General features: G+C 36.2%; 5 protein-coding genes and 1 pseudogene across 7 annotated transcripts in view; 3 read left to right on the forward strand and 3 right to left on the reverse strand.

The window, feature by feature from the left end:
• The first annotated feature begins 753 nt into the window (after nt 1-753).
• LOC126713469 (caffeic acid 3-O-methyltransferase-like) lies at nt 754-20,449 on the forward strand. 2 transcript variants are annotated; one of them, XM_050413221.1, is made up of 5 exons: nt 754-1,334; nt 2,036-2,346; nt 10,080-10,144; nt 10,251-10,496; nt 19,827-20,449. In XM_050413221.1, exons 1-5 carry the CDS (start codon nt 928-930, stop codon nt 19,842-19,844), a joined length of 1,047 nt encoding a protein of 348 aa, XP_050269178.1. In that variant the 5' UTR covers nt 754-927; the 3' UTR covers nt 19,845-20,449. The 2 variants fall into 2 exon arrangements, with proteins under 2 accessions (XP_050269178.1, XP_050269177.1); XM_050413220.1 differs by lacking the exon at nt 19,827-20,449 and having other exon boundaries at nt 755-1,334; nt 10,251-10,840.
• Nucleotides 20,450-44,723: 24,274 nt separating this feature from the next.
• Nucleotides 44,724-48,686, forward strand: LOC126713468 (caffeic acid 3-O-methyltransferase-like; annotated as a pseudogene).
• A 25,645-nt stretch (nt 48,687-74,331) lies between these two features.
• Nucleotides 74,332-82,901, reverse strand: LOC126713470 (histidinol-phosphate aminotransferase, chloroplastic). 2 transcript variants are annotated; one of them, XM_050413222.1, is made up of 10 exons: nt 82,735-82,901; nt 82,375-82,647; nt 81,266-81,349; nt 80,908-81,062; nt 80,674-80,771; nt 80,373-80,481; nt 79,519-79,676; nt 76,691-76,833; nt 76,395-76,535; nt 74,332-74,834 (listed from the first exon to the last, which is right to left on the reverse strand). In XM_050413222.1, the coding sequence occupies exons 2-10, from the start codon at nt 82,639-82,641 to the stop codon at nt 74,703-74,705; spliced, it is 1,287 nt and encodes a 428-aa protein (XP_050269179.1). In that variant the 5' UTR covers nt 82,642-82,647; nt 82,735-82,901; the 3' UTR covers nt 74,332-74,702. The 2 variants fall into 2 exon arrangements, with proteins under 2 accessions (XP_050269179.1, XP_050269180.1); XM_050413223.1 differs by lacking the exons at nt 82,375-82,647; nt 82,735-82,901 and having other exon boundaries at nt 80,908-81,073; nt 81,266-81,342.
• Nucleotides 82,902-103,415: 20,514 nt separating this feature from the next.
• LOC126698182 (uncharacterized) lies at nt 103,416-103,949 on the reverse strand. Its single transcript, XM_050395219.1, has one exon. The coding sequence runs from the start codon at nt 103,947-103,949 to the stop codon at nt 103,416-103,418; it is 534 nt and encodes a 177-aa protein (XP_050251176.1).
• A 14,616-nt stretch (nt 103,950-118,565) lies between these two features.
• Nucleotides 118,566-122,573, forward strand: LOC126713471 (leucine-rich repeat receptor-like tyrosine-protein kinase PXC3). Its single transcript, XM_050413224.1, has 2 exons — nt 118,566-121,389; nt 122,009-122,573. Exons 1-2 carry the CDS (start codon nt 118,785-118,787, stop codon nt 122,314-122,316), a joined length of 2,913 nt encoding a protein of 970 aa, XP_050269181.1. The 5' UTR covers nt 118,566-118,784; the 3' UTR covers nt 122,317-122,573.
• A 341-nt stretch (nt 122,574-122,914) lies between these two features.
• Nucleotides 122,915-130,250, reverse strand: part of LOC126713473 (dihydrolipoyllysine-residue acetyltransferase component 5 of pyruvate dehydrogenase complex, chloroplastic) — a 7,632-nt gene continuing 296 nt past the window's right edge. The window contains exons 1-6 of the mRNA XM_050413225.1: nt 129,469-130,250; nt 128,564-128,755; nt 128,381-128,468; nt 123,722-123,792; nt 123,529-123,612; nt 122,915-123,444 (exon numbers count right to left, since the gene is read on the reverse strand). The exon at nt 129,469-130,250 is cut by the window's right edge and continues 296 nt beyond it. Of these exons, the coding sequence (XP_050269182.1) occupies nt 123,340-123,444; nt 123,529-123,612; nt 123,722-123,792; nt 128,381-128,468; nt 128,564-128,755; nt 129,469-130,250 (1,322 nt within the window). The 3' untranslated portion in view covers nt 122,915-123,339. The remainder of the gene's footprint in view (nt 123,445-123,528; nt 123,613-123,721; nt 123,793-128,380; nt 128,469-128,563; nt 128,756-129,468) is intronic.

The following is a 130,250-nucleotide window of genomic DNA, read 5'->3' on the forward strand; positions in this document are numbered from 1 at the left end:
AATTTTGCGATTGTCATCTTGTTTAGTAAGATATAATTCAGTTAGCAATCTTCTGGTGAATAGTGAATTACATTCATATTTTCTTTTCCAAATGGTAGAAACGATCATATTTCTTCGAAAAATCAGTTGCAATGTTCATCCTCATCTAATATTGGGAATAGCCAATTTGGCGGAAGTTCAATGCACACAAAGTCTTTACATTCCACCCCATAGGAGGCTAGTTTGTGAGCAGCTCTATTAACATTTCTCACAAAACTAAACCCAAAATCCTTATTTCCTCTTTTACGTTAATTACCGTCCCTAATAGTTTTTGTATCCAGGTCAGTATTTGGTTGTCTCCTTCAATCACATCTATAGCACCCATTGTGCATTCTCGTCAATTATAAATTATTGAAATCCTAGCTCTTTCCCATGTACGCATTCATGACTAGTCATCATCATCTTTGTTGTATGTGTAGTAGCTAGTTACCACACGTTACTTATTTTCAAGAAAAACTAAAAGAAGCGAAATGTTATGTTTATAATATTTTCACAACAAATCTTAAATGACAAGTTGTTATTAGTTATTATGAGTATGTAAAAAAGTAATTGAAATTGTAGATTCAAATTAAAACTAATAACAACTTACCATCTATGATGTCCTGTGAAAATATTGTAGATATAACATTTCTTAAAAACAAAAAAAATCCCATTTCATTTGAGTTTGAGACTATTACAAAGGAACCGGCATATACCCATTGCATCTCTATTGTATTATATCCTATATTTTATCGTAATCATACCTAACTTATACTTAGGCTTCTTAGAAAGTGATAAATAATCACTCAGCAATCAGCCTAGAAGAACTCTTTAAATCTACACCACAAGACAAATGTCAGCAAGACCTATTTAAGAAGAGGGAAAAAAGAAAAGGAAAAGGAAGCAAACATGTCTGGAACCATAGAAAACCAAGTTGGTGAAGAGGATGAGGCATGCATCCAAGCCATGCTAATCTCCACCACGCCAATATTTTGTTGGGTCCTAAAAGCAGCCACTGATCTTGACTTGTTTGGGATCATTGCCAGAGCAGGCCCCACTGCTTGTATGACATCCATAGAAATTGCTTTGCAGCTTCCAACACAGGACTCAGAAGCGCCTTCTCGGTTGGATCGTATGCTGCGCCTTCTTGCTAGTCACTCCGTTTTGACATGCTCTATCCACACACTTGAAGATGGTAGGGTTGAGAGACTCTATGGACTCACACCAGCCTCTCAGTTCCTTTTTGAAAAAGAGGATAGAGGGTCTGTGGCTTGTCTTTCAGCTTTCTATTCACACCGAGCCGTTTACGAGGTTAGGTATGGGCTGTCTCATTGTGTTTTGTATAAATGCAAAAATGGAAACGGCTTGGATCAAATGATTAGTGCACTAGATTTGTCACATGTCCGTGTCCTAATAGATCCATTGCATAGAAGCATTGGAGCCATGTTTTTTCTTGGAAGAATAATCTTCACGAAAATATCTTTCTTTAGGGGAAAAAAGTGCAGCAACATTTTATTATAATTGGATAATTTTTTGTTGTTAGTCACCTTTTTTTTATTCAACCTTGTCCATCTCTATAGGAAACACCGGGTGTTAGTTGAGCTACTATACTTTTGGTTCCTCACTTTTATTTTTAATTTTTTAACCAAAAGAGAAGTGTATATGAGTCCATTTGTAAGTATAGGAAACTAATATTTTTCACATTTTTTTTTCATAAAAACTCTAACATGGCATATGTTAGTGGTTGACTCAAGTGAAAATAATATTACTCTAATTACAATAAATCATGTTAAAATTATGAAAAAAAGTAATAAGAAATCACTAGCCTTTAAGTCTTTAACTCTTTCCATATTAGGGTGCCTTAAATGAAAGGCAATATTATTCTTTAATCCTTGATAATTGAAATGTTTGGAGAAATCATAGATTGTCATACGTTATTACATATATATATGATGAGATATATTAATAGTGATTGTGTTTTGTGTCTCATGTTATATACTTTGTTTCTACATTCTAGCATGCATATGAAGGATGCAATCCTTGAAGGTGGGAATCTATTTAAGAAAGTCCATGGAATGCCCATGTTTCAGTATATGGACGGGGATCCAACTTTCAAGGAGATGTTCTTCAAGATAATGGATGATCATTCCACAATGATTATGAAGAAAATTCTTGAGGTATACCAAGGATTCAAGGGGCTAAAGTCATTGGTTGATGTTGGTGGTGGAATTGGGAAATGCATGAATATGATCATTTCCAAGAACCCTACCACTAAAGGCATTAACTTTGATTTGCCACATGTGATACAAAAGGCACCATCTTATCCCGGTAACATTCCTAATTTCTTTAGTAAGATTAATTTAGTTAATAATATTATTATAAAATGTGCTTGAAATTCATTGAAAATTAAAACAGTATACTTAATCATGCCTATTTACACAAGTATCCTAGTTTGGTAGGAAATTCTGTTAAGGATTAGCAACTAGTGTGGGTCAAATCCTAGACACACACACAAAAAGAAAAAGAAAAAGAAAAAGGTTTTCATTAAGTGATTATATAAAAACATAAACATCAAAAAGTATAGTAGAAGAAAAAGAAATTGATAAATTATGTATTTGAGCCTAAAATTTAGGTTCTATGTATTTCTGACATTTTAAATGTGTTAATTATCCTTTTGATAGGAAAAAATGCTAAGAGACCCCCTGAATTTTGGAGTAGTGGCCATTACACCCCTTAAACTTTTATTTTAGCCAATTTACTCCTTGAACTTCGCACATCCGCCAAAGAGATGCACATGTTATTCTGTCGTTAATATTCTAAAGAAATAGTCACATGACAAGCATGTGAACTTTAAAAAAAACCAAATTCAATCCCGTAAAACCTTGATTATAAATTGTTCTTACTACTACAAAAACAAACACAGATTATAAATTGTTCTTACCTCCAATTTCTCATTTGTAACTAATTTCCATTATCTTGAATGAAACAAGCAAGTTCACTGTGGGCGCAACGGGGAAGTATGCCTTGGCCAAGTGGACCATGGCGGAGAAAAATGGAGTCGCCACCTAGATTAGGTCTAAAAACAATAAATATAGCGCTCTTGTAGAAGGACTGGTCTTTTCTAGAGCATGTGTCTAGAGTTTAGATATTAGGATAGGAAGGTGTTAGGCACCCAACCCCACCCTACCCGTAGGTCGGCCTCTACTCATTGTGTTCCAAATCCTAATCCCATCAAAAGTTCCTCTAACATGTTATTCTAAACTCACACAAATTAACATGCAAAACATGGCAAATGTCCCACACTCATCCATAGCATAAAAATCAAACTATTCATGTAGCACATATATATCCAAGGGTAGCAAGTATATCACAAGGCAAAAAAATCAACAAGGCATTAATCATCAAGTATATTCAATCATTCAAACCTAGAATTATGATATTCATCAATCAAGGAGACCAATTATCATATTTAAAGATGCATGTTTATATTCATATGCATAATTGGACTTAACAAAACCTAAACATGTGATTATTATTAAGCAAAACAAATAAAAAGCAAAAACCATAAATAAACATTTCTGGGAATGAGTATGTGTGCGCATACATAGGGTATGATTATGCCACCAAATTGTATGCATATGCATACTTTGAGTATGCATATGCAAGCATAGAGCATGCACACGCATACATGCCCAAGAACACAGTTTTAAAGCAAGCAACAAAACGACAATCAAACAAAATCAAACATGTTTCTAATATATAACTAGCCAACCTAAACTAACAACAAAGATATAAAAGATAAAAACAAAAACAAAAACTATTCCTAAACATGCAATGGATTTAACAACAAACAAGAGTAACACTCAACACATCAAAACATGTTCATCAATACATCCAATAATTCAACTCTCCAATCAAAACATGGTGAGACGCAACAAAAAAAAATCAAATAAAGAAAAACATATTTCTAAGCGTATATTATATGTAAATAAATTTAAAAACAAAAACAACACAAGTTATAAAACCTAAATTAAGGAAGAGCCACAAAGAAAGACTCACCTTGTTTATAGAACACAATTTGGTCGGTATTTAACCGACCCCTCAATGCCTACACAACAAGATTAAGTAATAATCAAAGGAATCAAATTATTCAATAGTTTATAGGTAATCACAACTCAAAAATAAAAGGTTTTGAGAAATCCCCTTCAGAACAAGTTTCTACCTTAGTTTTGTGCTGAAAAAAGATTTTTGAATCTCTGTAAAAAAAGGTGCTAGTTGCTGCCCTAGGGTTTTCAAGAGAGAAAATAGGGTTTAGAAAGCAAAGAGGCACTCTTTCTAGCTAGGATTTTAGTTTGGAAGCATAGGGTTGTATTTGTATGTTTAAACTAGGGTTTTCAGGGCCTTTTAGACGTCTTTGGATGTTTCCAAGGGTTTAGGGGCTGACCCACATCAAATAATGATATTTTGGGCCCATGCACGCGTATGTACGTGCATGCATATGCATGCGTCCCCAAAAACCCTAATTTTGATTGCTGGGTTGGTCTGACTTCAAATGGCTATAACTCACTTAATATAAGTCCAAATTAGGCAAAATATGTATTCAAATTGAAGCCCAAGATGTCTATTTTTCCAAAGAAACAAACCTCACCCAAAAATGCTTTGTGGATTGAGAGGTATAATCAAAACAATGAGCGAAAGTCATTTTTCAGCATCATTTTCAAAGCGATTTGAGCACTTTTAAGTTGTGATTACTTCTAAACTATCAAAATAACTTAATTACCTTTTGTTGACATGTCAAGCTAATCATTGGGACCAGGGAATAAAGTTTATTAACCGGGTATAAAATGAGGTGTCTACACTCACATAAACCCCAACCTCAAAAATTAAACCAAACCATGAAACTACAACGGAAACTCAATCAAATACAACAATTTAATTCTAGCAACCTTTAATTGCAAAAGGGCATGGCCACCGAACATCCCTCTTTCAATCTCAAATACCTATGTTCAAACAAATCCTACTAGAAAAGCAAAATCATACACTACTATTGACTAGCCACATACCAACTAATAAAACCCATTAGCCATTTGCACTAGTTATTGCACACTATGAACTTTATAGAGGGCATGAAGAAAACAAAATATGGTAATTAGGTCATGAACTTGTGCGAACAAATCCTTCTCGGTGAACAAACTCAACTCATTGTTTTGATTATTAGCCTCGAACTTGATGGATGTCGCAACTGTGATAATGGTGGCACAAAGAACTTCAGCCCCAAATCGTCCCTCTGTCTTAGGTTTCTCTTCTTTCTATTGGGTTTCACGATTGAATTTGGTTTTTAGAGTTCATGTGCAAGTCATGTGACTATTCTATTAGTATATTAATGATAGAATAACATATGCCTTTATTTGCCACATGTGGAAAGTTCAGGGAGTAAATTGGCCAAAATAAAAGTTCAGGGGGTGCAATAGCCACTACCCCAAAGTTCAGGGGTTCTCTTGGCATTTTGTGTGAATTTGGTTCTTGCTATTAAGTGATGGATGAAAAATGCCTATATGATTAATGGTTAAAATATAAAAAATTAAAAATAAAAATTTATGACAAATTCCTATTTAGTTGTGGAGAACCATAGGAAAAGGAAATAGAAAAGGTTAGTGAAAGGTTAGGGGTAGGATAGAAATTTAGAGAGAAGTTAGGGAATATGGCGTAGAAAAGAAAACAGTGTCATTTGAGATACTTGAGTTCTTGTATGGGAATATGTTAGAGAATGGAAGCTCCGACCTCCAGCCATGGTCTATAGCTCACCGAGTTCTTTCTACTACTTGCTACTATCTTCTTTTGTCGCTTTCGTGAATAGTTGTTTTTCTTTTAAAGTCAAAAGGGTACTTTTGAAAGATCACTAAGACCAATACGAGGAAAGAAACTGAAAAGGAGGCATCCCCAGACAGACCCCTAAGATCCTTGGAAGAGCCAAAGGAAGACAATAGAAACAAAAAAGAATAAATGGAACACTCGAAAAATCTCAAAGATAATTAAAATGAAAATCAATAAAAAAAGAAATCCATTAATCAATTAAATGAAATCGCCTATAACAATTGAGAATAGCTTACTTTCTAAACCTATCACCACTTTCCTTACTAATGAACAAAGACAAAATGGGTAAAAAAAACCTTGGCTATAAGGATGTTCGTGTCAAATAATCATAAATTGCTTTTCCTCTTTTTTTTTTTTTTTTGAAATATTATTATTATTTTATTTTTATTCCACATGGCAGTACAAGTGTCATAAGATGTGTCATGGAAATATACATATTTTTTATTTTTGATGTTAGCCATGTCAGTACTTTTCATCTATCACTTAACAATAATGACCAAATTGATATAATATCAAAAAGTTAGACGCTAAATCCACATATTTGAAAGGCCATAGATCAAATTGACATCTAACCTAAAAATTAGGTTCTAAATATGTAATTTATCAGAAAGAAATTTATTATTTGGTTGTGAGTTTTGTGACAAAGTTATTACCCTACTATAGGGTTTGGTCTGGTGAGTGACCAACCTGCAACTAGTCCAAATAGTTTGGTTTCCACAATTTTGGAGCCTTTAGAGCACCCACAGCAGGTGTGGTAAATATGTCAAATGCCAAATATTTGGCACATTTACCACACCAAACACAAAAATGATGCTTTATGAGATGTGCTAAATCTCAAAAATTATACAACATGTCTATAGTACCGTTGCAGATTTGCAACGGTACGGACAAATGTTGTAAAAAATTTATTATTTTACATTCTCTTTTCTCTCTCCTCTCTCTTCATTTTTTCTTTCCTCTTCTCTCTCACTCTCCGGTTCCCTCTCTCTTCTCCCTGTACTGGTTCCCTCTTTCTTCGGAGGTGAAGCTTCCGAGATCGGCACGTTTCAAGAACAAAACTCCGGTGCCGATTCAGATTATCGCCGAGCATATCCTCCGCGAAGCACGAGAACGATAAGAGGCTGGATTCGGCCTCCGAAGCAGAAGATCACCGACGCGACTGAACTCTTCGAGTACCGGCTTCGCAAGCGGAAGGAGTTCGAAGACCTAATCCGCCGCGTGCGATGGAATAGCAGTGTTTGGATCCGCCGCGTGCCGTCAATCTTACCCTCTTCCCTCTCCTCTCTGTTCGCCTTTCACGCTGCCTCTCTCTGGTTGTGGGTTTTATTTTATTTTATTTTATTTTTTACTACAATTTGGGTTGATCTGATGGTGGTGGTGGGCTGTGGGCTATGGGCGGTGACAGTGGCAGTGATGGTGGACTGTGGGGGTGATGGCCGGTGGTGGCTGTCAGTGTTTTTTTTTTTTTTTTTTTTTTTTTTTTTGCTGCAATTTGGGTTGATTTGATGGTGGTGGTGGGTTGTGGGCTACGGGCGGTGACAGTGGCAATGGTGGTGTGGCAGTGGTGGTGGGCTGTGGGGGTGATTGCCGGTGGTGGCTGTCAGTGTCGTTGATGATAATGGGTTGTGGGTTTTTTTTTTTTACTGCAATTTGGGTTGATCTGATGGTGGTGGTGGGCTGTGGGCTATGGCCGGTGACAGTGGCAGTGGTGGTGTGGCAGTGGTGGTGGGCTGTCGGGTTGATTGCTGGTGGTGGCTGTCGGTGTCGTTGATGATAATGGGATAGGATAATATATTATTTTAATGTGTAGTAAATATTATTTTAATGTATAGAATTCAATGATAAAACATCTGATAAATGAGGTGTTGTAAAATGATGTGGTAAAATAATAAAGTAGGTCTTTAATGTGGCAAAATGGCATTTTTTTTACAACATCTGCTGTGGATGCTCTTGTTGACTTACACTGAGACCGAGTTGCTTGTTAAAATTTTGGACTATGACTCGAATAGTATCATTGGGTGGCGTGATCAATAAAGAACTTGGACAGAGTTTGGTTGCAGAGGATCTAAAATTTTGGACTAGACTCTCTCTCTCTCTCTCTCTCTCTCTCTCTCTCTCTCTCTCTCTCTCTCTCTCTCTCTCTCTCTCTCTCTCTCTCTCTCTCTCTCTCTCCTCCGCTCCTTAGCTAGAAGCATCTCTTGATAATAAGCTAATATAACCCACACTTTTTGTATTTTTCCTTAACTTAATGTCAAGAGCCACATTTAACGGAAATAAATTATTTTGTTTTTATATATTATAATTTAAGGTAAAATAATATTTTCATCTCTAAATTTTATAAATTTTTTTATTGTTAAATTTTAAAAAGTTATTTTTTCATCCTTAAACTTTGTAAATAGTTTTTCATTCCTAAACTTTATAAATAAGTTTTTTTTTTTAATAGTTTAAAGACAAAAATAAAGATGAAAAATGATCTTTTTTTTCAATATTTTAGGAATGTTAAAAAAAAAAAAAAGAGTTTAAGGACATAAAATAAACATTTTCAGTAGTTTATGGATGAAAAATGAATTTTTCAATAGTTTAGTGACAATATATATATATATATATATATATATTTTTTAAGTTTAGGGATGAAACAAACTTTTGATAAAGTTTAGGAACTAAAATATTATTTTACCCAATTACAATTGTTGTGAAAATTTCTAGTATTAATTTGATTTTAGGGATAATTACACTTTGTCCACCTGTGGTTTGTCTCTAATTCTATGTGCCTACCCGTGGTTTAAATTTTGACACTTTGCCCACCTGTGATTCTCACCGTTACCCAGCCGTAACCCACCTCTCCAATTTCCGTTACTCTAACACAGAAAAGGTAAAAAATAGAACTCCACACAGATCAAAACTCACTCTCTCCCAAAACTCACTCACTCCCATCCAACCCAATGAAGATCCTACACAATGCAATGCAATGCTAGTACGTGTCAAGTGCTTCTTCAAACAACTTAGTAAATTTGAAGCAACAAAACCAAATTAAATCCAAGAAAGAAAAAAAAAAAAAAACCCAATAACCAGCAAGTGAGAATCAGACCCAGAAATGAAAAAACATCCAAATTTCTAAATTTCAGATTGATTTTCTAATTTAAGCAAATACCCACAAAAAATAAAAAAAGAAACTTCAGGTTATTAATCCTCCTGCACAATTTACAAACCATTTGAAGTGGTTTTTAATTTAAGCCAAAAATAACCAATAAGTAAGAACCTGATCCAGAAATAAAATAAGATCCAAAATTCTGAATTTCAAATTGACTTCTAATTTAAGCCAAAAAAAAAATACCCACAAGAAATAAAGAAAAAATAAATTCAAATTATTAACCTTCATACAAAATTTAGACGCATTTGGTGTGATTTTTCTCATCAAAATTAGCGGGTTTGAAATTTAAATTTCAAAACAAAAACCTGGAGGTGCAAGTCAAGAGATTGGGCTTGATGCTGTGTATATGACTGCCCAAGAAATGAATAGGGAAAACACAAATTTGGATTCAGGGTTTAACATCACTTGGAATTTTCCAATGGGTTAAGGTGGTGCTCAATACTTGGTTCGATTGCATTTTTGTGATATTGTTAGTCGTGCACTTAACTTGCTGTACTTCAATGTATATCTCAATGGGTACCTTGCTTATGAGGATCTTGATTTGTCAATACTTACATCCTATGTGCTTGCATCTCTGATCTATGTGGATTTTGTTGTGGATCTTCGTTGGGTTGGATGGGAGTGAGTGAGTTTTGGGAGAGAGTGAGTTTTGATCCGTGTGGGGTTCTGTTTTTTACCTTTTTTGTGTTAGAGTAACGGAAATGGGAGAGGTGGGTTACGGTTGGGTAATGGTGAGAATTACAGGTGGACAAAGTGTCAAAATTTAAACCACGGGTTGGCACATAGAATTAGAGGCAAACCACATGTGGGCAAAGTGTAATTATCCCTTAATTTTAAGTGAATTTGTCTTCTCTTGATAAGTTTTAGGTTTTTGAGTGATTCTCTTGATAAGTAAATATAGATTTTAAATAGAAACAATAATATATATATATATATATATATATATATATATATATATAAAACTTAAATTTATCGTATCGAGGTAGCCATGTTTACGGATTCCTAAATGAATAGCATAACCTCATATTTTATGCAGGTATTGAGCATGTCGGAGGAGATATGTTTCACAATGTACCTAAAGGAGATGCAATTATGATTAAGGTATAATTTGAATACTAATGTTTAAATTAGATAACAAAGAATAAGTGGAACATTTTGGCAAAATTTTTCATAAGAAATCATTGATGTGTCTGCATTTCACTTGTAGTATATACTTCATGATTGGAGTGATGAGGATTGCATGAAACTTTTGAGAAATTGCTATGAAGCGCTACCAAATAATGGGAAGGTAGTTATTATCGAGCTACTCATGCAAGAAGCACCAGATTCAAGTACGAGTTCTCAATATGTCTCTCGCCTTGACAATGGCATGTTGTTATACCTTGAAGGGAAGGAGAGAACTGAGAAAGAATTTGAGGCTCTGTGCAAGGGATCTGGATTTTCAAAGTTTAAGGTTGTTTGCTGTGCCTATGCTGTTTGGGTAGTCATGGAATTCCATAAATAATTATACGCTCCTTAGCTTGTTGCGCTTATGCTTTGGTTGGTATTGTATCGTCTCTTTGTCCATGAAGAAACAAGTAAGAAATGCAGAGATGCGTGAGAGAGAAAAGAAGCAAGGAAAAGAAAAGGAAAACCAGAGAGAGAGAGAGAATTGAGAGTATCAGAAAAGAGAAAATTGAATTATGATTTTTCTTGAATGAATCAGAAATACAATACATCTCACTTATATATAAATGAATTTACACGCATAAAATAGGATCCAGAACTTTCTAACAATCCTAACTAACTTGTAACAGACTTTCCCGCCAACTCTGAAGCTTGAACTGATTGGGATTGAACAGACACGTGCCATACCAGAATCACACGAGTTATAACTAACTCTCACCCACACTGAAACGACACAGTTTAATTTAGTGGTTCACACGTGTGTATGAGTCCAATACGTGCTTAACCATCTTCTTCCTTTAGCTGTAACTGATGCTTTGTTTTTCTATTGTTATCATCCCCCCTCAAACGAATGGGGAAGGAACGAGGCATGAGTTTGTCCCGAAATAGGAGAAACAGAGGACCAGGCAAAGGCTTAGTGAATATATCTGCAAGATTATCTTTGCCAGAAACAAAGGAAATAGCTAAGTCCTTGCGAAGAACACGTTCTCTGATGAAATGATAATCCACTTCAACATGCTTAGTACGAGCATGAAAAACTGGATTCGAAGCAAGAGCAATGGCAGATACATTGTCACACCATAAAACTGGAACATGATGAAGGAAAAGGAGAAGATCACGAAACAACTGACGAAGCCAGGAAAGCTCAGCAGCAGTGGTGGCAAGTGCACGATACTCAGCTTCTGTGGAGGATCTAGACACAGTGCTCTGCTTCTTAGAAGACCAAGAAATAGGATTGGAGCCTAAAAACACCATAAATCCAGTTGTGGACTTCCTGTCAAAAGGGTCACCTGCCCAATCAGCATCTGTGAAGGCAGTTAAAGTAAGGGGACCTCGAGAGAAATAAATGCCATGAGAAAGAGTGCCCCTCACATATCTGAGAACTCGCTTAGCAGCCTCTAGATGAGCAGATGTAGGAAATTGCATAAATTGACATAACTGGTGAACATTAAATGCCAAATCTGGTCTAGTGAAAGTAAGGTACTACAGTGCTCCAACCATGCTTCTATAAGTAGATGGGTCAGACAGGAGCATACCAGAATCTGGAGTAAGTCTTGTGGCAGGACAACAGGGAGTTTTAGTAGGCTTGGAGTTATGCATATTGAAACGATGAAGAACCTCAGAAGCATACTTTGTCTGGGATAAGGTAAGACCATACTTGGTGGGTGTGATTTGAATACCCAGAAAGTAATTGAGAGGGCCAAGATCCTTGAGATCAAAGGTGGCACTGAGAGCTGAGATGAGACAGGTAATCTGGTTAGGAGCATTACCAGTGATGATAATATCATCAACATACAGCAGTAGGTAGAGAATAGTAGAGCCAGACCGATAAACAAACAGAGAAGAATCTGCCAAGGAAGCCACAAAACCAAGATGAAGCAATTGAGAAGTGAACCTCTCAAACCATGCCCGGGGTGCCTGCTTCAAACCATAAAGAGATTTGAGTAATTTGCAGACATAATGAGGTTTAGAGGGATGAACATAACCCTGTGGCTGCTGCATATAAACCTCCTCCTTGAGATAGCCATGAAGGAAGGCATTGGAGACATCCAATTGCCTAATAGACCAGTTAAGGCTGACAGCAATGCTCAAGACCAATCTGACAGTAGCAGGTTTAATAACAGGACTGAATGTTTCTGTGAAATCAATTCCAGGTTGTTGATGAAACCCCTTGGCTACCAGCTTGGCCTTGTATCTGGCTATTGAACCATCACTGTGAAGCTTCAATTTGTAAACCCATTTACACCCTACCAGATTGAAATGGTCAGAAGGAGGAACAAGAACCCAGGTTTGCTGTTTCTGCAATGCATCAAATTCAGCATCCATTGCCTTGCACCAATTTGGATAAGAAGAGGCTATTTTGTAGGTAGGTGGTTCAGTGAAATTATAGTCCAGAGTGGCCTTATAGCAGAGTTTAGGTTTGGATATGCCACTCTTGGACCTAGTTTGCATGGAGTGAGTGTTAACAGGAACAATAGGTAAGGGTAAAGGTTCACTAGAGGAAGAAACTTGTGGGACAGAAGCAAGTAATGATGGCAAAGTAGAACTAATAGGAGCTGTGGAAGGAGGATGGGAGCAAGTTGCAGTGCAACTAGGTGAAGCAGGAGCAGGAGAATGAACTGTGTGAGATGGTTGAGCAAAGGAAGTGGCAAGAGGTGTGACAGGAGTGACAGACTGTGGGGCTGGTCCTAAAATAGAAGGTTGATGAAGAGAGTGTAAGTAAAGAAGATTAGACAACCAAATTGAGTGAGATGTAGGAGTGACAGGTGATTGTGAGGAAGAAGAAGTCAGTGCAGGAAAAGGGAATTTGGATTCATTAAACAACACATGCCTAGAGGTATACATAGAATTTGTAATGGGATCAAAACATAGGTATCCTTTGGAAACAGAAGAGTAACCTAGAAATACACATTCCTTGGTTCTAGGTTCAAGCTTGTGTGAGGTGTAAGGTCTGAGAAGGGGATAACAAGCACATCCAAAGATCCTGAGTTGATTGAGATCAGGTTGGGAGTGATACAACAGATAATATGGTGAGTGGAACTGAAGTGTTGCAGTAGGAAGTAAGTTGATAAGAAAAACTGCAATTTGAACAGCATAAGACCAAAATTGGAAAGGTAGAGAAGCCTTAGATAGTAAAGTAATTGTTGTTTCTACAATGTGTCTATGTTTTCTTTCTACCAATCCATTCTGTTGTGGAGTGTAAGGACAAGAGAGTTGATGGAGAATACCATAGGCAGATAAGTAAGACTTAAACTCCTTAGAAATATACTCACCACCCCCATCTGATCTTAAGATTTTAAGTTTTGATGAGAACTGTGTTTCAGCCATGGATTTGAACTTAACAAACATAGAAAAGACTTCAGACTTGTGTTGAAGGAAATAAACCCAAGTAAACCGAGTATAGTGATCAACAAACAACACATAATACTTGAATTTATTGATAGAAGAAACTGGAGCAGGGCCCCATACATCAGAATGAACTAATTCAAGTGGGGAATGAGCAGTAAAATGGGAAGTAGGAAAGGGGAGTTTATGAATTTTCCCACTAAGACAGTGTGTACAAGATACACTGGTACAATTATTTGAAGAAACCTTAAGACTAGGGAGAAGTGTTTGCAGGACTTGAGCATGTGGATGACCAAGCCTGTTGTGCCATAGTTCCCAAATTGCAGAGGTGGAGGCAACATGATTGCAGACTCTAGAAGGTAAGGACAGATTAGGAGCTTTACTAGGGTAGATGGGGTATACACCCTGTTCACTCCTGCCCTGGTAAAGTACTCTCCCTGTGTTCAAGGCCTGAACAGACAAAAGGTTTTCATCAAAATAACACCAAGAATTATTATCATGGCAGAGTTTGTGAACAGAAGCAAGATTTGAAGCTATTGAAGGCACCCTAAGGACATTATTAAGATGTAAGGATGAGTGTTGAGTAGGGAATTGAACTTTACCTATGTGAGTGATAGGAAGGTTTTGACCATTACCAACAGTTAGGTGATCCTGTCCAGTGTAAGGTTTGGGAAAGGAGAGTGCATTGAGGCTGGATGTGACATGATCCGTTGCAGCACTGTCAGCTAACCAAGGCTGTTCCTGAGCAATTGTAGCATTGGAAGCTGTTGCCATAGCAGCTAACTTGGTTGGAGGGTGCTTTCCTTGGTAGGCATAGTCCATGCGATGGTAACAATCAATTGCTGTGTGACCATTCTTCCCACATATCTGACATGATGGCCTCTCATTTCTTGAACCTTGGAACTGTGATGATGGAGAGAACTGATTTGAATGGTTCTGATTTGAGGTGTATGATGAAAACTGATGTGGAAAGGCATTAGATGCTCTACCACCACTATTTCCTCTTCCTCTATTATTGTTATTCCTTCCTCTTCCTCTGTTGTTGTATTGATTGTAGCCACCACCACCTGATCTAGGTGTGGCATTCACAGCCATAGCAAAAGTCTCTTTAATATCATTAGACTCATTCAAAGATTCCTCTTCTGCACCAAGTAGAGTAGTGAGTTCATCAAAATTCACTTGTGTACTCCTTGTTCGTATAGCAGATTTGAAGGCATTGAATTCTTTGGGAAGGCCTTTGATGGCTATGTGAAGTAATTCTTCATCATCAAGAATTATTCCAACTGCCATCAGCTTATCCCTCACAACCTTGATCTTTTGAAGATACAGATCAACAGAATCACATCCCTTCCTAATGTTGTGAAGTTCTCCTTTTAGATTCATAATATGTGATCTTGAGACTGAAGAAAAACGGTTTTCAAGAACCTTCCAGACTTCCTTTGCTGAGTGACATCCCACAGTTAGAGCAAGAACTAAAGGAGTCAACGTTGAACTAATGAAAGTAAGAAGTGCTTTCTCCTTTGATTTCCAGATTAAGTACTCTGGATTGAAGATTGCAGTAACAGATCCTGAAGAATCTGTGAAAAATTTCTCAGGAATTGGTTGAGTATCATCGAGTAACTCAAATAAGGAGTAAGTTTCAAGCACCATTGAGATTTGATGTTTCCAAACTATATAGTTGGAACTGTCAAGCTTTACTGTCATCATGTTTGACATGTTTGACAGCAACAAAAGAGGTTGATTGATCAAATTGATCGAAGCAGTAGAAGCTGTAGAGGAAGACGCCATAGACGCCATTGTTGAAGATGAAGATGGCATTGCAGTAGAAGCCATCTGTTCAGTGATGGCCGTTTGTGGCTCTGATACCATGAAGAAACAAGTAAGAAATGCAGAGATGCGTGAGAGAGAAAAGAAGCAAGGAAAAGAAAAGGAAAACCAGAGAGAGAGAGAGAATTGAGAGTATCAGAAAAGAGAAAACTGAATTATGATTTTTCTTGAATGAATCAGAAATACAATACATCTCACTTATATATAAATGAATTTACACGCATAAAATAGGATCCAGAACTTTCTAACAATCCTAACTAACTTGTAACAGACTTTCCCGCCAACTCTGAAGCTTGAACTGATTGGGATTGAACAGACACGTGCCATACCAGAATCACACGAGTTATAACTAACTCTCACCCACACTGAAACGACACAGTTTAATTTAGTGGTTCACACGTGTGTATGAGTCCAATACGTGCTTAACCATCTTCTTCCTTTAGCTGTAACTGATGCTTTGTTTTTCTATTGTTATTAGTCCACTCCATCTCATGTAGATGTTTGTTGTGCCTGAAAGTTAATAAATAATTATTATATATTTCATAGTATAATTGCGCTTATGTTTCTATTGGTGGTGGAAGTTCAATTTTTTTCCCTTTATTTTCCTCGCTCCAAGTCTTTTTTTTTTTTTTTGATGAGAAATGAACTTCACTGAACTGAAAAGGAGTACAACAAAGCGTCATAGGAATTACAATGCTCTAGGAGCAGTCAAGTTGGATAAGTTGCTGAACCATCGGAGGGCTACATCTTTTCTAGACTTGATCCAATCCATTACATTTTGCATACTGAGCAAGGGTGTGAGCCACTTTGTTGTAATCCCTTTTCAAGTGACAAATTTTCCAGCTGCTAAAAGACTCAAGAAGGGAGCAAATGCCTTGATATAAATGGCCTAAGCTGCCATTGAATTCCTTTGCCTGAATGTCTTGGACCACTGTGAGAGCATCTGATTCAAGGATTACATGGGTGAGCTCCATTTCCTTAGCAAGAAGAATTCCATGTTCAAGAGCAAAGACTTCTGTTTCCAGACTTGAGAATTGCCTTGGTAGGGGCTTACAAAGTGCTGCTATGGGCTCTCCCTTGTTGTTCCTTATCACTACTACACCAGAGGATCGTCCATCTCCTGATGCAGCTCCATCCACGTTAACTTTGTACACACCCGTGGGAGGAGCTTCCCATCTGCTTGCTTCATCACTTTGGGAATGACTACATAGTGCAGTAGCTTCTATGTAGTATGATCTGATTGTGTTAGCAGAGAACCATACCTGGTCAGGGGAGTGGCATGCATCCTCAAAAACTTTTTGATTCCGATTATACCATATTGCCCAAGAAGTTACAAAGAACATTTCAAGATCATTTGCAGCTCCATTATCCAGAAATTGCATTGCTATATCAGTGAAATCAAAATGACTTGTTATCAGGTTTATAGGACACCCTTCCCACTTGTCCCAGACTTGTTTAGCTAGATTGCATTGAAGAAATACATGGGTGATGGTTTCTATTTCTTTCTCACAGATTGGGCACCTGGGATTAATGTTCACCCCTCTTTTGTTAAGATTCAATCTGGTTAGGAGTCCATTCATGCAAGCTCGCCACGCAAAGATTCTGATTTTTGCTGGAATCTTCAGATGCTACATTTTCCTCCTAAGGGGGGGGGGGGGGGGTTCTCGAGTCTCTAGATGAGCATTCTCCACAGTCCTCGGCTTCCACCAGTCTAAGAGCTATATAATAGAAGCTCTTAACAGTGAAATCCCCTTTCCTATTGCCAATCCATATGAGCTTATCTTCTGACAAGTTATGTTGGAAGTATAGTTTGGAAAATTGTCCAAATTGATTAACAAAGTTACAAAGCAATATCAATAAAACAAGATATGCTCAAATTAACTTATAAGCAAAATAGACAAGTACAAAAGCGTATAAATTAAGGATTAAGTAAAACTTATTGCCGAGGCACGGAACTAAATCAACAATCTTAAGAAGTGATTTATGTTCTTATTGATTTAAAAAATGTGTGATGTTCCTAATATTGTCTTAGAATCTAAGGCAGCACTTGTTTCGGAAATGAAGTTAGTTAATAACGTAATTGATTGGGTAGTGGACACTGGGGCTACTAGACACATTTGCTTTAGCAAGGAGTTATTTCTTAATTATGAGGAAGTAATAGATGAAGAGAATGTTTATTTGGGAGACTTTGGTACTGCAAGAGTTGCTGGAAGGGGAAAGGTACTTTTGAAATTTACTTCAGGTAAGTCTTTAGCCTTGCACTCTGTTCTTTATGTTCCTAACATGTGTAGAAATTTAGTGTCTGGGTTCTTGCTCAATAAGGCAGACCTAAAAATTGTTTTTGAATCTAATAAGATTGTTCTTAGTCAAAATGGTGATTTTGTGGGCAAGGGATTCTGTCATGAAGGCTTATTTTGTGCTTGAAACTGATTGTGAGAACATGAATATATCTAGTAACTCTTCAGCTTATATTGTTGAATCTTTGGATCTTTGGCATGGTAGGCTAGGGCATGTGAATTTTGCAGCCATCAAAAGAATGAAACAAATGAGCCTAATTCCAAACTTAACTAATTCAGAGCATTCAAAGTGTGAAATATGTGTAGAAGCAAAACATTTCAAAAAACCTTTCAAAATTGTTGAAAGGAGCTCTGAACTTTTAGAACTCATTCATAGTGACTTAGGAGACTTCAAAAATTATATGAGTAGAGGAGGTAAAAAATATTATATGACATTTATAGATGACTACTCTAGATATACAAGAGTATACCTTTTAAGTAGTAAAGATGAAGCTGAAAACATGTTCATAAAATTTAAGATAGAAGTGGAAAATCAGGAAAATAGAAAATTCAAAGGCTTAGGTCTGATAGAGGAGGAGAATATGGTTCAGCTTTGTTTAAAAAATTTTGTAAAGAAAATGGTATTATTCATGAAGTCACTGCACCTCGTACACCTGAACAAAATGGAATAACTGAGAGGAAAAATAGAACCCTAAAGGATATGATGAATGCCATGCTCATTAGCTCTGGTCTTCCTTCCAACATGTGGGGGGAGGCTATCCTTTCTGCATGTCATGTATTAAACATAGTCTCACATAAAAAGATTAGAAAAACTCCATATGAACTATGGGAAGGACGTGCACCAAACTTAGGGTACTTGAAGGTGTGGGGTTGTTTGGCAAAGGTTGGAATTCCTGAACCACATAAAAAAAAGATAGGTCCTAAAACCAAGGATAGTGTCTTCATAGGATATGCACAAAATAGTCCTGCCTATAGGTGCTTAGTTTTGGAGGCTAACACCATAGTGGAGACTAGGGATGTTGATTTCTTTGAGCATATTTTTCCTATGAAGAGAACGAGACTGACTAATGAGTCCTCATCAGTCATACCCTAAGTGAGATCAAGTTCAAACTTAGATGAAAACCACTCAACACAAGAGTTAAGACATAGTAAAAGACCTAAAAATGGAACCAACTTTGGGCCTGACTTTATCACTGCTTTTCTCATTGAAGATGACCTAAAAACTTATCAAGAGGCCATGAAATCAGTAGATGCAACCTTTTGGAAGGATGCAATCCATAGTGAGTTAGAATCAATTATGGCTAACCATACATGAGAATTAGTTGAACTCCCTAGAGGATGCAAGACCATTGGTTGCAAATAAGTGTTTAAAAAGAAATTAAAAGCAGATGGGTCCATAGACAAATTCAAAGCTAGACTAGTGGCAAAATGGTATACTCAAAAAGAAGGGATAGATTACTTTGACACTTATTCACCGGTGACAAGATTAACCACAATTAGGATTTTGATTGCTATGGCCACAATACATAAATTGATTGTTCACCAAATGGATGTCAAAACAGCATTTTTAAATGGCGATTTAGATGAAGAAATTTACATGGACCAACTAGAGGGTTTTGTGGTTCAAGGACAAGAAAGTAAAGTGTGTAAACTTAGAAAATCATTATATGGTTTGAAACAAGCTCCTAAACAATGGCATGAAAAATTTGATAACACTTTAATTTCTAATGGATTTGTTGTGAACGAATCTGATAGATGTGTGTATAATAAATTCTCTGGTGATAGTGGTGTTATCATATGCCTATATGTGGATGACATGTTAATTTTAGGAACTGACATGGATGTTGTAAAAAGTACTAAAGATCTCTTATCTTCAAACTTTGATATGAAGGACCTTGGAGAGGTTGATGTAATTTTGGGAATAAAAATCATAAGGAATAGTGAAGGGATAACACTTTCCCAATCACATTATGTTGAGAAAGTACTTAATGATAATAGCTTAATTTTACACATTTATATCATTATTAGAAAGCATTATCATACTTATTTTGAGTTAATTCATGCATTTTATAATTGGTTTTGGAATAATGCTAAATAATCAATTTTGTGCTTAATTGAATTTAAATGCGTGAATTTGTCTTTTGTAGGATAATGAAATTAAATAAGTGGATTTGTGCAAAGAAGAAAGATAATGGACTTTAATTTTACAAGGGCCATGATGAAGTCAAGGAAGGCCAACCCAATTAAATTCAAGTCCAATTGGGGCAAGGAATCAAAGGAAATTTACACCTAATCCAAGTCCAATTCGGATTAGGATTCCAGCTTGTACACCAGTTAGTATTTGGAGCGTAACTTTTGGTGCAGATGTCCAATAGAGACGATTCAAGTTGGGCTGGAAAGATAACTTAAAGGGCTACAACTTTGTAATTTACGAAAAGTCCTAATTATGAAGTTAAATGGGCCAAAAACGTCAGTTAAGTGAAGCCTAAAAACCTGGGATTTCCTCCAAACGGGAATTCAACTTGTAATAGGATTTCTTGATCTATTTAAAGGCTCTTTAAGGCAAAATTCAGGGGGAGTTGCTGTAGAACATAATTTAGGTTTTCTTAAAGTTTCTTTACAGTTTTTAGAGTTTTATTAGTGTTATGGCTTGCTAGAAGCCTTGTTAAGGCAAGGGGTGAAACCCAACCGTTTATTGGTATGTTTTTAACAATTATTTATTGGTTTTAAATGCTTAGTATTCCCTGCGAACTAATTCACTAGTTTTGTTTTGCATAAAATTAATCAATTGCATGAAACTACATTAGACAATTAATTCTTGAGTTTTTATTGTTAAATCATCCGACTAAGATCAACCTTCGTATGAATTTTAGTTGAGTTATAAAATAAATATTGTTAAGATTACCAATAGATGTGTTGTGTGTGGATCCCTAAACTTAGCACCTTAATATATTGTTATTTTCTCTCAATTTAAATTACCTTTACTAAACTATCAAAAATCTCTTCAATTAAACTTTATTATTGTAGTTTTATTGTCTTGTGGTTTGCTAATCAATTCCCTTTTCTTTGTGGATTCGACCTTGGACTTACCGAGTTATTACTTCGTGACAATCCTGCGCTTGGGAGCATTATTTAAGTCGCAGCACTTAAAAAATTCAATCATTTTGATTGTGAACTTGTGAGAACTCCATATGACCCAAGCATACATTTAAAGAAAAATAAAGGGTCTCCTGTTGCACAATCTGAGTATGCTAAAATTATTGGTAGTGTGATGTTTCTAATGAATTGTACACGCCCTGATATTGCATATGTTGTTAGTAGACTTAGTAGATATAGACATAATCTTGTCTATGAACATTGGAATGCACTAACTCATCTCTTGAGATATTTGAAAGGCACCATGAATTTGGGCCTTACATATACAGGTCGTCCAATAGTATTAGAAGGCTATTGTGATGCAAACTGGATATCAAATAATGATGAGGCGAACTCCACTAGTGGTTATGTTTTCACCCTAGGTGGAGGAGCTATATCTTGGAAGTCTTCTAAACAAACCTGTAATGCTAGATCAAATATGGAGTCCAAGTTTGTTGCTTTAGAAAAGGTAGGTACTGAAGCTGAGTGGCTTAGAAATTTACTTACTGATATACCAAAATGGGATAAGCCATTACCATCAATATCATTGCATTGTGATTCCTAAGTTGCAATTGCATGTGCAAGAGATAAAATTTATAATGGGAAGAAGAGGCATATACACCTAAGACACAATATAGTGCGGCAACTCATAAGCAATGGTGTAATTGCCATGGAGTTTGTACATTCAGAAAAGAATCTTGCAGATCCTCTGACCAAAGGGCTAACTAGACAATTGGTCTATGATACATCGAAGGGGATGGGACTTAAGCCCATTGAGTGAATCACCCATGATAACAACCCAATCTATGTCAACAAAGGTTCAATGGGCATCATGGAGAGATTCAAGATAGCACTATTAGTGAGAATGAGATCTCATTGTCCCTCCCTATGGTGTAGATAGTGCTTACTACCAAACTAGTGAGGTTGAGTTTAAGACTCTTAATGAATTCATAGTCTTTATAGGTGGTGTGTGGTAGTACACACTTGATGAATTCAACTATGTGGGTGTGGAGGTGGGGTCGCCTCCTATGGGAGTGAGGGCAAACTCTCTAGAGCACTCATGAAAATCCAGGTGGGGCGCATGGCCAAAATGTGCCAAATCGAGAACTCGTCCAAGAATTCACAAGCAAAGGTGTTCGTATTCTTGTGGTTCATGAAACTGGTTCAAGATCTAGTATCACCAACATTTTGTGAATTCTAGAATACAAATACCAAGTGTTGATTCAAGTCCACAAGACATCAACACTAATTTCATCTTGTGATTGCCCAATTTTTTTAAAATCAAAATTTAAAAACAGGTGGGGGATTGTTGGATATGTTTTAAAATTTAAGCCCATGATATTTTGTTGTAAAACCCAAGCCCATGCTCTAGAATTTTCCTTGGCTGGCGTGGGAATTTTTGGCAGCAAACAAAACCCTCAATCCTCATATTTCCTTATAAAATAGTCAGCCACACCTTCCCATGTTTTGTAGAAAATACATAGCGGCTTGTGACATCAATGGGAAAGAAAATTCCTTTGTTTTTGCCTTTCCCTTTTTTACTCTAATCATCTTTAGCTACTTCATTTTTTTAGAGCTCTAAGACTATCAAAAAAAAAAAAAAATCTGCATATATGATATTAGTTAAAAATAATAAAACATATATTACTTTTGATACTCTAGCTACTTTTTTTTCTACTGAAAATTTCTCTTGGGCATTTGTGACGAGTTCGAAACTTTGTTTGTGAGTGCACAATAATAGAGTTGCCGTTGTATCCTAGAGAACGACCGCCTGAGCCATTTGCACCGACGGATTCATTCTAGTGAGGGTGAAATTGCTTCTTAAGGATAGCGAATTTAGTTCTGTGCCTCAGCGATAAGTTTTATTTAATCCTTAATTTATACGCTTTTGTACTTGTCTATTTTGCTTATAAGTTAATTTGAGCATATCTTGTTTTATTGATATATTATTGATATTGCTTTGTAACTTTGTTAATCAATTTGGACAATTTTCCAAACTATACTTCCAACAAGTTATAACTCAAAGGAATATTTAGGATTGAGTCCGCCTCGAAAGGAAGAAAGACAGTTCTAATTACATCAGCTTTTCATCTTCTAGTATCAGAGTCTATCAATGCTGACGCCATAGGAAAATCATTAATGGGCCTAGGGGGAGTTATTACCTTGTAGCTTTTTGAAAACTTTTGAAATAGTGAAGAACACGTGAAAAGCTCATGTTTTAAAAAACTCTCTGACCGATTTTCGATCGGTCGAAAAATAGGTTCGATCGATCGAAAAACCCTTTCGATTGATCCAACATCAATCGAGCAGTAATCGAGCCAGGCAGATTCAAACCAAATTTTTAATCGCAATTTCGATCGATTGAGCAGTAGGTTTGATTAATCGAAAATCTGGAAAAATCAAATTTTTGAAAAATAGAGCATTTTAATATAGAAACTCCTCAAAGCACAATGTTTTATGAATAAAATGCATGAGTATGAGATGAAACATTTTTCAAAAACCCTTGAATTTAACCCAGATCTTCAAAAAAATAAAAAAATTCAATCAATTTGTCCTCAAATTTCAAACTTTAAACAAATTTTGCATTAAAATCAAGGATTTGTTTTTTAATCTTGGATGGCTACAACAAGATCACACACAATACTATGTACTAAGTTTAGCAAAGAATAACTTGTATAGTGTGTGCAACTAGAATAGCTTGAGATACATGTGAGGTGATAAGTAAATAGTGATCAATCACAATTTCTACAAAATTCATAACATAAGTTTGAAAGTGACTATCACCTAAAGAGTTACATTATATAACTCTCACATCTCCTAGAAAACAAGCTTGCAATCATGTAAGTTTCTTGATTTGCCTCATAATGTACACACCAATTTTATTTGATTTGAAACTTATTAAGATAGTCAAGATTATGTACACACCAATTTTATTTCAATTTGAATTTTATTTTAAGCCTAGGGTACACCTTATGTTCTTTTTGTGCATGTGCTACACTTTCTTGAGCACAAAATCATATGATATGCACTAAGGTGTTCATGATTGGCTAGTAAACAGTGGTGAGATGGTTATTTATGCCTTTCTCTTAGGATTTTTTAGTCCTAACAATAAAAAACATGTGACTTCAAGATCAAGATCATGTGATAAAAAACTATAAACAACTTCCACACAACATGCACTACAAAGCTCAAACTAGTTAAGTTCAATAAAATAAGCTCATCCAAATTAAACAAGGTACATAAACATGTTATGTAAAGATAATATGGCCAACCTTAATTTCAAATCCAAGAAAAATAATGCATAACACATTTTTTTTCCCTTTTCCTCTTTTTTTTTTTTTAAAAAAAAAAAAAAATAACAAAAACAACCTAATATGAAATGCATGAATGTTATGCAATGCAAAACCTAAAAAAAAGAAAGCAAAAATAACAAAAAGGAATGGTCACAAAGAATAGAGCAATGAAACACAAAGACCATGTCAAAAAAACTTAATTAGATTGAGCCTTTTGCATCCAAATCTTTTTAGATGCAAATTTTTCATTGGAGTTATTATTCATATTAGAATGATGAGCAATTCCAGGATTGAAATAAAGGTTTAGAGCCTTTACCAACTCACCAATAAGTACCATGAGATCTTGTGCTTGAGGCATAAGTACTTTTGGTTTATTTGCTCACTTAGCAGCTTGCAACTTGAAACAGTTTGGACGAATGTGCCCAGACTTTCCACAAAAATGACAAACTCAAGCAGGTCTATCATGCAACTTATCCTTAGGAAGGGTGAAATTCTTAGACTTAGACTCTTTAAGATCAACCCTAATCTTCCTAGGAGGTGTAACTTCTACAGGTTTGACAATCTCACTCACAGGAAACTCAAAAGAAGAAACAAAGTTTGTGGAATTAGTCTTAGAAACAGTGATGCTATCTTCAAAACCTAGACTAGTTTTGTTTAAGGGAGACTTCTGAATACTCAGCATGTGTTCAAGTTTAGAACTAGCAGACCTATTTGTTTGTTCTCTAGCAACAGATAATTCAAGTTCCAAAATTTTCACTTTATCAAGCAATAACATGTTCTCAGTCTTCACCTTATCAAACAATTCATTAGCATCAAACAATTTCAAGAGCAAATTTTTCTTATCAAGTTCAAGAGAAGCAATTTTCTGTAAGCCTAAATCAACATTCATAGCATCCTTTGCAGCAACCTTGCAAAGCTTATTATAGGCTTCTTGCAAATCAGCATTCTCAAAGAGTTCACCATCAGAAGGGTTCTCATCAACTACAACACTTTCATCAACTACAACAGTAGCTGTGAAAGCAATGAAGTTTCCATCCTCATCACTACCAAACTCATGATTAGAAACTTCATCATCACTAAGGGTTACAACCATAGCCTTACCCTTTAATCTCAAGAATGTAAGACATTCTGATTTCACATGACCATACCCTTGACAACCAAAATATTCTGATTTCACCTTAGTAGGTTCATTCCTCCTAAAATTTCTAGGTTCAACATTGTTTTTACCTCTTGCCCTTCTGTTGTTGTTCCTAAGAAAGTTTCTAAAGTTTTTGGCAAGATACGCAATCTCTGTAGCAGAAAGCCCATCATCAAATCCATTTCCATCAACATCATCCACAAACTTAAGAGCTATTGATTTGGATTTGTTGTCTTAGATAGGTCCAACTCATAGGACTAAAGAGATCCTACAAGTTCATTAACAGGGATAGAGTCCATGTCCTTACTTTCAGTGATGGCAGTCACTTTGGGTCTAAAGTCCTCAGTCAAAGATCTAAGTATCTTCCTAACAATCTTAGGTTGATCATAGATTTCACCCAAATTATAAGCAGAGTTAACAATATCATTCAGTTTAGCATAGAATTCATCAAAACATTCATCATCAGACATTCTAATACTTTTAAACCTAGTAGTAAACTGCTGCAGTTTGTTTATCTTAACTGCCTTTATGCCTTCATACACAGTCTAGAGAATATTCCAAGCAGTATGAGCAACCTCAACATTAGAGATTCTCTTGAATTCCTCCATAAAAATAGCATTAAAAATAGCATTCATGGCTTTGCAATTAAAAGCGGTTGCTTCTTTTTGAGAAGTTTGCCACTCATTAACTGGAGTAGTGGACTTCTCTTATTCGTATTCAATGGAATTCCAGACTCTTTCATCAATAGATTTCTAGAATGCTTTCATCCTTATTTTCTAGTAGGCATAGTTATTCCCATCAAAATGAGGTGGGATCACAAGAGAGTGACCGTGTTCCATGACAACAGGGGTCAAGGATCAACTCTTAGATCAAATGATCTAAATACTAGAGCTAACCCGCTCTGATACCACTTGTACGTTTTTAGACCCTTTAAACACAAACAGATTAACCTAGTTATTTAGTCAAGTGATTAACTTAGGTAAATTATTCAAATCTAAGTTAACACAAGTAAATCATATCAAGTAAACAATGCGGAAAATAAAGAACACAACGATATGATAACCCAGGAAAACCAAACCCATAAAAAACCTGGGGAGGATTTAACCTAGCTATTCTCAAGGTAAAACTGGATCCACTATGAAAGAATTGAAATTTTACAATAACGACTTAGACCACTAACATCCTATTGCTACCTCGAGTATAAAACTTATTACCACGACCACGTGACAGCTCCGAGTCCACAGACTACTTTTTTTCTTGATCCATAGTAACCACAAGTACTCTCACTTGTGTTTTTCTTTAAGCTTTTTATGCAACAACTGAAACGATCACCAAGCTCTCGGCATCAATCTTGATCTTGATAATTCTAAATATGTATGAAGGCAAACACCTCAAGGTCTCACAAGAAATTCACACATACAGCATAAACAACACAACATTAAAACGTGGTTAGAATTTTTCCTTTTATACTTAAGGCAAAACATAAAACCCTACATGTCATATAGGCTTGGGCTTGAGTTAGAAAAATCTGTAGAAAAACAATCTGCACAAGCTTTGGTCGATCGAGTCTAATTTTCAATCGATCGAGCCTTGCAGAAAGTGAACAGTAATTTTCTGCAATCACTCGATTCCAACTTTACACATAAACACACTTTGAGCAGCCTAAATCTAAACTCTAAGTTTTGATCATGGTTTGCGAACATATAAATAATGAAGTTCCAATACATTAGTTCCTAATTCCTTAGAACCTAACACCTTAGATAAATTTTGTCCTCCCCTTCCTGCATATTACACCATGTGAAGCGTGGGCCGGTGTAACCCAAGTCTTTGAAGCCATAAGTGTTGACTGCTGATCTGATACCTTCCATTTGTTTTTGGGTTCTTCGCACTCCTTCTATTTTTCATTCGCTGATAGTATCTCATTAAAATCCCTAAGGCATAACCATGGTAGATGAAACTTTCTATTTAGTGCTTTTAATTGGTCCCATAACTCCTTCCTTCTATGCATTTTAGACTGCCCATAAAAGCTAGTAATTCTCCACTTGAACTCAGATGGCTCATCAGTTATTATAGCATCAATAACATTTCCAGTATATCCCATGATCTCTAGTTTGAGCTCCTTTATCCATGGCATAGCTATTCCTCCACAATTCTCAGACTTAGGTACAATTAAACCAAAAACAAACCCAGCCCTCTCTTTTGCACGTTCCATGTCTTTTTTATGTAATTTCATCTCCATTAAGAAGACTACATCGGGATCCTAATGCTGCTTCATTTCACACAGTGCGTTAACTGTCCGGAAGTTCCCAAGCCCCTGGTAGCTCCAACTCAAGGCCCTCATTGCTCTTGACGGTGCTGCGTCGTAGCCATTGTCGATATAACATCCATCTGGTTATCACCAGAGTTATGCACTTCACATGCACATTTATGGGGCCTTTCATTCCCATTTTCAAATCCCTCAGGTCTTTCTCCTCTTTTCGTGCCCACTAAAGGGGGTTGGGCTAGTATATGCAGATTTCGAGCCTTGCCTTTTTCCTTGGCCTCTTGTTTCAACTTTCCTCTACCTTGGGTCTTTTTTTCTTTTCCTAAGCCCACTTAGGATATATCATTTACCTTACTTTCTTCAGCTTTTGACTTACTATGTTGTGGGATCTGACATTTCTGTGTCTGCACTTCTAAGGCTTTGACTTTCTTTTCGCGCCTCAGTAGCACCGCCTCCAATCTGAGTTGAGATTCAAATCCTTTCCGGCTCCATCTGAGACCTTTCCCGGGCATTCTCATCTTCAATGGACTCACGGCTTTTGCTTGTTGATGGCCTCATTTTGTCTGTACCTCCCTAGTTTGCACTCCCTGCTCTAAGCCATTCGCCATATTGAGGAATTGTATGTTGCCGATCCGGATTCACTTGGCAGTGCTTGTTGTCATGCCCCATGAGTCCACAGATGAAGCAGAAGGTAAGTAGTTGTTTGTACTTGAATGTGACCCAAGACCTTTCCCCTTCTGCATTAGCAATATGCCCCCCTCTTCTTAGGGGCTTGTCAATGGGTATATCTACTTTTATTCTCATAAACCTGGCCTGGTTGTCATGCCAAGACCGCTTTTCCACCTCAATCGTTTGACCAACTTTATTGCCAATCTCCCTCCCAACTTCTTCAGACATATTCTCAAATGGTAAGCCCTATATCTGAATCCAAAAAGGAGCATGAGTGAAGCTAATGTTGGTTGATGTTAGTCCCTTTCTCCATCGGCAGAGTAGAAGGAGATTGTTGTCAAAATTCCATGGCCCATTTTTTTCTACCCACTCCATTTGGTACCTTGAGCTGAACTTAAATTGGAGGATGTTATTTCCAACCTCTACAATTCTTAAATCTAAACCCATCTTCCATGCCATTCATAATGTACTCTTGAGAGCACGTGGATTTTGTTGCCGATCTGATAGCAGTCACCCAAATAGGCTCAATGAACATTCCTCAAACAGCTCTTGTCTACCTATGGTTGATATAGTGATATCTTCTTCCTCTTCTTTTGTGGTTAATATAGTGATTCCCTGTTCCATCCTGTGGCTTTGTATGGATACTTCTCAGTGGGAAGAGTAGTCCAAGAGAGGTCTCCTATGGCTGATCTATGGGAGAGAAAAGACTCACATCACACTGAGAGAGAGAACTCCTACGAGGGAGAGAAAAAGGCCTGTTTGTTCCTTCCTCGCTCCAAGTCAAGTACTTTTATTTTCTTGCATACACAATGTCAGAAACTTAGAACGGCAGAGACCCAAAACACCGGTTTTATGGTAGTTACTTATTGTCCTACTTTTCCTATGTGGAGATTAATGTTGAATTTCTTGACTTTAGTTTTTATATTGTTGGTTGTCTATGTGAACCCTGAAAAGATAACTAGAAATCATTGTATTTGTATCCCTAATATAATCCTTATTAACTTAGTATATAGGTTAGTTTATACGCGTTACATGAAAAATTTGCGTACGTGCATTGTCGATACCTTGCAGTTGTTGACCACCCCGGAACGGCGACGTGTGCTCTCCACACGTGTGGATAGGGCTTCAGAGAAAACAGGTCTCTCCCCCCCCCCCCCCCCCCCCCTCCCTTTTGAGAATGGTGCACACATTATTTTTCAAGACCAGTAATATACAAATATGAATTATTGTGATTAATGCGTAATAAAAGCAGTCTTAATGGACATAGGTAAAAGTGATGTTACACTAATAAGAACATACCATATCAAAAGTTATAAAAAATATTGTGTCCCTAGCAATACTATATTTTAAATAAAAGAAAATATTATTTGTTAATCCTTGATAAATTATATATTTGGGGAAATGAATAATATTTTTCAATACATTTATTCATATATGATCGATGGATCAAAATAATATTGCTCGTTTATTGTATCTCCTGTTATTTATTTTGTTTCTACGTTATAGCCTGCATATGAAGGATGCCATTCTTGAAGGTGGTAATCAATTTGAAAAAGTACATGGAATGTCCATATTCCAATATATGGACAAGGATCCAACTTTCAACATAGTTTTCAACAAGGGCATGACTGATCTCTCCACAATAGCCCTGAGGAAAATTCTTGAGGTATACCAAGGATTTGTGGAGCTATCATCATTGGTTGATGTTGGTGGCGGAACTGGGAGATGCCTAAGTATGGTCATTTCCAAGTTCCTTATCCTAGTAAAATTTCTTAACTTTTTTTAGTAGGATTTTTTTTTTTTTTTTTTCCTGATAAGAAAAATATATAATTGGAGGTCTATACCTCATATCTGTATCAAAATGTTTTTTTTTTTTTTAGAGTTTCAACTTATGACAATCGTTGTTGATAATAGCTCTTTATCATTAGACCAAGATACCAATTGATTTTTGGTATAAGCGGGATTTTTAATGTTTTAGTTTGATAATAAAGAGCAAAAATCATAAAAGTAGATGCTATAAGTTGAAATTTTAGTAGGATTAATCTACTTAATAATATTACCATAAGTTTTGTTTATATTTCATTAAAAACCTACTTATTAAACTTATGGTATTTGTTTGGTAGGAAGTGTTGTACGGCTCAGCGACTAGACTGTGTTAGATTCTATTATACTGCTGAAGTACAAAAAAAAAAAAAAAAAAACAAAATAGGCTACACGGTTGTGACAGAGTAATTTTTCTACTCTTGACTTATATATTCATATAGTGTCCTTAATTTTATTATTTTTGTTTTTATTATAATTATTAAATATGTATTATATTTTTCTTACTATGAAGTATATAATCATCATTTATTCAATAATTTATTGTTATTATTATTGGCATTTTATAATTTTGTTGTCATACGAGTATACTAATAATAATAATAGTAATGACATATAAACTTGCATATATTATTATTGTTGTTGTTGTTGCAATAAATGATACCATCAATGCACAAAATAATATCTCACCATTCATTATGATAATGCACGAACTATCTCCAATAAAAAAGAAAAAAAGAAAAAAAAGTGGATGCGAAAAAAAACCTCATAAAACAATAACAAATAAAAATAATAATTATTCGAGGATTAAGAAACTTTTTTTTTTTTTTGAGATACAGATTAAGAAACTTAAGTGAGAAGTTTTCATAGAGGGTTAAGAAGCTCACTATGCTTGTGGTGCCAAGTAAGGGATCATATAGTAATAACTAAGAGTGAAATGGGTTTTAAAAGAAAAAAACTCTTCAAATGTGTTGAAAATACATGCCCTTTGCAGCTACTAGGTGCTAAGTAGGAAGCATGCACTAGTCATCGGGAGAAGCTGCCATCATGTGCATTGCAGAGTGCACCACAACATCAAAAAAAGGTACAATTAGGTGCAGCACAAAGTGCATCTCAGTATCGAGAGAAGCTGCAATCTAGTGCAACTCAGAGTGCACTGCACTATCAAGGGAGGACTGATGCAGTTATAATAAGATGGAATTATGAAGATGTAGATGACTTGATAGAATCGTTGCCACATTATGATTAGATGATTAATTCTCGATCCATCGAGGTATTTTTGCTGTCGACAGATTCTCGACAGCACCTCGACAGATTCATTTCTGTCGAGGATTAGTGCTCGACAGGTCTCGATAACTCCTCGATCCATCAAGCTGTGATTTCTATTTAAGGTCAGAGCGCGAATCATATTTCATTTCTTCTTCTCTCTCTCGACAGAAAACCTTTTTCTCTCGCCCCAAACACTTTTCACTCTCTCAAAAACTTCTACCCTTGTGTTCTTTGGCCTAAATCAAGATCAAAACACTTGGTGAGTGTTCTAATATTCTCTCTTTTCATGCATTCATGCATTTTTAACCTAGGTTTTGGGGTTTTTCAAAATTTTTGGAGTTTTTGAGTTTTTCCCAAAATTTTGGGTTGGACTTTGTGAAATTGTCATTATATGCTCATGCATTGCATTTTAACAATGTTTCATGCATTTAGATGTGTGCTTGATTATTGGAATGTGTGCCAGTAGGTTTGGATTGGGTTTTACCCATGATGCAATTTATATTTTTGCATGTCACATGTTCGTGCATATTTCATGCGAACGTATCCTTTCATTTCTTTATTTCTGGTTGTGATGTGTTTCTCTCGGATAGACTACACATGGCACCTAAGTGCAAATCCACTCCAACTCGAAACCCTCTTGGTTTTAGGTCTTCTTCTTCTGATCCTCCTATTCCCCCTCTTCATGTTCGGTTCCATGATGGGGAAGGCCCAACAGGACATCCTTGAGAACTTTTAGAAAAGTGGCATTCATTTGGAGTGCCATGTTGTTCTGTCGGACTTTTTCGACACTCTTCACCCTGCGATCATTCGGACTCGGGGTTGGGAATCTCTTTGTGAGATACCCTTGAGGTGTCCCATCATGTTTATACAGGAGTTTTACTCCAATATACACGGTATCGATACCTCTGTACCTCAGTTTTCCATGACATTTTGAGGTATACGTATTGTAGTTACCCCAGATCTTATATCCAAGGTACTACATGTTCCAAGAGTAGTGCATCTTAACTACCTCGGTTGTTAGTGTCTTTGGATTGAGTCCAGAGACGAGCTTCTGTCTTACTTTTGTGAGACACCTTTCACATGGGGTGGGAAGCAAAACACCCCATGCTCGGGTTTTGCAAAAGGTCTGAGATTCTTGAACATGGTGATGACTTTTGTTCTTACTCCACTATCTCACTATAAATTCATCATAGAGCCTCATGCTCGATTTCTTTTGTCCCTCCTTAAGGATCTTTTCATAGACTTCCCCTCTCACTTCATCACTTCTATCCTTGATGTCTATCAGGATACGATGACTCGTGATAAACTCATCTTTCCTTCGGCTATCACACGAATCCTTTGCCATTTTTCCATCCCCATTCCTAATTCTCCCTACTTCACCACCATGGGTGCCATCGACGTCGATTCTGTTCGATGGAGCAAGGCCAGCTTTGACCGAAGAGGCCACGTGTGGAGACTGCTGGTCCTGCAGCTTCAACTGTTCCTTCCTCCTTCGCTCCTTCTTCCTTGGCCGGTGATGTGACCCTCGAGGCTATCATGGTGCAGCTTCAGCGCATGGATGCTCGCTTTGACACTCTCTTTAATGAGTTATGTTAGGTGAACACTCGTGTCGGTTGTATAGCACGACGACAGGCTCGCCTTGGTGGCTTCGCTGCTTCTCCGTCTCCTTCTCCAAAGGCTTCGGTAGATGAGGATGGTGATAGTGATGATGGTGATGATGTAGATACTAGCTCTTCCAGTGATGATGGTGATGATGTAGATACTAGCTCTTCCAATGATGATGAGATGACAACCTTTCAGTGACTTACCCCTTGTCATTCATGACAAAAAGGGGGAGTTGTTTTGGGATGAGAGTAGTCTTGTACTTAGGGGGAGAGTTAGTGTAGGACATTTTTTTGTTAGGGGGAGTGTCTATACTTTTTGAAGGATGTAGTGAGGTTCTTATGTATTTTCTTTTCTTTCTTTTTAGTTACATTATCCTCTTGTACACTGATCTTGTGACCATTCATTTATGACATACATTGTATTTATTTTCATATATATATGATGATGTATGTTGTTCTTCACCTATCTCTCCTAGTGTTGTTTCTCTTCTCTCTTTATACACATGTTTCTTTATGTATGCAATCTTTATTTTTGCTTCACACTAAGATGCCTTGATGAGTTTTGTTTAAAGTGTTTCAGAAAGACAGGTTATGAAAATCTATCATGTCATAAATTATCTTCTTGCAAAGTTTTTCAAGAGTTTGTGTTAGGGTTAGATTTGCTTTGTAATTCAACAAGTGATTATGAGTTTAGTGATTTAAGACTTCTCTCATGATTCATTTGTTTGTTGTGGTTTTTTCATGGATTGCTAAAAGGGGAGATTGTTAAGGCATATGTGGGAATTTTTAGAAACATATGTGATGTAAATTGGCTAATCTTTTGACAAAACGCACTTTACTTGTAATTGGGTAGATCTAGGATGGGTTTAGTACTTCAAGAAACAAGTGTTCAAGTTTAGTATTGAAGCCATGCAAGTCTGACCAAGAAACAAGTGAAGAAATGCTGTTTATTAAAGCTTAACAGATGTCTCGACAGAATTCTTTCTATCAAAGTTTAATGTTGAAGCTCGACAGAAGCTCGACAAAAGCTTATCTGTCGAGAATTATGAAATTAGAATTTCCAGATTTGATTTCACGCATATCCATGAGTATTTGTGTAGAGTTTCTTTTCTCATAACCCTAGACATATATAAGGATTATTTTAAGGGCTGTCACATGTGATGCAACTTGATGTAAAGTGATTATACATGCATATTGTGACTGGAGACAATTTGTCGTAGTTCATCGTATTCTTTATAGACCAAGGGTTTTGTAACCAAGGAGCTTCCTGATCTTTATTGTTGGATGAACTGAAAAACTTTGCAGCCAACATCTTCCTCAAGTTGGTGTGTTAGTCACGTACTAGGATCTGTGCATTATTGGTTAGTCATGTACTGGGAGCCATGCATTGAAAGGAGAGATTGCCACTACATTACAAGTCCAATTGGGTATTGGGGTAAGGGTTCAACTGTAGGTTGGTATTAGGTATTGAGATTCCTTTTACTTGTAACCGCTTGTTTTGATAATAGTGGATTCTCGGGAGCAGTGACCTTAAATTCACTCGGTAGGGTTTTGCCTTGGTGGTTTTTCCCATTCGTAAACATATCACCTATGTCAAATTTATTTTTCGCTGCATTTAACTTAGTTGGTGATTTGTTTGTGCTATCATGTTTATTGCATGTAATCAAATCTAATTAATTCACTTGGATAATTAATTGATTAATTTACCAAATGGGTCAATACATTTTTGGCCTATCACCTCTCTCTCCAAAAAATTTACAAATTGACCCAAGAAATCCAACAATTAGATAAAAAGACAGATCTATATATATAAAAAAAAATGCACATATTTGAATAATAAGAAAAATCTTTGGATAAATCCTAAATCCGATCTAAGCAAAAACAATAACAACAAATCAATTACAAATTCTAGCAAAAAAAATCACAAAAACCCCCATAACCTTTACCCAATTTCTCCCTCTCACTTGAGAGCTCTATGCCCCTCTCAAATGACTCCACCCTCATAGCCATAGAGACAACTCCTATGCTACATACTGATCGCTCCATCCACACATCAGTTAGACCTTGCAAATATTAGAATGTATCAATTGACTTACAAAAATATTGATTATAAAATTCTATTATTGATTTTTTTCAAAAGAAAAAAATACAAATAATAATTAATAAATTAACGCTAATAATGCAGTGTTGTCAATCTCTATTATTGATATTTCAATTTTTTAAAATCTTTGAACAAAGAACTTTGGTCCCCTTAAGTTTAAATCTTGGTTCCGTCCCTAGTGAAGAGGATGAGGCATGCCTATAGGCCATGCTATTATCCAGCACTAGACTGTTTTCTAGTGTCCTAAATAAAGCCATTGAGCTTGACCTGTTTGGGATCATTGTTAGAGTAGGCCCTGTTGCTTTTATGACACCATCTGAAATTGCTTCTCAGCTTCCAACATAGGACTCAAATGTGCCTTCTCTGTTGGATCATATGTTTCGCCTTCTTGCTTATCATTCCCTATTGACATGCCCCATTTGTAACCTTGAGAGACTCTATGGACTTGCATCGGCCTCTCACTTCTTTTTTGAAAAAAAAGATGAAGGGTCCTTGGCTCCTTTTTTGGCTTACAATTCTCATCGAGCCACATGGGAGGTTATGTATTCCTGAGTCTCCATGTTTTTGAATAATGAAAAATGTGCAAAAACATTTCATCATAATTGGATGGTTTTGGTTGTTATTTGTCATTCTCGTAGTTAAGAATTCCAAAATCAATATTAAGTCTATGGACACAATATTTTTTCCAACTACTGACATGATTTATTGTTGAAATTTCGGATTTGTGCTAAAAACACACAAGCTTGTTTAGACCTCAAATTTTAAATTACGGTTAGATTGCTTTTACTCTTGCTTAATCAAAGTGTGGAACAAGAGTAAATGTGCACAATGAATTGATACTACTTTAGTGCATAAACATGAACAACAAACAATAAATGTAAAGCACAAGAGTAAGGGAAGAGAGATGCAAACACAAGATAACACCAAGATGTGTTATCAAAGAGAAAACCAAAGAACTTGGCGAAAAACCTCTTCGCGACCCTTCCAGTTGAAATCGATCCACTAGAGAATAAAGTTGGAGTATACAAATAACAAAAGACCCTCCAAGCCTAGTCTACCTAATGTACTTGAGCCCTCCAAGCTCTTGCTACCAACGGATTTCTCGGAGTCATGTCTTCTCTAGCTTTTCGGATCCTGCAATTCACCTGATTACATCCGCCAAGCCTCACTGGCTTCTTTTGGCAAATCCCCAAAACTTCTTAAGCTCCAAAACACTCTCTACACTCTAAAATGTGTGGGTTGTGTTTAGGCATAAATCTCCTCTCAAGGTATGACAATGGGAAAGGGAAGGAGAAGAGGCTACAATGATTTCTCACTAAGGAAAATATGGGTGTGTTGTGTTGTAGAAAACCTATCTAGGGTCTTTCCCTTTAAATAGCCTCCTTTACTTTTGTGGGTAATGAGGGTATATATAGTATGGGTGAAGGGTAAGAAAGTCACACTTAAAATCGTCTAGGCAGAGAGTTTCGTGGGTACCTCGCGAGATGGCCTGTCTTGCGAAGCACTCGTGAAATGCAGCCTGGCACTTGACTCTTTAGCTTCCAACATGTGCTTCTCACGTGCCCTTTTTGCGAGAACCGTTACTCACGAACATCTTGCGAGCTAGTCGCAAAACTACACTGATCTTCATTTCATGCTTAATTCTTCACCAACTTAATACTAAACCCAATACAATAAAATCCCACAAAATACAAGGAACAAAATTAATGCAATTACAACACTTTTTGTCATAGAATAAAGCCAACATAAAACATAGTTGTAAATTACAACTTTACAATCGTAATTAATGTATAAAAAAAGATAGTGTTAGTACCCAAGTGAAAGTGTTTTTGCTGAAATAAAACAAATGTTATTAATAGTTGTGAAAAATTGTTCTCTCTAGTAGTTTTTATATATTATTATAGTGTCAAATGAAATAAATTATTATTTGGTAATCCTTGATAATTGATATATTTGGGGGTAATTATAGATTTCCATATTTAGGGTCAGCTCTATGCATTTTGGGGCCTAAAGTAAATATTATATTTAAATATTTTAAATAGTACTTCAATAATTTTTTTTTACTTAAAATTTATTCTTCTAGCTTTTTTAGATACAAAATTGTTAGGTTCTAGAAATTTAGAACAATTGGCAAACCGTGAGCACAAACTTGTCTAGATATAGATCTTAGAGTTTATAGGATTTATTAGACAATGCTCAAGGTATTACAAGTCAGAACACAAGAACAAACAAGTTGCAGAAAGAAGAATTTGAAACATGCTAGGTTCAACCGATTGAAAGACAGGCTCAACTAATCAAAACACAAATTCTATAGATTTAATTTCAGCCTAACAGTCCATAAGCCCATTAGGTGATTATGGGTTCAGGTCTATTTCACATAGTATTTAAAGGAAACCCTAAGACACATTTTATAGAGACTTTGGAGGTGCTCTTGTGAGTCTAAAAGGTATTGTTCCTTCGTCCTTCAAAGTCATTTATCGGAAATCATTCTCATGCCATTAGAACCGGTAGATCTGAAGTTGCTCCAATAAGATCATACATAGCTAATGATTTAAACCTTCAAGGGTGGTCTTGGAGTCACAAACTGGAGAGTTTGTATTGTTAAACTTTTTAGTAGGATCTCAAAGTCATAAGCATGGGAGTTTGTGTGTTGCAAATCCAAGAGAGAAGAGTCCGTGGAGTCAGAGCTGCATGTGGTCTTGTTAGTGAGTTCTACTGAATGTAGCATAAGGTTTAAGGTTAAATCTTTTGTAAACTTCAATTCTTTCTAGTGGATTTGTTTACCTTGAGGATAGCTAGGAGCCTAGGTCAAATCCTCCTTGGGTCTTATTTATGTTTCCGCACTACATGATATGATATTTTGTTGTTTAATCTAGATCTCATAATTAATCTAAGTAATTACTTGGCTAATTCACTAGGTTAAACAATATGTTTTCAAGGGGTCTAAACAAACAAACAAACAATTGGTATCAGAGTGGATTTACTCTGATTGGATTAACGTCCTGAGTGAGATCCTTGATCCCTGCAGTCATGGATAATTTTAAGTGTCTTACGGCTTTTAGGTGTGATGTTTTGAATAAAAAAGACACTAATGTTTTTGTTGATCTTATTGATGCCTGTGAAACTCTTCGTAAGGAATTGTTTAAATCTTTGAAAATTGCTTAGAAATTCAAGGAATAGCTAAAATTGGCTAATCTTGAAAAAGAGGAATTGATTGTGAGATTAGATGAATATAATTAATTTTTTTTTTTTTTTGAGAAATCAATTTTCCTGTTAAGATGAAAAGATGAAAAGTTTGGAACAAGAGGTAGCTAAATTGATAAAATTTTCTTGTACCAAACCTGTTGTTGATGACATATCTGTTTCTATTTCTCTTAAGCCTAAAGTTGACAATGTTTATATTCCTCCATTCAAAAGGAATCATAACGAAAATGCTTATGTTGCTAGGTTAGACAAATATAAAAGTTCTAATGTAGACATTGAAGTTTCTAAACTTGTGTTTAAATCTACTGCTAGAGTACAAAATAAATTTGTTTTTGTGCCTATCTGTCACCTTTGTGGTGTTGTTGGTCATATTAGATCAAATTGTTCTTTGTTGAGGCAAAAACCAAAATCTGAGATTAGATCTGCTGTTAGGAATATTGATGTTCCCAAATTTAATTATGTTTGTCACTTTGTGGTATTACTGCCACTAGTCACATTCATCCTAACTGTCATAAATTGAAATTTAAGCATTCTGTGTTTCAATTTAGGATATGTGTTGATATTTCTCTTGCCATAAGTCCTGATAAATTGTTTCATATGCTTTTGAAAAATTTAAGCTTGTTGGCTTGTGAAAGGAAATTACAGAATTTTAGTCTCTCTCAGAAGAAGTTTGTAATCCCTCAAATACACTCTGATTTTCATGGATTTTCACCCACAAAGCCAAAGAAGCGTACTGTATGGGTGGGAAAAGATTCACTAAGGTGAGTGTTGTTTACTTGTCCCTGATTTAATTCTTTCAATTATTTGTGGACATGTTTTCTTTTAGTTTTTGGTTGTTTTATTTTCTTAGGCTATTTTGATTATTTAAAAAAAAAAAAAAAAAACCCTAAAAACATTGAAAATTTTCAAAAAGACAAAAATATTTTATTTTGTGTCTAGTTTTATTTTTTCTTGAGGATTATATGAATTATGATATCTTTCTCTTGATTTTGAACATGCTTGATATTGTGGAGAAACATAGAAAGTTTGTGTTGCAGAACTAAGTGCATAAGCTATTTTTGTTTAATAGCAAGGCTCCACTTGCTCTTTTTGTTTAATCTTGTGGTTGATTACAGTCACCAAACACTAACGAGTTGCCTTTTGGTCTCCCCTCATCACCATGACCCCATTTTTGATTGGGAACTTAACTTTCACATGCAGAGTGGATGGCACGGCCCCCATGGCATGTATCCATGGCCACACCAAGATTGCCGTGTATAGGGAGAATGCATTCATCATTATGAAATTCACCATCATCTCTTTCCCTTTGGCTACTATCGGGAGCCTTATCTGCCCCTCCAGCACCACTATTTTTCTGTTGAACTCCACAAGCGGGGCATTGTACTTCCCAAGGTCCTCGGACTTCAAGCCTAGACCCTTATAGAGGCTAGGGTACATTATCTCAACCCCACTCCCTTGGTTGATCATAACTCTCTTCACTAGGAAGCCTCCAATCCTGAGGGTCATGACAAGAGTGTCATTGTATGGCTGGGAAGTCCCCTCAAAGTCACCGTCATTAAAAGTTATTTGCTCTCCAGCTGTCCTGGGCTTCTTCCTCGGCCAATCCAATGTCACTGGCTCTATCGAGGCGGTGATATTTAGAATTCCTCTTTGACGACTAGCACCTACACCAATCAATGTTGCATGGATAACCTCTATAATTCCAAATGATGGTAGCTACGCTCCAGCTTGGTTTACTAATGTTTGCCCTATGAATCTCCCCTTCTATTTGACCACTTACTTTCCTAAGTGTCCGACTTTAACCAGCTATTCCAAGTGATCTTTGAACGTCCTACACTACTATGTGGTATGCCCCTTATCACAATGGTACATGCAGTATAAACTATGATTTCTCTTTGTTGGGTCCCTACCCATTTTGCTAGGCCAACAAAAGTACGGCTTATGCTTTATCCTCTCTAGAATTAGGTGTACAGGTTCTTTAAACGCCACGTTGACTCCTTCGACTCGTGCCTTTGTTGATAACCCCTATGATGGGAGTCCTTCCTGTATTGTTGAGTGGCTAGAGCCTTCCCCTTGCTTTGCAACCGATCATCTTCCAGTCTCTTATGTTCTTTTATTCTCCTTATCAACTGGTGCATGCCTTCGGGGGGTTTCATGGTCAATGAATCCCTTAACTTGGATTCCTGAGGTAGCCCCATTCTGAACATGTTCGCTGCTACCTGCTCATTCCCTCCCTTGAACTTATTATACAATTCCCAGCATCGGCTAGCATATGATTAGAGTCTCCCTACTTCTCATTCTCATAGATAGTAGGGCATCAATAGGTTAGGGAGCTTGATTGCATGTAATAAAGCAGGCCCCGAACACCTGAATCAATTTGCCGAAGCTATGGATAGACCTTTTCTTCAGATGGTTAAACCATCTCATCGTCGTGGGCCTAAGGCTAGAGGGGAATACCTTACACATAAGTCCATTGTTCTGAAAGTAAAGAGCCATGAGCTGAGTATAATGACTCACGTGCTCCACAGGGTCAGTCTTACTGTTATAACAAGTAAACAACAGACAAGTAAAATGCCTAGGCATCTCATTACGCTTTATCTCTTTGGAGAATGGTAATCAATCTACCCTTCGTAGTGCTCGGCTCATAGCATCTAGGACGACGTTGGGACGCCCTTGCCTTTCTCTTCTCGGTGTCCTCGAGCGATCCTTTCTGGATTTGTTTGACCTATCCCCCGACAAATGAAAGTGGCTCTGGTGGGAAGACCCTCTTGTGTGGGTGCTTATAGATCTGTGACCGTGGGATGACCTATCATAATCCCTTCTTTGGTGTTAGCCCCTCTTCTCAAGCTCTAATTCTTTAATTTACTTTCACAAGCTCTCTATTTCATTGTTGTGGTCACTCTGGTACGAAGGCTTGGGTACATACGAAATAGTCCTTTCTCCTCGGGAGGAGGCCTCATCTGAGTCCGGATGAGTCTCGTGCCCATCTAACCTAAGATCTTGCTCTCGTTTCTCCTCCCTTTCTATTATCCTTTGGGCCCCTTGAACGGTTACCCCTTGACCCGATTGACTCCTGACTTGCATGCGGACCCTCTATTTGAGACACTGCTACACTAGATCTAGGCCTTCAGCTGAGTAGGAGATTCTCACAGAAGGCGCCAATTATGGATGCTCAGCCCAAATGCTAGGAGGGCTTTGGGTTGAGCAGCCCAATTTATTTGTGTTGGGGGTTAGGGATATCCAACAATGGGAGGCCCCAAAGATGGTGTTATAGTTTTTGAAGCAAAATACTAGTGATCCTAGACTACTTTCCTTATTACCTACCTCTGATCAAAGTGATTTAGTGAACATGACCTTTACTAGTGAAATCTAAGCAAGGTTTCGTTCTCCCCAGTGTCTGTTTTTCCTTACCATTCTCGTGACTCCCTCCCCCAATTCTTTCAACCCCCTACCCTCTACCCATCAGTCTCTATTTATAGACTTCCCTTAGTTAGGTCATCATGATGAGAGGGTGGTTTCCCATGTCGATGGGCCCCTTTGAGCTATATTCTTGATCGGGTGGGACTCACTATTCGTGACTGATATGACTTTCTTGGAACTTGCACTTGGCACCAATAATTGCTTAGCAGGTGTTTCTTCCTAAGGCATTATCCCTTGATCTTGGTAACGTGGAGGCAGTTTGGTAAGGGTTGGGAGTTCGGGCCAGGTCCATCCAAGGAGTGGTCTTGGTGCTCGGTTAGTAAGCAGTGCGAGATAAGCCCATCTAAGAGACATGTCATGAGCTCAATGCAGGCCGATAGCCATGGACCATATAGAAAGTAAAGAGTTCTGTACAGTAGTGAACAGTGTTGCACAGTAACTATCATTCTGTCAATAATAATTTCAGATTCTCTACATGAATAGTGATTGCATATATAGTGACTAAATCTTTGCATGAACAATGACTACATAGTAACGGATGAACGATGTTACACAATGACTGTTAGAAGATAATTTCTAATACGTCCAAATATTAATACAGTAAAAAGTTCTCTATAATTTATGATGTTGTAATTGAAAAAGTAAAAATTTATATATGTATATATATATATATATATATATATATTTATATATATTTGTGTGCATTCTAGTCAATTGTGTAAATTGTTGAAATCCAAGCTCTTTTTCCGAGTATGCATTCATGAATAGCCACCATCATTGTTGTTTGTGTAGTAGCCACACATTACTTCTTCTCTTCGCCGTACCCAGTGTTGGCTCAACCATAGAAGCAATTGATGCAATGGCTTAAGGCCCCAAATAAAAGAAGGCCCCCAATGCAAATTAATTCCGGCTCCTTCACCTAGGAAAAAAATTTAAGGCACCACTAATAGAAATAAATTGATATGAAGAGCGAAAATTAAGGACGCTTGAAGAGAGAAAATTAGGCCCCTTTGTAACCGACGGTTAAAAAAAAAAATTAAAGCCCCCTTTCCCAAAACATAGAAATTGAAGAGATAATGTTCCTATTTAAAATCTGAATTAATAGCTTTGTAAATAACTTCATTGATAGAAACTAACATTTATTACTTGAATCTATAGGAAAAAACAAACAGGAAAAAAAAAAAAAAAAACATTCCCTCTTCATCTTAAATCTCAAGAAATCAAATATAGTACCGATTAGTATTTTTTTTCCCTGCTCACCTTGCTTCTCTCTAGTCTCCATCTTCATTCTATTTTTATAGCATTCTTCGTTGTTGGCTAGCTACTCTTCTTTGATCTTCATTCAGGTTTGCTTCTATTTGCTCTTCCTTTCTTTTTATTCTTCTTGCTACAAGGTTTTTTTTTTTTTTTTTACTTGTTGCCGAGTTTCACTGATTTGGGTTTCTCTTTTTTTTTTTTTTTTTTTTGTTAAGGAATTGGAATGAAACACTCTCTAGTCATAGTCAACACCCAGAACATTTTACTAGACTTTTAAAATTTTAAATATTTTTCTCCAAAGTATAAGTTGTACATGTTTATAGCTGGAAAGCATTCCACCTTTTTCTATTCCATGAGTTATAATGTCAATCAGCAAGAGTTATCAAAAGTCAGAATCTATGTGAATTGCAGAAATTTTTTTTTTTGAGAAACGTGAATTGCAATTTGCATGTCAATCAGCAAGAGTTATCAAAAGTCAGAATCCATGTGAATTGCAGAATTTTTTTTTTTTTTTTTTTTTGAGAAACGTGAATTGCAATTTGCAGACTATAGTTACATCAAGACTATAGTTACATGTTTACATAAGCATTTAACTTTATCTTAGTGCTTCTATTTTCAACCTACATCAAGTCTTTTTTTTTTTTGCTTTTTTTTTTTCATCCATTTAGAAAGTCATTAATTTGTTATAGGTAGAGTGTTGTCTTAATTTAATAAAATTATAAGTTTAGGATATTATATTTTGTATTAAAATTAATTTGTTAAGCTATGTGATAAAATAATTTTTTATTCCATAAAATTAATAATTCTTCTATTACAGATCATGTTTTATTTTAATTACAAATTATTACTAAAAGATTAAGTGATATTAAAAGGAAATGTTAATAAAACTTAAATGTAAAAATTTAATTATCAAATAATTTAAAAAAATTTTGCCTAAAGTTTTTGCCTAAGGCCTTCAAATTTGTTGAGCTGGCCTTGGCCGTACCCCTCTAGAAACGGTCCTTGTCATCCGGGATAATAATAATAATAATAATTAGAGATATAATCAATTTCATAATATGTTGATAGAGGCAATTATATATGAGTGGTAGACACTTTTTGTTGATTTTTATTTACATTGACCCATCACTTTTGGTCAAATACTCATAGTCTAGCATATTAATATATTGTGAAATTAAAGGTAAAATTGGATGTATTCGTATTGAAAAAATTAATAATGCCTATTTTGCGAGTTTTGTTCCACATTGCAATTTTCATAACATAAAAGTTCCATCGAAAAAAGGGCATCCAAATTGTCAGATTTTTGACCTCCTGGGTCAAAAAAGGGGGCATGCAAATTGTTAATATTCCTTATCATTTGACCTTTTTTTTTCTTTGATGAACAACATGAAGAATTTTATTTAAAAAAACAGAGATAAGTACAATTTAGGATTAAATACATCAAAGTGATTGCTCTGCTAAAATAACCCATAACAAAAGAACTAGATATCCTATTTAAAAGAGCCCAGGATGCTGAACTGTGGGCTGCATTGTTAGCTGATCTGGGAATCCAATTAAGTTGAATGTTTTGCAAGAACTAAGCCAGTCTTAACGTGTCAGTAATCAGCACTGCAATTCTCCATGGCTTACTTATCATTTAACCTTTATTATTGCAGTCTTGTTTGGACTCATATAAGAACTGGCCGACTACTAAATCAAGTAGCGTATGATAAGAGTGTCTAATAAAAAATTAATTATGTCAAAATTTCTAAGCACGTTTGTGGACTGCGGCCACGGTACTGCATTGCAACTTTGAAGTTTGACCTGATGGATGTGGAAAAATTTGTGCCTTTTGGTTTTAAGTTCACACCACAAAACAAATATCAGGCAAGACCTATTTAAGGAGAGGGAAAAACGAAAGTGATAAAATAAGCAAACATGGGTTCCAAAAAAAACCAGGTACTTACACTTACACCAACACTTAGTGAAGAGGATGAGGCATGCCTCCAGGCCATGCTATTCTCCAGTACACAACTATTTCCTTGGGTCCTAAATGCAGCCATTGAGCTTAACCTGTTTGGGATCATTGCTGAAGCAGGCCCGGCTGCTTGCATGACACCTTCTGAAATTGCTTCTCAGCTTCCAACACATGACTCCGACGCGCCTTCTAGGTTGGATCGCATGTTGCGCCTCCTTGCTAGTCACTCCGTCTTGACATGCTCTATCCGCACCCTTGAAGATGGTAAGGTCGAGAGACTCTATGGACTCACACCGGCATGTCACTTCTTTTTGAGAAAAGAGGATGGATGTTCTTTGGTTTCCTTTTCAGCTTTCACTTCTCAACGAGCGATGCGGGAGGTCTGGTATGCATGAGTCTTCTTGTTCGTGCATCAATAAGTATTAAAACAAAACATCATTTTTCTTTTTAGTAATTTCTTTTCACAAATGTTAATATCATTTGTTGTGATCGATAAAATTATTATAAAAGAAAGTCATAAAGTATTTTACATAAATACCCTATCTCAAATGAAAAAAAAAAAAAAAATCATTAATCATTGATAAATAATATGTTTGGGGGAATTATAGATTGCCATATTTAGATACATACATATACACACACACATATATATATATATATATATACAAAATAAAATTTTTACTCTAACTTAATCTAAGTATATATGTGTGTGAAGTTCATTTTTGAAAACTTAAATCAAAATAATATTGCTTATGATTGTCAAAAAAAAAATGGTATTCTATTTTTGTATCAACTTCTGTTATTTATTTTGTTTCTACGTTCTAGCGTGCATATGAAGGATGCCATTCTTGAAGGTGGAAATCAATTTAAGAAAGTGCATGGAATGCCCATATTCCAGTATATGGACATGGATCCAACTTTCAATGAGGTATTCAATAAGGGAATGGCTGATCTCTCCACAATAATCATGAAAAAAATTCTTGAGGTGTATCAAGGATTCGAGGGGCTAACATCATTGGTTGATGTTGGTGGTGGAACTGGGAAATGCTTGAGTATGATCACTTCCAAGGACGCTTCCATTAAAGGCATTAACTTTGATTTGCCTCATGTGACACAAAGTGCACCATCTTATCCCGGTATTATATCTAATTTCTTTAGTAGGATTAATTCAAATAATATTACTGTGAAATGTGTTTGAAATTCACTAAAAACCTACTTAATTAGTAAATTTATTCATGTCAGATTAGTCAAAAATTTTTTTTTTTGAAATAATTATAATATTATGCTAATCCCAATGTTTGAACCATTTTTCCCTAAATATTTTGTGTAAGAGAATGTCCCAAGTTTCGTGGTTTGGTAGGAAGTATTAATTGTTAAGGATTAGCAACTACTTAGGGTCAAATCCTATTGTATTACTAAATTAAAAAGTAGTGTAAATTGCAGTTTTCCTTGCGCATAAGTATGGGATAGTTACAATGTCCTTTTTCTTTTTTTAAATAGAACAATTTTCTTGCTTATCTTTTTATAATGAACATTTAATTACCTCATTTGTTATTATTTTACATCAAATTTACGGAATTGTTTTTTCAAGCTTTTCAAACCCCCAAACGACTTTATAATCCCTCAATTATTAAGCTCATTATTATGCATGTGATGTGTTTGTTATCGAAATGTACAAAGGTCTTTTAACATGTGGCTTAGAATAATGGATAGGATAAAGTGCTCATTACAAAATGACAAGGGATGGGACTGGGTTGGGGGACATTGGTATATTTTCAACTAAAAGTAAATATTGCAACTGTCCTACAAGGACATTGACATTGACATTATTGTAATATAAATTAAAAAAGAAAAAAGAAAGGCTATGATTGTGGTAGAGTTATTTCCCTACTTTACACAGCAATGAGCAAATACCAGTATCTTTCTTCTTGTTAATTTCTTTTGAAACAACAACCATATACATCATCCATAAGAGCCTTCATATAATAATAGTATATTACTATTATTTTACACAAGACTCCAATAGACTTCCAAGTTATCCCAAATAAGCATACATACTATTATACCCACAGAACAAAAAATAAAATAAAATAATTAAAAATAAAAAAATATCACCAAATACAAACACATACGTATATTATTTTGCAATAAATAATACCATCCCTGAAAATGGTAAAATCTCAAAATTCATAATGATAATACATGAAAAATCTCGCCCAAAAAAAAAAAAAAAAAAATTTTGCAGGAATGAAAACAAAAATTTAGTAGAAGGTTTATAAACTTACTATGCTTTTGGTACCAAGTGAGGGATATATAGTAAGAATCAAGAAGAATGAAGTAGATGAAAAAATAAAAACTCATCAAATTATTTAAAAAAAATAAAAATACACACAAAAAATAAGAATTAAAGGGTTAAGAAACTTACTATACTTATGGTGTCAAGTTTATTTTATCAAGTTATATAAGTTTATTTTGTTTTTATATATTATGCTACATATACAATTTTTGTGAAAAATTAAGAAAATTTGATTTTAAATGAATTTGATTTCACTTGTAAGTATTGAGATTATTAAGAGATTCTATTGATAAGTAAACCTATGATAGTGTATTTGATAAGTATATTTTATATTTTTTTTTATTTCATTTGTAAATATTTTTCATTATAAAATTATACTAGGAAAAATATGAATTTGGAAATTAGAAGACATTAAAAAAAAATAAAAATAGAAGATTTACTTGAGTCTCAAAAAGAACTCCCGAGAAATTTGTTATTAGCAATAAAACAATATAATATAAATTTTAGGTGAAAATTTTTGATCATTTGGATTTATTTTCAAAACTATAAAATTTAAAAGAACCTTTACAAATGGAGAAAAATACTCTAAGTCATGAACTAAATTATTTAAAAATAGTTGACTAATTCTTTTAGAAATTCATGTATTGCTGACTGAGTTTCATTGATAGCACTTGTTAATGTAGTTTATACAAAAAGAAAATTTTCAAAATTAAAATTAATAAAATCCAAGCTAATATTGATTATGTTGCAAGAGAGATTAAGTGAATTAACCATGTTATGAATTGAAATGTAAATATTAGAAAAATATGAATGCAAAAACTTAATTATTAAATTTTAAATATATATTCTTTAATTTATATTTAAATATAAGAAAAGAAATACACGTGAAGTTATTGTCTTAGACTTCAAATTGTATCAAAGTGGCCTATCCATATGGATGATTCCTAAATGAAGAGCACAACTCATATTTGATGCAGGTGTTGAGCATGTCGGAGGAGATATGTTTCAAAATGTACCTAAAGGGGGATGCCATTATGATTAAGGTAGAATTTGGATACAATAGAGAATAAGTGGAACTTTTTGGCAAATTTTTTTAAAAAGAAATCATTGATTTATCTGTTTTTCTCTTGTAGAATATACTCCATGACTGGAGTGATGAGAATTGCATGAAACTTTTGAGGAATTGCTATGAAGCACTTCCAAATAATGGGAAGGTAGTTATTATTGAACTACTCATGCCAGAAGCACCAGAGTCAAGTAAGGCTTCTCAATATGTGTCTAGACTTGACAATGCCATGTTGTTAAACCTTGAAGGGCAAGAGAGAACTAAGAAAGAATTTGAGTCTTTGTGCAAGGGATCTGGATTTTCAAACTTTCAGATTGTTTGTTGTGCATGTACTCTTTGGGCAGTAATGGAATTCCATAAATAATTATGCACTCTTTAGCATAATTTGTTGCGCTTATGCTTTTATTTGTATTGTATTGTACCTCTTTCCACTCATCTCATATAGATGTTTGTTGTGTGCGTAATCTTTGGATAATTATGGAGTTCCATAAATAAATATACACTTTAAACTCTACATTCCTTAGTTTTGTTGTGCTTATGCTTTGGTTGGATGTAGAAGTTATCTTTACTTTCCTTATTTTCTTCCCTACATAATGTCAGAAATATAGAATGGCAGAAACCAAGAACAATATTTTTATGTTGCTTATTTATGTTCATATAATTTCTACAGGAAAATTACACGACAAATTTATTTTTAATTGATGAACAATTTTCATTATAATAGTGTTGAGTGTACAAGTGGGAGATGCCAGAATTTTCTGTTCAATGTGAAATATTGAAGAATTTCAGTCAAGAAAGTGCAATTCGATCGAGTGAGCTTCAGAAAATGAAATTGTTACACACAAATATGTACATTGACAGATCAAAAATACACGAACACATGTATTAAAGGAATTGTTAAAAAAAATTATAAAAAATGACGGAATTTAAACTACCCCGACATACCTTCTGGTGGATCCTTGAGTTCGTGTGACAAAACGGGCCTACGCCCATACGAAAATCCTAACTAGAAGTTGAAGAGGGGGCATTGATGTTTTAGGTTTGAGCAATGGGTTCAACTTTGGTTTTTTTTTTTTTTTTTTTTTTTTTTGTTTTTTTCAAGAAAGAAGCTGTAAGTTTTATTAAGAAACAGTCGTTGAATTACAACATAAAGGTGAGGTAAAACATCTTCCATTATCAAGTGTGACCATTTTATTCCTAATAGACCTTTTTTGTCAATAATTTTCCTTCTTTTATAAGGGTTTGACTTACATTCAGTATATTTTTAACTGGAATCTCCTTTTGTTTTAATGAAAAACTGCTATATTATTCACTAACTAAATAAAATATGGAAATTAAAACTCACTACTACTTGCCATTATATATTTAAAATAAAAGGACATACCCAGTTAAAAAAAGTACTAGAGGTAAACTAAACCCCTCTTATAATTTCTAGGTTAATTAGAAATCTTTTTTTGAGAAGAGGTTTAATTAGAAATCTATTTACAATTTGAAATTCTATAGCTAATGAATCTCTTCTAAGTTTATATATTATAATACATAGTAAAAGTTGGGTTCAAGAAATCGCTGTTATGTCAATTGGATTTCATATTTAACTGTCAGGTGTATCGCTTTTACAAATAATTTAAATTGTTTGTTAACAATTATTTTAATACACTATTCTTTTCTTCTTATCAAGTATTTTGATTGAATTGTTTTTTATCAACTTTTGGTAACAATTTTTGTGTGGAATTTCGAGATGCGAGAGATTTAGAATTGGGAAAGATAAGATAATTATGGACGAAGGAAGAATGTGTATTGGGACCGGAAGAATAGCCATGCAAATGAATGTGAGCAAGCTTATTATTATTAGAGAAAGGAAGAGTAGCAGTAAATCCTCCTTTCTTCTTCTCCTATCATACTTCTCGCTCAAGCTTGCATGGTGATGATGCATGAATATCGTCAGTGAGTTTATGGCTCCTATTCACACTAATGGGAACCTGAAGAATAAGAAAACAAGAACCAAATAGAAGGTACCAGTGGGCTATCGGCTAAAAACCCTTCGAAGGTTAAGTCAACGAATAAGAAATCTCTAAGAACTCTATAGTGAGAGAATTAGGGATTTTCTGCGTACTTGAGAATGGAGGAGGCCTATTGCTTATATAGTGATGTGGAGGAGACCTAGATCCTAGGAATGCGGGGATTTTCCTTATAGGTAGAAGGCGGAGTTAATGCTACCAAGATCTTGGGGATACTTTCCATCTCGAGAAAGAGAGGATTGTGTGGTATGGTCTTTGTGCGTGGTGCGCAAGATGTTTCCATATAAGAATATGTGTGTAGACTACGTAAGGCCAAGTGGGACCCATCGATATGCTTCTCCGTTCGTCGAGGTCATCTGTCGGCCTAGTAGAGAGATGCATGTGTCAACTTTGCAAGGATCCGTCTGCATGTGGCTATCAGCCTCTTGCTGGAGTAAGGTACAAGGCCTTAAACGAATTCTTTTGAGACTGACGGTTTCTTTGGGGCCGACGGTTCCTTTGAGGCCGTTAGTTTTATTGTCGATACGAATCCTCCTTGATGGGCTCTATTATTCAAGAATCATAATCTTATTACGAAAATACCCTTATCAGCTTCTCCCTACTCCGTGGTCTCGTCAGCTATGCTTGACGAGTCTCGGAGAAATAAGAGTTTCTATGGTTATTAATTGCCTTATTGAACAGTGCGTCATTAGTGGGGTAGATAACGTTTATAATGAATGCTAAGTGACACATGGAACTCATTGATTGGCCTCGTTTCTAATCAAAATCGTCGCTTCGTATACCTTGCTCATTCGCCCTATAAATAGTTCCTCTTCTTTAGTTTTCTCTTTTTACTTTGTTTTCATCTCTTGAGAGCTGTAATTCTTAGCTATTCCGTCATTGCTTCCGTGCTTATCTACATCCGTCATCTTAGCCAGTGAGCAACCGTCAACTCCCTCCTATGTAAGTCTTCTTTATTCTATTTCAATTATTGTTTTTTGAACTTAGCTAATCGTCCGTTTTAGAGACCCATTACACAAATAGGTTCTTAGAATACATCTGTCGCTTATAGGTGAATAGATGTCAAGTGATAGAGAAGCGACGAGTGAACAGTCGTTGTCAGTCTGTAAGGGTGCAAGCTACGATGAAATCTATCTGTCAGGGCATGAGCCTATGGAGGATTTGACATGGTCCCTAGAAAGGGAGCCGTTTGCCCATTCTCTTATCGGGGAGGAAGAGGAGGACGAAAAAAAGGGATAAAGAGGAAGAAGAAGAGGAGAATGAGGAAGAGGAAGAGGGTGAGGATGAAGAAGAAGTTGACGGCGATGAGGGAGAAGATCATGGGGAAGGTGATCGGGCTGTAGGTGAAGTAGAATGTGGTGGTCATAGACCCTTATTCCTTCCAATGATATGGACGGTGAATGACTTCTACCCAACCATATCTTTGAAAGTTTTCAACAATCTCCGCAACCGTTATCAAATTCCTGAATACATCCCCATACAGTTGCCAAGGAAGTTTGAGATGTGTTACTCGGGTAGGACAGCAGATGTCGGCATGTATAATGCTATATTCACCGTTGGGTTGAGGTTGTCGCTGGCGAAGCTCTACCATCAACTTGCTAATTATTTAGGCTTATCCATCAGCCAGATTTCCCTAAATGTGTGGAGGATCTTCATTGGAGCCGAAGTGATATGGGGCTAGTTGAGTTGTGGCATCCGTTGCCTCACTCTTGACAAGTTTTTCTACAGTTATAGGCCTTAGCAGATACACTCGTCAAAGGGTATTTATCACTTTCTGGCAAGGAAACCGACGTTTAGGTTGGTATCAGACATGCCTAACTCTAATAGGAATTGGAAGAATAGGTATTTCTTTGTACAGGGGGTGGACTGGGTATGTAAACCTGAAGAATGGGATAGCATGCCTGACGAGTTTGATAACACTTGGGGTGTTTTAAATGAGTCTGGTGAGTCGACAGCGTCTGTTTTCTTTTTTATCCCATCAGTTTTGATTATGTAACTAACCTACTGCTTCTGATTTGTTTTCAACCCAAGCCCATCCAAAAATAAGTGAAGAATATGAGAGTTTTCTCAAGTGAGTTGTGCAATTCCACTTGGGCAATGAAAGTGGAAGGATTTCATGCTTGACACCCTTCATGCTTCCTGTTGTGGTCTAGAGCCAACGATCAAAGCCCGTCGGTTAGATGTTTTTGCTCGTCAACGTAAGTTCCCTTTTGTCCAACTGCTTATCTTTTTAACAGTCTATTCTAGCCCATCCATTTTCGTTATATCTTTCTCCATCTTTTTTCAGAGATGGACAGTGGTAGACAGAGGGCCTTGGTGAGGAATTCCATTACTGCTCACCTTAAGCAGTAGAGGGAAGCATCGGCTTCTGTTCCTGAGGTGATGCTCCCTTCTAAAGCTGCTCCCAAGAGGAAGGGTGTAGGCAAAGATGACTGTCCTGCTAAGAAGGCGACGGCTCAATCTATCGAGGCAAGCTAAGAAGATCAGTCGTAGAAATCTCCCCCACCTCCTTGTCATAGCACCGGCAAGGGTCTTATGTTGGCCCATGGCCCCGTCGTCTCTGGCCTCATCCAGAGACTGGTGAGCCACAAAGAGTATGCAGTCGAAATGATTAACTCAATCATCAAGGGCACAGACCTGGATGAATATGGTGAGTATGCCATTAAGGACCTGGGGGTTTTTGGCATTTTTGACCTGGCAAGGGTAAGTATCTGTCGGGTTTACTTTCCTTTTTTCTTTTATTTCTCCCTATTATAACTGTCATCTTCTTGTAGGCAATGGTGAGGATGAAGGCTCTTCAAGACAGATGTGAGGCCAAGGAAGGGGTGGTCCGTCAGCAGCGTAAGTGTTTCGAATACAAAGCGAAATAGCTAGATCAATACAAGAAAGCTACCCGTATTCTTAACGTTGAGCTGATGGCGAAGATTGCCTCATTGGAGAATGAGACCCGTTACTGTGAAGATTTGGCCAAGGCGAACACTAATTTGATGACGGAGTTGGCCGCCCTTCGCAAACAAATGGAGCAAGCCAAGGCCGACGCTATGGCGAGGTTTCGGATTTCTCAGCCGTACTATGATGAGTGTGGTGGCTTCTATGGTGATGGATTCGACGACTACCTTAAGCAGGTGGCTGCCCTTTACCCCCATCTAGACCTGTCTCAGATGGTTATTGATGACATCGTCCCACTAACTCCCAGTGGTGTTGATGTTGTCATGAACAAAGCTGACGGCACTATTCACATAGTAGAGGAGGAAGTAAAGGAGCCTGTCGATGCTGATACCGTTAACCAGCATGTTCCTGAGGGCCAAACCATTCCAGACGATCCGACTACTCTCTAAGGTTTGTCTACCTCGAAGGGTCCGTCTGCTCTTAAAGATCAGCCTTCTTCTAATGTTCCACTGTCTTAGTTTTGCCCCTTTTACTTTTATTTTGATATTTTGTAAGAATAATTGAGACAATGGAGGGCCTTATTTTGGGTTTTATGTATAAACGTTTATCCTCATCGAGTTTCTATTGTATTTACTGCTTTTTCATCCGTTCCCTTTATTTATTGCTTGTTGCCTTTGTTTTGTTTGCCTATTGTAATTGCAGATATGCCCCCTATCCTTCATAAGGATTTGACTACGTCTATGCACTTGCATACTCGTTGGTAATACTTTTTGTTCGTGACTATGTAATCGTCAATAGTTCTGATCGTTTGTCTGTTCCTTAGGACTTAGAATAGTTTAGGCTTGTGGGTAGTACTTAGTAATTTTTGGACCTAGGCAACCGTCAGTGTTCTCAGTGATCCGTTCACTCCAAAGGTAGGGCTTAATTGATTTTTCGGACTAAGGCACCCGTCGATGTTCTTGGTGTTTTGCCCATCCGAAGGTAGGACTTGATAAATTTCAAGATCAAGGTACCCATCGGTGTCTTCATCCTTTAGGTAGGACTTGGGATTTTTGTGACCAGGTATTGTCAGTATCCTTGGTCATCCGTCCATCTCGTAGGTAGGACTTAGGTTTTTTGTAACTAGGTACCCATCGGTATCCTTGGTCATCCGTCCACCCTGTAGCTAGGACTTAGAGTTTTTGTGACTAGGTACCTGTCTGTATCCTCGATCATCTATCCACCCCGTAGGTACGACTTAGGTTTTCTTGTAAGCAGGTACCCATCGATATCCTTGGTCATCTGTCCACTTCGTAGGTAGGAGTCAGGTTTTTTTGTGACTAGGTACTTGTCGGTATCCTTGGTCATCCGTCTACCTTGTAGGTAGGACTTAGAATTTTTGTGGACAATCTCTTAAAGGATAGATCCTTAAAAAGCACAAATAATGTAGAAAAACGTAGATAATGTGTCTGATAATTCTCAAGAGTTTTATTTCAATAATAAAAAAACTTAATATCCTACTTTAACAACATAAAGAAAAGAAAAGAAACAACATAGTTTGTAGTCATCCACTACTGGTAGTATCCCCGTAGGTGCTCAGTGTTCCATGGGTGGTGGAGTCTTTGTCCATCGAGGGTCTCCAGGTGGTAGATCCCCTTTCTACGACAGTCGATGACTCTTTAGGGTCCTTCCTAGTTAGGGCCTAACTTGCCATGTGTGAGGTCTTTGGTAACTGTCGTCACCTTCCTTAGGACTAGATCCTCGGCTTAAAAGTGTCAAGGCTTGACCTTGGTATTGTAGTGCTTTGCCATTAGGTGATAATAATGCGTGATTTGTTGTTCAGCCATCATCCTAACTTCATCCAGAAGGTCCAATTGTAGTCACATTCCCCCTTTGTTCCTATGCTCGTCATGGTGGACCACCTTGTAATTGGTTAACCCAATTTCTGGCGGGATGACGGCTTCACCTTCGAATGCAAGGAAGAAGGGTGTTTTGCTTGTAGGCATGCGACCCGTCATTCAATAGGCTTATAACACACTTGGTAGTTCGTCCGACCATATCCCCTTCGCCCCCTCAAGCCGAGTCTTGATCATCTTGAGTAAGGATCGGCTTGTAACCTCGACCTGACCATTGGCTTGTGGGTGGGTGGGTGATGAATAGTGGTTTTTGATTCCCAGTTGTTGGCAGAAGTCTTTGAATGCGTTGTTGTTGAATTGTTTGCCATTGTCCGAGATGAAGACTCTAGAGATACCAAAGCGGCAAATGATGCTTTTCCAAACGAAACCTTAGAAATTCTTCTTCGTATTAGTGGCCAAGGGTTTTGTTTCGACTCACTTAGTGAAGTAGTCGATCCCCACGACGAGGAACTTGAGTTGCTGCATTGCCATGGGGAAGGGTCCCATTATGTCAAGCCCCCACTGAGTGAATGGTCAGGGAGCGCTCATTAAGGTCAGCTATTTTGACGGCTACCATGTGATATTGGTAAAGCATTGGCATTTGTCGCATGCCTTTACATAGGACTAGGTATCCTTCTACATCGTGGGCCAATAATACCTTACTCATATGAGCTTATAAACTAACACGTGTGCTCCCGAATGGTTTCCATATACTCCCTCGTGGACTTCCCTCATGATGTAGTCTGCTTCGTTAGGGACTAGACATCATTGGTATGGGTGAGAGAAACCCCTTTTATAAAGGACATCCCTAATTAGTATGAAACGTGACAACTACACCTTTAGCCTGCAGGAAGCATTATGGTCTTCTAGGAGCATCCCGTCCTTAAGGTACAAGACGATTGGTGTTGTCCAATTGGCTCCCATGGAAATCACCTGTACATCTATTTTATCAATGGCAGGGGAATATTGGGCGAAGGATAGTACTTGACTGGTGATGACCATGTGTTCCGCAGATGCAGTCTTGGGTAGACGGACAGCTTGGTCATTCTCTTCCCTCGGGATTTGCATAAATTTAGCCAAGAGCTTCTGGCTCACCCTTCCTTTGACTATGCTTAGATATTCCTTCATCTGTTCTCCTTTGGCCTTGTAGTCTCCGTTGATATGCCCGACAATAACTTGCGAGTCGTTGTGTACGACTACTAATGAGGCCCTTGCTGCTTTAGTCAGGTCGAGACTCAAGAGGACCACTTCATACTCGGCTTCATTGTTGGTTGTTGGAAACTGGAGACAAATCGTACATTCTACTAAATCTCCTTCTGGTGACTGTAGGACAACCCCCACTCCTCCAGCGCATTGGTTGGATGAACTGTCTGTCCATATCATCCATGTTGCTGGTCCTTTGTCTTCATCTTCCTTTTCTGTGAATTCGGTGACCAAGTTAGCCAAGGCCTGGGCCATGGTCGGAGTTCTCGATCAGTACAGTATGTCGAACTCGCCGAGCTCTATTGCCCATAAGACCAACCGTCTAGCTGCCTCTAGGTTGTTCATTACCCTTCAAAATGGCTTGTCCATCTGGACCACTATGGTGTGTGCTTGGAAGTACGACCTGGGTTTTCGGGCGATCGTGACCAGGGCAAAGGCCAGCTTTTCCATAGGGGGATACCTTCCTTCTGCCTCCGGGAGCGCTCGGCTGGTGTAGTAGACGGGTAACTATATGCGATCTTCTTCTCGAATGAGAGCTAAGTTAACGGTCGTTGGGGATACGGCCAAGTAAAGGGAGAGCTTTTCGTCGGGTTTAGACGGACTAAGTAGTGGTGGGGACACAAGGTACGCCTTCAGTTCCTAGAAGGCCTTCTAGCATTTGTCAGTCCACTCGAAGGCCTTCTTTAGTGTTTTGAAGAATGTAAGCACTTATTTGTCGCTCTAGAGACAAACATATTGAGAGTTGCCACCTTATCGTTTAAGCATTGCACCTCCTTGATGTTCTTTGGGGGTGTCATCTCCAATATGGCCTGAATTTTGTTGGGGTTGGCCTCCACACCTTTTTGTGACACCATATAGTCTAGAAACTTTCCCAATGATACCCCGAATACGCATTTGTTGGGATTGAGTTTCATGTCGTAAAGGCGTAGGGTTTCGAACGTCTCCCAAAAGTTGTCCAGGTAACAATCCTCCTTCATGCTCTTTACAAGCATATCGTCTATGTATACCTCGACGTTCCGCCCAATTTGCTGGATGAACATTTTATTCACAAGCCTTTGGTATGTCGCCCCTGCATTCTTTAACTTGAATGGCATGACTTTGTAACAAAAGAGCCCTTGGCTCGTGACGAATGAGGTCTTCTCCTGGTCAGTTTCGTCCAACCTAATCTGGTTGTACCTAGAGAAAGCATCCATGAAACTTAATAATTGGTGTCTAGCCGTCGAGTCCATGAGGAGGTCTATATGAGGGAGTAGGTAACTGTCCTTTGGACAGACTTTGTTTAAGTCAGTAAAGTCCACACACATCCTCCACTTACCATTCGCCTTTTTTACCATCACCACATTGACCAACCATTCAGGATAATATACCTTCCTAATAAAGTCTGCTTCCAGCAGCTTGCAGACTTCTTCTGCTATGGCTCTATCTCTTTCTTGGGCGAAGACCCTTTTCTTTTGTCGAATAGGAGGGAAGGATGGGCACACATTTTTTTTGGACCATGACACTTGGATTAATCATCGACATGTCCTCATGGCTCCAAGTGAAGATGTCCTGATTATTCTTTAGGAAAAGGGTGAACTCCTTGCGGATTGAAGGATCAACCTACGTGCTGATACGGATGATCCAACCTGGGATGTTGTCGTCCAGGGAGATCTCCTCTAAGTCTTCTGTTAGTTCTACTACAACTCATCGTTCCTCGATGCTTAATGCCTGCAAATGATCATTCATTTCTAACATAGCTATGTAGCAGTCAGGAGTGGCCATCTAGTCTCCACGTGCTTCTCCTATCCTATACTCCGTTGGGAGCTTCACTAGTAAATGGTATGTAGACGTGGCTGCTCTCCATACGTTGAGCGTAGGACGCTAGATGATGGTGTTATAGGCAGAGGAGTAATCGATGACTAGAAAACTGACCTCCTTAGTGAGCTGCTAAGGGTACGTTCCAATGGTTACTGGTAGGGTGATAGTCCCGATAGGAAAGACCTTGGTACTGCCAAATCTGACTAGCGGTGTGTCCGAAGGTAGGAGACGCTCCTTGTCGATCATCATCTGTTGGAATGCAGGATAGTAGAGGATGTCTGTTGAACTCCCATTGTCCACTAGTACTCGTTGTGTGTTGAAGTCTGCTATCGATAGGTTGATGACGAGGGCATTGTCATGAGGGTGGTGAAGTCATCGGGCGTTTTCTTTTGTAGCTGATGACTGGATTGTCAAACCTAGTCATTTTAGGTGGTCAGCTAGAAATTTGGATACTTTGCACCATCCACAAGTATGTCTTCCTCGCCTTCTTAGAGAAACTAGCCATTGTACTTCCTCATATGATCACCCTTATCTTCCAAAGCAGGGCCCTTGGACTTTCTTCAACCCGTCGATTAGGTTCGGGGTTCCTTGGTGGGTTCTCTTCGCCCCTGATGAATTGTTGTAACTTTCCTTGCTTAATAAAGGCTTCAATCTGCTGCTTTAGGTTATAATACTCAGAAGTGTCATGCCCACAGCATTGGTGGAAGTAACAGTATTTGTTTCTAGGCCTTTTTTTTTTTTTTTTGGATTGCCCTTCAGCTTGTCCAGCCAAGTCAGTGTTGCGTTGTCCCTTATCTGCATGAGGACTTGATCTAGCGAGGTATTTAGTGGTGTGAAGTTGATAGTTCTCCCAGTCGGAGGTCTTAATCTTCGATTGTCCCTCCGATCGTTCGTTTAGACAAACTTTCTTCCTTTGTTGGGACGGGGATCATCTTGTCTTTCTCTCTTATTTAGCCTGCCCCCTTCAGCAATCATGGCGTCTTTACCATTTCGTGGCCTTGTACAGTATATTGGCCATTGTCTTTGGGTCATTCTTATAGATGAAGAAGAGGAACTCTCCAGATTGTAACTCATTGATGAACGTAGTGATTAGAACTTTATCGTCGGCTTCATCAATCAAAAAGACCTCCTTGTTTAAATGAGTCACATATGATCTCTAGCTTTCATCTTCCTGTTGCTTGATGTTCAACAAGCTTGTCGAGGACCTCCTGTACCTTTGGCCCCCTAATGAAGTGGGCGATGAAGTGGCCGCTCAATTCCTTGAAGGTAGAGACGGTATTGAGGGCTGGCTTGCTAAACCACACCCTTGCTGGTCCCTTGAGCATAGTGAGGAATGCCCTGCACATGATCTCATCCGGAACTCCTTGTAGGTGCATAAGGGTCTTAAATGACTCTAGATGATTGAGTAGGTCCCGCGACCCATCATATGCTTCTACCTGTGACATTTGAAATTTGGCTAGAAGGGGGAAAGAAGTTACTTGCGCTGTGAAGGGTAAGTCAGTCCGCTGAACTAGCTCATCTAGGTTGGTGGATACCCACCCTCTCATGGCATTCATCATCATGTCCATCTTCTCCTTTATCATCTACATGTCTTGCGCCATGCGCTGCTCTCCAACTCCGACAGACCGTCAATGTCTTCCGGCCTATCTCCCCTACTGAAGACATTGCTTTCTTCTTGGTCTTCCCTCTCCTACTGGTCTCCTGTTGGGAGGTGACTGTTGTTATGTTCTTCATTGTCCCGACTATTGGGCTGATCTTCAGGACGTCACTCGTTCCTCTAGTTTAGCTGTTGTTCCAACTCTTGGTTGCGTTGGGTGAGCAGTTCAACTGCTGCCGCCAAGGTTTGCACTTGTCTCTCCAAAGCATTAGAGGGGTTCCCCGTCTCCTGGTTTATGGTAGTCATTGATCACGTCTAGACCATGCAACTCTTTGTCTTAGAAGCGGTGATATGGCTAATCACTCATTTTCCACAGACGATGCCAACTGATGATACACAAAAATCGTTAGTGAGTTAATGGCTCCTGATCGCATCAATGGGTACCTAAAGAATAAGAAAACAAGAACCAAACAAAAGGTACCGATGGGGTATAGGTCAAAAACCCTGCGAAGGTTAAGTCAATGAATAAGAAATCTCTAAGTACTTTTTAGTGAGATAGCTAGGGATTTTCTACGTACCTAAGAATGGAGGAGGCCTGTTGCTAATATAGTGATATGGAGGAGACCTAAATCCCTGGAATGTAGAGATTTTCCTTATAGAGAGAAGGCGGAGTTAATGCCACCAAGATCTTGGGGATACTCTCCATATCGGGAAAAGTGAGGATTGTGTGGTAGGGTCTTTATGCATGGTACACAAGATGTCCATATAAGAATATGCGTGTAGACTATGTAAGGCCACGTGGGACCCGTCGGTATGCTTCTTTGTCTGCCGGGGTCATCCATCAGCCTAATAGAGAGATACATCTGTCAACTTCGCAAGGATCCGTCCGTGTGTGGCCATCAGCCTCTTACTGGCGTAGGGTATGAGGCCTCAAACAATTCTTTTAAGACCAACGATTTCTTTGGATCCGACAGTTCCTTTGAGGCCGTCAGCTTTATTGTCGGTACAATTCCTTTTCCTCAACGGGCTTTGTCGTTCAAGAATCTTGATTTTATTATGAAAATACCCTTATCACATGGTGACTTTACAAGAAAGCCACAATTATAGAGGACGGATGTATAAGGGTACCCACCACCCAAATTCCTCAAGTACCTCTGCTTTATTATAAACCTAGCTTGTAATCTCATGTATATGTATAAATATATTTCAAAAATATACATTAAGATGCATAGTACCTCTACTTTTTTTTTTTTTAACTATTTAACAAGTTCCCCCTCAAAAAAAAAAAAAAAAAAAAAAAAAAAAAAAAAAAAAAAAAACTCTTTAAAATGTCTTGTAAGACTATTGTTAGGTAGAAAATGTAAATTGTTCATTTTTTAAAATTTTTAATGTTTATTAATTCTATACTCTTTGGTTTTTGTACGCAATAACTCATTTGGATGAATATTTATGATGTGGTCCCACATTTGACTCTAAAATTAAGAAATAAAACTCTCTCTAAAAATAAATTATTTAGAATACATGGCGCAAAATTGGATTTCAATTATAGAATCTAATCGGATTTTCTCTAAGTTTTACCTCTCTCTCTCTCTCTCTCTCTCTCTCTCTCTCTATATATATATATATATATATTGTTCTTGATTTTTTTTTTTCATATAAAAATGCAATGGTGATTGCAATTAAATCTCTTTATTCAAATCAAATTTACTTCCTTTTATCGGTAAAATTTATCATCATATATATTTTTGTTGTTGTTAATACTGTTTCGTTGTCACATTTTGCATTATATTCAATGTCCAAGTCCATTAAGAATTACATAACTTTTAATGAGTAGAATTCCAAAGTAGATATTAAACTACCTTCATTTTTTATTAAGACCAAAATTTTGTAGTAAATAATATCATATTATGATATACTAATATTATAATAGTTTGATACTAGTAGAGGTTGCACCAAATGGATATCCTAATTAATTGTCATGTATATTGCATATTTTTTAACACACTGGTATTTTATTTTTATCAATTTTATAATTATATTATTTTTAAGACATAGTTTAGCTTTATAATTGGTTGTAGCTTAAGGCTACAATTTTACTCAACATCATTAACATTACTGCATATTTTGAAAATCTAACCGTTGGATTACATGTTCTTTACGCTCTTAATACATATGTTAAATTTTGTGACAATCGGATATTATTTACTATAAAATCTATAAGATTATATTTTATGTATGATTTTAAATTACAAAAACTTGCAATTTAAACAATTTATTGATGACATAGCTATTGATATTTAATTTTCTAGAATTTTGCAAGTATGAAAGATATAAGAAGAAGATGTAATCCAATGGTGGATTTGTCAAAATTCACTTCCAATAAAAATGATAGACCAAAACGTATTAACCCCTTGTGATGAATTAATTGATTAATTAGCCAAGTTTATTAATTAATCAAATTAACATGCAAATGCGTGGTAGCACAAACAAATTACCAATTAAACTAAGTGCAGCGGAAAATAAATTGACACGGTGATTTGTTTACGAATGAGGAAAACCAACACGGCAAAAACCCCACAAAGTGATTTTAAGGTCACCACTCCCGAAATTCCACTATTATCATAACAAATGGTTACAAGTAAAAGAATCTCAGTACTTTATACTGACCTATAGTTGAACCCTTATCCCAATACCTAATTAGATTTGTTCTATAGTGATAATTTCTCCTTTTGATGCACAACTCCCAGTACGTGACTAACCAATTGTGCGAATCCCAATACGCGACTTCAATCACCAACTAGAAAATGTTGTTGGCTGCAAAGTTCTTCAGTTCATCCCAACGATGAAAATCAAGAAGATGCTTGGTCATAAAACCCTATGGTACACAAATACAGCAACTTCTTCACAAGAATGATAAACTAGGGCAAAACTGTGTCTCCGGTCACAAATTGCTTGAACAAAATTTTCTCAACACTTGTGCAACTTGTGTTCACTTTGACAGCCCTTAAAATAATCATTTTATATGTCTAGGGTTGTGAGAAAAGAAAGCCCAAATACATAATCACATATTAGAATCAAAACAGAACTAAAATTCTGTTTTTCATAAACCTTGACAGATGCCTATCTATCGAGTAGCTGTCGAGCAATCGGGCTGGAACAGCTCTTCAAGCTCGATAGATGGCTAGCTGTCGAGCTTTAATGACAGGCACTTTTCAGACTTGAATCTTGGACAGACTTGCATGGCTTCAACACTTGATCTTGAAATAGAGTTTCTTGAAGTATTAAACATATCCTAAATCTACCCAAATACAAATAAAGTATGTTTTGTCAAAGGATTGGCTAATTACATAAAATAGTGACATATGTTCCTAACAAGTGAATCACATATATCCTAACAAAAAAGATATTGAGTAATGTTGTAGCCTTAGGTTACAACCAATTTTGTAGTTAAACTTTGTCCTTATTTTTATTAGATGTATAGTAACATCTTTTAATTAAAAAATTTATAATCCATAGCATTCGTTGAAATAAATTTTTGGCTAAAATGCAAATTACATACTCTAAGTTTAACTGAAATTTATTTTGGTCCTTTAACTTTACTTTAGTTTAATTGAGTCTTATAAATTTCAAATTTATTCAATTCAAGCATTTTGTCCAATTCTGTTGAAATATAGTGTAAACCAATTCCGTTGAAATATAGTGTAAAATAAATAATCTAATGTATAGTGTTTTGAAAAGTGAGTATGTAAAATAAAATAAAAAAATTCTTATATTAAAACAAAGAAGAACTTTTGTACAAGCTAATGGGAATGCTCTAATGTATAAAAAATAATGATGTATTGTGTTTTTATCTTTTTCTTTTATTTTTTTTATTTTATTGATAGAAGTATTTTTGTCTTTGTTAATAGATGATCGCATTATAATGTATTATGAAACAATGATTTTGTGTTTTTTTCTTTGTTAATGATAGTTTGTTAATTCAAAATAGATGCTCATTTGAACTTTTCTGATTTTTTTTTTTTTAATAATCCGACTTCTAACTTAAAATCCTAGCTTTGTTCATGCGGAAGATTAAAATAAATAAAATAGAATAACTTGTAATATAATAATTCATAGCCGAAATATCAACAAAATAATGCTCTTACACGTTAATCATACAAAAATGCCCACATGCTTCACATTCCTATTATTAAAATTCGAACCCACCAAAATATCAAATTTATAACCATTACCACATTAGCTTAATTGTAATATTTAAAATCCAATAATATCAAATATCAACAAATAATGCATCTTACTCGTTAATCATACAAAAATGCCCACATGCTTCACATTCCTATTATCAAAATTCAAACCCACCAAAATATCAAACTCATGACCATTAGCTTAATTTTAATATTTAAAACCCAAGAGAACCGGAGAAATAGAACTTAGGGGGCAACATGATGTTACATTATATTACGCCATAATATTACATTATTCTAATCTTATATTAATGTAATCTCTCAATACAAGAATACAAAATTACATTGTTTAAAAAAGTTTATTTTATAAAGACTTTCCAAACTTAAGTTTTCAGTTTTAGTTTGAGGAGTGTTAGATATGTTGTGGCCCAAATCAATTGTAAGTCTATATACTTATAAAGTAAGCAAATTAACTTTGGGTTATTTTATGGTTAGTTTAGGGTTGGTCAAGTATTCTATAGTGTATAAACTCGACATTAGATTCATTGTAAACTGAAGAACTTAATGGACAATATGTAGCCGTCAGGAGGCTTTCACCATGGATGAATGCTGTTAGAATGAACCACGTAAATCTTTGTATTTTATTAAGAAATCACCAAACTTTTGTCCTAAATAACATCATATCACATGCTAATATTATAAAGTTTGATACTAGGAGTGGTTGCACCAAATGGATACCTTTACTAATTGCCATGTATATTGCACATTTTTTAACACAGTGTTCTGTTATATATATTTTTATTAATTTTTCATATTGTTTATAATTTTAAAATTAATGACACATTTTTAATGGAATTGGTTAGAAGGCTTGAATGGAACAATTTTGAAATTAAAAGGACTCAATTGAAAAAAAATAAAATTAGAGATTTGAAATGAATTCTAGTTCAATATAGAGGCTTTTTTGTGTGTGTATTTTTTTCTTATATATAAATATAAATATATATATATATATATTTTAAAACCTTTTCAGTACAATTCTAATCAAAATTAAGGTTAATATATATATATATATATATATATATATACACACACCTAGTGTGTTCCTTAGAATATTCCATTTGCACCATAACTCAAGCAATGTCACTAAAAAAACAGCAGTGGCAGAGTAGGAGGTGGTATATCCTGTACCCGGCACCGGGTATAGGCAGTGGCGGAGCCAAGAAGTTTTATTTGGGGGGGCCACAATTAACATAAACCATATATCTAAACAACAAAAAACTCAAGAAGAAGAAAAAAAATTGTATCATTATCATTATATTTAAAATGCTTTGAAGAATTCATTTTATATTTTATGTTTCTATTTATTTAGATGTAAAAGAATACTAGGTCATTGTATATTGTTTACTCTATAATTTATAAGTTATCTGAATATTAAATAAAACATAGTTTTTTTTTAACAATTTGCTAGCAGCCAATTATTGTAATTAAATCAATTATAAATTATAGACATATGGTTAAAACGATTGAAAATTACATGGAATAAGAAAAAAAAAATTACACTTGGAAAGATATTATTACATTTTACACACCAAAAAAAAAAAAAAAACTAATGCTATTTACAACCTAACACACACACACACACACATATCGTCACTTTTGACATATATTAATGAGAGGATTATTACTTAATTATTTGTTGACTATGCTTACACTAAAAGGTATTTAGAAATTTAATAATAAATAAAGGGGCCAAGTTGTATTTTCCCAATTAGTTGTAAATATAATTACATCATATATTAAAATTGATATTTTTCAAAATATTTGGGGGACCTAGGCCCCCTCTAGTCCCTTTGATCATCCACCACTGTGGTCATATTTGGTGGTGGCCGGTGGGGTTGGTTGTTTGCTTCTAACTGGGTTTGTGTTTGTGGTGGTGAGCTCCAGTGAACTCTGTGGCGATGAGCTCCAGTGTGTGGTGTGGTGGAGGTTTGGGCAAGTAAATATGGAAGAGGGAGGGCTGTGGTGTTGAGCTTTTGTCTGACTTCTTTCTTCGTTCTCTGTTTGGACACTGGTTTGGGGAGGGATTTAAGTGGGAACTTAAGATTGTCCACGTGACAGGAGTTTATTGGCTGGCGTAAAACACTGGTTTTATGCCACAGCCGAACTGAATGTTTTCTCTTCCAAGAAACCTTCTATTAAAGGCACTAACTTTGCTTTACCTCATGTGATACAAAGCGCACCATCTTTTCCTGGTAACATTCCTAATTCTTTCGTAGGACTAACCTAGTTAATAATAATAATTTTTTTTTTTTTTTTTTTTGAGAATGAACCTAGTTAATAATTGATATTATTATAAATGTCTTTGAAATTCATTAAAAGCATTCTTTGTAAACTTATTTGAGCCTATTTTCATAGGTATCTTGGCTTGGTAGGAAGTATTGTTAAGAATCAGCCACTAGTGTGGGTCAAGACCTTTTAACCAAAAAAAAAACTGAGGATACTTATATAAATATAAATATAAATATATATATATATATAAAATCTAAACATTAAAAAGTAAAAAAAAAAATAGTTAATATGGTTGTGACAGAGTGATTGTTGTTCACAAGTATAATAAGTGATTGTGGGGTGTAGGGGGCAAGGGTCGGGATTCAAGTCTCCAAGAGGAAGTTTCACATACATATACACTTATATTAGATTAGAGTAGAATTTCTATCTTGTAAAAAAAATTAATGAATAAAGAATATTGCTGGTTCCACAAATTTGGACCCTTTGTTAAGTGAAATTGAGGCCTAAGTCACATGTTCGAATTTTCGATTGGACTCAGGTGGTTTCATCTTGTGGCATCATTGACGAAGTGTCTAATACATCCTTTTCTTTGAGTTCCATATCTATGTCAAAATCAGTTTCAGTTTCCCCAACACCCCCCCCCCCCCCAGCTCCCCAACAATCAACATTAACTTACATTACACCTAAGAACCCCAATTACTAGCGTACATGCATGAGCTTCTCTTCTTTTTTTTTTTTTTTCTTTTTTTTTTTTTTTTTTTTTTTTTTTTTACACCTAATGCTTTCACACCATATACTTTCTCACTTTCACTTTCACTTTCACTCTTTCATGCCTTAGAGCATCCACAACAGTGGAGATAAAAATTTAGCTTTTTAGTTCCACCAAAAGTTACTTTATCTATTTTACTTATATACATGCTGCAGCAGTTGATCTATTTTAACTTTCAACACAATAAAATAATATAAACATCACAATAAAATAATATAAACATCACAATAAAATAATATATCCCACTACCCAAAAAGCATCCACAGCACCAACCACAACCACCTCTACCATCAGCCACAACCACCACCACCACCGACCACAACCACCACTCTACTTTGGCAACCACAACACAAAATAGAAAAAAAACAAAACAAAACAAAAAAACAAAACCACAACCACAATCACAACCCCATCACCACCAGTCACCACAAACCACCAGCCATGACAACCACAACCACAACCATAAACCACAAAACTCATAGCCAAAATCCACAAAACCCACTGCCAAAGCCAAAATCATCCACCACCACCACAACCAAAATCCACAAACCCATTGTCAAAATCATCCACCACCACTACCATAGCCAAAATCAACCATCACCACCATAGCCACCAAACCCATATGAAAATACATTAAAAAAAAAATCAATCATAGCAAAGAGAATAGAGAGATGGGCGGCAGCGGTGGCTTGCGGCTTGGGGAGGACAGTGTCGGCGTGGGTCTAATCGGTGGAAGAGAAGTGGGCGGAGGCGTGGGTCGGAGACGTGGATCGGCGGCTTGGGGCTTGGGTCGGCTTGGGCCGGTGACGTTAAGGCCGGCGGAGGCATGGGTCGAAGAGCACGGAGTGATTGAGAGAGAGAGAGAGGCATTTTTATTATTTTAATCACAGGCCAAATAAAATAATTTTTTTTTTAGCTCTCATGAACAGTGCACATCTATAGAATCTATAGATGTGCACTATAGTAGTGGAGTTAAAAAAAATAGATTTAGCTCCACTGCTAGAGCATCATTTTAGTGTTTGAGGAGCTAAAATTTAGCAATATAGCTATACTGCTACAAATGCTCTTATACACCTACCGTTCTCTAAAGTAAACTCAAATTCTCTTTCTCGATATTCAAAGTGCTATTAGACATTCCAATTAGTTTGTGCAAAAATTCATATATGTCTATTTTAGCATAAAATTTTCTTTTTTTTATTTTATATATTCACTTTTCAAAATACCTCAAATCAGATTATCTAATATACACTATATTTCATTAAAATATATTTCATACATCTCAAACATTTTCTTAACCAAAAAAAAAAATCATACATATCAAACCTACACTTTTTTCTCTCTTCCCTAAGCTTAATAATGTCAAAAGCCACATTTGAGGTAAATAAATTTATTTTATTTCATATAGTATGCATTATACACAATTGCTGTGAAAATTTCTAATATTTATTTTTTTTAACTGAGTCTGTCTTCACCCATAAAGGTTTAGGTCGTTATTGAGTGATTTCATCAATAAGCAAACTAAAATATTTCATTTGATAAATCATATCCTATTATTTTATTTTGAAAATATTAATTCCAGTCATATTATAAATTTATATTGTATGTTGTGTTTCTTTTATCTGTAAATTTTTTTTTAAGAAATTTTTTTTTGAGAAGATTAATTAAAAAAAAAAAATTGACTAGAATAATGTCAACCCAAATATGAAAATTAAAAAAATTAAAAAAAATAAAAGAGAAGAATAGAATAATTACTTGAACCTCGAAAGGATCTTTTAGAGAAGTTTGTTCCTATCAGTAAAAAAATATAACAAAAATTTAGGTGGAGATTTTGATGTTTAGATTTATCTCAAAACTGTAAGTTTTAGATAAGTTTTACAAATTGAGAAAAACACTCCAACGATGAACTAAACTATATAAAAGGAGTAGATTTACTCTTTTTTCAAATAAATGTATAGCTTATAGAGTTTTATTAATTAATAGCACATGTTAATGTTGCTTATACATAAATATAAATATATATAAGAATTAAAATTAATAAAGTCCAAATTAAAATTGTCAAAAAAAAAATGAATAAACCATATTATAAATTGAAACGTGGATTTTAGCAAAATAATTATATATTACTATGTCAAAATATAATTACTATTTTCGTATGCGTTTTGTGCGGTATATTGTAGAAGAGTAGAAGTTTTTTACGTTTTCGTAATTGTCATATCAAAATATGAAAGGTCAATAAAAAAAACAAATTGTCCACTCATATGCCAATTAAAAAGGAGAAAGAGATGGAGAGATACATATATCAAAATATGAAAGGTCAGGGAGAAAAAAACAAATTGTCCACTCATATGCTAATTAAAGAGGAGAAAGAGATGGAGAGATACGTTTTGTTTTTGTTTTTATTTTTGGATAAAATGGAGCAATACGGTTTTTGGAAAGGGAAAATAAATAAATTGTCAGCTTTTAGGAGTCCAGAATGTCCAGCTTATGCAATTTGAAGTTTATTTCAATTAAAATTTGGAGTTTACTTCAAAGAAAGAAGAAATTAGAAGGACGTGATGAAATTTTTAGGAGTCCAGAATGGCCTATTTTCATGACTTTATCAAAACATCAAGACCAATGTTGAGGCCTGTTGGGTCTTACTTGAGGATTGACTTATAGCTTCTGGTGCTAAATGTTAAGGCATCAGACAGTAAAGGAGCATGACAAACTACTCTTATCATATCCAAAAGAGATTGTGCTTACACTTATTGAAGAGTTAGCAAAATTTTACGTTGTCAATCCCATTTTCTCGCACATATTTTTTGTTCATAAATATTTGACTAAATGGAAGGTAAGCGAGAAAACTCTCCTTTTGTAATCTAGTGTTAGAATTGAACTAATTGATGGAACTCTCATTCTTAGGTGTCTCCCACACATTCTATCAATTTTTTATATGCATCATCACTCTCCAAATGTATAATTCATAGCTATATAGGATTCACACATAGTGATGAAGATACTCTATAAGATTTTGGTGAGATAATTTTTCCAAATACTACTGTTTGATGATATACTTCCTCCAAAGACGTAGAAATTGTCATAGGTTTTTTTACCTCGTTGGTGAAACTGAAAAGAACCGATTTTGCTACACTAAAAAGAACCATCATGATTGCCTATGAGTTATGATTTGAGATTTTTTTTTTTCTACACTTGCTTGCCATTGGAGGTTGCAATTTTAAAAGGAAGGGATATTTCTTGCGCTATAGAGAAAATTTTGAAGAAAACATTTGCAAAAAAAAAAAAAAACAGAAAAAGTAAATAAAACGTTTTTTTTTTTTTGGTTAGATTGTTTGAGTAGCCCACTAAATTAAATTGCAAGTGAGTTGCTTGGTGGGATGTCATTTCCATTAGTGGTGAATATGTGGATGGTGATGGCTTTGCTTTGCATTTGACTTCTCAATAATAAGGTAATGTCGACACGGCTGAAGTTTCAAGTGCCTAATCAAAAACTCTAAGAACCTTTGTGGACTAAGGCCACGGTACTGCAACTTTGACACAATATTTTTTTCTTCTTCGTCATTTTTTCTAATAATCATTGACATGTATTTTTGTGATCAAAATCTAAATAATAACAAAATTACTATATATCCATCACAATAGATTATGTCTTAATTTTTATTAATTTGATACTTATAACCGGGAATAAAAGATTTGAACCTTAGATGACTCTATTGAAATACCAAAAAGTATCACTAATTGAGTTACAAGACTTTTAACATTCACAAATCATATGATTATGTCAATACGTTGCAAAATATCTGTATCCTAAACTTGTGATTTAAATTTACACCCCAAGCAGAAAACAAATATCAGGCAACACCAATTTAACGAGAGGGATAAAAGAAAAGAGAATCAAAACAAAAAAAGCATGCAACTATTTCCTTGGGTCCTAATTCAGCCATTGAACTTAACCTATTTGGGATCATTGCTAGAATAGTTCCTGTTTTTGTGTAAATGCAAAAATAATCTCCACTCTATTGCAGCAACATTTTATATGAATATGCTGGGCACACAACTTTTCACAATCTTTTTTATACTTGTTGACATAACCTATTATGATTATAGCAAGATCATTTTTACGGATTACACCATTAACGCTAATTTTATTATGTATTAATCATAACATACAATATCAACTGTTGTAAAAAAAATATTATCATTAGACTTAATTTTCATCATAATTAAATAGAATTCTCATTTATCTATTATGGTGCCTCAAATGGAAGAAAATGTTATTCATTAATCTAAGAGGCCCTTTTTACTAAATAATACTTTAAAACAATAATTGACAAAACAGAAATATTTAAAAGTTTTAATAGTTTTTTTCAATCTTCTAGCATTGAATTCGTCTATGATCAAGAGATGAGTTCGAAGTGTTCAGTTTAACCCGTCTAGAGATGAGTAAAAAGCTAGAAACGATATATTTTCAAATACTTTTAAAATAGTCTGAAGTTACAAAAAATCATTTTTAAAATAGTATTATTAAGCAAAATTGACCTAATCCTCGGTAATTGATATGTTTGGGGGAATCCTTGTATTTTGTATCTCCCTCTGTCATTTACTTTGTTTCTACATTTTAGCCTGTATATGAAGGATGCCATTCCTGAAGGTGGTAATCAATTTGAGAAAGTGCATGGAGTTTCCATATTCCAGTATGTATTTGGATATGGATCCATCTTTCAACAACATGCTTAACAAAAGCATGGATGATATGTCCGCAATAAATATGAAAAACATTCTTGGTAAATGTTTAAATATGATCATTGCCAAGAACTCTCCCATTAAAGGCATTAAAAAAAATTTCTAGGATTAGAGGCATTAACTTTAATTTGCCTCATGTGACACAAAGTGCACCATCTTATCCCGTATAATATACTTAATTTATTCAGTAGGACTAATCTACTTAATAATTAATTTTAGAAAGTTTAATGTACTAAATGACACTACTAAAAAATGTGTTTGCTACCAAAGGCCTTGTAGCTGAATTGACACATCCTCATATACAAAGTGCTTGGGGGTTTAGAGGGAAAAAGGTTCGAGCTGCGGGGTTAGCAGCATGTTGTAATTATCTCAAAAAAAAAAAAAAAAGTGTTTGCTTCAAGTTCTTTGATAACCTACTTTAGTAACCTACTTTAGTTAACTTATTCATGCCTACTTACAAGACTATCTCGGTTTGATAGTGAAAACACTTGTTTAGACCCCCTTAATTATTAAACCATGGATTAATTAACTCAAGACAATTAACCAAATATATATTCCATATAATCATAGGTTAATTTTTAAAGTTTAGCATATCACCATATGAAAAGTAATAACAATGAATTGAAGTACACAACATATGGTGACGAAGTGGAAAACTAATAGATAGCGTCCAAATGAAAAACCACTATGGGGTTCCCTAAACCCAAAAAGGTCACTAAATAGAATTGAAGTACATAATATGAGATAAATTATAATCCCTAGACTCTACGTCTAGTAGATGACTTATTGACATGACTCCATGTACATGCAAGTTAGATTTTAGAGTGTACTTTGTAAAGATCTCTAAACCTCAACAAGGATACATTTAAACACCATTTTTGCTAAAGATTCTAAAAATGGTGTTTTTGTGCTTACAAGAAAAAGGAAGAACAAAAATTAAAATGAGAAACAAGGACAGGATGATTACGTGGAAAACCCCATGCAATGAGGGGGTGAAAAACCACAGTAGGATTTTATGCCCATATCCCTGCAAAGATGTTGTATTCCTTTTTAGAAAACCGATATTACATTCTTTTTGTTGTACATTTTGTACTTTTTGTGTATTCATCTTTCTTCTCCTATCTTTTCCTCTTTTATTCTTCTCTCTATTCAGATACCTAGGATGCTCAATATACTTTTCCCTTTTATATTAAGGATTTTACTAACGTGTGCCCTAAAGGTACACAATAACATATCATTTTTGGAAAAAGTTTTATCAGGAATTGAAAAAGTTTTGACAGCTTTTTCAATTCTCAATAAAAATTTTCCAAAAACGGATGGGCATACATTAACCGGATCCTCATATTAAAAGGAATGTTTTCTGGTACATGAGGACAGGTGTGGAACTCCTATTAGCACTCTCAAACCCTAAAGACAGATAGCCTACAGTACATATTTTTTTGCTGGAGGAGAGAGAAAATATGTTGCATGGAGAGTACATGCTGGGAAGACAACGCCGAGTGGTACAAAGAGCAAGAGAGAGGATGAGGAGCTTTGTCCCTTGCTTTTTCTTAAGGGGAAGCTACACTTGTCTTGCTGTGCTCTCCAAGCAATGTACTACCCAATGAGGAGGCTGATGCAGCATCAGACTAGGGAAGATCAGTACCTCTCTCATTGTAGTGCTCGGTAACCAGCAGAGTGTATCGGGCTGTGTCTCCTTTCCTTTTAGGTCTTTGCAGTTGTGGAATTCACACTGTTGGAAATTTGAAGGCCCAACCCCCCTCACCCAAACTAATTGCTTCCGTAGCTCAAATGTCTTTTGAAATCTTAATTCATTCATATAATGATTACTCACATTCAATATAGGTATTGAGTATGTTGGAAGAGATATGTTTCATAATGTACCTAATGGGGATGCAATTATGATTAAGGTAGAATTTGGATACTTGTCTAAAGTAGATAATAAGGAAGAAGTGAAACTTCTTGTCAAATTTTCAATATATATCATCGATGTGTCTGCATTATACTTATAGAATACACTCCATAATTGGAGTGATGAAAAATGCAAGAAAATTTTGAGGAATTGCTATATAGCACTACCAAAAAATGGGAAGGTGTTATTATTGAGCTACTCATGCCAGAAGCACCAAAGTCAAGTATGGCTTCTCAGGATGTCTCTGGGCTTGATAATGGTATGTTGTTGCAGCTTGAAGGGCAAATGAGAACTAATAAAGAATTTGAGGCTCTTTGCAAGGGATGCGGATTTTCAAATTTTCAAGTTGTTTGTTGTGTGTACTCTTTGGGTGGTCTTGGAACTTCTTCAATAATAATACACTTTCTTGGCTTTGTCTCGGTTATGTATTTGCTGGTATTGTGTTTTATCTTTGTGCAGTGTGCACTTCATCTCTTGTAGCTGTTTTGTTGTACATGTACTCTCTGGATAGTTATGGAATTCCATAAACAAATGTGCACTAAGAACTATACATTCCTTTGTTATGTTGCCCTTCCTCTTTGGTTGAAAGTGGCAGTTATCTTTATCCGCTCCAACCCATTTACTATAATTTTCTTGCTTTCACAATGACAGGATCCTAAAGGCAGAGACGAAAAGCACTATATTTACATTGGTTATTCACTGTTCTTTTATGTGTGTGCACTTTAGTTTGTTCATATTGTTGGTTGTCTATGTGAAACCCTGAAAGGATGATTAGAACTTCTTGTATTCCCTTATACAATCCTTATTAACTTGGTATACACACCTGCTATAGGACAAGATTTAAGTTCACATGCTTTTACAATTCCAAGATCACACAGTAAACAGGGTACCACAGCGTAACAGCTCTTGCTCGCAATGTTTTTTGAAACGTTTACATACCACCCAATTGCACAGCAAGGGTAGGCAAGCACTAGGGACAACAAATCTAAAGAGAATTGAGCATCTCTCTCTCGTTCTCTATCAAAGAAAGTTTAACCATAACTAGAGTAAAATCTAGAGAAGATAAAAAATGTCTAACCCATTTTCCACAACAAAAGGTATCAAACTGACACCAAAATACCATTCGTGCTCCGCAATATACAAGCTAATTATTGCGATTTTATAATACAGTTCAAAGTAGAATAAAAATACAATTTCAAATTTGACCTCTCAAATCAAATTCTGCTCCCTATAATGATGCCCCTGCACAGGCAAAGAATCAAGACAGGCGTCTAAGGCACTCCATCAAGACATCTGTGTGTTCAGGCTTCCCAACAGATACACGAACATAACCCCTCAATTCTTTTTTGTTGTAGTGGCGGATCATTACACCCATTTTTGCAAGGTCCTCCTGTACCAAAATAAGGTTATCAGCATAATTCTTTTTTTTTTTCTTTTTTTAGTGACAGTGTAACAGTTCCAAAGCAAAATGAGCTGTAAGTAACCTGTAGAAAAGCTTTAAAAGGAAAGAACAAGAACAAACAAGGAAGACTGGATAGCTGGTTCAACGCTTTATGAATTCGGTTTTGGAAGCCATTTCGGTTTAGTCACTAGAACGGAATATTTCGGTACCAGAACATACTGGCATACCATTTTCAAGAGTACCAATAATGTGTATAAATATATATATGTACACGAAAAAATATTGGTCAAAACTTATTTAATTTATTAGCCATGGTCCCAACCATCTTAACTCAAACCCAATAATATCTTATGCCCATCTATATTCATTATTAAAGAAAAAACATTTAAAAGTTGAAAAGTAATAGACCTTATAGTACACGTGTGGCTTGGGAGTTCAAGAAAAGCTTCTTAAAACTTCCTTTCGTTACTGGGTGCAAGCGGTTAAGGGTGGTTGGATAACATTTATTGAAAATGCCTTTTTATTAAAATAAAACCATAACCATGCAAGCTATATGGTTAAGGGTGGTTGGATAACATTTATTGAAAATGCTTTTTATTAAAAAAAAAAAAAAAAACCTAACAACCAACAAGACACGGATGGACAGACCAAGTTACAAAGAAACGCAGAGAGAGAGAGAGAGAGAAGGTCTGTGGCTGTCAACAATGCAAGAAAAAAAAAATGAAGGAAAAGTGCTGATTAGGGTCCATGGCTGTCTACAACAGAGAATAAAATGGAGGAAAGTGTTGGGCCACTGCTGAGTAACCCAGAAAAACTGAACAAGACGAAGAAGAGGAACCAATTCTATACCAACAGAAATTTGAATACCAGCCGGTATTCGCTGAAATCAACCAGAACTACCCGTAATGGCCCAAAATTTTTCCCAAGGTGGAACAATGAGGTATCTCATTTGGGGTTTGCTTACCGGTACAGTATTTTCGGGCCATTCCAGCCAGAACAAAACAGAATTCAGGACAATGGTTCAATGAAGATGTTTAAAGACTGCAGAAAGGCATTCTACTAATGACCCTGAAGTGCTTCATCTTAGCACACAAGTGTACCAAAATTGCATCTAATAAATTAAAAACAAAAAAATAAAAATAAAAACAAAACAACCCTGAACTCCATAATCAACATTTCAGTCCATTTTCCTACTCAGCTCCTATGAAGTCAACTCATAATTCTGATTAGAGCACTTCATCCTAAATTAATTTGCAACCTAAATAGCAACATCAGGCACTTAAAGTGACTTCATCCTAAATTTTTTTTTTTTTTTTGCTAAATTTATCCTAAATTAATTGCAACCTAAATATATATATATTAGAGAGAGAGAGAGAGAGATTCATATGTAAAACTAGAGAGAAGAAAGACTATACACACAAACACATAATTTGTCACAGAGACGTATGTGTGTCGGACTGTCTCTATCAATACAAGGCAAATATTAGATGCAGAACCAATAGTCATCTAACAGTGTAAATTCATGATGTAAGTGAGAAAATTGCATACCTTTAACACCTTAGCATCCATTCCAGATGCAACCTCACAAAGAATGAAATTAGAATAGCTCGGATATGGTTTGAGAAATGGCAATTCCTTAAGAAGATTATATAGCCTATCCCTTTCTTGTACTAACGTATCTTTCACTTTCTGTTAAGAGATTGTTGATTCATATCAGATATGGCATTGAATGGAAGTAATACTAATTTATCAAGCCTAAACATAAATTATTAGTATAATTATGGACAATCCCAATAGGACAAGAATTAACCTCAACCTATCAAAAAAAAAAAAAAAGAATTAACCTCAAGATATGTGGGATTCTGCAAAGCTGCACAAGCAGAAATTTCAGCAGCAACTGAAACATTATAAGGTTGCTTTGCTCTCCAAAGATACTCAATGATACTCAAAGGAAATGCTCCATATCCCACACGAAGTCCAGCTAAACCTGCACCAGTTGTTTGTTTGCAATTTAAGATTCTGAACATTTCACATCAAGAAGAGAAGCTAAAACATTTTCAAAGTAAATATAACAAATTAAATTAAAAATAAGTAAATATGAAGAATCACAATGGTATAATAAACATTTGTAAAATGTAACCTCCCATATTGAACACGAACCAGTAAATACAGGGAGTTAAATTGATTATCAACTAAAAAAGCATAGAAGTTAATATTTCAAAGACAAAACCTACTTCATAATTATGGTACATTACAAGGTGCCTATTAGTCAATAGATAAATGAGTTTAGGACATATAGACATCTGGGGCCAAAGTAGCAAACGGACATTCTTGCAGATAACACTCACAATATTGTAAAGGGCAAAATTAATTCTTTTTAAAAACACCCTTTCCTTTTCCATTATATAAAGAGACCAGATTAGAGATACCAGAAGTGACAGTGGCAGCACATTGGGACCCAGAAAGTTTAATCACCAATGCATGGAGGGCTCATGAGCAATGTTTGAAGCCATAGGTGGCTTGGAACTAATTGGTCAGGCAGTAGTACTAGACTGGGTAAAATGGAGGCTGTAATCTATGGATTGTGGTTGAGATAAGCAGCACAATCATAAGGCTGATGGATTTGCCAGTTGACATGGAGCTTGCGACAGACTGGGGGAAGTGCTAGGGGACCCAACAGCAATGATGGGGCTATTCTAGGTTGTCAGTGGCTAAAAGGATACTTGCATTTGATTGTGCGGTGATTGGGCCTTGTTTCATTTGCAAGGATATAAGCAATGAATGGGCAGCAGGGGTTTGTATTGAGGCTCTTGATGGTTGTCACAAGTGGCTTGGTCTTTGTTGTGATGGGAGGGTTTCATTTTTAGGAGGGATTTTGGCAGAAGGTAAAATCAACCATGGCGGTTGGTAGGATTTTCGTATGAGATGAATCAAAGTTGATCCATTATATTTAGCAGTTGAAAAGCATAAGTTTTAGGGAAACTGAGCTCTTTGGGGGTGGGTCAATCAACTAATTTTGAGCTTGGCTATAGGTGGTGATGGAGGGGTGATCTTGGATCACATGTTCACGATGGTTGGATGGTGGGTGTCTCGGATTATGTGATTATTGGATTCTTGATCTTTTTGGGGAGGGTGGCACTTGTGACAGCTTCCATGGTTTTGTTAGAAAACAAGATCGAGGTTTATTCTAATACCAAAACAGGACAATGAAGTAGGGAACATGTGTTTGGGAAATAAAAAGGGAAGGGAGATCGGGGAAAACTAACATAACAGAAAAAGAAAGGATAAACTTAGGAATCAGCAAATAGGATTTGCTTAGAATAAACACCAAGTGGTGAAAACAGAAAAATAAAACTAAAATTGCAATCCAATCTCTTTTATAGCATCAATATATGTGAATCAACAACAATCACAATCAACCAAGTCCAACAAAACTAACTATCTTTAATAGGTCAATTTTGGCATCTGCACATGTAGTCATTACAGCTAGTTTTGGTGGCTTTATGCATTTGCAAAAAATACATATATATTCTTTGATTAAACAAAACCAGTACGTAGGCAAATTGGGGGTAAGCTACCTACTAACCACCTCTCCAGACCCCAAAGAAGCAGGAGTCTTGTGCACTATGTATGACCCTTTTTAGTTAGATAGGAAAATGGTACAACGGTATTCATGAGCATAGTCTTAAACTGTATGTTTTTAGATATGCTAATATATTCTTCCATAGTGATTAGCTTACCATTTTAAGTATCTGTTAGAACAACGGGTACGTTCTCTAAGATATAAAATATCCTTCATTCTAGGTTCTGCTTTGAGTTATTAGATTCCAAGCACAGCTTATTAATAACAAAGAGGGTAAATTGCAAATTACACCCCTAGAGTTTGAAGATGTTTGGATTTTACACCCTAAAATTTTGAAATCTGGATTTTATCTTCTGAAGTTTGAGAGCGTTTGGATTTTACACATTGACGTTTAGAATTTGGATTTTACCTCCTAAAGTTTGAGGGTGTTTGGATTTTACACCCCAAATTCAAACTTCAAGGTAAAAAATCCAAACACTTCCAAACTTTAGGGAAAAAAATCCAAACAACTCTAAAATTTAGTGAGTGAAATCCAAATTTTGAAACTCAGGGTCTAAAATCCAAACACCCCCAAATTTCAAGAGGTAAAATCCAAATTCTGAAACTTCAGGGTATAACCCTAACAAAGAAAAGGTAAAAAGCCCACGCTGCAGGAACACAAGTTTCGATCTTACTGCTGGAAAACAGCAAAACAAGATATCTAGCATGTCAATGAACTTGATACAATTTTAGGGACTTCTTAATTTTATTTTATTTCTATTGGGGAACATTGAGTTTCTCCTCTCATTCTCTCCCAACTTATTGTTGTAATCTTTCTATTCCCCCACCAACCCTCCTTTTTGTGTGTATGGGGTCCAGAACTCTTATTTTATTCTTTGAAACCTACAGCATATAACAGATAATTCAAATCAATTTAAGAAAGTCTAAAAACTCACAACACAGATGGTAATAAATCTTGTATTAGCAATTCAATAACAGGATTGATGCTACCACAACAGAATAATTTAGGGTGACAAGCAAGTTCCAAAATAATTGACTTTAAAGAAAAAGCATTAAAATATATATATATATATATATATATATATATACCAGCTCTTTTGCTAAATGTCCGAAGAACAATTAGATTCTCGTGTTTCTTCACCCATTTCATTTTTGATTCTATCCCTGAAAACTCAATGTATGCTTCATCTAGCACCACTAATATGGGAAGCTTAAGGATTCTCAAAAGATCTTCATCATCAATTACACTGCATACAGTAAGTAGCATGGAAACGTAATATGTCACAAAAAGATTACATGACTAGAAATTATGCATAAAGTTCAAACATTTTATTTTTAAATATAGTCTACAGACTCATTACAACAAAACAGCATAACCACACTAAACTAAAGACTGAGTTCAAAGCCTGAAAGTCAGATCACACAAGCAGAGGACACCTCTATTAACCTCTCTCCTCATCCAGACCCTTATGTATTCTACAATCAGATCTCCTTAGCATTTCATTCTACAGGTAATTAATAGAACACTTCTTAAATTCTAGTCTAGCACCAACACAATCTGAGCGTATTCAGTAAATAACCCTTGAGAGATATAAAAAAATTCTTTATTCTGTCTAAAAATGGACATATCTGCATCATGCACCAATATTAACACACATGTTAAAAGAATAGATTGAATATCCCAAACCATACTATGAACATCTCTTAAATGGATCAAAGCCTAAATTCAGACTAACTAGTTTTGTAAGTCTACTATAGAAGAAAGCTCTGTGCAGATACTTTGACTTTTCATAAATGTACCCTTCCAGAGTTTATCCTTCTCTCAAATGTGCTAGAATGTTCGTTACTGGGCAGTAAGGTAAGGACATGCCAGAGACCTCAAGTCAATCAAGTAAACTAATTATGCCAAATATACATGAAGAAAAGAAACAATTGAGAATTACCTCCCATCTGGATTGTTAGGAGATGTTAAAAATATGCATTTGGGTTTTTCTCGTTCAATAACATCTGTTATTTGTTCAACATTCAAGCTAAAGTCTGCCTTCCTGGGGACTGTAGAAAATCATGAAATTGCAGGAGGTTATGCACATATGATGCAACAGTCAAATGAAAAGAAAAGCATGCAGAGAAATGAAGGATGTTTAGGGACCAAATATAAAGAATTTTTATTAATGAAAAAAATAAAAAATTAGAAACTCCAACACAGTGAAAGAGACTAAAAGAAAGCAGATATCTTATCTTTACCTTTTATAACAAGTGCCCCATTAACTGCAGCATCAAACTCATACATTGTAAAGGTCGGAGGGCAGTCCACAATCTTATCACCAGGTTCGAGCACACAACTGCAGCATATATTCATCAACAACAAAATCCACACAAGATTAGGAACTGTTGACTGTTGAATTTAGGCAGATAATTAGATACTTAAGGGAATTATAATTTGGAAAATTATACAAATACAAAATTTCAATTTCTAACCGCATAATTAAATCAATGAGCTCATCAGCACCACATCCTGCAAGAATATAATCAGATTCAAGTCCTGAATCTTCTGCAAGGGCAGCACGCAAGCGACGGCTTTCAGGGTCTGGATAGACATATGGGAACTTCATTGAGCCCAAAGCTTCAAAAACCTACAAACAATCTGAATTTCTACTTAGGAAGAAAGGGGTATTAACACTGAGTATGGTGCTTGCAATAAAGACAGTGACAGACTCTTCTTTGTCTTCAAATCTTTTAAACACTGAATAAATATTTCTTTAAGATCTTCAACAAAACCAAAGTCACAAAACAAAGCCTTTTGTTATACCACACCATAATGTCACATACAACTTGCCTCTGGTGGAGGACCATAAGGGTTTTCATTCGCATCTAATTTGATGATATCTTCCGGCTTCCTTCCAAGACTGGCTGATAAAACCTGTACCAAAAAACACCATTCATTAATCTGGATATCAGATTATGAATGAACATGGATTTCCTCTCAAGTGACATTGTAACTGGGGGCCGTAACCATATAAAATTAAAAGTGAAAAACATTTCATTTAACTTAAAAAATCAACCCAATCACAGAGAGAAACGAACACCATTCTCTATGAAATTTTATTTCCTTATTTTTAACTTTTTGATAAGTATACAAACACCACCTGTCTATTGAATTGATTATATAGCTGCCATTTTTCTTAAAGATGTAGTGGACGTCTTGTGCTAAACCCTTTTCAATTAATAAATCAACATTCATGATAATATTTCAAGCCGATAGTGATTTTGAACAAATATATAGCTATATTGTGTCATATTGCAAGGGTTTTTTGATTAAGGTGGACTGCCACAGTCAAATTTCATTACTTGCTGAAACTCGGTGAGTGAGAATACCTGATGAGGTTGGAGTATCCAGTGGTCTACCATCACTAAGGGTTCATTATGATTAAAAAAAGCACCTTAGCATAGTCTTTATGTTGTGTGACACAATACAGATGACCCTTAAATTGGTTTCTTTTGGCTTTAGGTGTAGTCCCTAACATCACTTTTATAAGTTTGTTACTTGACCCCCTTTAGTTACACCATTAGCATAGTATGGGTAGAAGAAGATCGAAATCCTCAAACATCAATCCCCACCCTCCCCCCACGCTCGCCAACACTGCCGGGTACTAATTAACTTGGTTTTGTTATTGCCAAGAGCCTTGTAGCTCAATGGCATTGTCTGGTCTCCTTGATGAGGACCCAACTTGTAACAATTGATTTATCAAAAAAAAAAAAAAAAAAACTTGGTTTTGTTTTGTTATTACTCTCCTAAATAAGATTGTGCATATAAAAATATATAACAAACTACTGCCACAGCCAAAAATCATCCACAATATCAGAAGACTTAATCTTTGTCACAAAGAATCAACTAAATGAGCAAAAGCAGACAAAAAAACATTAAAGGGTTACTGAGAAAAATACCTCAAAAGGCAAAATGGGTTGATAAGGAGACAATTTCCTCAAATGGGGTCGAATAAAGGAGTCACCGGTCAAGCTCTGTTGAACCTCATTGACATGTTCTATCGAAGAAGGAACAGTGGAAGCCATAGCAACGACCCTCCTGCTGTTTCCTTGAATCAAGCAACTGGGTCTGTGCGATTGAGATTGACGCACCACAAAATGTTGAAAACCAGTGTTGGGTTTGGTCAAGCACAGAGAGGAGGCGTTGTAGATATCAATGACACCCATGAATATCTACATATTTGGAAAACACACAAAACAATTACAATTGATGGGAAAAAAAAATCAAATAAATAAGAATGGGTTTTAGTATTGGCATACAGAGAAATGGTTTGTTTTGAGCGGAGAGTAGTGAGTGTGAGACACAGAGAGCAGAGCAATTTAGTCGCTAAAGAGTAAAGGGGGGTGGGGGGGTGTTTGGTGAAATGGAAATATAAAATTCGCGGCCAACAACTCCTTCAAGTTCAACTAGCCTCTCAGCATGCGTGCTCGGACCAACTTCTTCTTCTTTTTTTTCTTTTTTTTTTTTTTTGAGAAAAAGTTAATAATTTACCACTATTATAATTTAAATTTTTTTTTTAACAAATAAAAATGATAAACTTGAGAGATGAGCAGTAATAATTTCTTTTTTGAATGTGAATAAAAAAAATCCTAAATTTTAAAAATGTTTTTTTGAATTCAAAATAAAATTTTTTATTTAATATTTATGACCATATTTCTAAATGAAGTTACTCTTTATTAATGAGAGTATTTTTAAACGACATAAAAGTTCAATTGAAAGAAGAGAATCATTTTATATATTGTACTATCTTCTGAGCACGCACGTGAGCACATGTTTAGAGGATTTTCCATTTTTTTGGATGAAGGTAAATAGTTTACATCTATTATAATTTAGAAATTTTTTTAATTTTTCAAACAAATAAAAAAATGATAAATTTTAGAGATAAGCAGTAAACGTAATTTCTTTTTTGAACGTGAAAAGGAAAAAAAAAATCCTAAATTTTAAGAGTTCTCTTTTTGAATTCAAAATAAAATTTTGTTATTTGACATTATGACCTTATTTTTAAATGAAGTTACCATTCACTAATGATAGTATTTTTGAACCACATAAAAGTTTAGTTGAAAGATTGGAATCCTCCTATGTATAGTATTAGCCTCTAAACACGCATGTTGAGCGTGCTTAGAAACTCTTTTATTTTTTTAAGTAAAAGTTAATAATTTGCATCGATTATAATTTAAAAATATATATTTTATTTTTCAAACAAATAAAAATGGTAAACTTTAAAGATAAGTAGTAATTGTAATTTCTTTTTTGAATATGAAGGGAAAAAAATCCTAAATTTTAGGAGTTCTCTTTTTTAATTCAAAATGAAATTTGACATTTGGCATTTATAATCTTATTTCTAAATAAAGTTACCGTTCATTAATGAAGGTATTTTTGGCATGAAAAAAAAAAAAATCCAATTGAAGGATGAGAATCCTCTTATATATAGTATAGATAAATAAATAAATAAACTGTTTAAAGTTGGCATTACTTTCCCATTTTGTCGTCCGAGTTTCAAAAGTAAACTATTTAAATTTTAAATCTTGGTCTATAAATTAAAATATATATAAAAAAAAAAAAAAAAAAAGGTGTTTAAATCTTGTCAACAAAATCAAAACTAAAAAAGATTCTTGTCTTATGGGGCAATGGGTTTGAAAAATGGGTCTGGCTCCCCTCCCTTTCAATTATCTCCCGTTTTCTCCCATTTTAAAATAGATGAATGACATGTGGCACATTATGATCTAAAGGTAGGAAAAAGGACATGTCAAACCCCATTTATTTTTCAAGCTATCGTCTTTCTTCTCTTCTCTGCCCCTCTCTCCTCCCTCTTCTGCAACATCACCTTCATTCAAACTACCTTCTCTACACTGACCTAATAGCCTATTTGGAAGTTTAAAAAAGGAGGGGGAGTAGAGTAAAGGGAGGGAGAGTAATTCAATTACCTTGTTTGAAAGTTTTTTAAGGAAGGAGGGAGAGGGATTTGGAGGGGTTTGAAAGGGTTTCAACTACCTCTAACCCCTCATTTTTAATACCTCCAAATTGGAGAGATTTTGAGGGAGAGTAGAGTAGATAAATTATTGACCAAATGAATTCTCCAATTTACCATTTCTAAATTAACAAAATTACAAACTGATTATATAAATAATCTTTGATTATTTAAAAAGAAATTCTCCAATATTTGACAGGATATTTTCTTCGAGAAAGTAATATTTTACCTAGAAACAAGCAATAATTAAAGAAGTCATTGTTAATAGTATAGAAATCTCAAATTCCTAGAGCTTCTTCAACCTCGCGCTCCAATCTCCTCTGCCTTATCTCCGCCTTCATCTCCCCAAATCTCCGCCATCAACTCTCAACCGCCGTCAACTCTCAACCGACGACACCAAAACCCTCACGATCGAGACCTTCGTTCCATTCAACTACCACAAATGCGAATCGCCGTTGCGCTCCATCGAGACCATGCCGTCAGAGCTCCTCTCCTTCTTCCCCGACATGGTGATGATGCGCCGCATGGAGATCAGCGCCAACTCGCTCTACAAGGCCAAACTAATCCATGGGTTTTGCCACCTATACAACAGCCAAGAGACCGTCGCCGTCGGCATGGAGGCCGCGATCACAAAGAAAGATAGCATCATCACCGCTTATCACGATCACTGTACTTTCCTCAATTTTCTTAAGTTTATGGGTTTGAAATTTTGTAGAATTGTTTAGGTTGCTAAGATTTTCTGGGTTTATGGGTTGCTGAAAATTGTTTGGAATTTTTTGGGTTGTTCATTTGTTGTTGTGTGGTGATTTTTCTTACTCTTACATTTGTGAAAGTGCCTTGGATGGTGGGAAGGAGATTGTGGTTGGGCTACGAATTATAGACCAACAATCCCCGAGTCCTCCATTAAAAAAAAAAAGAAAAAAAAAAAGGAAATATTATCTTTTTCTCTTTCTTTCGCTACTGCTGAAATCGGAGATTATGTTGTGCATAAATTATTGGTGGATATGGTTTGTGTTTGATGGTAAAACAGAATGAAAGGAAAATATGGTAAAAATCCCTGTTGAAGTGGGAGAAACTTTCAATGCATATTTAAATTTGATTTTCTTTGAGTTGTTATTAGTATATTAAGAATAATCACTATAAGGAATTGTGGATTTTAGGTTAAAATTGAATTTGAGATTTTGACTTTATTGGTTTTTGTGATTTGGATCAGAAAAGGGAATGTTTATTAAAGGGGTAAATTTGTCTATTTAAATCATTTCCTCTCCTTTCCATCCTAATTTTTAAAACATCCAAACAAAAGGAAGAGCTAATTACTCTCTTCCCCCTTACTAATTTTAAAAACATCCAAATAAGATAGAGGATAACCATTCCCCTCTACTCTCCTCTCCACTACTCTTCTCCCCTCTACTCCCCTCTACTCTCCTCCCTTCCTAAACTTCCAAACAGACCATAAGTAAGGAGGAAAGTTTTTAGGAGAATCTTGATGGTAGAGCGATACTTTGTGGAGTGGCCTGACTGGATAAAGGGTAAGAGTTCGATGAATTTGGGTTCTTCACCGATGGTGGCAAGATTTATTTTCTCTGATTTTTGGTGGCTTGATTCAGTGGTGGTGGGATGGGTCTCAACTAGGATTGGTGGTAATTTGTAGTGCTGTTGTTCTGTGATTCCGATGTGGGTGATGTCTTTGGGTATTGATGGTGACAGCAAGGTATTATAGTTGTTTTGCTTATGGAATTACGGTGATACTAAGATTTTTCTATGGGTTTTTTAGTGGGTATAATAAGAACACAACGCCGAAGAATATTCGTTGGTTTTTTTTTTTTTTTTGGGTATGGGTTTTCTAGTGGGGATGGGATACTGATTTTGTTACTCATTTCCTAAATTTGATTGTAAAAGTTCACAAAATGAGTTGAATTTATATACAAGTTTCTAGTTATGACTATAATACAAGTTTCGGTTTTTGAAAGTATTATATTTGCACTCATGTAATATAAAAACTATATATAAAAAAAGAAGAAGATATTTTTATTGATTCCTTTGAAGAGCTCAGGTAGTTTGAAACAATGATGAATTTGTTAAAAACTCTTTGAATTTCTATGTTGTGTTACTTTGCCCAATTCATTGGCAATGGGTCGGCACAGAGGTGATGTTGGAGAGGGAAGAGAGGGGCAAATAAAAAAAGATAACTTGAGAAATAAATGGGGTTTGACGTGTCCTTTTTCATACCTTTAGATTATTTATGTGCCACGCGTCATTCATTTATTTTAAAATAGAAGAGAACGGGAAATAATTGAATAGGAAAGGAGCTGGACCCTTGAAAAATAAGCATAAGGCCCACGAAGATGTCATTATTAATGTTTTTTTTTACTGTCACACGCTATTTTAGTCATGGTTGATCTGGTTTTAAAAACCAGATCAGACCGACCGATTCAACCAATTTAATCAAAAATCAAACCTCAATACAGTCCGATTTGCCTACAAAACCGAAAATTGCACAAAAAGCAAAAAAAAAAAAAAAAAAAAACTGGAAACCACAGGTTTAACCTTGAAAACTGGAAATTGGATGGTTCATTCGGTTTCAAAATGGTTTGATCGAATGTTAAAAACACTGTCGTTTCAAGTTTCAACAAAGAAAAAAGAAAAAAAAAATCAAATAAAATTTGTTCCAAACCATAAAGGGCTCTAGCGCTTTTGTGGTGGAGGATCGGCAGGGACGGACCCACTAAGGGGCGAGGGGGGGGGGGGTGGGGGGCATGTGGCCCCTCATATTTTAGATTTTATAGTTGGCCCCCCTCAAATTTTTGGATTGGTCGAAATAGTCCAAAAGAAACTAATCATCTAACCCTTTCTTTGGGCCCGTGGCCCTTCCATAGTCTAAATACAACACAACAAAAAATTCACAAATCACCAATATCATAATTCAATAATTCATAACCAAAAAAATCTCATAGAAAAAAAAAATTCCCTTACGGGGGTGACAATAATTTATATGACTTTTTAATTGATTTATAAATTATGAGAAAGTCAATTACAATATTTAAATTTTTTTCAAAAGATAAAATGCAAATTTCTTTTAGAAACCAATATTGATAATGTAGCATTGCTAACTCTAAATATTAATATCCCAATTTTTTAAAATCCTCAAAAAAAGTTTTGAAAACTTCATTAGTGCGATTTTTAGTTGCATCCAAAAGTATGGGTTTATCATATAGGTAAATTAGTCAACGTGATAAAATCAACATATTAATTCAAATTACCCAAAATCTGGAGATCCGAAGTCTTCTTCTTTTTTTATTCTTCTTCTTCAAAAAGGTTAGAATATCATATGGTAACTTTTAACTTTTTTGGTTCATATTATTTCCTTCTTGACTTAAATATTTATGGTAATAAAGTGCAATTGTTTTGCCTACCACGATTTTTTTTTTTTTTTAAACCATGTCACTTTAAATTTTGTTGGTTCATACTTTGGCTCCTTAAGTTCAAATCCTAGTTCTGTCTCTGAGGATCGGCACAGCGGTAGGCCACGGAGGAAGCAAGGAAGCGGTTGAAGAGGCCGTGGACGACTTTGTGGAGAAAGAGGTCGTGGCCGACTTGGCCTTCGCTGTTTTCCTTCTTCATTTCATAACGAGAAGATGAGAAGATGGTTTTTCATTTTAATTTTCTTGTTTAGTTCAGTTGATGACAGCTACCGAGCTTCCTGGGGGGTTGAATAGTTGAAATATGATACAACTTAAACTACACGCTTTCAAAGGAAGTTGCCACGTTTTGGTCACAGTTATTTATTTATTTATTTTAATTTTTTTTTTTTACCATTCACATGAAACCAAGCAAACATTGTTCAGAGTGCCAACTCTACGTTTTGGTCATGGTTGTTTGATAGGATTTTTATGAATTAGTAGTTTGATAGGATTTGTTGACTTGGTGTTATAAGGATTCATTTAAAAGATAATAAATATTCTAATGCTTCTATTGGTTATTTATATTAGTGAAATGGATATAATTGTGTGAAATTAATTGTAGGGACACGATTATTTAACGGCCCAAGAATGGTGTTGGGCTCGTAAGTAAAGGGCCCTAACAATATGATTTGTAGAGAGTGGGCTTGAAAGGCAGGATTTTCGTCACAGGTTAACGGTTTGATCGGGGTTTCTATGGAAGCTTCTCTATGGATGGACTTGGCTTGACTAGCGGAGCCTTCCATCAGTGCGGGTTGCAGGATTTTAAGTCCTCGGACGCTGTCCGAGGAGTATTGTGCCCTTCCCTTTTCTCCCCTTTGCAGGATTTTTCCTCTCTCCGTGGGGATCCCTTTCCCTTGCGCTTTCTTTTTCTTTTATACTAGTGTTCCTTTCCCCCTTTAGGGTCCACGTGTAAATTTTACTTTCTGGAGTGCAGACCTGTCCTATCAACCCATACCTAGAGTGGTTGGGGGTCGTTGGAAAAGTTAAATGGCATGGTTTAGAGTATGGGCTTGTCAGATACAGGGTTCTGTATTATGATTTTGGCAGCTTTCTCTCTTGTCCTGCCCTTATACTGAGTTTACCCATTTCTGCAGGCATTTTGTGCGGTGCTGAGCATGAGGTCGTCCTCGGCAATATCCTTATGCTCCTTTTGGGATTTCATTATGCCTCCTCGGCAATAGCTCTCCTCAGCTTAGGCCTTGGGCCCTAGTGTAGAGTGGGCCTGGGCCATGAATTCTCTGGCCCCACAATAGCCCCTCAAAATCCTGCTGTCCGACTTTTTAGTTGGAGAGGAGGGTTTTGGTGATGTTGGGCCCACATCATGGCTCGCTCAAATTCTGTACTCTACCAATATTTGTGTTTTTCCGTTTACATGGGCGACGTGCCAAATTAAGAGCCATTCCTTTATTTTTCACTCACGCGGAGTCCTTTGACGTTTCAGCACTTAAGGCGCGCCTTCACAAGGATCTTCAGATCTTACGGTTGCGGATGATGTTGGAAATTGAGTCAAATCTGTCTTATCCGTAGCATTCCTTGGAAAGCTGCATAAATTAAATGCCACCACCTTACCCTTTATATAAGTAGGATAGGAGGTTATTCTCCTTACATACAAACCCTTCGACCTTCTTCAAAATCATAATCCTTCAGCTATAATCACAGTCTCCATATCCAGTGCTATCCACCCTTAGTGCAATATGTTTGAGACACGGGCAGGGGTAAAGGAACTACACCCGCCACAGAGGCGCCGGGTCCTTCCGAGACTCAAGGTGGTGTGGTCTGGGCAGGGGAGACATAGATTCAAGACAATATTCCGTTTTGACAAAGGGGAAATGGTATTCCTCCCTCTTTCAGTCAAAATCCGAAGCAGGTACTGGTCGCATCAGATTCTTGGTGCGTCAGAAGTAAGGTTTTCCACCATCAGCGCCGTCTGCTCTATCGCAGGCGTGGTTATGTGGAGGCTCATCAACTTCCGGCTCCCTGCACTTTTTCTTCAACGGTGCTAGCTCGAGATGGGGCTCTCTGCACCTTTTCTTCAACGGTGCAAGCCCCAAGTTGGGCTCTTTTGCTGCCTGAGTTATAGGCATGTAAAAGTATTGAGGAATGGTTTCCTTAGACAACATTTTGGAACAACAACACCCCTCTTCTCTGCACCTCTTCTTCGGCTTTTTCTTCATTCCCTTGTATCTTTTCTTTTCGCTTATGTAGTTAGTTTCAATATGAGCTTATTTAAGCTCTTTCATTGTACGTTGTACTGTTTCTTTGTCTTAATAAGAAATGGATTTGCTTCCTCTTAAATACTTTTCTTTTCTACAACAACTACTTTGTGAATGGGATATTACATGTATATTTTCCTTTAATGGTGCTTAGAGCAGGAAAAACCTTGAAACAGAATCCTACCAATTTGAACTTATCGACATTATCAAGTATAATAATGTTAATTCCCAGTAGATTAAATTCATGAAACTAACCGAGATAACGGCTGAGTGCTTCGTAATGCATGCGAGGCGACCGTCCGAGAACGATAAACTCTAAATAATCCATCCGAGAAGGTCGCCGAGCAGTGAGGGACTTTAACCATGTCTTTGATAACATCTGACCCTATAACTGTCGCATCAGTTCCCTTGGTATTAAGGATCCGAGGGTAGATTGGGGATTCCATTCAGTCTAAGGATTAACCCAACTATCAATGGGTAACTCTTCTCCGGGGTAGATCCTAAGGGCCATATAACGTCCAGGTTGTGTCCAAACCCCGTATTGTCTCTTCTAAGTAGTTGGATTCCCCAGAGGCTTGAGTCCGAGGACCATACAAGGCCTTGGTTCTGTCCAAAACTTGTAGATTTTCTTCTTAGTTGGTTTCCCCATAGGCTTGAGTCCGAGGACCATACAAGGCCTTGGTTCTGTCCAAAACTTGTAGTTTTTCTGATAAGTAGTTGGTTTCCCTATAGGCTTGAGTCCGAGGACCATGCAAGGCCTTGGTTCTGTCCAAAACTTGTAGCTTTTCTGATAAGTAGTTGGTTTCCCCATAGACTTAAGTCTGAGGACCATGCAAGACCTTGGTTCTATCCAAAACTTGTAGTTTTTTCTGATAAGTAGTTGGTTTCCCCATAGGCTTGAGTCCGAGGACCATGCAAGGCCTTGGTTCTGTCCAAAACTCGTAGTTTTTCTGATAAGTAGTTGGTTTCCCCATAGGCTTGAGTCCGAGGACCATGCAAGGCCTTGGTTCTGTCCAAAACTTGTAGTTTTTCTGATAAGTAGTTGGTTTCCCCATAGGCTTGAGTCCAAGGACCATGCAAGGCCTTAGTTCTGTCCAAAACTCGTAGTTTTTCTGATAAGTAGTTGGTTTCCCCATAGGCTTGAGTCCGAGGACCATGCAAGGCCTTGGTTCTGTCCAAAACTTGTAGTTTTTCTGATAAGTAGTTGGTTTCCCCATAGGCTTGAGTCCGAGGACTATACAAGGCCTTGGTTCTGTCCAAAACTTGTATTTTTTCTTTGTATTTATTTATTTATTTTTCGAAGGTTAGCCCCTCGACCAAGGTGGGGAGAGTTAGCTTGAGGTTGGAAGCCCTTAGAGCTGCCCGTGCCATCTGCACTGCGAGGCGTAGCCCCTAGCGGAAGTTTATGTCGGAGCAACAACTGCATGTCGCTGGAAATGGAGGAAACTTCGCCGACCTCTACTTGATAGAGACTTGACTCCACCGCCACCTGCGCCAATGCGCAAGCCTTCCCACAGACGGTACCAATTGTAGGGACACGATTATTTAACGACCCAAGAATGGCGTTGGGCTCATAAGTAAAGGGCCCTAACAATATGATTTGTAGAGAGTGGGCTTGAAAGGCAGGACTTTAGTCACAGGTTAACGGTTTAATCGGGGTTTCTATGGAAGCTTCTCTATGGATGGACTTGGCTTGACTAGCGGAGCCTTCCATCAGTGCGGGTTGCAGGATTTTAAGTCCTCGGACGCTGTCCGAGGAGTATTGTGCCCTTCCCTTTTCTCCCCTTTGCAGGATTTTTCCCTCTTTCTGTGGGGATCACTTTCCCCTGCGCTTTCTTTTTCTTTTATACTAGTATTCCTTTCCCCCTTTAGGGTCCACGTGTAAATTTTACTTTCTGAAGTGCAGACCTGTCCTATCAACCCATACCTAGAGTGGTTGGGGGTCGTTGGAAAAGTTAAATGGCATGGTTTAGAGTATGGGCTTGTCAGATACAGGGTTCTGTATTATGATTTTGGCAGCTTTCTCTCTTGTCCTGCCCTTATACTGAGTTTGCCCCTTTCTTCAGGCATTTTGTGCGGTGCTGAGCATGAGGTCGTCCTCAGCAATATCCTTATGCTCCTTTTGGGATTTCATTATGCCTCCTCGGCAATAGCTCTCCTCGGCTTAAGCCTTGGGCCCTAGTGTAGAGTGGGCCTGGACCATGAATTCTCTGGCCCCACATTAATATTACTGACAATGTAGTGGGCCTAAACTTGATAAAATAGTACTATTTTATTTATTTCTAATTATAAGCCTGTAATTCCTTATTTATAATTTTATTTTATTTTTATTTATAATTATTTATTTATGATGTCACGGTCCGACTATCGGTTCAACTTTGGTTGAACCAAGAAACCAAGAACCAGTACTTTTTTGGTTTTATGTTCCATTTGGTTTTAAAACCATGATTTTAGTACCACTTTTATCACAAATCTACAAGATGTGCAGTTGTAATTGATGAACTATGTTTTTTTATACATGATAAAAATTCTATTCTACCATAATCTAAAAGTATATTTAGTACCATTTTTATCACAAAATGACAATATGAGCAATTGTAATTGATGAACGTTTTTTTTTTGTTATACAATATTGAACTTCTACTCTACACTAATCTAAGTGTATATATGTGGAACTCTCTCCTAAAAACTTAAACCTTAGTCATTGTCTCCCACACCCCCACAAGCACATATATTTGTGGAATAACTCTTATGCTAAGGGTGCGCAGTGGTTAATTAATGAACTATTAATAGCACATAAACACACCACTTTTTTTCTACTCTTCACAATTGCACATGCCATCAAGTCTAGGCTAAATGTTTCCCACATGATTTCTCTTATCAATGAATTATCACCTAAACCCACTCTTAAAAAAATTACTTTGGAAGAAAAAAATAATAGGTGAGTTCGAACTAAGCGATGGGGCACCACTAAAAATCCTTGATACCAAAACTATTTGTGGCTAGAGCATCTCCACCAAGCTCAATAAAGCCAAATTTCTCTCTATTTTAAAGAGTAAACCCCTATAATCAATGCTTCAATAGACATCTATTACACCTACAAGTGACAGATAAATTCCTAAGACTCTACAGGTCTATATACACGACGAACGCATAAGTCTTGAATAAAAGAAAGAAAAAGGAAAAATATATTGGATAGGAGAACTTACAGGTGTACAGTGCAAATAGGAGACGGGGTGGTACAGTGAACGAATGCGCTGAGGTGACAGATCAACAAATTCTTGTAAGCAACGGACGAGCTTTGACTCTGGGAATTAGCAACAAAGGTAGAAATGGGGGAGGAATACAACATATATATATATATATATATATATATATATAGAAGAAGTTGCGCAGAAGACGAAGAGACACTTTGATCCGAGTAACCAAGCACTAAAATTATGCCAGTGTCCCCTCAACATTTATGACTCTCAACCACCCTGTCAATCAAAACACAAATCCCTAGAACTAGATAAAGCTGTCACCCCACATGTCCGTCTAGAATACCGGGCGACAGACCCATGGAGTGAGGGGGTAGCTGATAGGGATAAATCCTGAAGCATACAGATCCAATTAACGGAGGCGATCATAAGTGACAAAGTCGCCACAAGAGATGGCCTAGTTATTCTACCAACCAAAGAACTAGTAGACGGGCTCATAACCTAGAAGGAAAGGCAAGGCGACAGATGGACTCTTAAAGTAGACGAATCCAAGGGAGACGTTTGTTGAAGCCACGTGGCACCTACGTGGTATGAGTGATCTCCAAGAATCCTAGTATGGAAATACTTTACATTCTACTCCCAACCATAATCAGAGGAATCTTTACAAGGAAAGGATCCCATAAAATACAAGTATTAATGAGAATCTTCTCTACAAGGAAATACATTCTCCATCAAAAAGCGGATGTCAGCTCTATACTACTATAAAAACCCCCTAAAGCCCTCATAAATCGAAGTACGCATAATTCCCCAACTCTGGCACTCTAGAGTTGTAGAAATTCTCTTTCTAACTTAACTTTCGAAGGGTATTTGGCCGGTGCCACACCGGTGCTCTCTGTAAGGTCTTCTCCATGTTTTTGTTTCACAGGTCTCGTCAAGAGCACGTGAGGACCGTTCAACTTACTGACGATTTTTTGCATCATTAGTTGGCGCCGTCTGTGGGAAATCACAATAGCAGCCATATTACCACTTTCCAGACAAAAAGTTGCATGGTACTCACACGCTCGATATCATATTTAGTTTAATACTCATTTATGTGAATTTAGGAAATCAATTATCCCTTAATGTCAGATACATTGATTACTAAATTTTGAAATTCAAATATAATTCAAAATTTGAATAGCTATTGTCAATGGTTTTTAATTAGGAAATTTTTGAACATTAACGTGATATTAATTCCATCATTGCGAGCATATTTGGTTTCATTACAAATATATACTTTCCATTCTAAACGTTTTGTATTCAAACATTCTTATTTGAATATAACATAGTAACGTCATATATGAAAGATTTTTCGGCACTCAAATGTATAGCTATTGCTTAATTATTATATGTTATAATAAATTACCTTATATACACGTGTTTACTATTTGGTTTAATGGAAAGTCAAAACAGATGGCAATATTTATGCATATTCTGAAATTGTCTTAAACGAATTGGCATTCAAATTTTTAGCCACCTTATGGGCCCTTAATTGCATAGCATTATGACACCTTTCTTTTGTTCTCAACGTATAGATTTGGCAAAGACTTTGATGACTGTTTTATAATATATATATATATATATATATATATATATAGAAAGAAAGCTATTGATTATATATTGATTTCAATAATTATATATATAGAGAGAAAGAAAGCTATTGATTATATATTGATTTCAATAACTTTATGACCATTTAAATGCTATCAAATGTTTTGATTCTTTGGCTAGGGACAAGTTACAATGCTCCTTACTATTCACAAAAATATTTTATGTTTTACTAAATTTTCTGGGAAAAGAAAATACTATAAAGAGCTTATATCCTATGAGCAGTGTAGGCTCGCAAGGATAATCAACAAAGGTGGTTGGGCTATTGTATTTTGGGGACAATGTGCAAACATATTTTGTCTAATTGCATTGGATATACCATAGATGGCACGATTTGTCTCAAGATAGTGACTTGGCCCACGCCTCATCTCCGCCACCTCTTCTAGTAAAATTATATTGTGTAATTTCCAAGGAAAAGTCAGGAAATATCTCTCATTTATTTCCAACAATTTGAGACAAATCGATATGGAGAACACAAAATCATCCTTGGAAAATGGTAATGTTATGTCTAATTCCTCTGGAATGGGTGATCTTAATAAGCCATTCCGCTTCCGTGGTATTAACTTTAAGAGGTGGAGACAAAAGACTTAATTTTATCTTACTCTTTTGAATGTGGCTTATGTGTTAACTAAGAAAAAACCAAAGAAAAAGAAATCTGAACAATTGACTAAAGAAAAACTTTCTCAACATCAAAAAGATGTTAAGAAATGGGATAAGGATCATCTTTACTATAGAAATTATTTACTTAATTGTCCTTCTAATGATTTGTATGATTATTATGATCAAGCTTACAAATCAACCAAAAAGATATGGAAGGCATTGAATCAAAAATATGATACAGAGGAAGCTGGATCCAAGAAATATGCAGCCAATTTTTCAGGTTTCAGATGGTTGAAGGCAAGTCCGTGGTGGAACAATCCTATGAACTCCAAATGATTTTACAAGATGTTTGATCTGAAGGCATTTGAGTAGATGAACAAATGCAAGTTTCAACCATCATTGACAAGCTGCCTGAGTCTTGGAAGGAGTTTGCCAAAGTCCTGAGACACAAGCAAAAGGAACTCTCCATTTAATCCCTTATCACCCGTTTGAGAGTGGAGGAAGAGGTAAGGAACCAAGACAAAGCTGTGGAACTCCATGGAGCAAGTGGTTCGAAGGTAAATTTTATTTTTTCAAATGAAAACATGCCAAAAGCCCATGCAAAAAGTAATGACTATGTAAGGCCTAAGAAAAGAAATTTCAAACGTAGACCAAATGGAAAGAACCAAGCACACCATCCTAAGCATGCTCCAAATAATGGCAACCACACTAATAATAGCAATTATGCAAGTTTTGTACATGGAAAGCCTAGACATTTGGCTAGAAATTGTCGTTTTCAAAAACATGGGCCTATGGCTCAAGCCAATGTCATTGAAGAGCCTCTTGTGGCTATGGTTACAGAGATTAATATTCTCGAAGGCTTAGGAGGGTGGTGGATTGATTCTGGGGCAACAAGACATGTTTGCTATGATAAAACTTGGTTCAAGACCTACACCATCTTGGATGAGAAAAAGAAAATTATGCTTGGTGATTCTCATACCATTGAAGTTGTGGGTATTGGAAAGGTACTTCTCAAATTTACTTCTGGGAGAGAAGTCACTCTCAAAGATGTCTTTCATGTTCCTAATATTATAAAGAATTTAGTTTCTAGTTTTTTATTGAATAAGGCTGGTTTCAAACAAGTCTTTAAGGCTGATCAATATGTACTCTCTAAAAAGGGCATGTTTGTTGGCAAAGGCTATGCTTGTGATGACGTGTTTAAACTTAATGTTGAGACGAATGAAAATTCAAGTTCTACTTATATTGTTTCTTATGTGAATGTTTGGCATGGTAGATTATGTCATATTAATAATAAATATATGAAAAATATGAGTGGCTTAGGTTTGATTCCTAAACTTGAAAATGAACTTGAAAAATGTGAAATTTGTAGCATGACTAAAATTACTTGAAAGCCTTAAAATCTGTTGAAAGAAATACTGAATTACTAGAACTTATTCATAGTGATATTTGTGAATTTGAAGGACATTTGACACGTGGAGGTAACATGTATTTTATAACTTTTATAGATGATTTTGCAAAATATTAATATGTCTATCTTATGACAAAATAAAAGTGATGCTTTTGAAAAATTATCAATTTTCTTAAAAGAAGTTGAGAATACGTTTGATAAAAAGGTTAAAAGGTTTAGAACTGATAGAGGAAAAGAATATGATACAATTGGTCTTAATAATTATATTCAATCTCTTGGTGTTGTTCATGAGACTACTGCCCCTTATTCTCCATCTTCAAATGGAGTAGCTGAACCTAAAAATAGGACTCTCATAAATTTAACTAATGCTATGCTTGTTAGTTCTGGAGCTCCTAAATATTTTTGGGGTGAAGCTGTTTTACCTGCAAATTTTGTTTTGAATAGAGTACCTCATAAAAATACTTTTTTAACTCCTTTTGAATTATGGAAAAAATATAAACCAAATCTAAATTTTTCAAAGTTTGGGGTTGCTTAGCATATGTGAAGCTAACTGATCCCAAAAGACCTAAACTTGGGGTAAAGGCTTCTACATCTGTATTTTTGGGTTGTTCTTTATATAGTGCAACTCATAGATTTTTTTATATTGATAATAATACAATAATTGAATTTAGAGATGCAATTTTTCATGAAAATAAATTTCCATTTAAATATAAAAATAGTGGGGGTTTTGAACAATAAGAGAAATTTGAATGTTCAACATCTAAGTCAAAAGATGTTAATGAATATGAGATTGAACCTAGGAGGAGTAAAAGACCTAGAATTGAAAAGGTTTTTGGTCTTGAATATCATGTGTATAATTTACAAGGTGACCCTACTTCTTTAGAAGAAGTTTTATCTTCTCCTGATTCAGGTTTTTGGAAAGAAGTCATCAATGATGAGATGGATTCTATTGTCTCTAATAATACTTGGAAACTTGTAGATTTACCTCCAGGTTGTAAAACAACTGGATGTAAATGGGTACTTAGAAGAAAATCAAAACCTGATGGATCTATTGAAAAATTCAAAGCAAGGCTTGTACCTAAAGGTTTTAAACAAAAAGAAGATATTGAATTTTTTTGATACTTTTTCTCCTGTTACTGAATTTACATCTATTAGATTATTGATTGCTATAGTAGCTATTCATAATTTGATGATACATCAAATGGATGTAAAGACGGCATTTCTAAATGGAGATTTAGAAGAAGAAATCTACATGGACCAGCCAGAAGGTTTTACAATGCTAGGTAATAAGCACAAGGTATGTGAATTATTAAAATCTTTATATGGTTTAAAACAAGCACCTAGATAATGGCATGAGAAATTTGATCAATGTTTGCTTTCTAATGGTTTTAAAACAAATGAAAGTGACAAATCTATATATTATAAAACTTTTGATGATGCTCATGTTAGAATTTGTTTATATGTTGATGATCTTCTAATTTTTGGTCCTAATACGGATATTATAAATGCTACCAAAATGCTTCTTAAAAATAACTTTGACATGAAAGATTTAGGAGAAGCTAATGTGATTCTTGGCATGAAAATTTCTAAAACTTCAAATGACATATTTGTAGATCAATCTCATTATATAGAAAAAATATTGAAAAAATATAATTACTTTGATTGTAAACCTGCAAGTATTCCTTTTAACTCTAATGTGCATCTATTTCCTACTAATGATGAAAATGATATTTACGATTAAAAGGAATATGCTAGTATTATTGGTAGTCTTAGATATGCTACTAATTGTACTAGACTTGATATTGCTTATGATGTAGGAGTTTTAGCAAGATTTACTAGTAAACCTAATTTTGAGCATTGGAATGCCATGACTCAATTAATGAGATATTTAAAAAAGAATTGCACACTATGGTTTGCTATACCAAAGATATCTTGTTGTTCTTGAAAAATATAGTGATGCTAGTTGGAACACCTTATTAGGTGATTCTTTGTCTACCACTGGCTATGTATTTACATTAGGTGGTGGAGTAATATGTTGGAAATCTAAAAAACAACATATTATTGCTAAATCCACCATGGAGACAAAATTAATGGCCTTATCTTCAGCTAGTGAAGAAGCGGGTTGGTTACATGATTTATTATCTAAAATTCCCATGCGGGAGAAACCTATTCCACCCTTCTTAATTCATTGTGATAGTACTGCCACTATTGGTAGAATGCGCAATAAATACTATAATGGTAAATCCAGATTTATTAGAAGAAAATACAGTACTGTGAGATCATACATAAACAATGGTACCATAAATGTTGATTATATTAGTACAAATGATAATATTGCGGATCCATTAACTAAAGCTCTAGCTAGAGAAAAGATCTGGATAGCATCGAGGGGGATGGGACTTGAGCCTAAAGAAGAATAAACTACCTATGAGGATACCCTACCTAGGGACTGGAGATCCCAAGAGCTAGGTTCAAAGGGAAAAACTAATCATAGAGTAGTTTGATTAACATGCACTAAATATATGTATGAGTACAAGTACTCATGTCCCTCCCTATGGTGTGCGTGCATGTATCTTGTAACATTATCTAGGATGAGTTTTTATTTATTAAAATACTCTTAATGTGGACTCTCGCTCTTATGAATGGGATGCTAGAGTAGTTTGATTAACATGCACTAAATATATGTATGAGTACAAGTACTCATGTCCCTCCCTATGGTGTGCGTGCATGTATCTTGTAACGTTATATAGGATGAGTTTTTATTTATTAAAAAACTCTTAATGTGGACTATAGCTCTTATGAGTGGGATGCTAGAGTTACAAGAACATCCTTAATAGCCACACCTAAGTGAGCATGGAAGTGAGGCCGCTTCCTTTGAGAATAGGGTTAGTTCTCTAAATAACTCATGGATACTAAGATTAAGCACAAGGCTGTAATGTGCTAGCTTTTAAGCTCGTAGTAGAGTACTAGAATATTATGTGTGTCATATAATGTTTTGTTTCCATACAAAAAGTTATAATTCAAGACTTAACTCACTATTAACTTTGGAACAATGTTGCTAAATCACTAAATGAGGGTTCAAGCCATTGGCACTCTCATTATGCATAATGTTCTACTTAACCCAGAAAAATTTTCTTATATATATTTACCTATTTATTTTTATAAAAATAAGTGGGGGGTTGTTGGATATTTTTATAAAAATATCGTATTTAGTTTAATACTCATTTATGTGAATTGAGGAAATCAATTATCCCTTAATGTCAAATACACTGATTGCTAAATCTTGAAATTCAAATATAATTCAAAATTTGAATAACTATTGTCAATGGTTTTTAATTAGGAAATTTATGAACATTAATGTGATATTAATACCATCATTGCGAGCATATTTGGTTTTATTACAAATATATACTTTTCATTCTAAACGTTTTGTATTCAAACATTCTTATTTGAATATGACATAGTAACATCATATATGGATGATTTTTCAGTACTCAAATGAACAACTATTGCTTAATTATTTTATGTTATAATAAATTACTATATATACACAAGTGTTTACTATTTGGTTTAATGGAAAGTCAAAACAGATGGCAATATTTATGTATATTCTGAAATTTTCTTAAACGGATTGGCATTCAAATTTTCAGCCACCTTATGGGCCATTAATTTCATAGCATTATGACACCTTTCTTTTGTTATCAACGTATAGATTTGGCAAAGACTTTGATGACCGGTTTATATATAATATTATATATATAGAAAGAAAGCTATTGATTATATATTGATTTCAATAACTTTACGATCATTTACATGTCCAACTATTATATATATATATATAGAAAGAAATAAAAGTTTCAAAATCACCTCATTTTTGAATTACAAAGCTACAAACTTTCAAAAACAATTTTTATTATTGTTTAAATACTTACCATCTATTCACAAAAATATTTTATCTTTTACTAAATTTTCTGGGAAAAGAAAGTACTGTAGGGAGTTTATATCCTACGAGCAGTGTAAACTTGTAAGGATAATCAGCAAAGGTGGCTGGGCTGTTGTATCCAGGGAACAACTTGCAGAAATATTTTGTCTAACTACATTGAATATACCGTAGACGACACAATTTGTCTCAAGATAGTGATTTGGTCCACACCTCATCTCCGCCACCTCTTTTGGTAAAATTATATTGAGTAATTTTTAAGGAAAAGTCAAGTAATATCTCTCATTTATTTCCAACAATTTGAAATGGCGCTTATGGTTATTTTGAATTATGAAAAGTATGGTTGATATATATATATATATATATATATATATGTGTGTGTGTGTGTGTGTGTGTTTATTTTCAACAATTTGAAATGGCGCTTATGGTTATTTTGAATTATAAAAAGTATGGTTGATATACATATGTGTGTATCTACGTTATCATCTATAATATATGAGTAAGATGAGTGATAAAGATCATGAAAATTGGGAATCAATTTTGATTGTATTCGTTGTCAAAATTTTAATTTGAAAACCAAATTTATAGTTGGTTTTTTATTTATAGGCGTAAATGCACTTTTAGTCCTTACATTTTGACATTTTTCCATTTTAGTCCCTACATTTTATTTTTTCCACTTTTAGTCCCTAAAACCAATTTACGCTTTCCGTTTTAGTCCTTGAAGCACTATTCCGTCACCAAACTAACGGGAAAACTGGACGTGGCTGACGTGAGCATTAAAATATTATTAAAAAAATTATTTAACATTTTTTAAATGCCAAAATTATAAATAATTAATTAATTACTCAATTTTAATTAAAATTAAAAAAAAAAACAAAATTATTTTCTTTCCAACAAAAAAATTTACTTTCTTTTAATTAAAAAGAATGCTCAAACGCATCTTCAACAACCCTCCACCACTACCCATCTTCAGACCCATTCTTCTGGATCTTTGCCTAGAATAAAAACACATGTTCTTCAAGCTTGCATTGTGCCTAATGACTCAGCCCTTTCGCACTTCAGGTTCTCCCTCGACCAACGAAGAGCAGAGCAAGGGGCAGATCTTCAAGGTTTTAATAATGGATGCCATGGATTCTTGATCCAGAGAAAACGATGGGAGATATTTGAGTTTTTGGATTTGATGATGGGTGGCAACGGTAAAGGGAGAGCCGGTGATGGGTGGGTTTGTTCTCTCTTTTCTCTGTCTCGAACCATCTCTCTCAGATCGGCATGGAGGGTGTGGGTTTGTGGGGATCGGCGTGATGGAGGGTGTTTGTTTGTGGAGATCAGCATCTGTGGTGGAGATCGGCATTTGTGGTCGAGGTTGAGGTGTGGGTCACGATGGTTGCTGGGCTGTGGAATCGATGAATTGGTGGTTGGGTTATGGAAATCGATGACTGGGTTGTGGGAATCGGTGTTTGGGTTGTGGGATTCGGTGAGTGGATTGTGTGGGTTTCGATTTTGGTGGGTTTGGGTTTGCTCAGATCGGCGTGGGTTTCGGGTTTGCTCAGATCGGCGTGGGTTTACTCAGATCGGCGTGGATTTTGGGTTTGGGTTGTGGGATTCGGTGAGTGGGTTGTGTGGGTTTCGGTTTTGGTGGGTTTGGGTTTGTGGGTATGGATTTGGCAGTGGTGGCGGTGGTGGTGTTGTTGGATTTTAGGTGGTGGTGGCTGCTGTGTTGTGGGTTTGATGTTGTTGCTGGGTTTGATGTTGTTGCTGAAGATTGATTATAGGGAAGAACACAAAGAACATGAACATGTTCTTCATGTTCTTCCCAAAAAAAAGAGAAACAAAATTAATTGAAAATCTTTTTTTTCTTTTTAAATTTTATTATTATTTTATTCATCCATCAGTGTTCCCGTTAGATTAGTGACAGAATAGTGCTTCAAGGACTAAAACGGAAAGCGTAAATTGGTTTTAGGGACTAAAAGTGGAAAAAATAAAATGTAGGGACTAAAATGGAAAAAGGTCAAAATGTAGGGACTAAAAGTGCATTTACGCCTTATTTATATTGATTACATTAGTTGAGTTTACACCATATACATGTTATACATATTTTAAATTATATAAGAAATGTTATTTTTAAAAAATTCGTGCATATCAAATATTATAAAACACTTTTAATCTCATTTTTAAGGTCATTATCAAATTCTGGAAATTATTATAGTTTTCCTGGAAAGTACTCTCTAAAAAATAACCAATTTTCTAGAAAACATTAATGCTAAAACAAACTAAAGCATAATTTCAACTCAAAATTTACCAATTTACTTTGTATATACATCAGAGGAAAAAAATTTACTTCGTATACATATACATTAAAAAGACAAAAGCAGCTGTCCAGACCATGAGCTGGTGCATTGTGATTGGTCAGTGCCGAGTGGAGTGTAGGCCTCAATAATCCGGGGAAAAAAATGTCAACAAACATAGAACCAAGACAAGAACTCAATGTGTAGCTAACTTTGTCTCATTGATGACTATGTGGGGGCCGTTGAAGCTTCCGATCATGGGAGTTTTGGAGCAAGAAAAGCTTCTTTAAGGCCTTCAAAATCACAACCATGCCGGGCTTCTTAGTTGTAAGCGTTACACCATTGCTGGACGTTTTCAATGCCTTAACACAGCCAAATTGCATCCTAGAAGACGTATTGGATCTTGAACTAGAATTCTTTGATAATTCTTCATTGAAGTTTTCCCACAACATGTCCATCTTTTGCTCTTCATGATCGCCATCTTCTTTTCCATCTTTAATCACCAATTTCCCACCAGTCTCTACGTGTGAAAAGCTCTTTCTTTGTCTTATGTACTCGATTGGTTTTGGCCAAAAGCAATAATCTTTCTCATCCTTTAAGTCGTTTCCTTCTTCTTTGGCAGACCCTTTTGGTGGTTCTTCGTGTCTGGAATTTGGGGAGGCTATTGGAGATAGGTTCCACAAAGGTGGTGAATCGATGCCACATGAGAATTTGTCCCCAATTGTGGGGAAGCTGAAATCTTCTGTAGCCATGGATTTGGTTAATCTTTAATCAGCTCTTTTTTTCTGTGTTAAGAGAGATGGGGATGATAAGGCTGTTGGGTTTGGAGGGTTGGTATTTGTCTCGGAAGTTTTAGTTCAACTGCTTCAACAGGTAATAACTTATTAAAATCTTTCCCAAAAATAAAAAAATAAAAAAATAAACTTATACACCTTCTGTTTGTTTATTTGAACAATTAATTAGGTCGAAGGGGCCCACTCTATATATATTTTTCAATTCAGATTCGGCCACTCTCTAGTCTCCCAACTGGCTTGTGACTATGAGTCCAATAAAATGATACTCTTGTTCAACAAATTAAATATTTGTCCAGCTGAATTATATGTATATAATATATATGTTTTTCTTCTTCTTTTTTTTTTTTTTTTGAGAAATATGTATATGTTTTTCTGGATTTTTCAAATTACCCTCTTTTCAGTTAATTCTGTGGTTAAAAACTTCAAAGTAGTGTAATATTGGAAACTAAAAGTAATATAATATGCATATATAGATATATATTAATTATGGTTAAAATGATAAATAATAATTTATTGGTATCCACTTACATATTGCCGTCTTAATATTTTTCATACCAAAATAAAATAAAGATATCATTTTTACCAAGAAATAAAAAAGGAAAAATAAATTCTACCAGTACACCGTAATTCAATATGGTAAAAGTAAAACTCCTACAAAGATTTGGAAAGAATCAAATACTATTAAACAACCTTTAATCAATTTGTTTTTCCTAAATAAAACGCAAGTTATTAAAAAATTGATTTAGAAAACAACTTATAAATTCAAATTTCTTTTACTAAAACAGAAAAGAAAAAGAAATTCAAATGAAGCAAAGTTATTTTGTGTGCATGATTCACTCACTGTGATAGACCAATTTTTAATAAGCTGATATAATTAGCACCCCCAAAAAAAAAAAAAAAAAACACAAAACACAAAATTAGTACGCAATATGGCAAAAAATGGTAGAAATGAAAATCTTGAGTGGGTAGAAACAGCCAAAATCCTTAAAAGGAAAATGGGGACATCTCATCTACCGCCGGATTGATAGGAAGAAATCTTATGTTTTATCAAATATATATATTTTCCACAATAGTCGAATTGATAGTGTTGCTTTGAATTTTGAAAGGGATTGAACTCTACAACAACTTAAAACACTTTCTCTAGAGAAAAGTACTAGTTTTTTTATGAAATAAGTAACGGCTCCTCCAAGTAACCCATATTTTTCCAACCTGGTTGGAGTCCTGGGTACCATGATAAAAGACATTAATGCACTTATTACGTGCCAGACAAGAAGCTATACACTTTTACTATGTATACATTAAAATGACCAACTCCATCTTTAGACTCTTTACCGAAGTTTGCAACTTTAATTGAGTCAACTGTGCCAACCAATTTGAAAGGTATAGATTTTGCTTTGGTGAAGAAATTAATTTCAATGGGGTCATTTATATTAGAGTCTTTTGTTCAATGGATTGTCCATTCACAACTTCACAATTAAGATTTTATTTCTTAAATTTCAACGCATAGACATTATATTATGTTATATTCATCTTAAAATTTTTTTTTTTCTATTTTATTTAAATCATGAAATGGACATATTCTAAATTGACAGAAAAACGCATAGACATTACATTATGTTATATTCATCTTTAATTTTTTTTTCTATTTTATTTAAATCATGAAATGGACATATTTCAAATTGACAGAATTTAATACCCTTAGTTTGACCGCTCATGACCATTACACATTTTCAAAGCTCCTAAAACAAAATATTATTATTTTTTGACCGGGTCAAAATGTATTTTCTTTTCAAATAGGTGCATGGATGCCTCGATTCCTTAACAAATGCAACTGCATATTGGATGAAATGATTATTATATGAACATGTTATATAACAAATTTCATAGTTGTTGAAATGGTTAATAGTGAATTGTGAGAGTATCAATATCTCGAAATTTCAATTCTACTCTATTTTATCATCCCAAAAAACCACTTTATCATTATACCATACCATTTTACAATACTTCCAGCATCCCAAACTTTTATTTTCCTATTCTACTCATTAAAATAATATATCTACACAATAAAATATATTTTTCATTTTTTATTTTTTTCCAATTTTCTCCTCCACCTTCCCTCAACCTCTATCACCGCGCCTCAACCATGCCCACCACGCCACCACTACCCACTGCCCACCAAAATCCCACTGGAACAAAAACCCATATTAAAAAAAAAAAAAAAAAAAAAAAACCCCATTTTGTGACCCACACCAACCAAAATGCAAAACCCAAACCTCGCCAACCAAGCACGACCTAGACCTCGCCGACCAAGCACGACATAGCAACCCATGGTCAAACACAGCAACCCATCCTCTCCGATTCAAACCTTTGTCAAACCCATTGGAGCCATCTCTAGCAAACCCAACCCGCCGATCCAAACCCACCATCAACCAATCCCAACCCACCACCATGCCCAGATCAAACCACGAACCCAAGTATTACAAAAAAATTTGCAATACTTGGGTTTAGCATTTCCTGATACTGAGCACTTTGGGGTTTGAAATGTCAAATTCTCCTTACATTTGGCATTTGCATTCCCCAATGCTAATGCTCTGAACATATATAATTTATACTCACAAATCTACAACTTTTTTTTCCACCATTCATCGTCGACTAATTCAACAATTATAAATCTGTTGTGAAAAAATTTATGTATGTAATATTTTGTAATATGGAGGCATATGCAGTGTGCTTGTGCTCGGAATCTAAAACCCTTTTACGAGGATTGGCAGAAGGAGAAGGAGACATATATAGTAGTCGATGCATTTGAGTAAGCATATGTTTTCTACAAGTGGCATGAAATTGTTTCTACTGACGAGCACATGCTGATTAATCTAACAGTGAGTTTTCTGATCATAGGGGTCGGTCCTTTCAGGTACACGTACATTAGTGTGTTTGGATATAACTTTTTACTAAAAATATATTTGCTAATTTGTTAAAAGTTATTTTAAAGTATAGTTTTATCTTTAAAAAAATTAAAAATCAAATTTTGGCACAATTTTTTAAAATTCTTATTAAAAAAAAAAAAAAAAAAAACTTGTGCCAAATAGATACGCCATGTTAGGGTGAGCATTTGGGAATTGTTGAAAAAAAAATATGTTGTTTTTTCTTCTCTTTTCTCAGCTTTTTAGCAAATAATTTAACTTTTTATTTTTATAAATAAACTAATTTTTAGCTTTTTTTTAACACATTTAATATAAAAGTTATCAAAATTATATTTTTTTTATAAATATTATACAAATAATTTACTGAAAATAAGTAATTTTTAAACGGACAGGAATATCAGCCACACACTGCCGTTTATTATCACACTTAGAGACTATCAGGCCCAGGGTAAACAATACGCTGGAGAAGGCCTGGCTGGCCATTTAGGACTGCCCAAAACATAAGCAAGTGTGAACGAAGAGGAAGCAATTCAATCAAGATGGGGAAACTTCCTTCTCAAAAAAATAAAAAAAGATGGGGACACTTGTAAAATAAAAATAAAATTTTTAAAAATTAATAGAGTTGGTTGTTTTTTATGCTAGTTATTGGGGAAACTTCCTCCTCAAAAAAAAGATGGGGACACTTGTAAAATAAAAATAAAATTTTTTAAAATTAATAGAGTTGGTTGTTTTTTATGCTAGTTATTGGGGAAACTTCCTTCTCAAAAAAAAAAGAAAAAGATGGGGACACTTGTAAAATAAAAATAAAAATAAAAAATTTTAAAATTAATAGAGTTGGTTGTTTTTTATGCTAGTTATTGCATCACCATTAGACTAGAGCTGATTGTATAAAGAGTTTATAGGTGAGAGCAGGTCAATGGAATATAAAATCTTTGAACAAAAGTTTATATTATCTCATAGAAACAAAAGTATACTTTACATAACACTTCACCACTAAAATATGTTTGAAGAATCATGGCATTCAATGAAGCAAAAATAATAATAATAATAATGGCCTTAATGTTGGGAATATACACGAATTTTCAGATTTGTTAGATTAAAAAAAAATAAAAAAAAAAATAATACACACAGAAAGACAATCACAAGACACAAGAAACTGCGTAATTCATCAATTTGCTTACGTCTACAGAATTGCAATGATTTTATACAAAGTGCAACAATACTATTTTTTCCCTCTAAAATAACATAACAAATTCTAATCTAAAATAAAAGTATTTATATCTCATCAGTCGCAAACCCTAATCTAGCTTGGGCCGATATCATAGACTAAATCTCAGAGAATCTCTTATTAAAAATCGTAGCACTTCCGTATCAAATCGGGTCATAATCTAGATTAAACTAAAACTATACTCCACATAGTCCAACATTTTCTTACACCTATAAAACGATGCCCTCTATCCTATTATGCAAATCTTTCCCAATGCCATATGGAAAACTTACATATCATTGTAATTGTAAATTCCGAACATGCATTGCTCCTCGTAAAGAGAAAAAGGGGGAGGTTTGTCTTATTATAGAGGACAACAGTTCAAAGCAAAAATGTCATATTGATCCAAGAGAAATTCCTGCCATCTTCACTCGTTTTTCTCTTGCCAAAATACACATTGACTGTTGCAGACCCTCCACAATATGTAGATAATTTTTATTTATTTATTTTTAAATGCCTGTTTTGTGTAGACTCAAATAAAATATTGAACACTCTTTGACGCATTGAGCTGAACCTAAAACAAAATCGTTTTATTGTTCCACATGCATGGCACACTTCATGTTAACATATACAAGGCATGTTAATGTTGCTTCTTTGTTTAAAAACCATGAAATAAACAATTGATTATTGATCTATCTGATATTGCTCTGCTCCCTAATAATATATATAAAATTGGCAAGAATAAAGAAATATTATGCGAGACATTAATACTCCTTCCCCTAATTAAATGGAAAACGAAAGATATGCCCATAATATAATACTCATAAGGCAGGGTCCTCGTTTATAAGTCAATCTTCAGTTTTCCAATTTTGAATTAAGCTGATTCTTTAAATTTAAAAATAAAGATAAAAGGCAGAAGAAGAAAAGAATTAAGCTATTTCTTCGGTTCTTCCAGTGTAGTGTGAATCGAGCTTAAAGTTGGGAGTTGGGACCCAAAGACTTAATTGAGTTTTGACTATTGTGTATAAACACGCACTCTTTTCTCCCCTCCAAAAAAAATTAAAAAAGAAAAAAAGTATAAACACAAACTCATCAAATAGCAAAAAGTATGAACGTAAGAAAGGGTGTCATATTTACTCCTCAAAGTGTTAATTCAGTACCCTGTTTTTTTGTGAGTGTTAAATCCTACTTTACAGATGGAGGAACTCGTGCTGAAGAAATAATTCAATAATAATAAGGAAACAAAAAATTAGTGTTCACAATTCACACAACAATCCCTAGTTTTTTTTTTTTGAGAAGGACACAACAATCCCTAGTTAACGTAACAATTATGAGGAAAAAAAAAATGTAACTCTTTAAGAGTGTTGAAGTAAACTAAATACAGAATGACAGAAAGAACAAAAGTTGTTCTGAATAGAATCGCTTGGTATTCCTTGTATTTTTTTTTTTCTCTTTTTTTTTTTTTTTGTGTGTGAATAAAGGTGCTATGAAAAATTGAATATATATATATATATATATATATATAGACACAAGCACACACATACAAAAATTGACCTATAAAGAGTCCTTAATTAGACTAAAATCAAGGACAATTAACATTCCTTCATTTTAGTCACAATAATGGGCTGACAAAGTTTAGTCACAATTATGGACTGACCAAATACATATGCAACGTGTGCTAAATGGGCAGTGTGCAATAGAATAAGTTTTTCTTCAAACTAGTTTTAAGAGGAATCCTCTAAAATTATCCTATATATTTTTATTAAATATTGTGGGGCCCGACAACAGATGGGCCAGATCCACCTATTCACGGGGATACTTAAGGCCCAAGCCGAGGAGGATAGTAGTCCCAGCCCAATAAACGTAAAGCACTAATGGGCCATGGAAGCCGCCGAGGAAGGTACAGCCCTCGGTTAGCCCAGAGCTACACTAAGGAAAGGGACAAAAGTGGTATAGGGATAATCTTGTAAGAAATCTAAAATATCTAGGAAAGGCTGCCCATATTACCTGCCCTAGACAGAGCTTTGCCTCTCACAGAGTCGTGTTTCTTTGGCCTACTCAACCACTCCCAGCAACTCAGGTCTGAAACTGATGGGACAGGTGTTAGTCTTGGAAAGTCCGACCCTACACGTGGACGAAGGAAATTGAATGCATGCTAATATAAAAGGAAAATATACAACCTAAAGTAAGGGGGATTTCTTCCGGAAAGAAAAAGACCTAAAGGGGTGAACACCTCTAGATCATGCATGAACAACTCAACAAAACCACGGCTGAGTAAACATGACTTAGCTTTTCGACCCCACTCTCTACAAATGATATTGTACGGGTCCATTTACGTGTGAACCCAACCCTATTGTGGTCCAACGCGAATCGTGTCCCTACAATTGGCGCCGTCTGTGGGGAGGCTTGCATGTTAGCTCGAGCGATGGTGAAGTTGAGCTTCTGTCGAACAAGGGGCTATGAAGGTGCCTATATCACCGGCGACATATTACTGATGTTCCAACATAAGCTCTTACTAGGGGCTACGTTCCACGTCGTCGACGACATAGACAAGCCTAGGGGCTTCAAACACCAGGCCAGCTCCCCCCACCTTGTTCGAAGAGCCAAGCCTTCAGAAAACAAGCAAATAAAAGGAAACCAAAGACAAGTTTTGGACAGAACCAAGGCCTTGCATGGTCCTCGGACCCAAGCCTCTGGGGAAACCAAAGACAAGTTTTGGACAGAACCAAGGCCTTGCATGGTCCTCGGACCCAAGCCTCTGGGGAAACCAACTACATAAAAAGCATCACACAAGTTTTGGACAGAACCAAGGCCTTGCATGGTCCTCGGACCCAAGCCTCTGGGGAAACCAAAGACAAGTTTTGGACAGAACCAAGGCCTTGCATGGTCCTCGGACCCAAGCCTCTGGGGAAACCAACTACTTAAAAAGCATCACACAAGTTTTGGACAGAACCAAGGCCTTGCATGGTCCTCGGACCCAAGCCTCTGGGGAAACCAAAGACAAGTTTTGGACAGAACCAAGACCTTGCATGGTCCTCGGACCCAAGCCTCTGGGGAAACCAACTACTTAAAAAGCATCACACAAGTTTTGGACAGAACCAAGGCCTTGCATGGTCCTCGGACCCAAGCCTCTGGGGAAACCAAAGACAAGTTTTGGACAGAACCAAGGCCTTGCATGGTCCTCGGACCCAAGCCTCTGGGGAAACCAAAGACAAGTTTTGGACAGAACCAAAGCCTTGCATGGTCCTCGGACCCAAGCCTCTGGGGAAACCAACTACTTAAAAAGCATCACACAAGTTTTGGACAGAACCAAGGCCTTGCATGGTCCTCGGACCCAAAGCCTCTGGGGAAACCAACTACATAAAAAGCATCACACAAGTTTTGGACAGAACCAAGGCCTTGCATGGTCCTCGGACCCAAGCCTCTGGGGAAACCAAAGACAAGTTTTGGACAGAACCAAGGCCTTGCATGGTCCTCGGACCCAAGCCTCTGGGGAAACCAACTACTTAAAAAGCATCACACAAGTTTTGGACAGAACCAAGGCCTTGCATGGTCCTCGGACCCAAGCCTCTGGGGAAACCAAAGACAAGTTTTGGACAGAACCAAGGCCTTGCATGGTCCTCGGACCCAAGCCTCTGGGGAAACCAACTACTTAAAAAGCATCACACAAGTTTTGGACAGAACCAAGGCCTTGCATGGTCCTCGGACCCAAGCCTCTGGGGAAACCAAAGACAAGTTTTGGACAGAACCAAGACCTTGCATGGTCCTCGGACCCAAGCCTCTGGGGAAACCAAAGACAAGTTTTGGACAGAACCAAAGCCTTGCATGGTCCTCGGACCCAAGCCTCTGGGGAAACCAACTACTTAAAAAGCATCACACAAGTTTTGGACAGAACCAAGGCCTTGCATGGTCCTCGGACCCAAGCCTCTGGGGAAATCAACTACTTAAATGGAAGAGCTGTGTTACATGGACTCTCTAGTCTGCTTTTGAACCCTTAATACTAAAGGGACCAGTATGGAATGGATTAACGAGTTTTCAAAAGCACCACCAAAGTCACGCAACGCTTGGTCGTGCCCTCGGATGAATTATTCAAAGTTCGTCACCCTCAGACGATATTCTCACACTTATTACAGAGCGTTCAATCGACATCTCGGTTAGTTTCCTAAGTTTAACTTATTATGAGTTATTTTCATGTCTGTTAGTGTCCATAGATTAAAATTAGTTGAATCGGGTTTCAAGAGTCCTTGCCCTGAATACTGCCAAGGAGAAACACACACATGGAGTACACCAACTCACAAAGTAGTTTTATCAAAGGAACAACATTCAGAATAAATAAAGAAATCGTCATTTCTTACTAAAGCAAAAAGACAGTACAATGTACAACGAAAAGCTAGAACCGGTCTGTGTCAAAAGTTCACTACATGACCAAAAGAAAGGAAGATACAAGAGAATAAGTAAAAGCCGAGGAAGTAGGTCAGAGGAGAAGTTGGCTACAGCTCCAAGACCTTGTTCTTCTTCAAAGCTCTCACTTGCCCACAACTCAAACAGCGAAAGAGATCCAACTTGAACCTGACACCATTGAAGAAAAGGTGTAGGGAGTTGAAGGTGATGGGGCTTTCTCTAAATATACGCCTACCGCAAAGCGAAGGCGCTGATGGAGGAAAACCCTTCTTCTGCCGTACCAAAACTCTGGCATGAACAGAACCTGCTTCGGATTTTGACTAAAAGAGGGGAAGATTCTTTTCCCTCTCGGCGGAGAGGGAGTACTCTCCTGAATTTGTGCTTTCTGTGCCCATGTCTTATTGTTGTAAGCCTCATGAAGACACGGTGCTTCTGCGGCGGAGGAAGTTCTTTATTCCCAACCCTCGTTTTCAACATGTTAGGCCAAGAAAGGAGAGCTCCGGATGTGGGAAGCGTGATGTGAGAGAAAACTGAAAGAAGGGGTGTTATATATAAAGCAACCATCTCTCCCTCCTATTTATTTGAAAAGACAAGATGATGGTAGTCAACTCATGCAGCGTCCCAAGGAGCACTGCAGACAAAGTGGTCTTGGCTCAACTTCCAACATCAACTGCAACCACAAGATTAAAGAGCCTCGTAAAGGCGCACTTCGGTCATCGTGACATCAGAGAGTACCACGTGGCCAGAAGTTGCAGAAATATCTCTTAATTCATAGGCTAGGTGGATTCGTGGACCCGGGGCCGCTTGGTGTAAGGGCCCAGGTACCTTGGCCGACACTGAGCAGCGGCCATGGCCGAGGACAGTCACTTTTGGGCACCTCGGGAAATGCTCAAAGATAGGGGAAACCAAGTACTGATGCAGACATTGGTCTTGGACAGAACCTAAGGCTTGCATGGTCCTCGGACTCAGGCTAAAAGGGAAACCAAGTACTAGTGCAGACATTGGTCTCGGACAGAACCTAAGGCTCGCATGGTCCTCGGACCCATGCTAAAAGGTAAAACCCAATACCGACAAAACCCAAGCCTCGGACTCATGCCTCCGGGAAAAATCAAGTGCATAAGATAAAACGTATAAGTCCTGAACAAAGCCCAGGTTTGGCAAAGTCCTCGGACTCAAGTTTCTTTGGAAGTCAGCCGCCCTAATGAAGGGATTTTTTTCGGCTTAAATAATGGAAAAGGTTAATGCTCACGCCTCGTGGAGATGGCAGAGCAACCTAATGATCGTCAACCTAAGGAGGCCATTCATCCGAGGGGTAACATGTCCTCGGATAAATACTTCTCACACCTAATCGAACATTTGACACCCATCACTGCTAATTTTAAGATAAGTCTCATTCCTTACTGGTCGGACTGTTATATTGAATAATAATTTTGTTAAAATTATCGTGGCATCATTTTATCAACGATTACTTCGTCCTTAGTCATTATTGATTCAAATGCTATACTATTATGCCGAGCAGCGCTTTCGCATTTGTTAGAATATATAAACAAGACATAAGAAATAGAGTAACACTATCTTTTATTAATATGAAAATTTGTTACAACGTACAAGGAAGGGCTTAAACAAGCCTATACAAAAAATGAACTGCTAAAACAATAACAATATTTGTAATACAAATAAGTAAACCATCAGGTGTCTTTTGAATTTGCCTTCAAGGTCTTTCTGAAATCCATGCCTCAGTACTGCTCATATCAGGAGAAGAACCTTATACAAAAATAATGAAGGACAAGGAAGAAGAATTGGAACACATGGAAGCACTTCAGCAAGCTCTTGTTGCTGAAGAAAGCAAGGGAAAAAGAAGATGGAGGACATGAGCGGGAAGGAGGAGAAGAAGAGTGAAGCAATGAAAAGAAAGTAAAAGGAGCAAAAGAGGGAGAAGGGGAGCCTAATTAGGTATGCTCATGAGAGAGCAGATGGAGATGACAAGGGAGGTTTTCGACTCAGTCACACCAGAAATGGGGTATGACGAGTCCCTGCTTCGGATTTTGGCTAAAAGAATGGGGAGACAAACCTTGAGTCTCCACCATCCTTGCCCCGACCGAGCCATCTCAAGTTTCGTTAAGATATGGTGTTTCAGGGAAAGGAGGGATTCATTCATGGTTGATCACTATGGTGGACGTGTTATCAAATGAGGAATAACCAGAGGGAAGAGGCGGATTCTGAGAAAAGTCTAAGGGATCCGCATATGAGAGAATCACCTTCTTATCTTCTCTCTTTATATAGGGGAAAAAGACGAGGGTACGTGACACGTTCCGATCCTCTAAGAAATCTGCTAGTAAATGCAAAACCGTTTCGTTTCTCCAAGCCATCCTTAACCGATAGAGTTAAGAGGCCTCGTAAAAAGAAGACATTAAAAGCGCACTACGGCTATCCAAACGGAATAAACGCCTCACGCGTAAGTCAAGGGAATTGTCACGTAGACCGGCGCATTACTTGGGGAGGTGAAAAGTCGCTGACGTTGATCAAGGGCCGAACTTAATGAGCCGCAATAAAGTCTCGGTATTATCAAAACCCACCTTTCCAACCGAAGAGTTGGATAGCAGGGTTTTGAGGGGCTATTGTGGGGCCCGACAACAGATGGGCCAGATCCACCTATTCACGGGGATACTTAAGGCCCAAGCCGAGGAGGATAGTAGTCCCAGCCCAATAAACGCAAAGCACTAATGGGCCATGGAAGCCGCCGAGGAAGGTACAGCCCTCGGTTAGCAGGGCCCTCGGTCCCAGCCCTCGCTGACGTTGATCAAGGGCCGAACTTAATGAGCCGCAATAAAGTCTCGGTATTATCAAAACCCACCTTTCCAACCGAAGAGTTGGATAGCAGGGTTTTGAGGGGCTATTGTGGGGCCCGACAACAGATGGGCCAGATCCACCTATTCACGGGGATACTTAAGGCCCAAGCCGAGGAGGATAGTAGTCCCAGCCCAATAAACGCAAAGCACTAATGGGCCATGGAAGCCGCCGAGGAAGGTACAGCCCTCGGTTAGCCCAGAGCTACACTAAGGAAAGGGACAAAAGTGGTATAGGGATAATCTTGTAAGAAATCTAAAATATCTAGGAAAGGCTGCCCATATTACCTGCCCTAGACAGAGCTTTGCCTCTCACAGAGTCGTGTTTCTTTGGCCTACTCAACCACTCCCAGCAACTCAGGTCTGAAACTGATGGGACAGGTGTCAGTCTTGGAAAGTCCGACCCTACACGTGGACGAAGGAAATTGAATGCATGCTAATATAAAAGGAAAATATACAACCTAAAGTAAGGGGGATTTCTTCCGGAAAGAAAAAGACCTAAAGGGGTGAACACCTCTAGATCATGCATGAACAACTCAACAAAACCACGGCTGAGTAAACATGACTTAGCCTTTCGACCCCACTCTCTACAAATGATATTGTACGGGTCCATTTACGTGTGAACCCAACCCTATTGTGGTCCAACGCGAATCGTGTCCCTACAAATATGAATTTTGAAAATCTAACCAATGGATTATATGTTCTTTATTTTCTTAATATGCATGTCAAATTTCTTTATGTTTTTAACATGCATATCAATTTTCATTCAAATCGGGTGTTATTTATTATTTGATCAATAAACTTATTTTTAGTGCATAATTTTTTATCGCAAAAACTTATGTCATTGATGACATAGCTATTGATTTTTAATCTTCTTGAAATTTTGCAAGCATGGAGAACATAATAAGAACATGCAGTCCAACGAATAATTTTTAAAATTCACATCTAATAAAAAGATATAGGAGGAATTAGTTTGGAGAGAAACTTTTTCCTATGCAATATGTGCTAAATGAGTAGTGTACAACATGTGCTAATTATGTGATACACTAGCTACAACCTTATGTAACTGTTGCTACAACATTGGTTTATAGCAATCGTTTTTGGAACCAACACTAAAAAAAAAGTCGAAAAACCCAGTTTTTTTTGTAGTATAAACATCCCCTTAAACTCGAGATGGCATGAAGGAAGCCAAGTTGAATGTGAAGATGGGGTCACAAGGACAGCCTAAATGCAAGTGAAGGCTACCCTACAAGAGATAATGACTAATGAAATGATAATCAATCTTAATGTGCTTAGTGCGCTCATCAAAGACATCGTTATCAGTAATGTGGATGGCACTCCAATTGTCGCAATGCATAAGGGCATTCAAGGTCTAGGGAGCACTTATATCCATTAATTAAGAGCCATCAAAACCATAGAAGATCAAACGTAGTATTAACAGCTTTTTTTTTTTCATATCCAAATTGATATTTTCTAGTACATATTCAAAATTAAAAATATTGAAAATAAAACACATAACTTAATAATGAATTAATATTAACCAAACAAAGATTATTTTTATATAGAGAATTGAATATTATGCTTAATGTATAAAATTTAACAAAAAGAGATAATAGTTTATTATCTTTTAAAAAAAATGAGTTTTACTTTATCATGGAAAAGCCGAAAAGGTGATGTTTGGTAGATTATATTAAAAATTTATTGTGTGGGATATTAATGACTTAAATATTGAAGTCTCAACCTATTAGAAAAAATTTACCATAAATGATGATTTGTCACACTTACAAGTTGCAACATTGTTTATTTAAACAACTCCGGCTTTCAATTGACTTGGATTTATATTGACTAATAATTTGAGAAGAGGATGTGTGTGAAACTAGAGTACGCATGGCCAGAAAAATAGAGTCAATAGCCACCTAGAATTGACCTCATCCCAAGTCACAAGCATTTATTTGAGACTTTGAATACACACGTCTGAACTCCGAAAATTTGTGTTTGCTTCACTTCCGAAAATAAAGTCCGATTGTCTCGTATGAAACCTCTTTCTTTTGGTCTGTGGCAGTGAGAAAGATTGCAAAAGGAAAATTAGAGTGACAGAGGTTAAAAAAAAAAAAGAGCAGAAACTTTTGTTTTGTTTTTTTTTTTTTTTAATTGGTCGCCAATTACGAAAAGAAAATGCTAAATCTATTAGTAATTGGTGAACTTTAATATGGACAAAATTTTGCTCCAGATTAGTTTGAGACTATTTTTTTAAAATTAATAACATTACGATTTTTAATATTATCTATGGATATTATTTAAACAAGTTACAAGACTCATTAAAAAAAATTATGTGAATAAAACTACACAAATAAATGGTTTTTTTATTTGTCACATTTTAAGTTGGAGGAAAATAATTCTAAATAAATGTTTGAATTATTTTTTAGCAACACACCAATTCATAAAGCCTATATAATAAAATTTATTAATGTCCCTAACCCTAATGTCATTTATAATGAAACATGAAAAATATTTGGCTCCAATCATGTTTGAAGTTATCTTAATTCGACCTATTATGTGACAATTGAAAAGACTATCTAGATGTAGTTTTAATCACATGACATTTTTAATGAACATAGATAATCCTGTAAATCGACACTTAATGAGTTGAAAAAAAAAAAAAAAGGTGGGAAAAGCTTTAAAAAAAAAAAAAAACATTATACAAGATATCTCTCCCCCATTAATTGGGAAATGGAAAATATGCAAATGTTGGTAGGATCCCGGCTTCCGAGTCATTCCCATCTACGCGTATTTGAATAATCTTCTTGTTCCAGTCAAGCATGGAATGGGCTCCATGCCACAGACTTTTTAGTTTTTACACACCTTGTGCCCCATGGGAGGCTGAAGTAACAACAATTCCAATTCCATTTCCAATTCCAATTCCAAAGAGAAACTATTGTAACCTCCTCCAATCAAACTGTGTTGAGAGTCAAAGTCCAAGACTTAAAGTTTGAGAGAAACAAAAATGAGAACCCCACCACTTTGAATAATTTGAAAAAGTCTCAAGGACAACAGTCTATTCCATACTTATTTTTACAATTATCTAACGTGGCTGAGTGACAAAGAAAAAAGGACGGATATGAAAACAACAGACCATCAATCAAAATATGCCACTTATAAACAAAATACTAAGTAAATTACTTAACAGTTTACACTCTCTGTTAGTCCCGGTCTTCTTCTGCAGTCCAGTCAACTGCCAACCCCAAAGACACGCCAACATCTTCTTCATGTTCCATTTCCCACAAATTTCCTTGCCCCCAACCGAACACAAAGCCCAAGAATCAAGAACCCGTCTCACACTCTCAAGTACAGTAGTATATTTTCACTTTCCTTTCACCTGAAACCAAGTACTAGGTACTATATATTACTCCAATACATGCATATACATCTAATAGACCAAAAACCAAAAAAAAAGTTCAGAACCAACAATTCCCAGCTCGTAGCTAAAATGAACAGATATGAGAAAAGCACCCTTTTGTTCCTTTTCTTCTTATTATTCTGTCCTATGGTTTTCTGTCAACTATCCTCAAAGCAAACCACCATCATGTTTAATGTTTCTAAGCTCATCAACAAGGCTCACTTATGGGATATTACCAAAGCCCCATGTTCGTGGCAAGGAGTTACGTGTAGCTCAGGGAATTCCTCCGTAACCAAAATATCATTATCTGGGATTTCTCTCAATTCTTCAGACTTTCTACCTCAGCTTTGCCAGATAGATTCTTTGGAGAGTCTCGACCTCTCCAAGTGCCAACTGCATTCAATCCCAAATGAATTCATCACAGCTTGTGGTAAGATTGATGGGCTCAAACTCTTGAATTTTAGTGAAAATAGATTGTCTGGTTCTCTGCCTACTTTTCTTGGTTTTGTTGGGTTGGAGTTCTTAGACTTGTCTTTCAATACGTTTTCTGGAAACATTAGCTTACAGTTAGATGGATTGGTTTCCCTCAAAAGTTTAAATCTTAGTGCCAACCGTTTCACTAGCCTTATTCCTAAGAACCTTTCCTTGGTTTTGGAACAGCTTCAGCTCTCTGTGAATGAATTCCATGGTACGATCCCAGATCGAATCATGAATTGTTTGAATTTGACTTTGATTGACCTAAGTCAGAATAGGCTTTCTGGTACTGTTCCTGATAGTATTGAAAATCTCGCTAAATTGGAAATTTTGATTCTGTCTTCCAATAACTTTATTGGAAAAATTCCAAAAGGCCTTTCATCTATCACAACCCTTTCACGTTTTGCAGCCTATCAAAACCACTTTGATGGTACAATTCCTAGTGGTATTACAACAAACCTCAGGAACTTAGACCTTAGTTTTAATAATTTAAGTGGGTCGATTCCTTTAGACTTGTTGTCACCACCAAAATTGCAGACTATAGATTTGTCTTATAATTTGTTGACCGGACCTATACCTTCAAAGATATCTGCAAAGTTGATCAGGCTGAGATTGGGAAGCAATTATCTTAATGAGACAATCCCTTCATCAACATTTGGAACACTTCAGAATTTGGTGTACTTGGAGCTGGAAAATAATAGCTTGACTGGGTTAGTACCTCCGGATTTGGGTTCTTGCCCGAATTTGGCACTGTTGAGTTTGGCAGTGAATAACCTGACTGGAACATTACCGATACAGTTGGGTAATCTTAGCCATCTTCAAGTTATGAAGCTTCAATCCAACAAGCTGATTGGAGGAATCCCAATTGAAATTACTCAACTCCAGAAATTATCAATATTGAATATCAGCTGGAATTCGCTGAGTGGTTCAATACCTTCTACAATTTCAAACTTGGGAAACCTTACCAATTTGAACTTACAAGGCAACCAATTCAGTGGTCCAATACCCGACACTATTAGCAGAATGAATTCTCTGATAGAACTCCAGCTTGGAGGAAACCAACTCAATGGTAGGATTCCAAATATGCCAGCAAAGTTGCAGATAGCTTTAAATCTCAGCAGCAACAACCTTGTAGGGAGTATTCCAATGACTCTTTCACAACTTACTGGATTAGAAGTTTTGGATCTCTCAAACAATAGCTTATCAGGAGAGATACCATCATCTCTAACTACAATGACGTCTTTAACACAGTTGATACTTCGTAACAATATGCTCTCTGGGGTTTGTCCAAAATTTAATCCACATGTAATGCTCAATGTAAGTGGAAATCAGGAGCTTATTGTGATGAATGACACAAATCAGACACCATCAATCACACAACCAGCCAAAAAGGGAAAATCAGTCGCTACAGCATTATTAATTGGGTTTGCAGTGGCTCTTTTTGCTGTTTTGGTAGTAACATGGCTTGCCATATCAATCTCAAGGCGCTATTACAGGGTTAATGATGAACAATTACAATCACCAGAAGATCTTCCGCTTCCTCAGGTCCTCCAAGGCAATATATTAACTGCAAATGGAATCCACAGATCAAATATCGACTTCACCAAAGCTATGGAAGCAGTTGCTAACCCATCAAACATCACACTGAAGACTAGGTTTTCTACCTACTACAAAGCTGTCATGCCATCCGGATCAAGCTACTTTGTCAAGAGGATTAACTGGAGTGACAAGATATTCCAGTTGGGCAGCCACGATAAATTCGGGCATGAGCTGGAGGTCTTGGGGAAACTAAGCAATTCAAATGTCATGACTCCTCTAGCCTATGTTTTGACAGTCGACAATGCTTATCTGTTCTATGAATATGCACCCAAGGGCACCCTTTTTGATGTTCTTCATGGTAGCTTGGGAAAGGCTTTGGACTGGGCCAGCAGATATAGCATTGCAGTTGGAGCTGCTCAGGGTCTGGCTTTTCTGCATGGATTCAACTCCTGTCCAATACTACTTCTTGACCTATCAAGCAGAAACATCATGTTGAAGACCCTCAAGGAACCTCAGGTCGGAGACATCGAGCTCTGTAAGGTGATTGATCCCTCAAAGAGCACTGGAAGCCTTTCTATGGTTGCTGGCTCTGTTGGCTATATTCCCCCAGGTCAGAAACTCTTTGACATCTTCTTAGAGAACTATATTTCTAAATCATAAAACAGCCATACATAAACCTGATGTTGCACGTTTCAATCCTTTTTTAAGTCCTCAATTATATCATATATTAATGCGCGCAGAATTTATATACTGTTTCCTTACAATTAAATTCAAACACATAGATGCATTGAATTTAATTTTCTTTGGGAAAAATAACTTTGTATCGTATTGGTCAATACAATTATGTGTTTACCACCGCGTACCCTTGGTGCGGTGGTCACTCTATAAGTATAAGTATTTGTGGGATGTGGGGGGCAAAGGCCGCGGTTTAAGTCTCCAGGAGGGAGCTTGACACATATATACACTTAGATTAGGTTAGAGTAAAATTTCTATCTTGTATCAAAAAATAAATAAATTATGTGTTTAAATTTAATTAAAGAGCCTAAGACACAGTATCTAAGGAAAGGTATATAAGTCTTATCCCATATTAATTTGTTTTGTCAATGACAACATATTCTTCTCCCCCAACATGCATGCCCTTCCCCATTTTAATTCGTTTCTGAATTTGGATAGTGAAGTCAACTTGTTAGTGTCTAAACCTCACAAGTTATTTGTTTGGTGGCTGGCAGAGTATGCTTACACAATGAGGGTAACAATGGCTGGGAATGTTTATAGCTTTGGGGTCATACTTCTGGAATTGCTGACAGGAAAGCCGGCTGTTAGTGAGGGAACCGAGTTGGCCAAATGGGTTTTAAATAACTCAGTCAAGCAAGATAAATGGGATCACATCCTTGACTCTAATGTCAGTAGAACATCACTTGCCATTAAAAGTCAGATGCTTGCAGTCCTGAAGGTTGCTCTTGGTTGTGTGAATGTGTCACCAGATGCAAGGCCCAAGATGAAGAGTGTGCTACGAATGCTCCTCAATGCAAGATAAAGCATAGCCCCATGAGATAAATCATCTCTAAAAATGAAGTTCTATACACAGTTTCCACTATAATATTGTAAAAAGGAAAAGCTTCTCTTTCCATACAAGATATGGAAACATTTTGAAGTCAACCTGCATGTAGAAGTAGGAAATTTATAGTTTTTTTTTTTTTTTTTAATTCCTTTTGCCTCGGCATTATGCTCCCTTATAATGTATAATAGATATATAGCAAGTATGGCTTTGAGATTGACCAATAGTTTTACTTCTGTTCATCTTTCAACCCTGCAGCAAAGAGACCAGAAGCACCAAATATACACTTTGATGGACTGTAGACCTGCAAGACTTTATACTAGAATGAACTTTATATGTCGAAAATGCACAGCTACTCTATAGATCAGGTTTGACATTGGGCAATTTCACAACAGAATTTACTTTTCTTTAGTACAAAATAATCCATCATATGTCACACTGAACTATAGATATTTACATTAACAACACAGTTCTAGCCTGGTACAGTTGTTGAAATATAACACTACAAAACAAAGCAAAACTGAATGAACAGATAACCATCCTCTCTGCTATAAAAAATAAAAAGGTTCCCTCTCTCTTATGGATGATTTCTGCTCAATCTATTTATTCAACTTGAAGAACATTACAGCTTAAATCTCTAAAGAGGTACAGGCTTCAGCATACTATCACAAGGTATATATGCTTCGGCAGACTAATGAAGAATATCTGATCACAACATAACAATGAAGAGTGCAATTTACTAAATAGGACAACAATAAGCAACCAGCATTTATGACAACATGAAAGACAAAACTGAAAATGTTTGAAAAACCAGATAAATTATATTAGAGAACCTAGAACTCAAATAAACCTTGCTCTTCAAAATTCTGCTCCAGTTTTTGAACAGAGCGATTAGCTTCTAAATTTCTCTCAATGAGCCTATGCAACCACAACAAGCCTTTGGTGTATACTAGGAGAATAATAATTAGACGCTTGGAAGGCCATTTGACAATGAATGTGAAACTAAAAGGTAAGATCTTTGGGTTCCTCTATAATGTTTGCCAAAGTTTGCAAGAATGAAGCCAGATCAGCACCGTAGATTACACGATGATCTGCCGTAACATTTACCTGTACATATTGCATGTTCCCAGTGTAAGAATTCACAAACTAACTCTAACTTGTCATTAAAAAATTTAGTTTTCCATTTGTTACCTGCATTTGGTTCTTCATGCCAATCCTACCATCCTTGGTAGCAACAACTGTTGGCTGAGATGCTCCAACAGCCATTATTGCTCCCTGCATCAATTAAATCCAACCATAATATCAACTAACAAATTTAGAAAGAGAAACTCAGAGAGGAAAATGTTTATATATGAGTTTAAAAAATTAATAAATATAGACTTACAGTTCCAGGAGGTAGAATGGCATCAAACCGATCAACACCAAACATCCCAAGGTTAGAAAGAGTAAAAGTACCTACAGAATCATAATATAGCAAGTATCGGCTTAGTTTGTTTGAATGAAGGCAAGCAATCAATGATACTTAGCTAAACTAAATTATGGGATAACATAACCTCAAAGTATCAAAAACTCTACAAAGCATTTATTTAAGAAAATACATCTCAAGTAAGCAATTCAAGATAAATGGTGTCACCAATCAGTGTCACAAGTTGCAGAATATCATATATCAAAGTTTAATTGAAACATAAAAGTAATAATTACAAGCTGCAATCTTACAAAATTGTCTCATTGTCAAGCATCCATAATAGTCGCAAAAACTGATACCATAACTCAGGTTGTGGGGTGTCAAAAATCCATATGATCGTGTAACAAATTAAGATTCCTACAATCCATCTAGCTGAGGATTTTGCAAATTAATTGGTGAAGAAGAAGATGGTAAATTAGGGAGCCTGAATCATGCAAAAGCAGAGGAGTTGGTGGTCAGGAAATCCATCAAAATTGGGCTTTGTCTAAGTGCAATGTGGAAGACTGACTGAGATGAAAAAACAACTGAAAGGAGGACAGTAAAACTTCCCACTTACACGCAATACCATCTACCCCCCGGGCAGCAAACCAACCCAAAAAACCAAAACAAAACAAAAGAAGGAAGGGGTAATATTTCTCCATAATGTTGCTCCACCATGCTGTCTGCTGCTACTGATTCTATAAACCGAAAGAAACATTAGAAACAGGCAGAAATCAGGCTGGGGAGACCCAAGGCTTGCTGCCTCTCAGTATTGAAGATATGCTTGGCCATTTACTGACTTAGACTCAACCCAGGCTAAGTTTGAAAGCCTGAAATTGAGTTAGAGTTGAGGTGGCTACAAAGACATGCTAACCCATCCCTGAAAACCTAATCTCAGTTCTGGCACTTAAGGCAGCATTACAAGTCATTTGCAAATTCCATTGCATATAGCACCAAGCAGTTAGTTAGCTGGTAGTCATGGGAACTAACTATAGTAATTTGCTTGAGCACTACTTGAACAATGTGAAGAACCATGACACTACAGACAGTGAATGAACCACCAACTTATCATTCCAACCAGCAGAATACACAGGATCACCTAGGAAGTCTGAGACTTCCAGAGTCCAGCCAGAACTTGATACTCATTGGCTATTTCTTTGAGTTGAGTGTTTTTTGGGCCAAATTCATGTGGACCTATGCCTGAACCCATACCATACACGATGAACCAGGAACCATAGATACTTCAATAGTGCTGAAGTATCCAAATCCAACATGCATGGAACACCAATATAGCTTGAACAAAGCAGGACAAATATCCCATATGATATGGCTGAGAAACGGTCAGAATAATGTTTTCTTCATAAAAGGAGGGGTTTTAAATGCAATTTTAAAATTTGTTGGGATCAAATTTTAGAAAAAGGGATCTAACTTCTTTATTTTGAACATTGGAAGGACATAGTAGCAAATTGATCAATGTTATATTGTTCTTTTGGGGACATTTATATTTAATGTATTTTGAGGATATCTATGAAAGCTAAATGCAGATGATAGTAACTTTATATCCTATATATGTGTTTTTCTATCTATAGATACTTGGATATTAATAATTGTTATTTAACTTCTAAATCAAAATTTTAATATAGTATAATACACATTTATTGATTAATAAATTTAAACATTTCCCAATGATGCATGAAAAATTGGGGGAATTTATCTACGTGTACTTTTGGTAGGTTAAGATTTAGAAGGATCTGTGCATCTAGAGTTTAGAGTTGTACACAAGAAAGGATTAAGGCACAAAATTGGCTAGATTTTGATGTGCCTTTTATGGCTATTTGATAGGGAAAGTACATGCCAGGGTTTTATGGTTTTGATAGGTAGAGGAAGGGCTTAAATTTGGATTTTAAGGAAGAAGGAAGAAAGAGAAATTTATAATGTTGTATGGGTTGTATGAACAGTACCCATAAATACAACAAGAAAGAGAAGAAAGATAGAAGAAAAAGTGAGGAAAAAGAACAATTAAGGCCAACATGCCTCAACACTCATACACTACAATCTTTATTAATCAACTTCATCTATATATATACACACACACATATAAAATACACACATATATAAGGACTCTTTCTTGTACTAGTAGTATTAAGATTCCTTTTTTTGATAAGTAGTAGTATTAAGATTCCTACTTTGACTAGTAAACTAAAATCCTAAAAAGGTAATAATTAATAAAAAATAAAAGCCCTAAGACACTTAGGACCTCCTAGGAAGTTCTGGACTCAACTAAACTACCAAATTACCCTTAATTCAAGGGGTGATTTTGCCCCTGAATACAAAATTGACCATAACTTGTTAAATAAAACCCCAAATTAAAAATTATTTTAACCCTAGAACACATATAACTAAACCTCTAAAACCACACGACTTTTACTTCAATTGGACTTCACATGTGGGTCCCATAAAATAAATCTTTAAAAAATGATTTAGCAAAGTAGTAACAAATTATTCCACGGCGCACCACCCAACCATATTGTATCCTAGTTTTACAAGAATCGTCATATCACCAAGTCAACATTGTATCATATCCCCATATCATGTCCTAGTTTTGCAAGAATTGTTATATCACCATATCAGTATCGTATCACATCTGTATCTCATGCCGGTGTCAGTGCCTCTTAGATGATGCAAGACACCCACTCCTCTCCACCCAAAGTTGTTCTTCCACAACCAAATAATGCACACAAACACAAGGTTTGATTCCCTTATATAGGAGAATTTAAATTTCCAAAAGATTAATTCTCTAATCTAAATCAAGAAAAACATAAAACTCAGATTTTACATATAACAGTCAAGTTGAATTATCAAAACTTTAAAAGTTCTTAAGACTGTTAGTAAAAATCAAAAGGCAGAAAAACTATTCTATTCATCCCTGAAATATAGTTCATGTTTTATTTCTCTCCCTGAAAATTTGAAATGTCCCTCATTTTGTCCTTCCATCAACTCAAGTTAAGTTCTTTTTTTTTTTTCTTTTTTAACTTAGAGAATGCATATTTTAGAGCCGGAAATAGAACATGGACTATAATTTAAGGATAAAAAGGATATACTTTTGGTTTTTTTTTTTTTTTTTTGATAAGTTACTTTAGGTTCTATTTTTGTTCCTGAAATATTATCCAGGTTCTATTTTTGTCCCTTTCATAGAACACATCAGCATCTTATGTACTTGATTGTTATATGTCATGTATACTTGGGTGAATCTTTTTTTATGATTTGAACAATATTGTTGCATTGCATTAAGCATACAAATAAATAATAATTGTCATCAACTGGCTTTTTCTCCTTCTTTTTTTTTTGATAAGTAAGAAAGATATATTATAAAAGCTACCTCATGAAAACACAAGGCAGAACAGAAATTACAGAGAAGGAAACAAACAAAAAGAGAGGAGAAGAATAAAAAGAAAACAAACGGAGACAACACAAAGCAAATTAATTACAGAGAAGAGAACTAAGGAACATAGGGATAGAATCACTAGAGGTGAGTCCCCAAGCCCTAGACCAATCAAAAAGAGAACCACTAAAGTAAGCGAGCAGCTGGTCATCAGACTTGTCCCTATCCTCAAAAGTACGCCAATTACGCTCCCTCCAAATACACCACATTAGGCACAACGGAGCTAGATTCCAAACGCCAGAAGAATGCTTTCCAAACCAACTCCACCAACCTAAAAGCATATCTGCAACAGATCTTGGCAAAACCCAAGAAATCCCAAAGGATCTAAAAACCATGCTCCACAACAAATAAGCTTTGTCACAATGGAGAAGCAAATGATTCACCGACTCCCCATTACAACGGCACAAAATGCACCAATCTACAAAATCAAATCCTCTATACCGCAAAATATCTCCTGTAAGAATCTTCTCCCAAGCCGCAGTCCAAACGAAGAAGGAGACGTGAGTAGGAGCCTTAACCTTCCAAATACCTTTCCAAGGAAAGGTAATAGGCAAGGAGCTTCGGAGCTTATTGTAGAACGAGCGGATGTCAAAAACCCCTTTCTTCGTCAATTTCCAAACCATGCGGTCTCCTTGCTCAGATTGAGGTAAGTTAGAACCCATGATTTGAAGGAAATCATCCACCACACCCGTCTCCCAATCATTTGGATTCCTAAGTAAAAGAACCTTCCAACTTCTCCGCGCCTCGGTCCCCAAACGTTCAAGAGACGAGGCCACCGAAGCCTCTCTATTAGAAGCAATCCCGTACACTACCGGGAAAGTGTGATTTCCCACATAGCCTTCTCTTACAATTCAAAAGTGTGATTTCCCTCGCAATCTCCACCCGTTATTTCTAATCTCTCCATAAATTATGAAAAATCTAGCCGAGATTTCAACAAAATGCCCCTATGTATAATATTTTGAATAGTTGCTTATATATCAGTCCAAAACCTTACACATGTGAAGGTCTTTTACTATGAGAAAATCAAACACTTGACAAAATTTGGAAGAAAGCATAGCCATGTAGTGGAATGTAAGTGATACATGGAACGATAAGTTCTTCACATAGAGACATCTTGTATGGATAAATAAGTATGCAAAAGCACATAATAAGCACACCTGTATTATATTCCTGAGGCTGTAGCTGCTTGGCCCGGGCCTTATCAACTAATTCCTTCCACTTTCTTGACAATGAATATATGTCGACCTAAAATATACATCAAAGTATACCCCATTAAAATTAAGTAACAAATTACATCCAGAAAAAACCAACAGCGCAACCAAAAGTAGATTAACAAGAACCTTATCAGCATCCTGAAGCACTGGTGTAATTAACCCACCATCCATAGCTACAGCAACTGCGATGTTGATGCTACTGTTATATGTAAAGCTCTTACCATCTCTACAACTAGAATTCACAACAGGATGTTTAGCCAAAGCAAGCGCTGTTGCTTTTGCAAGCAACGCTGTCATTGTTACTCCCTTTGACTTGATCTAATGAACATAATTTAAGCCAATGATTAATAATCAGATAGACGTTAATAATAATATAAATATAAAATACACTGTTCATCAAGTATCAAGATCAATCTTAAGCAAATGTAATAAATAAAAATAGAATTGCATTATCATGTTAAACACCCAAAATTAAATTTCTTGTTAACCTTCTTATCAATCAGGAAGACATTCTCAAGGAGCAGCTAAATGTATATAGATCAAATTCTAACAAAGTAATTACAGAGAATTTTCAAATGTTGTGGCTAAATAACAATAAAACAAACAATTGAGCATCGTTTTAAACTTCCCAACTACTAAGCTATTCACACTATCTCATCTCAGAACTTCTTAAGCAGCAGATGACCGAAATCAAAACGAAATGACGTTAACATTCTAAGCATTCAAATTTACATAAAAACAAGTACGAATCTATTTACGATTTCTAAGCCAAAGTTTGCTAGTATTTCTTCAAAGGGTAAACTTAAGTACACTAGTACAGTTCCTTAGATTCCACAATTAAATTCAAATTCAAACACATAGTTTCATTTGAATTTAACTGTCCTTGGAAATGATAACAACATTTATGCTTCTTCGAATGATGCAACTATGTGTATCTAATGTATTGCACATAAAGAACTCTAACTAATACTATACCAAACACAATTGCAAATGTTAAAAAGAAGAAAGACTCGGAAACTAAGCATGAATACCTTCTTGTAGAGAGCATCAAGAGCATCAGTGGTGAAAGTGTATCCCACTCTGAAAGTGGGCACTGCCAAACTCTCGACCATGTTCCTACTCACCGCACCCTGCATTGTTGTAAAAGGCACCACCGTCCCCAACTCAATCCCCACGCTCTTCGCCGCCACGGACGCTGCCTCTGCTGCAGTGGGACCCACAGAAACAGCAGCAGCCGCCGCCGCGGCTTCAACATCTTTGGCCACAACTCTCCCCGATGGCCCACTCCCCACCACTCTCCCCAACTCCACCTTCAACTCCTTCGCCAGCTTCTTCGCATACGGCGACGCCACCACCCTCTTCCCTCCCTCCGAAGCCGGGTGCGTGGACAACGACAACGACAACGACGCCGCCTCCTTCACCTGCGGAGGAGCCACCGCCGCCGCCGCTACCACTGTGGGACCCACAGTTTCCGCCGCCGAATTGGTTGTCTCAGACGACGACGACGACGATGATGATGATGATGGGGATGTTGATGCTGCTTTTGACTTGGCGTCGGCGATTTCGGCTTCGGACTCGGCGAGCAAGGCGATGGCGGAACCAACGGGGGCAACGCCGCCTTCGTCGACCATAATGGCGGCCAAGTAACCGTCGTAGAAGGTCTCGACGTCCATGTCAGCTTTATCGGACTCGACAACGACGACGCTCTCGCCCTTGGAGAGCTTGTCGCCTTCAGACTTCATCCAGGAGACGATCTTTCCCTCAGTCATGGTGGAGCTCAACGCAGGCATGAAGATCTCTCGGATCTTGGCGA

This window comes from Quercus robur, chromosome 2 (assembly GCF_932294415.1).
Source record: "Quercus robur chromosome 2, dhQueRobu3.1, whole genome shotgun sequence".
NCBI classification, from domain to species: domain Eukaryota; kingdom Viridiplantae; phylum Streptophyta; class Magnoliopsida; order Fagales; family Fagaceae; genus Quercus; species Quercus robur.

Excerpts from the sequence above, each read along its gene's own strand:
- LOC126698182 (XM_050395219.1), bottom strand. The coding sequence starts at position 103,949 with ATGGCTACAGAAGATTTCAGCTTCCCCACAATTGGGGACAAATTCTCA.
- LOC126713471 (XM_050413224.1), top strand. The coding sequence starts at position 118,785 with ATGCATATACATCTAATAGACCAAAAACCAAAAAAAAAGTTCAGAACC. Across the intron at positions 121,390-122,008 it reads TGTTGGCTATATTCCCCCAG|AGTATGCTTACACAATGAGG; the intron begins GTCAGAAACTCT and ends GGTGGCTGGCAG.
- LOC126713469 (XM_050413220.1), top strand. The coding sequence starts at position 928 with ATGTCTGGAACCATAGAAAACCAAGTTGGTGAAGAGGATGAGGCATGC. Across the intron at positions 1,335-2,035 it reads CGAGCCGTTTACGAGGTTAG|CATGCATATGAAGGATGCAA; the intron begins GTATGGGCTGTC and ends TCTACATTCTAG. Across the intron at positions 10,145-10,250 it reads GAGATGCAATTATGATTAAG|TATATACTTCATGATTGGAG; the intron begins GTATAATTTGAA and ends TTTCACTTGTAG.
- LOC126713470 (XM_050413222.1), bottom strand. The coding sequence starts at position 82,641 with ATGGGTGTCATTGATATCTACAACGCCTCCTCTCTGTGCTTGACCAAA. Across the intron at positions 81,063-81,265 it reads CTTATGGTCCTCCACCAGAG|GTTTTTGAAGCTTTGGGCTC; the intron begins GCAAGTTGTATG and ends GATTGTTTGTAG. Across the intron at positions 74,835-76,394 it reads TGGATGCTAAGGTGTTAAAG|GAGGACCTTGCAAAAATGGG; the intron begins GTATGCAATTTT and ends ATTTTGGTACAG.